We start from the raw sequence: 144,179 nt of genomic DNA on the forward strand, positions 1-144,179 counted from the left end.
ACATGCGACCATAAAACAAATGTAAAAGAGTGAAAAACTCACTCTCCAAAAGAGTGATTCACTTATAAGACCACTCAAAAAAGAGTGAAATGTGTTTTTTAACTTTAAAACCACTCAAAATTAAGTGAAAACCACTCTAAAAGTGTGAAATGAAACTCGTTCAAGGAGTTAAAGCAATATTATAACATTTTCAAACAAAATAGATTAGCACTTCTTTGCCATAAAATGTTAGCTTTTACTGTCAGATATATCCCCTTTTATTTTTTAGCCGAACAACTACGCCAAAGCAAAGAAAATTGAAATTTACTACCAGCGCACATGTCGCCAATACGTACCACTCCTTCGGTCATGTTGTGGTACGACCCTTTGTTGTGTACATCACCGTCGCGCACGCCGTACATACTGTGTGTTATGAACATCGTGTATGCGTTCGACTAACAATTCCATCGTAATAATAAAGGGCTGAATCAGCCTTTTATTCAAAATCTCTGATTTTGACAAAACTACAGCACCTAGAGTCTTGATTTTTGCAGGCTATATTGGTTTAATAAAGTACAATTTAATCGTGTAAAAAGGGAATTTTAAAAATTCAGTGAGGGCGTCCTCCTCAGCAAATGTTATAATATGGCTTTAAATGAAGGACAACACATTTTTCGAGTTGTCATTTAACTCCTTGAAAGAGTTAAAATTCACTCTTTTAGAGTGGTTTTCACTCTATTTTGAGTGGTTTTAAAGTTAAAATACACATTTCACTCTTTTTTGAGTGGTCGTATAGGTGAATCACTCTTTTGGGGAGTGAGTTTTTCACTCTTTTACATTTAGAGAGACTAACACTTTTTAAACACTGCAAGGGTAATTTTTCATTTACACGGTTAAGGTATAGGACACCTAAACACCAAAGTAAACACAATGTAAACACATAAACACAAAGAGTAAACATATGAGAGTATTAGATTCTAAATATTCAACATGTTTACTTTCAAAATTGTTTAGAAAGTAAACACACCAAATGTTTACAAAGTAAACACATGTGCATTTACTTTCCAAACAATATTAAAGTAAACATGTTGAATGTTTAGAATCTAAATACTCTCATGTGTTTACTCTCTGTGTTTATGTTAGCTTATGTTTTTACTTTGTGTTTACTTTGGTGTTTAGGTGTCCTATACCCTTACTGTGAAATGAAAAATTAAACACCTTGCAGTGTTTAAAAAGTTTTACAGAAATCCTAAACACTTGGATTTAAAGTGTACGTAATTAAACCGATCTTATAACAAATTTAATATTCATGTCAACACGTTATTGCTTTGGTTTGTATACCCGGTACCGGTACCTCATTTAATAAGTCACCCCCCCAATAATATTGAATCGTCACAGTTTCTAACATTTCAAAGATAATCCCTTGATGCTGCTCAGCTTAACCCTTTTAAAGGGTTTTTTTGTCAATCCAGTGTTTTTGTTCATCTCCTTCAGGCCCGTACGCAGGATTTTATTGGGGGGTGCTGATTTTGAGAAAGTGGACTTTTTTCAAGAAGGGGCGATTTTGTGAAAAGTGGACTTTCTTCCCAAAATTTAGCCCTTTTTTTAACCAAAATAGCTTTAAAAACATGATTCGCAAATTGTGAAATTGTGGGACTTTTTGTATAGGCCTACTTTTATACCCCCGCACCCCCCCCACCCACCCACCCCTGCGTACGGGGCTGCTCCTTACCCTTAGGTGTTGCACCACCAGCCTCGAGTAGACTGTATGTATCTAACTAATTTTGTCAGACTCAGGTATTTCCTGTCTACTTTTCCATTTGGTTTATCTGTCATTTGTCAGTCATGCTGTCGAAGTTGTCTGTTTTCTTTGACTTTTCTTTCTTTCGCCCTTTCTTTCTTTCTTTCGCCCTTTCTTTCTTTCTTTCGCCTTTCCTTTCGCCCTTCCTTTCGCCTTTCCGTCCTTTCTTTTTATTTCTTACTTTATTTCTCTTTCTGTCTTTCTTTAATTCCTTTTTTGTTTCCTTCCTTCTCTTCTTCCTTCTTTCTTTCCTCTTTCCTTTCTTCGTTCCTCCTATTTCTTTCTTTCTTTTTCTCTCTTTCTTTCTCTCTTTCTTTAGTCTCTCTCTTTCTTTCTTTCTTTCTTTTTTTCTTTCTTTCTTTCTTTCTTTCTTTCGCCCTTTCTTTTTATTTCTTTCTTTCTCTTTCTTTCTGTCTTTCTTTAATTCTTTATTTATTTTCTCCCTTCCTTTTCTTTCCTCCTCCCTTTCTTCATTATCCTCCTTCCATTTTTTTCTTTCCTTCTTACTTTCTTTCGCCCAAGTTCACCCATGCTCTTACCTTATTTCTCTTTCTTCCTTTCTTTCAGCTTCTTTCTCAATCTTTAATCTTTCTTTGTTTCCTTCCTTCCTTTCTGCCTTCTTTCTTTCATCCTTCCTTTCTTCATCCCTCCTTCTTACTTTCTTTCTTTCTTTCTTTCTTTCTTTCTTTCCTTCTTTCTTTCTTTCTTTCCTTCCTCCTTTCTTTCTTAGCTTTTCTTTGACCATCTCAAAGGTTTTTCAAATCGGCGAGATCATTATACTATTTACAGTGTATCCTAAACCGGCTGGAATTGGAGACAATTTGTGATTGCTGACAGCGATCAACTTGTCACCTCGTCGCCTGTTGGGGTCAAGTTTGTTTTTCTTCTAATTGCTATAGGCATTTCCGCTTCATAGACAAATCGCACCCATGGGAATGAACCATTTTAAGGTGGTTGTCACTTAAATCGGAAAAAATATAAAAATATTAAGGTGGGTTATGAGGCATTTTAAAAAGGTTGTAAAGCATGTTTTAGGCGTTTTCCGATTTTTCATGTTCTGTTTGATTTTTCATGTTCCGTTTGCTTTTCTACAGACTTTCGGATGCTGACTTTCTCTATACCTACTTTTTGCCGTTTTTACTTCCCATCGGTATACCAATTTTCAACAATAAACACCCAAATATCACCCAAATTTACCCTAATTGGGCACTTTTAAGGGACTTTGCCGGAATGCGCCCAATTGGGCGAACTGGTCCTCACTGCAAACCCACACATCGATATACCTAAATCGCTGAAAATGTACCCAAAACCGTGGCACATCCCCGTATTCCTTCAACCAGGGAGAGACCCCCCCCCCTGGTTGAGATTTACCATTTTGATAAGAAGCAAACACACAATAATATTCTATCGGATAGTACATTCTCTGGTCATTTTAAACCACACTATGAGGTAAAATGGAAGAAAACTTATTTTTGAAAACGATTATTTGCCCTCAAAAATATCTTGATAAAATATTGTAGATTTAGAGAAAATTTACCAATTTACAAGTCTGTCATTTTATAGACAATTTACCAAACATGTCTTGACAAATATTTTCATATCTGAAAGGTACCCAATTGGCTGCCTTTTGTCTTGCATCTGAAATGGTAGCCAATTGGATACCTTTTTGATGTTTAACAGGGCCGGATTTACCATAGGGCCAGATGGGCCCGGGCCCAGGGCCCCCAAATTTTTGGAGCCCCAAAAATTGTCCTGTGCAGTATCCATCTTCCGTTTTAGCCGAAAAACACCGTGTTTTGGATCAAAATAGGGTACAAAAAAAATTCGGTATTAATATTTGGCCGATTTTGGGAAATACTAGGGTCAAAAGCGTGTATATTTGGGGTATGCTGCATGTAACAATCGAGCCAAAGATTTGTAGAAAGACTAATTTCAGGACATTTCTTAAAACATATTTTCTAATCTTTTATTAACCAATTATATCAAAATTAACATGATATCGAAATGATGAGCAAACTCTTAGCCTTAACTCAATATTTTGAATGCTTATATAGACTTGTGCCAAATCTTTTAATTTTGGGCTGCAATTGTCTGAATTAGCTTATGACGTTTTCAACATCATTAGAAAAGGTCGCCAGAAAACGTTTAATATCGGGTTTATAAACTGCATGATAAAGGGTATAACGTTTTCATAACATTCAATAACATTAGCTAACATTTTTTGATAACTTACTTCAAATATTATTTAAGTCTTAAACAAAATATTTGACAAAAATGTTTGCAAAATATTTACAATAACATTATGAAAACATTTGAAAAATATTTTTGCAATGTGCTTTAAAAAAATACAAAACGTTTTAATGACCTTATATCACCCGACATTTAATGTCGGGATTTAATGTTATTAAAATGTTTTTACCAAACCCAAAATATAACCTGTTTAAAAATAAACACGTTTTGTGTTTGCTGGATAGTGGTGTGTTTTTCGGGAATCAGGAGTATAAAATATAACAGGAGCCCGGGGGTGCAGAGGTAGCAGCAGGAGCGGGCAGGAGTATTTTTAGTTCAGTCTGACAAAAGCCCCCAGAATTCTGGTTAACTGAAATCAGAACTAGGAATGTATGATGTGAGAGAAAATGAATTTTAAATACCAAGAATTTGGAAACTCAACACTGTTAGTGCACAAACAAGATTGACTTTATCTAGAGCCAGGGATATAAAGAATGAATATATATCTCGGTTTTACCATAGGTTTTACGTATACAACCTGGTACCTGTCCTGTGCCGACCCACATGAAGCCATCCTATGCCTGGGGGTAAACGTTTGTTTTGGTTAAGACAAGGACGTTTGTGAACCTGTATTAACTATAGTACCTGCACACAATGAGATAAGCGACACCATATAGGATCCACAACATTCTCATCTATTAGGGCACAGTCTTTGACACCAATCCATTTGTACATTCATTGAATAACCTTTGAAAATGTGGGTACAAAAACTCATACTCTGCAACATGAGGTCAAATTTTGCACCCTGATTGTTTAATTGAGGTTATTGAACTACGCCATTGGGGTGAGGTCATTGTGGTCTGTAGTGATATATATTGTAGGAAAGGCGACAGATTTACAAACGAGAGGGCAAAAGTTAAACCGTTAAGTCAAGTTTTCACAATTAGAAATGTCAAAAAACATCGATGTGGGTACTTAGTTGAAAAGGTTGTAAATGAAGTTCAACACGTCAGACACAGCAAGTGAATGAACCGACTTCGTACCGTATCTTGTTGGAATTAAGCCCAAGGACTTTAGCAACGCTCTTGCTGAAAGATAATTCAATTCGAAGGAAAGACGTGGATTTTTGCGTTACATGTGTTCCTTGGAACCCCGGCTTGGAACTTGCACTTTAATATATACTACACTCGTGATATATGATTTATAGTGAGTGTATGTGTGAATTTTCTCGCAGTTTGACCCTTCTTGTGTCGTTTGAACGTTCTGCAAAACGTGTCTCATGGTCTGTGTTGACTTTGAGTCTGTATACACTGTTGCACATAATAATAATACGATCACTTTCTTGCAATAATTCCGGTGGAATAAAGGAATGGTTTATAATACTTCTTCGATTTCCGTGCAGTGCTCAATTCGGAACTTATTTAACTCGGAATTCTTACGTATAGTGGAGATATATCTATCTTATCTAGTAATAAGCTTATGCAAGGTATAACCTGTATGTTATTTTTAAACGAAAACATACACACGGTTAATTAGTATGGAAAAGTTATTCTCAACCAAAACATGTGAACGGTGTCATCGCCGACGACGTTTAAACTCGTGGTTCATTGTTAGTATATATCTTTTGATATTTATTTATTTCACAAACTGTTCCTGGGGTGCAGTTGTGGTGCCAACACAAAAATATGGACAACATATAACTGAGGAACATCATCATCTAACGCTAAAGGTGAGTACATGAGTAAAATATTTATCACGTACTGTTTTATGACTATCCAAATGCAGCAACATTTTTAAACGGGTTATACTTTGGGGTTAGGTTTTGGTTGAACGTTTTAATATTAACATTAAATGTCGGGTTTAATATATAAAGGCCATGAAAACGTTTTTAAAACGCTTTCTATGAAAACACACTACTACTAGTACTACAACAACATTTTTCAAATGTTGTCAAAATGTTAAATGTAAATTCTTTTTTATACAAAAGTTATATTTTTGGCCAAATATTGTGTCAACACTTAGGCCTAGTAAAAAATAATACATGTTTCACGTCCGTGTTTTCGAAAAAAAGGAGGAGGAGGGGGCTTTTTATTTTCTATTTTTTATCGCAAAATTGGTGTAAATACCCATAATTAGAGCTATTTTAGCGTATACAATAATGCCTGGAAAAAGGAGGAGGCCTCTTTTATTTGTTGTTCTGAGAGATAGGCCCCTCTAACTATCACAAAACCTTATAAAAGTGTTTCTTGTATATTAGCAAGGCTATAGAAAGCATCTCTACTTCCTAGACATATTTTTTGAAAAGTTATAACCAAATTTCAAAAAATAAAAATAAAATTGAAGAAACCTCAAAAAAGGAAGCGGGAGGGGACGTGAAACATGTTTTATTTTTTATTTGGCCTTATAATAACATGTTGTGGTTAGATTTCAACAAATGTTTTTTGGTGTTTTATACCCTATATAAATATACCCTCTAACACTCAAACGTTTTCTGGCAACCTTTTCTAATAAATCTTTTGCGATTATTTGTAGAAAACGTTTTGCGTTAGCTGGGTATATAAAGCACCTCAAGTTCAGATTATTACTATAGTATTCATTCCAATATAAACCGACCAAGAAAATTACTGAATGCTCCATAAACATACCATACACCGTCTCTGGCATCCGAAAGTTCAACCTCCGCTGACTCCAGATCTCTGATACATGAATTACAGGGCCTACTTTAGGCCTAATACGCATGAGTCATGAAACTTACGGGGTTTCACGAAAGGCATTTCATAAATGCAGTCAATAAAGCTACAATCATGTGACAATGTTGAGGTATTAAACGAAAAGTTTGTCCAACATTTGAAAGTCTGTTTTTGTTTGTTTGAGGGTGTTTTTTTTATAGTTTTTTTGTTTTATGTTAGTGTTGTATGTTTTATCGAAGGGGTGCGTTGTCTGTGTTTTTAATTCCTCTGTGTCTTCATATTAAATATTGTTTTTAGAAATGTTTTTACGTGTAAAAATCAAACTATTCACAATATGATGTAGGCCATAATAGTGTACACACAAAAAGCATTCTCGATGTTAGTGAGATATATGGCCAAAAGAAAAATGAACTATGTGATGATGGTTTGTAGATTTTTATCGAAGTCGTATAAATTATTTTTGGATCTCAGAAGTTATATTTCAGAATGTCGCATGTAAGTTTGAAAACGAGAGGAGACCTGCTCCCATAAAATCGGAACAAAGTCTGGAGATGTTTTTATGGGCATCTGCATAGAATTTACTCAGGTTCTGCAGCAGTTGGTTCTCAATTTCGAACCAAAAACAATAGATTCGCTTGCTATACCATGCTACCATCAGAAAGCAAGAGAAGATGTAGTGGTGGTGGTCTTTGAGTGTGGTAACCATGTCATGCATTCCAATTCTGCATCACTTCATCCAAACCAAATACAGACCTTAAGGTGACGCTGACTCTACCCTCTATATTGAAAATAAAATGTTCAGCATACTACTCCCCATTCCAGAAAAATACAGAACTAATTTTTTTTTATTAAGAAATATTATCTAGTTTTGCCAAATGAAACATAGCTTCATCCTAATCCTTTAGGTAGTCCTAACTGGCAACAAAAGTCAAATAAATAAATAAATAAATAAATAAATAAATAAATAAATAAATAAATAAATAAATAAATAAATAAATAAATAAATAAATAAATAAATAAATAAATAAATAAATAAATAAATGAAAATATTCTTGGCATTTCTTCCAGGACATATTAAATAAAAATTCCTTAAAAAAAGAATGGTGCGCCCAATGGAGCTTTGATGTAATGTTCTGCAATGTAACAGTTTGGATACTTTTTTTCTTTGAAACAATAATGTAATATTAGCATAGAAAGTAAAGAAAGGTCACATCATGTCACACATCACCTGGAATGTACTGTGTTCGCATCTCTTGAAATATTAGTAAACAGTAATAAAACCAAATTTGTTGTGTTATTTATTCTAAGCACGTACTTTAAAGGAGTATTTCGTGATCCTAGCATCCTCTACTTATGTCATTTTTCATTAGATATCCACGAAAAAACCTATTCCCAAAATTTCAGTTGATTCCGATTTTGCGTTCGCGAGTTATGCATGATTATGTGTATTACACTGCTCCATAGACAATGCGTTGTAATTTCGTTCTGGTGCACCAGAACGAAATTCAAATTTCACGATATCTTTGCTAAACGAATTAATCTGCAAGAAATATTTTGTACATAAACATTATGTAGCCAGAGGTTTCCAGTGATATAAAGTGGGGGGATGAGGCTGCGGATCACGAAATGCCCTTTTAAACAAAACAGATGAAAGTTAAATCTTTTTGCAAAGTCATGCCAATATAGGGGCCCAGCCGTAGCTGGCGCCCCAAAAAGTATAAACGCATACAGTTTTTAGGGGCCTCGGCCTATAATAGGCCTGCTTAAACCGAATGAATCGGGTCGGAGTGATAAAATTGAAATTGGTGCAATAGCAAAATACGTGGTGACACCTTAACCACGTTAACTATCATTCCAACGATCACTATATATCATGATATAGCATCATCTGTCATGGCAAGTTTTGACGACATCCATTTGAGAATCATGGCTCAACAATTGACATGTATAATGGAGAAGTATGAGTTTTTGTACCCAAAATGACACATTCAAAGGTCATTTTGTGTACGTATAAGCATAGTGGGGTCAAAGAACTGCGCACTGATGGATTGAGATGTTCGATATCCTATTTTTAAGTGCCTTCCTCCAGAAAATTGCCCCCAAGAAAGTATTTACGATGTAAAGAGTTTACACTTCATCAGTCAAGTGTGAAAAGCATATGGAAAGATAGTGATTTATAAACACAAGACCTGTTTTGTGTGGATACAAATATTTCGGTATTTTGAGCTTCAATTTTTAACATAATGATTATTATTAAAAGGGCATTTCGTGATCCACAGCATCATCCCCCCACTTTTCTCAAAAAAAGTTGAGATTTTTATGTCACTCACTGGAAATCTCTGGCTACAAAATGTTTATGTACAAAATATTTCTTGCAGATTTATTCGTTTAGCAAAGATATCGTGAAATTTGACTTTCGTTCTGTACCAGAACGAAATTTATAACACATTGTCTATGGAGCAGTGTAATACACATCATGCATAAATCGCAAACGCAACATCGGCAACTGAAATTTTGTGAATAGCGTTTTTTCGTGGATATCTACTAAAAATGTCATAAAAAGAGGATGCTAGGATCACGAAATACCCCTTTAATATAATTATTTCAGGGTTCCCGGACGTAATGTAATACACATTTTATGGCAAATGATTAAAAATTGATCATTAATCAGTACTCGAAGTAAACTTTATAAATCTGATGATTTATACTTAAAGTGTAGGTGGGATGAAAAGCCGACGATCAATTGAACATTTTGACCTTTCGTATTGAAGATATTAATTTTTTTCCCAAAACACCAAAAAAAATTAGGTCTTTTGGGGGAAAAAATCCATATGTTCAATATGAAAGGTCAAAATTTTCAATTGATCGTCGGCTTTTCCTCCCAGAGAAAGGTCTCAAAAAGAGAGAAAGGTCTTAAAAACAGTGAAAGGTCTCAAATACAGAGAAAGGTCTCAAATATAGAAAAGGTCTCAAAAACAGAAAAAGGTCTCAAAAACAGAGAAAGGTGTCAAATACAGAGGAATGTCTCAAAAAAACCCAGAGAGGACATCTGTATTTGAGACCTTTCTCTTTTTGAGACCTTTTTTTTTTTTTTTGACCTTTCTCTGTTTTTGAGACCTTTCTGTTTTTGAGACCTTTCTATGTTTTTGAGACCTTTCTAGGTTTTTGAGACCTTTCTCTGTATTTTGAGATCTTTCTCTGTTTTGAGACATTTCTCTGTTTTTGAGACCATTCTCTGTTTTTGATATCATTCTGTTTTTGAGACCTTTCTCTGTATTTGCGACCTTTCTCTGTTTTTGAGACCTTTCTCTGTATTTGAGACCTTTCTCTGTTTTGAGACCTTTCTCTGTTTTTGAGACCTTATTGTACTATCGAGACCTTATTGTAGGCCTACTATCGAGACCTTATTGTGTGTTTGTTTCTGAGACCTTTCTGTGTTTTTGAGACTTGAGACGTTATTATACTTTTGAAACCTTATTATACTTTTGAGACCTTATTGTGTGTTTATTTCTGAGACCTTTATGTGTTTTTGAGACCTTATTGTACTTTTGAGACCCATGTGTGGTTTTGAGACCCTTTTGGCACTCACGGCCGCCCATATTAAACTCGAAATTATACATTTGTTTATCACAAGTTAGTATTCAATAAATGGTCATAAAACATTTTTAAATATTTAGTGACAGTTGGCCTGGTAGTAAATGTTATCGAATGCAACATATAATTATATGAGGGCTCATATTATATACAGTGGGCAAGTGGGTTTAATACGGAGGATTGTCCAGATGTATCGAAGAGGAAACACTGCATACGTCATGGATTGTTATCGGGGCAGGTGTAGTAATACAGGAATATTGAAGGCTTATAAATAAAAACTCCAATTGGATTTGAACTGAAAAGTTGGATATAGATTGATGTTTATCTATCTGATATGGATTATTTAAAACACATTTTGATAAAACCGATTGAAAGTTTGCCAATAATTTAATAATTATGCAGACTGATACTAAATACGATTAAGGCGGGTCGAAGGGGAGCCTGACATAGCAGTGTTTGCACTCATTGAGTCAAATAAAGCTGACACACAAGATGAATGGTATGGGCTCTGGAGATCTCAATGCTTGATAGGCCCGTATATATAATCGGTGTCATTTCCGCCCATTATGCAAGAATTTTCTTGGAAGGGGGCGGGAAATGACCAAAACTTCATTTTTATGTATCATTGCTCAGAACCGCAACAATATTGATTCTGTCACCCCCTCGCCTTAAGGTTATTAAGTATTTTAAACTGTTGTGATTTGGTAGTTCACAGCATCTTACGAATGGTAGTGAGCTTTGGCAAAAACTGCATTGCTCAATTCATAGCGAGCGTGTAGAAGAATTAAAATATCACAGTTATACTTTTATAGGTGTTGCGGTTCTTGAGTTACGTTGTAAAGAGGGCTGAAACAACAACACTTTTGTAAAACGTACATAACTCATTAACAACAATAAATTAAGCAAGTTTGCAAAGTATACGATCTGTAGAATGAACTTTTGCAAAACATCAAGGTGTTAATTTTCAATAATATATTGATCTAGATAATGCCAATCGATTTTTAGGTTGCTTCGACCAACAATACCTCGTCTACCCTTAAAACCATAATAAGTGATTTGCTCCAGAGCGACGCCCTCAATTTTTTCTCGAATTTCTACTTTGTGCATGATTGTAATGCCCAATGGTGTACTAAAATAGCACGTGAAAGACTAAGCCTGAAATGCTTTAATTAAAGTAAAAGTTTAGTTTTTATATTAAATCCGGAGATCTCCGGTTTACTATTCCAAGTTTACCGATCGAATGATAGCTAACATTGTATTGTGCGTATGAGCTCACGATGTATCTTTGAATCAGTGACGTATAAACTGTGTGCATATTGCTTTTCGTCTTACGTCTTATTTGCCACTGAGGCCAGGGACCAAACTTGAGGGCCACAAACTAACTAGCTTGATTCAGCCTGCTTGATTGACACAAACTTAACTAGATTTTGGCATCTTTTTTGTTTTTCAAATTTGAAAAGTCACAAGTTGGAAAAGCCAGGTTTTGCAATCGAAAACCCGAGTTGTCCAACGATTCATTGCTTCTCCACTGGTTTCTCAAAAAAAACAGGTTGTTCTTTGAAAAGAATAATCTATTATACTTAGTTATCTGGGTTGATAGGATGAACCTGGGGTGAATACATTTGTAATCTTTACCCAGAGCAACCAGAGCACATTAAGTGTTGAAAAGTTAATCTGGTCGGATTCGAACCGGCAACCTTCGTAACACTAGCATGATGTTCTAACCAACTAAGCCACAGAGGCACAGCGTCATCGCCCCGATATCTTCATGGCAGAAATCGCCGTGGTAGGTTGAATCCACCGCCACGCATGGCCATTTTGTTCCGACCTGTTTAATAGTTTTGAGACGCATAATGGGCCGAAGGACATCTGACTAAGGCTACTGACAATTGCCCGGTGACTGACCTCGCTGTGTGTGAGTCGAGCATGGTACGCCATAGGTCATATGCTTTTAGACTACCCACGATTAGCATATACACTGCGCTATATAATTCGGCACATATAAAATCAGAATTATTGTCAGTTTTTGAGTTCAAGACGCAAGCTTCTTTCTCAAGACGCAAGCTAACGACTATCATATCTGTTCAACACATATATTCAAGCGCAAGGAACCACATCTGGTTTCTTTAGACGAAATCATACGGGAGATATTCATCATTTTCTACCCCGGTATCCAAAGATTTTCGTCTGAATATCAAAATCGTGCATAGCACATTCACGTGTATCGATCCCGGGTATTGATTTTAGTATCTCTGGTGTACCAAGTAATTATTAGCCAGGCGATGTCGGTGTGAGAGGCACCCTGGAGAAAAGCGGAAGAGTTAAAAAAAAGAAAAAAAAAGAAATCTATAGGTTTTAAACTTTTTTTCGTTACATAGCGGAATGTATCAGAACAGAGTCATGCATAGGGTGCTGACTAAATGTCCAAAAGTCAAGTTCAACGAAACGACTCTGGTTGCATTCCTCATTGTTATATCGATTTTATTTTGACACATGATTGTCAATGGGCTATTCCTGTTAAAATCCATACACCCCCTATGGAAGACTTGACCTCCATTCAGGTAAACCCATTTGAAATTCACACTCCCTGTGTGGGAGATTATGTTCATGTCTTCCATAGGGGGTGTACGGAATTCAACAGGAATACCCCATTGGCTGACAGCTTCTGACACTGGTATGTTTATATTATGGTTTCAATGTTTTGATATCAATGTTTCATGAGTATTGTTATTCTGACCCGTAACACTAATAATTCATTTCATCTTTCCGATGACATGGAATTTAAAGTGTCACTTCTAACATTTATGTAACACACGGGCCTCGGGTTGACATAAATGTGTATAAAGTGGGGAGGGTCAGTGGCGTAGTAGTCCCACACCCCCGTGCCCTCAATCGATCTATAAAAAAAAAGCTCAGTTTAATTTCGGAGCAAATTTAATGAAATAAAATAATAGGCCTACACCTTAAAGTTCCCAGCAAACACGGGAATCTAAATTAGAACGTTTTAAACGTGCGTTTAGTCAGTATTTGGTTAATACCGTTTAAAATGTCTGGTAATAAAACGGTCATGAAAGCGTTTAATAACATTTTGTACAAAAAAATACGACAAAGGCGTTTTTAAATGTTGTCAAAATGTTACCGGTAATGAAAACGTTTGACCAATTGCCTGCATACTTTCAAAAATGTTACAATGTTTTGCAGTATTTTTTTTAATGTTTATAAAACGTTATTAAACGTTCTTTAACCCCAATACATTTGTACATTCATTGAATGACCTTTGAAAATTTGGGTACAAAAACTCATATACTGAGGTCAAATTTTGCGCTACGAGTGTTTAATTGAGGTTATTGAGCTTGGCCATTGGGATGAGGCTATTGTGGTCCATAGTGTTTGCAGGATATTTATTTTAGGTTTCGATGTCACCATTTTTTTGATATCGATAGAAATCAAACGTTTTACACTCGATATCGTTAGGAATTAAAAATAAAGAGAGCCATAAACATTTATATAATATTATACTAATGTTTTGATTAGATAAGATTTTTAATATTACATAATCCAAGGAATTGGGCCAGGGTCTTTAAACGGATTTCCACATCCATGTTGTCATGGGAACCAATAACCATAGATTACGTCATATGTAAAGGAGTTGGCAATGGCAGCAACGACGGTAAAGCGGTGGACGTGAGATTAAATAGAAAATATAAATAAGTTGGGTATAATCAAACCCCCAAATCAGGCTAGGTTTTTCATTCTAGTATAGATCGTAAAACGATCTATGATTCTAGTATGCCTTTGTAATTTCTTCTTTTTTCTGAGTTTAAGGGCTCGGATAGCAACGTATGCACAGTAGTTTTTGTGGGAGCACATCGGACATATCGAATTGCATTCTGTGGGGGCCCTATACGAATAATGTCCTTCTGATATCAAATAATTTTGATTTCTGAAATTCGAATTATAAAAATTGATATTTTTGACATTTAACAGTTCTCGAAGTAAAATTTGAAAAAAAAAGTCATAGAAAAGCCTGATTTTCACCCAAATTTCAACCCACTTTGGTGCAAATTTCTCAAAGATGCACACAGATTTGTTTGCCATTGGAGGATGGGGTTGGAAAAAAAAGTATAGTGAATCCAGCACCTTTTGGCGCAGAATAAGATTATAGTACAAATTCGAGCGAAGCGCGCGAAATATTTGCCACATTGAAGCTAAATTGATTTAATATGCATGGTGTAAAAGTGGAATAAAATCGCGCAAAAATGGGTAATTTTGGGGCTAAAATGGCCAGATATGAGGTTAATTTGGTCAGAAATCCACATACAGGCATCAACATTGCGGGGGGGGGGGGTGATTATTCCCCTAGTAAAATATTGGGGGTATTCTGTATCCTTGCATATTCTAACTACGCCACTGTTCGAGCCATGCAGTGTCAAAATAATTATGTTTTAGTGGAATATCATGGCACATCATCATCGTCATCATCGTCGTCATCGTCATCAGCATCATCATCATCATCGTCATCATCGTCGTCATCGTCATCAACCGTGGCACAGCAGCATCATCGTCATCATCGTCATCAGTATATAGCATCATCGTCATCATAATCATCGTTGTCGTCATCGTCATCATCGTCTTCGTCGTCATCAACGTTAATATGACTAACGTCATTGTAATTGTCATTTTCTCTATTTATTCCTATTTCTTTAGTCTCTATCAAGTCAGGGTATACACTGGGGCGAATACGAACAATGGAGTGATTGTAGTCAAACGTGTGGAACTGGACTGGAGTCTAGGAGAAGATTCTGTTTAAATAACTTGTAAGTTATCAATTTGGCTTAAAAATAGAATCATCACAAAACAATTTATTTGAACATGTTAATGCTCTGCGTGCTATCCATGCGCCTCCGTGGAAAAAGTTCAAGTTTTGAAATATTTTCTCAAAATATCAAGAGCTATCTTAAGAACTACTGAATCAATACTAGGCTTGTTTGTACTCATTTTAATGCATTTTTCATGCTGATTCCAAATATGGTCATGAAAATTTACATTTCTGAAATTTTGAATTTCTAAAATTTTTTGAAACTTGTCGTCTGCAGTCGACACCCACGTGAAAAGAGTTAAAAGTGTTTTTAAACACTTCACAAATGCGGTGCAGGCCTGTTGTTTTATACGGGACAGATGCTCGTTAAGAAACATAAAGTGTGAGAAAAATTAATCACACCAATAAATAATAAGATCTTATTACTCTTAACTTTTATATTATTGATATTTTTGTCTAGAAATGAAACTGTAGACAACTTACTTTGTAACGGAACATCGAGAGAATATAGAGTTTGTCGAATAAAGGTAAGTTCATACGATATATATGAGAGGGACACTTGAAAAACGCAATAATTATAATTTTGTTGATATCTTATTAAAACTGGGTGAATCATTAACACATGCACTGTTCTCCATGATAGGTGTACAAACAGCCAGGCAGGCAGCAATCGGAACTGACTGCGAGGTATTTGTCATTAACTGCCATCTGCCCCACAATTTAAAAGTATGGAGAGAAGAGGATATGATTTGTTTGATATTTGCCTCCAGTCCAACCCGGAATTGACACGAAGACGTAACCTGCCCCCGTGTGAGAAGTCTTGGCCCTAGTGGCTGCGGAAGCATTAAAAAAATGGGGGGGGGAGCATATAATGTTGTGCCGGATTTACTGGGACATTTGCAAAAGTTTCAATTTCAGGTTATTTTTGCGCAAAATTAAGGTATAATTATTTTGGTATCTGATGGGCCAGTGGACTTTAAATTTTTACAGTATTTTGGCCCAACAAAACATGATTTTTAGCGCTATAAAGGAACATACATATAGGGCAATTATATTCTTCTTCTTTTTTTTCTGTTTGGATTTTTTTTTTTCTATTAGGGTTTTAGGGGGTCGTCTCCCATGGACAAAATTAGGGGGCGTGTCACCCATCCTCATGCTCCCGCCGCTTATGCTTTCCTCCTCTTTATTACCTGTGGATGCTGGTAGCCCTTATAAAAAAAATTGTACTTTTTTAGCCCATTTTTGACGATTTTCGTCAAGGTTAGAAAGTTACGACCCCTTTGTACCACCATTTTGAAAAAGTCCTGGCTTATTCCATTAGTCAATCAATTCCCTTATCGTGTACTGAATGCAAACTTTTAGGCGCCCCCCCCCCCATTTCACATACTTTGTCATCTCCATCCCGGGGTCACCCCCCCCAAATATTCCTGGTTGCCGATACTATAATAATGTATATAAAATTGGACTATTCCAGTTGAAACCACACATCCCCTATGGAAGACGTACATGACCTTAATCTCCCATGTAACCCATTCAGGTAACCCTATTTGAAAGTCACACTCTCTGTGTGGAAGTGTTTTCCGTAGGGGGTGTATGGATATTAGGCCAAAAAATTGTTTGTTTGTCCACGTCTGACCGACCGTGTACCCTGGCCCCGGCTGTGTCTTTTTTTTTTTTTTTTTTTTAGATTTTTTTTTAATTTTTTTTTTTGGAATTTTTAATTTTTATTTATTTTTTGTTTATTTTATTTTTTTGGCATCGATGGGACACCGTATAAAACAGTGGTTAGTATAAATTTAAAGAAAGAAAATGTAAAGAAAATGAACAGTATAACATGCAGATTGCAGAACCATCTCAAGAGTTAAACCAGTAAAATGCTGTGTGTTTTGACTTATTTACCAGTCTTCAAATTGTCAGTTTCAAGTGCAATATCTAAAAAAAATAAAAAAAATCCGACCTACCGACCCAACTGTTTCATAAGCCTCTATGGACAAACAAACAATTTTTTTTGGCCTAATAAGCAGAATAGTTCAACATCATTTTTCCCTTATAATCAGAATTGCCGGGATCCTAATGATGCCAACTATCGCTATGACAAATGTTCGCAGTTTGAATTGGATGGCCTACGATGGAAACCACACATTGGCAATTCAGGTAGGAATTATTCAGCAGACATTATATACCCTGGAAATTGAGTTTTATTAAAGTTTTCTTACTCTATAATAATACTGTCTGTGAAACTGTCCTTTCCAATCCACTTTGATTGATTGATTGATTGATTGATTGATTGATTGATTGACTTATTTTTTTATATAGCTGATAAAATTGATTGATTGATCGGTTGACTGACCGATTGATTAATCCATTGCTCGGTCGATTACTTAATTGTTTAATTGATCGATTGATTGATTGATTGATTGATTGATTGATTGATTGATTGATTGATTGATTGATTGATTGATTGATTGATTGATTGATTGATTGATTGATTGATTGATTGATTGATTGATTGATTGATTGATTGATTGATTGATTGATTGATTGATCGATCGATCGATTGATTGATTGATTGATCTATTTATTTACTCAATCTATTTACTTATTTATTTATCATTTTATTCTGTCGTCATCCCGCCTGTCCCATGCATTTTGTACATGTAAGCTGAACTTACACTCTTTGAGTCGTTAACTGATTTCATTTTTTTTAAAGTGACTTGTTTAATCTACCTCCATAGATTTGTTTTGTAGTGAATTCAAGTAGGATTTCCAATTCTTTGAATCCACGCCTTTGATTGATAAGGCAATTCATTGTTAACGATTTGTTGAGTTCAATTTTAAAGTGACAGACGCCGGCGGAATACTTCATTTGATATACTAATCATGGCTAAGCATAATTAAATTTGGAATTTGGCTGCAGTACGGGAAACTGCTTTACATGCATTTTAATGCGATTCCTAGACGAGACTTACACAATTCTTTCAAAAATGGGACAAGTTACAAATTGATAGTTTCCGACTAAATGGGGTGATTTAAAGTGCAGCTGCAAGGAGAGAATTGGCGTATTTGTGAGGAGTTCCTTTTTGTGTTGCCGTTTCAATTTACTTTAAGTTCAATTTTTGTTGTCTTTTTTAAATGTCATACCCTGTAATGCCTTTTATGTTCTGTGTTTCCCATCGTTTCTTCTACTCATTCAGACTCATTTTTCTTCAGCAGTAGCAGCGTGTAATAATAATATGATAATATTTTTATTTTAGCCATACACAATAATAAAGTCTCAAGCAAAAACATCAAAACAAGAACAAACACTGTATAAATATGACAACAGAACAACAACATAAGAGGTCGAGAAGTTACCATGGTTACCTAGCACCACGTCGCGACGTGTGTGGGGTGTGTGTTGTGTTTTTATTTGTTGCTTGTTTTCTTTTAGGTATAAATATAATATTATATCAAAACATAAAGGAACAAAGTAGCCCACAACGCCAGATATTCGGGCTAAATATCAACATGATCAACTTTAAACAATGAATAGTGTCTTCAGCTTTTCAGAAGCATCCGCGTTAATATTTTTTTATTTTTTTTAAAATTTTTACTAATATTTCGAATATAAGATTATCTGTATAATTAATTCGCAAACCATTTCAGCCGGCCAGTGTGGCCATAAATACGATGCGAGTGCGAGGAGAGACTAAATTTTTACACCTGTTTTTTTCGCGTCTGTGATTGGTGGAAAGTATAATGGGTTACGGGCTGTGTATATACAACAGTGCAATAATTCAAATGAGTAGAAAGAGTAGCTGTTTATTGCTGAAAAGTAACAGGGTTTTGTAGGCAATTTTCTGGATATTTATGAATATCTCACGTCAGACAGTATAGAGGAATAGGTAGTGATCATAATATGCAGCCAGAAGTAGTATTGAACCCTCCTAAACATTTACAAGCATCGGTTATCGAGCAAGCTAATTCATTGTAATATTAAGCTTCAAACTCAATCATGATTGACTAAATGACTACCATTACCAGTACTTTTTTTGTTCATTGAGCACTAGCCCGAATCATCATGGCCCTAGTTGTTCCTTCCTTCACGTGAGGGACGGTAGGAAGTGGTGTTTACTAGTATGTGAATAAGTGGTAGTCTGTGTGTACCCTGGACCAGTAAGGTCACTGCATGAGGTAGACACCTCAGAAGCAGAGAAGTCAATGGAAATCAAAGTGAATAGGTGTGAGTACCTCGGGCTAATTGAGCACTCTGCATTACTCTATATTTAGTTCTCACCATGTTAGGAAGTGTTCATTAATAGCAGTACCGTAGCGTCATATGGGCACGGGGAGGGGGCACATGCATAGCTCATTCACGTAGTCATAGAGGTTCCGTTGCCCTACTGGCCTTGTATGGCTGATCGAATGTGTTATCGTCAGAGCACCTCGGACTAGTGTGGGCCCTCCCAATCGATTGCAAAATTTAGAAAATCCCATAGGAAAATCGCCGGAAAATGGCTTGTGCCCCCCCCCCACCCATCAGACCTGGTGCCCCCCCCCCGGTCATGGTCAGTTCCCCCCAATATATATGATGACCCACACTACGACACTGATTAATAGTACTTTGGTAGGGCCTGGTCTTCCTCAAATTTGCTCAAAATTTAAATTTATAAATAAGTTACCCATTTTTCTATTTGAAACCCATAGTAAAATCATCCACTACAAGAGTAATTAGAGTGGGGATGTGTGGAATAGCCCATACTGCATTAGTCATATAGATTTGCAATTTCTTTCTGTATTACTGAATTTACTTTGTAGATTTTCCAGCCGATCCTTGTTCCGTGATGTGTTTTGCTGTAAATAATCGTAGCCGTATAGAGCTTTTATCCGATATTGTACCGGATGGTACACAGTGCTTTGGATCTGCAGGTACAACACAATATCAGGGTGTCTGTTTTGATAGGCAGTGCTTGGTGAGTATGCTTTGCTTTGAGTTACACAAGGTACTTTTTATTATTACCTCTTTACTGGGAATGCAATTTTCAATTTTGTTTCTTTCTGTTGATCTGGGATTTTTGAGGTTCTCGGGTACCTACCCATCTCTAAGGTACCTGGGTCTGAATTATTTAATATAAGCCTTGCCTTAGCCTAGCTTGCATGAAAAGTTTGCCTAAAAAGTACAAAATTTGGCACCAAAGCTCACCAATGAGTTGATAAACTTAGTCCCTAGCCACAAAATCCAATTACAACTTACAAGAGGCCAAAGTTCAATTTTAATAACTGCGCATTGGTTATTTGGAGGGCATTGTGAAAAATCTAAACATTTTGCCTTTGGACCTCGGTTTTCACAATGCCTAACATATTACGGATGCAAAGATTCATAAACGTCACTTTCATCTCTTCACTTTACAAAATAACACACAATTTTCCTCAAAAATAAACATAAATTTTTTTTTTTTTTTACGTTTTGCCTTTCCAAAAATTGATCAGGCTAAAACAGGACGACCAATAACAGAAGTGCGATTGACAATCTGTGCAAATATGGAAGCACGCAATCTAAATACGGCGGCCAGCGCTCTTGCAATTTGTTCAATGCACAACACGGCACGTGCGGAGGTTACTAATGTTTACGCTGACGGCGTGAAGGTCCACTGTTGAATATTAGTTTAACCGCGTTCAGCGTTTGCGTTTTGGCAATTAAATAAATAAAAATGATTGGATCGCATGTATTGTGTATATTAATGAGGTTATGAATGTCAGACAACATTGTATGAATCCATTATATGTTCAATCCTTTCTTTTAAACACTCTTCCTCAGGTAGTTGGGTGTGATCGTCTCCTGAATTCTACCAAGACATATGACCAATGTGGTGTTTGTGGCGGAGATGGTTCAACTTGTCAAACTATTTCTGGAACATTTGTTAGGGAGAACCTCCAAGTAGGTAAGCCTGGCTGAATGAAAAATATAGATTTGACAAGATATGATTAGTTACCCCCTGTTTGTTCACAAAATACGGGGAAATATCTACGGTCTGGTGCCGTATTCCATGAAGCCGAAGGGCATGCATGAATTACATGTAATGCCATGACGCAATCAAGTTATATCCTCGGAACCACTGGCCGGGCCAGCAAAACCCAAGTGGCTACAAGTCTGTGATCTTCTGCTTAGGGGGCTGGCATTTTCTTCGGAAGGGGGGGGTCCAAGTATACGGGGCACTAGACTGTAGATATTTTCATGTATTTTGTGAGAACAAACAGGGGGTAACGATCTTATCCTTTATTGAACATGAATTAAATATATATTATCTTCTGACTTGTTCACAAACTTTGTTGAAAGAATTTAGTTTGATAATCTTACTGAAAAGTAGGTCAGTTTCTTCCTTGCTTTTTTATCAGTGCAGCCATGCCGCATGTGAAGTATGCGAGTGAGGCTTTAAACTTAACCCTAACACAACTAAAACTCACTACCAAAAACCACTGGGCATGCATGAATTACATGTGATGCCATGACGCAATCAGCCTAAGTCATATCCTCGGAACCACTGGCCGGGCCAGCAAAACCCTAGTGGCTACAAGTCTGTGATCTTCTGCTTAGTATGCGAGGAGTCCAAGGTTCGAATCTGGGGGTACCAAGTGACTTCTTTGTTCATCTTTTCTCCTTTTTATGCCTCCACCGGAGGTATTATGTTTCCTGGTTGTCTGTCTGGGTGTCCGTCCATCTGTCCCTCCGTCTGTCCGTCCGAGCTTGCGAGTGCAATTTCTCAGAACTGGTAAGGCGTAATGCAATTTGGTTGAGGGGTGGCAATTGGTGGTCCCCAAATTTTAGCAGGTTTTTGTTGCAAAATATGGTACCGGTAATTAAGTACCCAATTTGCATAATTTATGCATATCAAGCAAAATAACCTTGTGCACAGATTATCTGAAGATCTGTACGAGTTACAGTGATGAAACTTGGCAGAGAGTAGCACAGCTAGAGGTTCTTGACCTGATTTGCTTTTCAGCGCAAAATTTTTGTACTCGCAAGGTCATTGTGAGGTCATTTGGGGTCATCCGGGGTCAAATCGCCATATATTGTTGCAGGTGCATGAAATTTGGTGGGAACGACTACTGTAGGAAGAAAAAAAAATGTCAAGGTCATTTTGGGGTCATCCAAGGTCATCTGAGGTCAAATCGCCATAGATTGTCATGAGGTTCATGAAATTTTGTGGGGACGACCACTGAAACGAGGCAAAAATGTCAAGGTCATTTTGGGGTCACCTGGGGTCAAATCACCATAAACTGCTGCAGGTTCATGAAATTTGATGGGAACAGCCACCTTAGTGAGGCAAATAATGTGAAGGTCTTTTTGGTGTCAAGTGAAATTGCAGTTCTGGGTAATTACACTTACAATCTCGTATGGACGGACGGAGGGAACGAGTGAGTGATGGATGGACAACCATGCATTAAAACATAGTGCCTCTGGTGGAGGCATAAGAACAGAAAATTTTGCTCTTTTAACCCAGAACTGGTAATGCGTAAAAAAGATGTGATTTGGTTGAAGGGTGTCAATTAGTGGTCTTCAAATTCCACTTGGTTTTCATCACAAAATAAACTAATTTGGTAGCTCATTTGTATAAATTTCCTTTTTCCATCCATTTATCCAGGGTTACAAGGTGCAATTGGAACTGGTTAGGCATATAGTGATGGGATTTGGTGAAGGGATGGCAATTAACGGTCTTCAAATTCCACTAGGTTTTCGTCACAAAATATGCTAATTTGGTAACTCATTTGCAAAAATTTGCATAATTTTTTTGGATTTTTTTAAATTTTAATTTCCCCCTTCAGCTCCAAGTGAAATTGACCCGGTGATGCGTGTCAAGGTGGAGGCATTGTGTGTGGATGACGCTTTGCATTGAGAACCATGTAACCTGAGTGAGAACCGCAAAATTCTACATACCTCTATAAATGGGGTAGGATTTTGAAACTCGGGTGGTACACCCATCAAAAGATATTTAAATTCATGGGGGTGATATACAAAACAATTTGTGAATAATTTTTTGTTTTTCTTTTTCAGGATATACCTACACAGAAGTCCTAGAGATTCCTCCTGGAGCCAGAAATATCCACATCTATGAAATGGAAAGGAGCAAAAACTATTTAGGTATGTTTATCCCGATTGCTCCTCTCCACCCAGTGGGTGCCGGCATTCTTAGATGTTGGGAAGGTAACAGACTCACTATGAAGGAAGTGTGGCGACCCCCCACAGCAATATTTCACAGTGGAGTCTGGCCTAATCGCTAATGAAAGAGAGATGCATGGCACTCTATCCTGTAAAATATGCAGGTTCGACTCCTTTACCTTTTTTTAATGAGCTTATATGTATATTTTGACTGAAATTCCATTTGTCAACTCTAGCGTTGAGTTGCAGGTTCGACTCCTTTGCCTTTTTTTAATGAGCTTATATGTATATTTTGACTGAAATTCCATTCGTCAACTCTAGCGTTGAGTTGCAGGTTCGACTCCTTTGCCTTTTTTTAATGAGCTTATATGTATATTTTGACTGAAATTCCATTTGTCAACTCTAGCGTTGAGTTGCAGGTTCGACTCCTTTGCCTTTTTTTAATGAGCTTATATGTATATTTTGACTGAAATTCCATTTGTCAACTCTAGCGTTGAGTTGCAGGTTCGACTCCTTTACCTTTTTTTAATGAGCTTATATGTATATTTTGACTGAAATTCCATTTGTCAACTCTAGTGCAGCACTGAACGATGGATTGATTTGACATTGGGGAGGGTGATCAACATTGTTATGGGCTGTCTTTAATAATTATGTACCATATTATTGTTGTTTAAAACATTTTATTGTCCTACAGCTGTTTCAGATAGCGAGGGTACATTCTACTTGAATGGTGATTTAAACATCAACCAGCCAGGCAGGTATAGGATAGCAGGTGCGGTATTTCGTTATCAGAGAAGTAATGTCTTACAAATGCGACAATGGAGAGAGGAACCAGAGGTATTAACAGCACAAGGGCCAATAGACAGGGTCATTATCATAATGGTATGTAAGCTAATGAATTTCAATACCTTAGGCTGCGATCACATAGAAGTATACTGTATACGGTATTCACTATACGATATATGCTCATTCGATCAGGCTGAGTTCACATATCAAATGAGCTTATAGCAAATACCATATACCGTATAGCTGAGTTGACCTCTGACGTCACTGTCTGACAGTAGGCGCACGCATCATCACAATTTCCATTATTGTTTGCCTGGCAGTATGCGCTCGCATCATATTTTGTTTAGGGCTCATGTTTTTAAAACTCCCGCTTCCTCATAATAAGGCTATTACCAGTGTAGTAGTTACATGGGGTTCACTCGAACATATCGATATATCAGTCCCTTGCCTTTGTTGATAAACATTGAGGTCACCTCATCTATACAGTATATACTTCTATGTGATCGCAGCCTTATGCCCATGATCATTGGGTCATATCTTTACTTCTGCAAACTGATGAATACCAGATTAATATGAAGCGGCCCTATATAAATACACCCAATGTCTCCCAAATACACCAAAATATCACCCAAATACACCCAATGTCTCCCAAATGCACCCAAATGTCTCCCAAATACACCCAATGTCTCCCAAATGCACCCAAATGTCTCCCATATACACCCAATGTCTCCCAAATGTCTCCCAAATACACCCAATGTCTCCCAAATGCACCCTAATGTCTCCCAAATACACCCACATGGCTTACAAACACACCCAAATATCTCCCAAATACACTCAATGTCTTCCACATGCACCCTAATGTCTCCCAAATACACCCACTTGGCTTACAAACACACCCAAATATCTCCCAAATACACTCAATGTCTTCCACATGCACCCTAATGTCTTCCAAATACACCCACTTGGCTTACAAACACACCCAAATATAAATCTATCCCTTATACCAGCTATATCAAAATGATTGGTGGTACCATCAGATTTGATGTTCATTGCGTTAAATCCTGCTTCCCAATGCCATGTAGAATTGTTTCATTTCACTTGCCAGCCTGTGAAATAGAGCGATCCATCTTTTACTAAATGATTATTTTTCAACCATTACACTCAAGTAAAAGACATAACCTGTAATGTAAACTGAGCTCAAAAAGAAACTTATAATTTTTCACAAGGTCATATCTTGAAATCATGTCCATCAAATTGAACCAAAATTACACACAGATTTACTTCAATATTCTACTCTTAACACATGTCAGTAACCAAGCAGTTATCCAACTGACACAACAGCAAAATGCACTGACACGGGACAGCTTCCTGGACCACATTCACAGCCCAGCCCTGTTTCATGAAAAAAGTGTATGAAAAGCAGAAAGCAGCACCGTTTTATCATCTGTGCAAGGATCTTGTGTGCATTCTCACAGATTTTTTGTCCTGGGTGCCAAATGTTGGGCTGTGAAAGTGAAGGAAGTCCAGGAAGCTGTCCCATGACAGTGCATTTTGCTGTTGTGTCAGTTGGACAACTGCTTGGTTACTGACATGTGTTTTGAGTAGAGTATTAAGGTAATCCTGTGTGTAATTTTGGTTCATTTTGATTGACAGTATTTTAAGATATGATCTTGTGATTCACAAGTTGTAATACTTGTAATACTCAGTATACCATCTCATCACCCTTGTTTACTATTTGTGTTATCTTTTTGATACTGGGGTATAATCAAAGACAGAATTAAAAAGGCTAGTTTACATCTTACGTCACTGTCAATCAAACTTTCCACAACCTTTGATTGGTTAGTAGCACGTAAGAGGAAGATTGATTCATCTGGTGCAAATCGGAGAATCACAGAAAATAGGGGAAAATTATAATACTTTTTAAAGGCAAAAACAACTTTCCCAGGCATTATTGACATGGTGCCTTTATAAAAAATCCTATACTAAGACCTATCTTTGAGATTTGAAGGTGCAAAATTAACCATAAGACATACTGTTTTATGCAACGCGTTCAGGAACTCAATAATCACGACACATAAACAAATTGTACCTGAATTTGATTGACAGATATGTTGTCAGACGCAAACTAGTCTTTTTCATTCTGTCTTTAAAGGTCCGTAACCCGATCGACAGCATCATCCCCCCGATTTTTTTCATTGTTGATGAGGTTTTGATATCACATAATAGATACTATTTTTCTCATTACTATCCTGAAATTTGACGCTCCAAGTCGATGTATTTCCGGAGAAATCATGAAACACAGCGGTTTTTACAGGCTACCAGTTGTTCGCATTTTACACGACACAGGAGTTTTGGGTAGTCATATAGAATGAAATCGAATAGATTCGGAAGACTTCACCCCAGTACCAATTCGTCCATAAAAATACATCAAATAGGCCCCTAATGTCAAACTATAGATGGCGCTATAATGATATAAAACAAAAACAAAAATAAAGAAATACATAAGAGGCGAAATAAATAAGGAAACATGACCTATATTGTCAAGCATGATACGAGGAATATGAAAAAAATTATGAGAGCACCTCCCCCATTAAAAAATTAGTTAAAAAATAAAACAAAGAAAAATCATAAATATGTGAAAATGTGCATCATATAGCTAAAAATAAAGAAATAATTAAGCGAAGTAAATACAGCATGGGCTATCTTGTCAAGAATGATAATGAGTGCAGTGATATGTAATGTTTTTTAAGATTAATCAGTATGAATAGAGGGTATAAAAGTGTACAGGGCGAGCCGGTTTTCAGTGCCAAGGCGAACACTTCCTGTTTCCACCGGGACATGCGCCGGCCGTTGTTTCGGGATGCCTGACCAGAATGCAATTCACGCGTACCAGTGTATTGGCTTGCTAATATGCTAATTATTCACATTTATGCTGAAATTGTTCCTGTTTTCTCACATAGATTGATAAAGGGGACAATATTTGACATTGTATGTAAGTTTGAAGAGAATCCATATCCTAAACCGATAGGGTTACCCCCCTTTAATTATAGCAGACAGGTTATAATAACTGGTTAATAACTTATATTTATAACTATTATATTCATCTTTTCTTGTTTCTTATGTTTTGATTTTCTAGGTTTTAAAGCTAGAATCAACAGCACACATTGTGTTTGAGTACACTGTACCAGTGCAGACTACCCATGATGCAATGCAAATGATGAGTGCTAACAGGCCAACTTACATTGGAGAAGAATATGAAAATGAAAGGACAGAAGTGGATGATGGGATTGAAAATATTGATACTATAGGAGATGAGAATGTTACCATAGCAACTGAGGAGAATGGAGATGTTGATTTATCAGATGTAGAAGAATTCAGAACCAACTCTACAGTTAATAACAATAGTAGCCTAGACACAAATTTTAATGACAGAAATTATTCCAAAATTGATTCTACACATGACTTTAGTCAAAATAAGCAGAAAGAGGATACAAAACAATTTTTACTTCTTTCTGAAGTTGAATCACTAAAACAAAGTTCTCAACCTGAGGATGAGAGTAAATTTAAAACAAATATAGAAAAACATAGAGATCATCTCCATGGCGATATTTCTGCTAAACATCTAAGTATTAAGGGGACAGTGCAACCATCACCCATGACAAGGTAAGTTTTTGATCAGTTTTTTAGTTTTGCGGTAGGGTGATAAGGGAGTATCAAAGAAATTGTCTTAGGCATGTTTGACAAGGGATATGTTACTCCTCTTGTAGACTATTTGAAAACATTGTTTATTATATCAAGTTCTTCCTTTGTTTTAGGTAAGAAAGAGAGAATAGTCATACCACAGTTTGACCTGAAAATGGTGAAAGGGTGTATCTTACATTTACATCACTACACTTGGTTTCAGAAAAGAACAGCAGTCCCTTGCTCAGATTGATGAGAGCGCCCCGTTAATAAGTTACATACAAGGAGCCTTGTGTTCGCTGACCAACATTTTGACACGTAATTGGCCAATCAGATAAGCGGTACGTTGCTATGATTGTCAGATGATTGAATCAGCCAATCAGAGCTCAACTTCCGAGTTTACAGTGTGTACGCTCTCAAAATGTAAACTGCCGTTCTTCTCTGCCAGAAACTGTAACAAGTTACTTACTTTTGCCATGGTTGAGATTGACATTTATATTTATATTATAAGTGAGAAATGTTTTAAGGGCAGAGTAATGGGAGAGAACATGGACCTTTTTGAGCTTCATTATTTCCGAATTGTATGCCCAAAGTATATAAAACTATACATTTTTGGAAAGGAAATGAGTCAAGGAATCCCATGGTGACGTCAGATTTGTTCAAAAATCTCAAGTTTTTGAAAAAATCACAAAAATTCACTTTTTACCCCAATTTTTTGTGACAACTTAGAAAAAAATCTGTTCGAGTAAAAAAATTCAGTTAGCTTTTCATGAAGAAGAGACATGAACATAGGGAAGCTTTTTTCATTTTTTCAAAATATTTGTTTTCGAAAAACAAAACATGTGACAAAAGCCATTTTGTCACTCTTTTAAGCTAAAAATTGCACATAATGGTGTATATTTTGAAAAAATGAAAAAACCTTCCCTAGACTTTGATGTACTCCAAAGGATAGTGCAAAAAGTTTACCCTTTGCTTGCATATTTTTCGAGTTATCTTGTCACAAAAATCGTGCAATATTGTCAAAAGTGAACTCTGAGAAATCGATGTTTTAGTAAAAAAATGTCAAAATTATGCACAAAACGTCCTTAAATTTTAAAACGGTAAGACTTTCACACTTTTAAAAGCTGTATCTGGTGCATGGTCTAAATATGCATCTTTTTGCACCAATGAATCTATAATCTCTGCTTTCAGTGCGCCAAAATTCAAAATAATTAAAAAATCTAAGTGGCATTTTGACTGCAAATTTTTGTTTTTTGTTTACACCACATTTGCTGGCGTTAACAACATACCGAATGCGCCTTGACTGCGTTGGACATACGCGCAGAGTTGCGCCGCATCATGTGACGCGAATCGTGCGCGTAATCACAATATTTCGCATTTGCGCATTTCTGACTCATTATTTCCGCCAATTTACTAAGCTGTCTTGAGCCATGTGACTTTTTAGAGTTGAAAAGAGTGAAATAAATCAAGCAAAAATACGAATAAATATTAGCAAGTTGTATTTTATCAGTTTCAAGTGAAAGAATACATCTTAGTGTTGATAAATATCAAAAAATTCGGTCGTGGACGAATGTGTCTTCCATTACTCTGGCCTTAACAGCATTGTTACTGTATTTTCCCATTAGCATGGTTAATATATGGCACATACCACTAGCGTGTCCAGGGGGGGGGCTTTGGGGGCTTCAGCCCCCGCACGCACGGACCCAAAAAAAAAAGAAGAGGAGAAAGAAAGGAAGAAAGAAAAGAAAAGAAAGGAAGAAAGAAAAGGAAAGAAAGGAAGAAGTAAAGGAAAAGGAAACAATGATAGCCAACGATATTTGAGCCCCACCCCCTTCCCCGCTTAATGGATTTAGAGTACCCGGTATGCCGCCATATTATCCATGATACGTCAGAATAGACGTAGGTAATCCAGGGAATGGAGGAGATATGCCCGCAAACATTTTAAGTGGGGTGGCGGGGCTGGAGTATCCCTGCACCTCCCCAAAAAATCACATATACCCTTTTTTCCTTGATAATATGGTGAATTTAGACTAAAAGAGGGCCTGAAATTATGCATTTTTAGTTCACCAAATACAAAATTTTCTTACGGCGGCCCCGTGGACCGCCGCAAACGCTTGGCCTGCCAGTGTTGACAAACTTCCTAAACCCACGATCCAAAAATTGTGCATAGGCCTATATGTATATGATCGATGTGACATGTGCACTTTCTAATTTTTCTGCGGACTTTTTGGAAACTTATATTGAATGTATTTTGATTTTTTTTTTCAAAAATGTCCAGTCCAAATCAACCAATTTTGGCAAAAACAGAGCTGGGTTTTCAATGATATGGGCAAAATGTTAACAAAATATTCTCCAAAAACACATTTGGGTCATCCGGCTGGTATATAGAACTACCTATATTGGTATCGTCTCATCGCCTTTGCTAGAAATTTGCGCCTAAAAGTATTTACCAATTTGCATGATTCCAGTTTCAAAAATACAAAAATTTTTAGCTTCTCAGAGGACACATCATATCCCCCTCAGACACCATCGGCGGCGGAACCGGAGAGGCAGGGGGGCCAGTGGCCCGCCCCTCCACTTTTTGGACCGGGGGGGGCCTGCCTCCCCTCCCCACTTTATCCCATAATGTGCTGTGTGTAACATGTCTGGGTGAACATAAATAATCAAATCTCTATTCTAGACCCCTAACATGCTTAAAGAAAGTGTAAAAATGATGCACCAAATGGCTTCAATTGGACCTTCACTTTGCAAATTTTTCCAACTCCCCTGTGTTAATACACAGTGTGTATGGATAAACAATTTCCCTTTTCGCTTCACCCAACACTAAAAGCAATAATTTATACAATAATACTGAAAATTTGTCCACGAATGGCTTCAATTTGGGCCTTCATTTAACCCATTTTCAGATTTGTCAAACTAAAATTGTACACAATAAGCTACAATAATAGTGCCAGAATGGTCCACCAAATGGCTTCAATTGGGCCTTCAGTTTGCAAAAGTTTCTCACTTCTGAGGGCGGCACAGCCCCCTCAGACACCCCCCTGTTTCGTCTTTTTTGTTTCTGCTTTGGACATCCGACACTTAATGTTTACCGTAATAATTTATACAGTTTATAATAGTGGAACTTGTCCACGAATGGCTTTTTAATAGCTTCTTTTCACCAATTTTCGGCTTTTTCAAACTCAAATTGTGCACAATAATAATACCAAAATAGTCCACCAAATGGTTTCAATTGGTCCTTCATTTTGCAAAAGTTTCTCACTTCTGAGGGGGGCACATCCCCCCTCAGACACCCCCCTACGTCGCGCAAGCGCCACGCAATATACTTATACGATTTACATTCAGCCCCCCGCAGTAACAAATCCTGCACACGCCCATGCATACTGTGACAAAAGAAAGTATCTACCTCTTATTGTTATTACAAGTTACATCCCTTTACCAAGTGAGGGTCATTGAAAAACATTGACCAAAGCTGTGGCAAAAGAGACTAAGATGATAGTGAAGTAAATGCACACTTTCACCATCATATTAGGCCTGAGTTGCAACTGGTTAAAAAACTCTACATGTCTACACTGACTATCCCACTGAAGCAGAATTGGGGGAGGAGATCCACCCCAACCAGCCTGGTGCTTTCATTCATTTTACACACCCCCGTCTAACATGTTTATGATGTATTCTTAAACAGTTGTTTTTCCCTTTAATTTCATTGGTTCTTGCCCGTCGAGACAGTGGAGAACAACTGGATGCATATTGTGTGCGCGGTTGTGTGTATCATTAGTGTGGCGTATATTGATCTTGCGCATTGGCATGGTGTGATATTTTTCATTCGTGTGTGAGGGACTCGCTCAATGGATCCCCCATAACATTTGTTTATTATAATACTTTACCACTGCCTTAAACAGAGTGTGCATTTTCACATCACAAATTGAGTTCCCCTTGAGATCACTATGTGTCACTGAGGTGAGCACAGAAACAGATTGTCATATAGACAGAGGCAGCATGTGACCCATGTGGGTATTTAAATGAGTTACATTCTTGTGCAGTTACGTAGTTCCTGTAGTGTGTCTTGTCTCAAGTTGAGAGTAATGCTACATTGGATTTCGCAGTGTTATATGATCGAGTCGCCAGCGTATTAACATTAATTCGCCCTTCTATGTGTATACCGTAAACGTTCGCCTAATGGCGCTATGGAGTGCATGGAAATGAGAGAGCGCCATCCCTGTAAAAGCCGACTATTATCACTGATCATTAAGGGTGCGTGTAGTTAAAGGGTGAAACCTATCGACACATACAATTATGAACAAGATCGAACAAACTTGTTCATGATAATGTGGTAATCATTCACCTGATACGTTGCTGGCCCAGTGAGCAGAGCATTAGACTATAGTGCGAGGATAAAGAGAACTTGTGGAGAAGATTAATGGTTCGAATCTCATGCAGTAATTTCTGACAGATTATGATGTCTGTCAATGTTTTTTTTTTCTGATTTGAGGAAATTTTATTCTCTATTTTATCTTTAACATTGTTTATATAATTTTATTATTTTATCTTGTATGTGTCTTTTTTCATGATTTGTTTTTATCGTTTCATTTTAATCAAATGTTGTAATGAACCTATTTGATTGTATAAGCATTTGTTATGTGTGTGAGACGAACTGTCGTGTGCGACAAGTCTTTCAATTCAGCGAGTGTCTTTGCCTATGCATCAGTGGTCATAAGAGGTATATCATTTTATTCAAAAGGGGGGGGTCCCAAATATACGGGGTCATAAAGTCTTGGAAAGAATAATAGGAGGGGGTCATAAAATGTTTTATGACCAAAATGTAGGGAGTCACACGATGACCACAGAAAGTGTGTTATTTTATTCAAAAAGACTGATTTCAATACAATTTTGGGGTTTGGGATCATACAATTTTGTTGCCGAAATAGGGGTGCGCAATTTTATTGACGAGACTTTTTGTAAATTTGGGACCCCCTTCCTAAAAAAAATGATAGCTCTCTAAGAGGATTCAAAAGATAACCTCTGCCCCAATAATCCCTAGCTATATTTGTTTGAAACTGTTCCACGGAGGATGTATCATAATAGGCTCAGTCTTCAAATGCTATAAATAAAATTTGAATGAGTGAACGAACAAAATCATACAACAACCAACTGAATAGAGGCTGTGCATATGACGTATCATCCCGTAAATATGGCGGACTACTCAAATGCATTCAACAAAAGCATGATTGCATCTACCGCGACAGTTTGTCTCACACACATAACAAAATGCACTACGATCAAATAGGTTGATGACCGGGTTGATGACAACATTTGATTGAATGGACTGCACTGCGCCATGATTACGGGAAGAAACCGGTTCAAATCCTTTGTTTGGAGCCAATCGATAAACGCAAGGCCTCTATAGCTATCATTGAATACTGGCTAGGATTCCACAACACAATAAGAACATGTTATAAGGCGCTTTAGAAGGCACATAATACCCCAATGGCTTTCCATATTATGTGCACTCAACAACTATTCAGTATCGAAGCCCGGTATCGAAGTTACGTAATGTTACTATGTCAACGGGATCACGCGCTTAAGTAATGAACCACGATCGAAACAATCAGTAGCCTACAGAAAAAAGGGATACCAAAATAGCGTGATCGAAATGATCGCCATACAAACAGTGCTTGGTTCCGATACCATCACGGAGTTACGTAACTACTTCGTGGTCTGATAGTTATATGATCAATGGTCTGATCTACTTGTATTGGGTTCGATCCTTTAAATAAAAAGAAAAAATAGCTGATCATTTATAATGCATAAATTAATAAAGTAATGTAGTTACACAATTTGAAACATTGAGGCCGTTCTATTTTTCAAAGGTCATTTAACTGTTAAATATAGTGGAATATATCACGCATTGATAGGTAGCAGGTGGAGCAAATTTTGTCAGCGGTTTTTGTTGCCGTTTGTTCGCAGTGCCCATTTATGTAAAAAAAAATAAGAAAATTAAAATTAAATTAAAAAAAAATTCACAATATTCATTCGTAAAATGGGGACAAAATCCAAAAACATTTCTTGACCCTTCTTCACATAAAAGTGGGAGCAGAAATCAAGATTCAACAAGTACCATTCACCATCCAAGGCGCACCCTCTACCGACTGAGCTAACGGGTCAGACAATAGAAGGGTGTAATTTTGAACTGAAGAATATTAAAAAAATATGAAGAAATTACAATGTTATAAAAGGTTTACCAAAATGAGTTAGGTATAACGTATGAATCGATTTACAAATTAAGTCAAATGGCACTTTGAGAAAGAATACCTGAAGAAACCCCAAAACATCTGCTGCTCTAGCAACTAACCTAGTGACCTAAAGTATTGGGTCATGTCACGATATTTTTTCTGAGGCATTATGTCCAGGTTGCTCAATTTAACATACACGTATCCTTAATGCTGTTGAGATTTTACAAGGATGGCGCTCTCACATTTCTAAGAATCCAAAAGCGCCATTAGGCTGACGTTCTGGTATATGTATATGTTAGATACAAAATATAGTTCGGGGCATTTGTTTGTGAAATGGGCTATTCCAGTTGAAATCCATACACCCAATGGAAGACAAGATACCTACAGAACACAAACACATCTGACCGTACCCATTTAAGGCATTTCCTTTGTTTTCTTTCTTTAGCATAAAAATAGAGAACAGTAGTCTTACTACAGTTACTCCTGATGAAGAAACACTACACTTCTACACTGAAGATGTAACAGAAGAATTATCCCAGACGGATGAATTCAGCAGCTATGATGAGGAATCATCATATTTTCATTCTACAGATGAACTGACTGGTACCATCACACATGAAGAACCACCACCTGGTAATGGTAGGTTTTTGTTTATTCAATCTGACACAGGTACAATCTGTTTGAAAAAATTCGCATGTGAAAGGGGGAGGAGAATTGTTTGACAAATTGCTACGAGATCTCAAAACCAGTGACATAAGGGGTGGTGCAATAATTATGTGTACCCCGGGGTGGTGAATTCTCAAAATGGTCTGCCAAAAATCGCTTGCCCCCCCCCCTTTGGTCGTGCCAAAATCTTTGACGTGCCAAAAAACCCTTGCCCCCCCCTTTGACGTGCCAAAAAATCTTTGCCGCCCCCTTACACATGTAAGATTTTGGGGAACCCGAATTTAAAACCTTAAATTGTCTTATCATATAATGCGAGTGCAGCGAGCAGGAAATTTTGCATATTTTAACGTTTTCCTAACGTTTTCCTACGCCTTTTTAGGGCGTAATATAAAATGGTAGCCAAAATATCTGTGCCAAAAATTGCTTGCCCCCCCTTTCGACCTGCCAAAAATGCTTGCCCCCCTTTTGGCCTGCCAAAAATCTTTGCCCCCCTATAATTCACCACTCGGGGTACACATAATTATTGCACCACCCCTAAGCAGTAGGTCCCCCTCCTCCCAGAAATAATTGACCGATGGTACATCACAGGCCATCTGTAGCAGAATGGTCGACTGCAGATCTGTCGGATAACGCTTTTTCAATGGGAAATGAACTTTGCTGCTTCACGATGAGGTTTGCATTTATTCCGTATTGAAAAGCGTGTTCCAATGGATCTGCACTCGACCGGCCTTGTAGTCAACGGTCCCCAGAGCTGTGTGCAACAGTCCAGGGGAATAACCATACCACACACAGTGTATTTTACCCATAGGAAAAATCATTCTGTACCATGCGTGTACAGATCACTGACAGTGATGCAATCAACCAATCAGCATTAGGAAAATCATTGACCCAATGACGTCATCATTGATAAATTTGCAGAATTGTTCAAAAACACAAGTTTTAATTGCAAATATTTAATTTGTTTATCTATGAATGTCTATCTGTTATTGACATGGTATATTATCGTAGCGCTGAATGCGCCGAAGCTTGTGAAGCGGGTCCGTTGCAAATTTTGCAGATCTTTTGTTTTTTGTGACATTAAAAATCCATCTTTCGCATAGCCTCTTTGTGTGTGTGTGTACGTGAATGACGGTCAGCGATGTATGTGCCCATGGATTCTGTTGAAAACGACCTGCATGCAGAACACAAATAATACTGGCCGAGTGCACCAGTCATAGCAGGGTGTAAAAATATACAAAAAGTCAATGTTTATTCTCAAATACATTATGGTGTAAATATAAGCATTTAAATAATTTAACAATAATTTGAACATGATAGTTCATCATAGTGATTTTTCAACATATTTGACTGTTGGATAAATATGGGTGCTGCAGCTTTGGAGCTAAGGCAGTATGGCGCATTACTTTGAAGTTGGTAATGGGTAAATTACACTGTGCCACATATAAACAAAGTTTGCCAAAATTTGCAATGTGCCACTTCCCTTTTGCCTGTTTCAGTCCAAAATTAACCTCCACGTGCATTTCTCCTGATAAAATCATTTCGAGTTTTTGGATGGTAAAACACTGAGCAGTGTGTGTGTGGGGGGGAGATAGAGTGAGATCAGTGACATTTAGTATATTTATTTATTTTATTTATACTTTCTTTAAGCAGGGTAATCCCATCAATGAAAACACTGATCTTCCTGGGGGCCCTGCAAGAGCCGTACATTTACAAATTAAAATACAACTTAAATAGTATTCATACTGAGTACATGAGGAAAAATAGTATTCATACTGAGTACATGAGGAAAAAATATACATACAGTCTGTCTCAAAAAAAGTTGTGCAAGTGAAAAGCGCCCTCTTTGGCAATTAGAAGATACCGTTGTGACAAGATGCTTACATCAACGTCAAGGGCGAAGTCTCAGCTCTCAAATACCGCTTGTTCCGTGCAATTTATATATCAATTGATTTGTGCCCCCCCTTCTGAAAGCCTGGCTACATCACTGCTCAAAACTATATTAGTTACTTGTATGATTACATTCTGTAGTTAACCAATCAGGGGCTCTGTAAGAAAGTTAGCAGTGCCCATGTGGTTAGGCCTAAAAGTAAATTGTTTGGTTGCCTTTCCAAGACAAAAATTTGGAGGGTTGGTAGTTCAATCTTTGTTTTCATGGGGTCTTCCTCCATTTTTCCTCTATTTTGAAAAGGCTAGTATTGACAAATGTTTGATCATTTTACGGTAAAAAATTGTGCATTTTTGGACTGAATTTAAATGGAAATACTTCTTGTTTTTAATCCAATATGCATTTTATAAATAAAATGAGTGAATAAGTTTTAAGTTTACTTCTGAAAAAGTGATTGAAACAAAACAAAAAAAACACCCAAGATTTCAGTCAAATTTTGGCCTTATATATTGCAGTAGGGTTTACTCTGTGTTAAGTGATATAATTTCTTTCTTGTCATCAATAAAGGCTACACTCTGCAAGACTCAGATGAAAACCAAAATGCGGAGGAACCACTCATTGATGCAGAACCTAACATATGGGATAATAATGTTGAAACTACCGATGGACCGCTATACTCCAGTGATAGTATTGATATACCAGAAGTAATTGATGTAGTAGATCCTATAGGGCCTCATACATATAGATGGCAGAAAACAGGTGTGGCGCCATGCAGTACAACTTGTACAAGAGGTAGGTTTAATAGGTTAGATTATAACTTTGTGTGATCATAATCAACATAAGGCCTCAACATATGTATGCTACTGTAAAAACTTCATAGTTAGCATATGTGCTTACTATCAAGCGCTTTTAAAACATGCAAACATGAAATACCCCATCCACAAAAGTGTAAAGGGTTTTGAGCAAATCATCAATACACACATACAAACCAGCAAATTTGTGTCTCAACCCCATTAGCTCAGCGTCAGACTTTGGTACAATTTCATGTTTTCAAAAGCACTTGATAGTAAGCACATATGCTAACTATCGAGTTTTTTTACGGTATACTGAGATAGCAGAAAACAGGTGGCTTCAACATACAGATGGCAGAAAACGGGTGTGGCACCATGCAGTACAAGAGGTAGGTCTAATAGTTTAGATTATAACTTGGTATGATCATCAACATAAGATGGCAGAAAACAGGTGTGGTGCCAACAACAACAGGTGTATATAAAGACAACACTTAAAAAAAACCAGATGTGGAAATGAGAGTATAAACTACACTACCAGATTCCTAATGGGACCGCCTGCAAAGGTACACCATATTGCCAAGGTACTTGGTTGGTACTGTGCAGTACCAGGGGAGTACCAATGTAGTGCCAGTGCAGTACCACTGCTGGTGGGTCCTGTGCAGTAGCAGCATTGGTACTGTGTAAGTACTCTGTGTGTACCATCCCGGTACCTTTGCGACGGTGTACCTGTGCAGGTGGCCCCAATAGGAATCTGGTAGTGAAGCCTGTCCTACTAATGGAGGGCATATTGGATGGCCTTGGAGAAAGTTAGCCCATATTTGCAAAACTATCCATGCCTTCATGGTGACAATATTTTACCATGGGGATGTTCCATACAATCATCCCCCCACCCAATGTTGACGCCTGAATATGGGTTTCTGACCAAACTAACCTCATATTTGTCCATTTTAGCCCCAAAAGTGCAAATTTTTGCACGCTTCGCGCGCATTTATTCCACTTTTACACCATATTTCATCAGTTTAGCTTCAGAATAGCAACATTTTTCATGCGCTTCGCGTGCATTTACAACATGGACTTATTCTGTCTCCAAAAGGTGCTGGATTCACTATATTTCCAAGATTTTTTCCAACCCCATCCCCCCAATGTCAAAAAGAAACCTACGCCACTGCTGTCTGGCCTGCTGTCTGCTGTTTTCCTGGGAATGATTTTCAATGTGGGGCTTTAATAGTTTAAAACGTGTGTAACACCTTGCAGTACAACTTGTACAATAGGAAGGGTTTCCACTAGTTTCAAAAATTATAATTTGCTCATTTCAAGAGTATATGGGGGTCCAAGAGAATTTTTTTTGGTCCAAATCAAAAAGTGGAAATTTGATGCTGACCCGACTATGTACATCTAAAGCAAGATATAACAGTGTCATAACATGCAGATCAAGGCTCGAAATAAGCAGGCACCCAGGAGCCATTTACCCAATGGTCATAACATTTTGGCTCCTGGTCCACACCAAAATCAAGTGAACCAGGCTCTGCATTTAAACAAAAATTAGAGCCTGGTAGTTAAACCGGTTTTTGTATTTAATGTGTACAATTAAAATCTAAATGACTCCTAGCTCTTTAAGAATGGCTCCTAGTTCACTAGATAATCACAGGACCAGGAGCCACTTTTTCCAAATGTGTGGCTCCTGGTCCATATCTGCTTATTTCGAGGCTTGATGCAGATAGCTGTGTGCAGCTTAAAGTTAAGTGCAGCTACTTGACCAATGAGTTTTTAATCACATGAATGAGTAGTGAGCTGCGAGTAGTATAGAGCTACATGTAGCTATATTAGATTGATAAAGTTTAAAAGTTAAAATAATGGAGTGTAATGACTATAATAAATTAGCAATACCTGTATCTTCATTCCTACCCTCCCCCCCCCATAATCCTGGGGAGATTTTTTTTTTTTATCAAGATGTTTTTGAATGGTCAAATAGCTGCATGTTATGGCATGGTCAGCTTGCTATAACGTTGAGCACAGTGTATAAGTAAAATGAGATTGTGTACACAGAATCTAGATTAAGAACATTACATTTTTTAATTAATTGATATAAACATTTCAAAAAATTCTGTTAACTGACTGTCAGAGATGTCTATTACTTGCCTGAAGTGATTGGCCATCAATGTGTGTCATTCACCTGCACTGCAGATAGTGGTCATTTCGATTTGGAGAGCATTATAGCCCGGTCATTATGCATGGTTGATACCCATCAAAGCACATCTTTTTACACAGTAATGGATGTTGCTACTTTTAAAATCGCACCAAATACCATTCAGTCGTTAAAATTTGGCTCATTCCTAATAGCAGTCAAGTTAACTCAATCGATAAGGCGTTCGACTATGGTGCGAGAGGTTGCGGGTTCGAATCCTGGCGGTGCCTATTACACTCTCATGGAAACTTGAGTTAGCTTGAAATTCCCCTGGACAAGGAACTTACTGTTAATTGTCTCATTGTAACCCATACAAAACTCGGGGAGCTGATCCTGGTTGCGATGGTTATTTGTGGAATGTCTAGGGTGTGCGCTCTTGAAGCAGCAAAGTCCCTGAATTGTTGTTAAATGGTTTATGGAATGATGTGGGCCATAGTGGTCAGCGACAACCTGTAAAGTGTGCTGGGCTTGTGGATCAACGTCTAGGCGTTGTGCCTGTGTGTAGCGCACTATAAATCACTGCACTTTTCTTTTTTTTAAATTCTTTTGACACAAGTGAGGTATGGTACTGCAGCTAATGTATGTATATAAAAGCGCAATGATTTCTAGTGTTCTGTTACACACAGGCACAGTGCCTAGACATTGATCCACAAGCCTCAGCACACTTTATATTATTGCTTGTAATCAATAGTGTTAGGCAGATCTCATAGATGTGTTTATGTACCGGTATTGATAAAGTCATAGACCATGCAGAGGAAAAACTTTTTTTTTAAATACTGAATATACCCAAATGTCCCTTTAAAATGGTAACAATGACATGTAGTAACACAAACACATTGCTGCAACAATCAGGTGCATTGTTCATTATTTTTTTAGAGTGTTTTGCCAGTTTTGATCTACATTTAGGTAGGTAAAATTTCATGCATTAATACACTTTATGAATCTATGTTCATTAAATCTAGGAGTGTACAAAAAAGGTTCAATAATTTCATACTATTCTGTGTCCAGTCTACAATCATGTAGTGTGCTTCTCGAGTGCTCTCTGCTTTGGTACCATTACTTGCTAACTCCATCATGGCTGTGATTTTATTACAATACATTGGTATTCTGTTATTGTGTCAAATCCTAGCATTAACTTCAGCAGCCGATCAGTCACCATGTCATTATCCACACGGAACTATTCCTTGTAAAGTCTTCAACCAGACCTACTTAGATTGTGGCTCTAGAAACCTGGATTGCATACCACCATTACCACAGTTTGCTACATGGGTGAATCTAAATGGAAATAAGCTTAATTTTATTCCTGATGGAGCATTCAGTGGGCTCCATGACTTGAACACTCTAGACTTGTCTTCAAATAATATCAGTCATCTTAATGGTGACAGCTTCAAAGGGCTAAATCAACTCCTAGAACTTGATCTTATGTTTAATTGGATCACCCATCTTGCTGCTACAACATTTGCACCACTCACAAACCTGATGGTGCTCAAGATTGAATTCGGAAGCTTGAAAAATATGACAAAGATCCCTTTTATTGGTCTCACATCTCTGCAGAGTCTACATATTACATTAGATATTTACATACTTTCGTATTGTGGGGACACTGGGAAGTTCTTCAGTGGTCTTGCTAAACTACAGTACCTGCGTGTTTTTAACAGATTTGGCCTTAAAGACTGTATCCATTTTGATTTTTGCTCACTTACCTCACTGGAGACTTTGATTTTGGATGCTATCGATATTCAGAACATTACTGGTGAATGCTTTGAAAAAATTCCATTGAAATATTTCAAATCCAGGATGTATTCCTCTAAATCCCACATTCCATTCAAGGATTTACGATATCTCACTAGCCTTTATCTGATGCCTGATGATTGGCCTTATTTTAAAGTTAATTTCACTGCAGTCATAAAGGATTTGAGCTTGGTAAATTCACTGTCACTTCAAAACTTAACACTTGAATTATTATATAATCCTGTCAGCTTAAATTCAACAACATTTGAGTCATTGGAAAAATGGAATGAGACATTGACTATGCTTGAAATCATTAGCAATGAATTCCGGATTGGTGATTCTCCTTTCAAATGGTTTTCAAGTCTACGCATACTAACGATACGTGGGGATCCTGGGAGTTATGAAACAATCAAAAGCTTCTCAGTAAATGCCTTTGATGGTTTAGAAAACTTGCAAGAATTACATTTAAACAATTTGTTTTTTAATGTATTTGAATCAAATGCACTACGCATATTCAGTAGCTACAATTCACTTAAGGTTTTGGATGTGTCACATAATTCTATAGATGACGACGATGGTCAACTTTGCTCAATTTCATCTCTTGAGGAGCTAGACGTATCATATAACCAGTTCTATCCATTTCCATATTGCAAGCAGTCAAATTTAAACAAACTACATTTTGATAGAGACTCAATAATTATGGAGATGACAGTATATATAGCACGCATATGTCAATATGTACCTACTATGAATGTTGTGGATGCCAAATCCTGGAATTTTGCACTTATGAATTGCACATGCCCAAAACTTGTGACTCTAGATCTCTCCAAAACATACCTGCTGTATTTGGAGTCGAGTGTCAAAGTTTATTTACCACATTTACAAACTCTTCACCTGCGACATGTTTATATTCAAGTAGAATCACAATATCTTTGGAGTGTAAAAGCAATACTTAAGTTCTTTAAATCACCCAACCTGAAGGAGCTTGACTTAAGTTCCAATAAAATTACCACACTTGACAAAGAAGATGCTTTGTTACTGATGAATTTGACATGGTTGGATTTGAGCTACAATGGACTTGTATCTTTAAGCAATCTACAGTATCTGAAGTACATATGTTCATTGTTTTTGAAAGGAAATGGAATTATAACTGTTCCGGAGATATTACTATCCAATTCAGAACTTCAGAATCTGGATCTAAAAAAGAATTCACTGGTATGTGATTGCAATATTATGGCATTAAGGAAATGGTTACAAAGAGATAATGAAGTATTTCTCAATGATTACTCTGCTGATGATGGCGACTTTTGTTGCTCTTCACCGGATTCAAAACAAGGTTTGAGCATAACTGAGATTGACTTGGACTGCAAATCAAAACTGTGGATTTACATTTCCATTGGTGTGGCGTGTTTGATTCTTGTAAGCGTTGCAACTATGTTAATAGTGCGGTATCGCTGGCATATTCAGTACATACGCTTCCTTCTGTTCAACAGAAGACCACATCAAAACCAGCTTGTTGTTGATGATGATGATGATGTTCTTGGTGATGATGAAGATGAGGATGGGGTACCTCGGTATGATGCTTATGTGATATACCATGGTCAAGATGAAGATTGGGTAGATGGTGAACTTCTTGCCAATATTGAGGAAGGTGAAGAATCATTCAGACTTTGTCTTAAAACCAGAGACATACGCGCAGGCAGACTCATCTTCAATGAATTGTCACTTCACATGCAAAGAAGTCGCAAAGTTATTGCAATCCTCTCACCTCATTTTGTTGATGATAACTGGTGCCACTTTCAACTTAACATGGCACATCATAGAGTACTAGAAGAAAGCAATAGTGTCCTGATCTTCATACTCTTGGAAGAGCTTCCTCAAAGGAGATTAACGCTGCTTCTAAGACAGTTATTCTGCAGAGTTCAGTTGCTAAAATGGCCTGGTGATGGGTATGGACAATACCTATTCTGGCAGCGTCTCAGAGAAGAACTCAAGAGGCCAGTGCCATTAGATCGGCGCTTTAATAATTAGGAACAAATAACACCTGTTTATACTGATAAGTAATTGTAGTAATAGGTTTCCAGACTCAATGTATTTGCCCTAATTAGTGCCCCAGGCACTCAAGTCATTCAGTTTTTGGGGAGTGTTAAGGTGGTACTACACCCCTTGATAAAATTGTGACTATTTGTGCATTTTTCTCAAAAACTAATAACACACTGGTAACAAAAGTTAAGTATATAGGGGCAAGGAATCCAGTTACTACACTGGAATTTCAGTGACTCAAGACAAGCGCTACGTTATTTATGATAAGAAAAGAGGTACCGCTAGAATGTACCTCATTTTTTAACATAATATAATGAACCACTTGTCTTGAATCACTGAAATTTCAGTGAAGTAATTGGATTCCTTGCCCCTATAATATACATAACATTTAAGTATGTAGTTATTTTTTGAGAAAATGCAAAATTAGTCACAAAGTTTATCAGGGGGTGAAGTACCACCTTAAAAAATTGAAATGAAAGTCAAATGGAAAATTGATACTAGGCTTGGCCTTTTGCGATCACATTATTTGCTATGAAAATTGCATTTTTTTTTTATGTCTATTGCGTTGTTGTTGTTTTTAAAATTTGATGTTCATTGCACTTTTCAAAAAATCTGAGGTTATCTTAAAATCAGCTAAAAATGTGTGAAATACGTCTCACTCCTGGGTTCAAATTTGATATTATAGTAGAAATACTATTTAAAAAACTAAGCATATGATATTTTTGCATCAAAATGTACTTACAGAATGTGATTTTGTCCCATATTTACCGATAAATCATGACAATAAGCGGTGCAGCAGTGTTGAATTTCAAACCGGAAGTAAGTCGTTCTTTGCAAATGAATTATTAGCCTATTTTAAGCCTTTTTTAAAAAATTGTTAAAAAATACTAGGTGCATTTTTGGCTGTCATAAATTGTGCAAAGGTCCAAGCCTTATTTACACACATTAAAAATACAGGTTAATTATTATCTGAAGTTAAGACTTAAAATCACTAGGAGCCAGAAGGTTCAGATGGTGATTTTATTTAGACATTTGGTAGAATGCTAGCACAGGTTGGGTGCTTACTCCCTATTGGGCTATTCCAGAAATTAACGGCACCTACCCTAAAGAAGACATGGGATTCCCAATAAGTTTGAGTTTTCCCATGTCTTCTTTAGGGGTAAAAAGCCGTCCTCAGCAATTGCTGAGCACCAACATGCTAATACCCCCCCCCCCCACCCACAGACACACATTTGAACATGAGAGTCTGTGATCATTATTTTTAGAATCCAATTAAATATTCATAGCTGATTGATCATTGATTATCGGTTATCGACTATCGATTAACACCGTCTCACACGCTGCTTTACCAGCGTGCTAAGGTAAGACTGTGATGAAATCCGTAGGCATGATACTCTATGTACTACTACTGGCTATGATCTGACCTCATTGTTTACGAGGTCAGATCTTAAAAAAGATTAAGATTTTCCCATGTCTTCTTTAGGGGAGAGCCAAAATATCTGGATGCGCCCATATAAGGCAGGGTCACGTGACACAAAAGTTCGGACGCTCTGAGAGGCTGTATATCAATCTTCTGTCACAGTTTCATAACAGGGATTAAAGAGTGAAGTGAAAGCAGCAGGCGGAGTTGGGTGTATGAGGCTATTATTGTGTAAGTGTCCAATATGCCAATATAGTTTGTTTATTTCTTTATCATGTAGGCCTACTTGTACACCTAAATTAGGGTCAGGGTTAGGATTAGGGTTATGAGTAGCATTAGGGTTAGGGTTTGGGTTCGGGGGAATCATTTACATGGAGTATCAGCTTTGAATTTTTTTCGTTTTTTTTTTTTTTTTAAGTTATTAAGCATATATAAAGATTTTAAAAAACAATTTTGAAGAAAATTTATTTTCGAGTCCCAATTTTTTTTTTTTTTAAAAAGCAGTTTTGTGATTTTTCTTCCATAGATGACAATGTTAAAACTATTTTTGCTGTTATCCGTTTGTGAAAATGGAAACTCGGATGGCTTTCAAAATACAGTACCACGTGCCCACGGATATGATGATTGATATAAAAAAGTTTGAAATTTACCATCAAAATCAGTAATAGTTTTCATTTTATACCAAGAGAGATTTTCCAATTCAGAACAAAATATTTGAGCATCATTTTAAAAAAAATGTCATTTTTAAGCTGTTTAAATTCAAAACGGAAACAAATTTCGTTCCTTCAGGTTGCAAGAGATACGATGTGCATAGAAATGATCAAAGAGTGTGCTTTTATAGCACTTTGGAGAAAATCATTTTTCAAATTAATGCAGACATCCCGTTTTGGCGTTTGTGTAGGCATGTACATTTTCAAACATTGAATATGAATAAACTAATGATTGATTATCAATAATCGATAATTGATAATCGATAATCGATAATCAATAAACAATTATCGATTATCAATTCCCCACGACCCCCCCCCCCCAGCCCAGAAGGAGACCATCCTTAGCGATTCCTAGTTTTGTCGGTTGCGGAGGCCTATACATTTTTCAACAATGGATATGGATAAACTAATGATTGATTATGGATAATTAATCATCGATAATCGATAATCAATAATCAATTATCGATTATCAATTCCCTCACCCAACCCCCCCCAGGAGATCAGCCTTAGCAATTACTAGTTTTGTCGGTTGGAGGCCTATACATTTTCAAACATTGAATATGGATAAATTAATGATTGATTATCGATAAATGATAATTGATTATCGATCATTGATAATCAATAATCAATTATCGATTATCAATACCCCCTCACCCCCCCCACTACCCAGAAGAAAATCATCCTTAGCGATTCCTTGATCATCATTTGCGTGTTTGGGTTTAACTGAACGTTTATAACTGATTGATCATTGATTATCGGTTATCGACTATCTGTAATTATATATTCTCCCCACCGCACCAACGCTAGCACTACTTTACAATGGCATCTACTAGCGTGGTGGGAAAAGCTTCTGATTATGAAGTTGGGGGGCAGACCGTGGGCTATTCCAGAAATTAATCGGCATTTACCTAAAGAAGACATGGGATTCCCAATAAGTTTGAGTTTTCCCATGTCTTCTTTAGGGTAAAAAGCCGCCTCAGCAATTATGAGCACCAACATGCTAGGGGGTATACACCCCCCACCCACAGACACACATTTGAACATGAGAGTCTGTGATCATTATTTTTAGAATCCAATTAAATATTCATAGCTGATTGATCATTGATTATCGGTTATCGACTATCGATTAACACCATCTCAAACGCTGCTTTACCAGCGTGCTAAGGTAAGACTGTGATGAAATCCGTGAGGCATGATACTCTATGTACTACTACTGGCTATGATCTGACCTCATTGTTTACGAGGTCAGATCTTAAAAAGATTAAGATTTTCCCATGTCTTCTTTAGGGGAGAGCCAAAATATCTGGATGCGCCCATATAAGGCAGGGTCACGTGACACAAAAGTTCGGACGCTCTGAGAGGCTGTATATCAATCTTCTGTCACAGTTTCATAACAGGGATTAAAGAGTGAAGTGAAAGCAGCAGGCGGAGTTGGGTGTATGAGGCTATTATTGTGTAAGTGTCCAATATGCCAATATAGTTTGTTTATTTCTTTATCATGTAGGCCTACTTGTACACTTAAATTAGGGTCAGGGTTAGGATTAGGGTTATGAGTAGCATTAGGGTTAGGGTTTGGGTTCGGGGAATCATTTACATGGAGTATCAGCTTTGAATTTTTTTTTTTTTTTTTTTTTTTTTTTTTTAAGTTATTAAGCATATATAAAGATTTTAAAAACAATTTTGAAGAAAATTTATTTTCGAGTCCCAATTTTTTTTCTTGAGAAAAAGGCAGTTTTGTGATTTTTCTTCCATAGATGACAATGTTAAAACTATTTTTGCTGTTATCCGTTTGTGAAAATGGAAACTCGGATGGCTTTCAAAATACAGTACCACGTGCCCACGGATATGATGATTGATATAAAAAAGTTTGAAATTTACCATCAAAATCAGTAATAGTTTTCATTTTATACCAAGAGAGATTTTCCAATTCAGAACAAAATATTTGAGCCTCATTTTACTTAAAAATGTCATTTTTAAGCTGTTTAAATTCAAAGCGGAAACAAATTTCGTTCCTTCAGGTTGCAAGAGATACGATGTGCATAGAAATGATCAAAGAGTGTGCTTTTATAGCACTTTGGAAAAATCATTTTTCAAATTAATGCAGACATCCCGCTTTACGCTTGTGTAGGCCTATACATTTTCAAACATTGAATATGAATAAACTAATGATTGATTATCAATAATCGATAATTGATAATCGATAATCGATAATCAATAAACAATTATCGATTATCAATTCCCCCTCAACCCCCCCCCCCCCATGCCCAGAAGGAGACCATCCTTAGCGATTCCTAGTTTTGTCGGTTATGGAGGCCTATACATTTTCAACAATGGATATGGATAAACTAATGATTGATTATCGATAATCGATAATCGATAATCAATAATCAATTATCGATTATCAATTCCCCACCCCCCCCCCCCCCAGGAGATCAGCCTTAGCAATTCCTAGTTTTGTCGGTTGTGGAGGCCTATACATTTTCAAACATTGAATATGGATAAATTAATGATTGATTATCGATAAATGATAATTGATTATCGATCATTGATAATCAATAATCAATTATCGATTATCAATACCCCTCACCCCCCCACTACCCAGAAGAAAATCATCCTTAGCGATTCCTTGATCATCATTTGCGTGTTTGGGTTTAACTGAACGTTTATAACTGATTGATCATTGATTATCGGTTATCGACTATCTGTAATTATATATTCTCCCCACCGCACCAACTCTAGCACTACTTTACAATGGCATCTACTAGCGTGGTGGGAAAAGCTTCTGATTATGAAGTTGGGGGGGCAGACCGTGGGCTATTCCAGAAATTAACGGCACCTACACAAAAGAAGACATGGGATTCCCAATAAGTTTGAGTTTTCCCATGTCTTCTTTAGGGGTAAAAAGCCGTCCTCAGCAATTGCGAGCACCAACATGCTAGGGGGTATACACCCCCCCCCCCACCCACAGACACACATTTGAACATGAGAGTCTGTGATCATTATTTTAGAATCCAATTAAATATTCATAGCTGATTGATCATTGATTATCGGTTATCGACTATCGATTAACACCATCTCAAACGCTGCTTACCAGCGTGCTAAGGTAAGACTGTGATGAAATCCGTAGGCATGATACTCTATGTACTACTACTGGCTATGATCTGACCTCATTGTTTACGAGGTCAGATCTTAAAAAAATTAAGATTTTCCCATGTCTTCTTTAGGGGAGAGCCAAAAATATCTGGATGCGCCCATATAAGGCAGGGTCACGTGACACAAAAGTTCGGACGCTCTGAGAGGCTGTATATCAATCTTCTGTCACAGTTTCATAACAGGGATTAAAGAGTGAAGTGAAAGCAGCAGGCGGAGTTGGGTGTATGAGGCTATTATTGTGTAAGTGTCCAATATGCCAATATAGTTTGTTTATTTCTTTATCATGTAGGCCTACTTGTACACGAAATTAGGGTCAGGGTTAGGATTAGGGTTATGAGTAGCATTAGGGTTAGGGTTTGGGTTCGGGGAATCATTTACATGGAGTATCAGCTTTGAATTTTTTTCGTTTTTTTTTTTTTTTTTTTTTAAGTTATTAAGCATATATAAAGATTTTAAAAAACAATTTTGAAGAAAATTTATTTTTGAGTCCCAATTTTTTTTCTTGAGAAAAAGGCAGTTTTGTGATTTTTCTTCCATAGATGACAATGTTAAAACTATTTTTGCTGTTATCCGTTTGTGAAAATGGAAACTCGGATGGCTTTCAAAATACAGTACCACGTGCTCACGGATATGATGATTGATATAAAAAAGTTTGAAATTTACCATCAAAATCAGTAATAGTTTTCATTTTATACCAAGAGAGATTTTCCAATTCAGAACAAAATATTTGAGCCTCATTTTACGAAAAATGTCATTTTTAAGCTGTTTAAATTCAAAACGGAAACAAATTTCGTTCCTTCAGGTTGCAAGAGATACGATGTGCATAGAAATGATCAAAGAGTGTGCTTTTATAGCACTTTGGAGAAAATCATTTTTTCAAATTAATGCAGACATCCCGTTTTGGCGTTTGTGTAGGCCTATACATTTTCAAACATTGAATATGAATAAACTAATGATTGATTATCAATAATCGATAATTGATAATCGATAATCGATAATCAATAAACAATTATCGATTATCAATTCCCCCTCACCCCCCCCCATGCCCAGAAGGAGACCATCCTTAGCGATTCCTAGTTTTGTCGGTTGCGGAGGCCTATACATTTTTCAACAATGGATATGGATAAACTAATGATTGATTATGGATAATTAATCATCGATAATCAATTATCGATTATCAATTCCCTCACCCAACCCCCACCCCCCAGGAGATCAGCCTTAGCAATTCCTAGTTTTGTCGGTTATGGAGGCCTATACATTTTCAAACATTGAATATGGATAAATTAATGATTGATTATCGATAAATGATAATTGATTATCGATCATTGATAATCAATAATCAATTATCGATTATCAATACCCCTCACCCCCCCACTACCCAGAAGAAAATCATCCTTAGCGATTCCTTGATCATCATTTGCGTGTTTGGGTTTAACTGAACGCGTTTATAACTAATTGATCATTGATTATTGGTTATCGACTATCTGTAATTATATATTCTCCCCACCGCACCAACTCTAGCACTACTTTACAATGGCATCTACTAGCGTGGTGGGAAAAGCTTCTGATTATGAAGTTGGGGGGGCAGACCGTGGGCTATTCCAGAAATTAATCGGCATTTACCTAAAGAAGACATGGGATTCCCAATAAGTTTGAGTTTTCCCATGTCTTCTTTAGGGGTAAAAAGCCGGCCTCAGCAATTGCGAGCACCAACATGCTAGGGGGTTATACACCGCGCCCACCCACACACACACATTTGAACATGAGAGTCTGTGATCATGATTTTTAGAATCCAATTAAATATTCATAGCTGATTGATCATTGATTATCGGTTATCGACTATCGATTAACACCATCTCAAACGCTGCTTACCAGCGTGCTAAGGTAAGACTGTGAAGAAATCCGTAGGCATGATACTCTATGTACTACTACTGGCTATGATCTGACCTCATTGTTTACGAGGTCAGATCTTAAAAAAGATTAAGATTTTCCCATGTCTTCTTTAGGGGGAGAGCCAAAAATATCTGGATGCGCCCATTCCAGAACAATCAGCACTAATTTTTTGGGATTGAAAAAATATTATCAAGTTCTGCCAAATAAAACATAGCTCAATCCTAACCATTCATTTTGTACTAACTGGAGATAAAAGAAAAGGTTCAATATTTTACTAATTTCTTGCCAAAAGAGCCAAAAACATGCATTTCAGCATGTTTTTTAACAATTGAGTCACAAAAATCAAAGACTTTGAACAAGTTTAACCAAATCTTAGGCATATACCAACATTTTGCTCTAATACCTTTTTGTGTTACTTTCCGTTATAAAAAAGAAACATGTATTTTCCAAAAATTAAAATGCATAAACTGAAATTAGTCTAAGACTAATTACAAGTCTTTGGGCTTGATTGTCACAGCATACGAAAAACACCCTAAAACGCATGTTTTTGGCCCTTATTTCCAAAAATTGGCCAAATATTAAAAATTAATGTCAGAACATATAATGTAGATTCATATGTTTTACCATCCATGATGAACCCAGTATAAAGTTGCAATTTTGAGTTTCTTAGTTTATTAAAAGTTGAAATTTCCTCAAAACGCATCTCACTTGTCCAAAATTGCTTGGGAAATGGGTGAGCAAAAACCAAATTTTGCTCTTGAAATATGTTTGTTTTCTATTGATTTATAATGAGCTTTATTGATCAATACCTCTGAATAAGCTCTGGTGACTTTATACTGAGTTTGTGGTGGATGGTCACATATAGCAGTAAATTGCAAAACTAGCTAAAACTGAGCAATTTTGACTTCTCCGCATCTGAAATTTCGGTAGTTTGAACTATAAATCTAAATTGCTCTCAGATTTATAGTTGCCTGGTTTAGCTTTATTAATATTGAAAGAAATAGAGCATTTTTAGGTTTCACAGTCATTGAACAATATCTTTTATGATAATCAGTACAGAGAAAAACACCCTAAAAATGCATGTTTTTGGCCCTTATTTCCAAAAATTGGCCAGATATTAAAAATTATTGTCAGAACATATAATGTAGATTCATATGTTTTACCATCCATGATGAACCCAGTATAAAGTTGCAATTTTGAGTTTCTTAGTTTATTAAAAAGTTGAAATTTCTTCAAAACACATCTCACTTGTCATAAATTGCTTGGGAAATGGGTGAGCAAAAACCAAATTTTGCTCTTGAAAGATGTTTGTTTTCTATTGATTTATAATGAGCTTTATTGATCAATACCTCTGAATAAGCTCTGGTGACTTTATACTGAGTTTGTGGTGGATGGTCACATATAGCAGTAAATTGCAAAACTAGCTAAAACTGAGCAATTTTGACTTTTCCGCATCTGAAATTTCGGTAGTTTGAACTATAAATCTAAATTGCTCTCAGATTTATAGTTGCCTGGTTTAGCTTTATTAATATTGAAAGAAATAGAACATTTTTAGGTTTCACAGTCATTGAACAATATCTTTTATGATAATCAGTACAGAGAAATTTTTTAGATCTGTATCGATGTTCTATCCAAATTTACACATTATCTCAGGTGTTTTTCAAGTTTTGAGTGGCCCAAAGTGGCATATTTGTGTTATATTCGACCACACGGGTGTTGACTGCAGACGACAAGTTTCAATTTTTATTAATTCAAAAATTTCAGAATTGTAAATTTTCAAAATAATTTGTGAAACTCTAATATCAAGAGCATAAAAGTTTCTTTAATCTACTGTTTAATATGAATAACTAGCACTGAAAAGGTGGCCAACATGAGAGAAAATTGCTTCTTTTATGTGCAAACATGACTGAAACTTGACTTGACAACACAATATGTTCAATTATTATTTCCTCTTTTAAACATTGTTGTGATTAATTGTATATTTTGTTGTGGAGGCAGTGGGTGTTGTATAGAGATCATGCCATAGTGTGAATTTCAAATGGGGTCACCCATTCAGGTAGTGCCATTTAAAATTCTCACTCCCTGTGTGGATGATTAAGGCCATGTCTTCCATAAGGGGTATATGGATTTTAACAGGAATAGCCCAATGCAGGAATTGAATACCACAGCAGATACATTGTACTTGAGAGGCAGGTGCATGGTTTTGAATTGGTGTGTCCTCAATTGTAACTGTGTTAATGCTGTCGTATTTATTACTTCCTCAATCCGCAAAAATGATCGTGAATATTGATATGTCATGCTTTTTAAGTTCAATTTGGTAAACTTTGGAGGCAGATGGTTTTAACCCCATGAGAACTACCTGCTGGTTGGCCAAAAAAGAAGTTTTCATTATCAATTGGACCAATCAGCAACATTGTTAGAATAATTTCACCACACAAAACAATTGGGGTGAATTATTTGCAAAGCTCCATTCTGATTGGTGATTAAAGTGAAGATATCATGTAATTGATCAATCAGAAGCAATGTTAGATCGGCAGGTAGTGCTCAGGGGGTTAAAACACCAGACCTAGGCAAGGGGAGCAGCTGCAGAGTTCCCAAAACTTTGCATTTGCAAAGGGGGATGGAGGCAAGGATTTTTTGCAGGCCGAGAGGGGGGAGCAAGGTTGTTTTGACAGGCAGAGATGTTGGGGAGGGGGCAATACTTTTTTGGTAGGCCTTTTTGAAATTTGCTCATCCTGGGGGACAGGTAAATTTGCACAGCCTTTAGTAACTTCGCTCCGGAGTTGAGATTTTTTCAACTTGCAAAAGTGATGTTGTTTTTTCTGCAGCCATTTGTAAAAATACCTTTTTTTATTTTACTGATTTGAAGAGAGGTGTTTTTAATTCGGTCTGCTCCCAAACTAAAGCTGAATGATTGAGATGCACTGCTTTTGGAAAGCGATGGGCTATCACCGAATTTTATGATGCATCACTCATCACTTTTGCGTTTATACTAATGGCGATCGCAATTGCAGATAACAATTAAATTCAAAATGCCACAAAATGTATTTTTAGAACATTCATTGCTGTCATAAATTATTGCTTTCAATTAATTCATCTCAACAAAAAAGGTAAATCAATTACCAAAATAATAGGTCCAGTTGGTAGGGAAGTGATGGTTGTGCATTCACTTGACCCCAGACAAACAAGTACCTAGACCTATGACTTTGGTTCGCGTAGCGAAGCCGACACTGCTTAGCAAAGACTTTGACAAAGACGCATACCCGGACGCAAGCAAGCAGATGATGTTCACGTCTATGGAACATGTTGTATTTCACACGAGCGATAATGGCGGAAAAATCATGCAAACGAGCGCGTCTTTCTCTCCAGACATGAACGCTTATTTCTCCGCGTCCGACCACCCGACCAAAATCACCTTGGATACGTGGCTTCACCTACTGCCACGGTCAGGGATGGGCAGTAATAGGTCTAGGTGGTATGTCTATGCACTTGACAAGCGACTTCGCTCCGGAGTTGAGATTTTTTTCAACTTGCAAAAGCGATGTCGTTTTTGCTGCAGCAATTTAAACTTTTTACGTTAATTTTGATGTATCACAATATTACAATCTCATGTCCATTTATAAAAGAAAGAAACATGCTGAAATATAAGATACCAATATGAAATACAATGATAATAATAAAATTCATATAAGGCAGCCTTTTGAGATATGTCAGACACTGTATACATACTGCATCAAACTTTAAGGTTAAATGTTTACTCAGAGTAATGGCAATTAAATTGTGTTGACATTTTTGTTTGTGTTCTTTGTTGTTGTTGAAAAGATGTTAGATTAATTTTTGATCTTTTGGAAACAACTCGATAGTCTGCACTTATGTGGGTCAATCCGGGTCAGCATGTTGACTGCTCAGTGCCAGAAGTTGGTAAGTACAATAGCTGCCCTGTGAACATTTGGCAATTTACACACAGTATATTGCACTCATCTACACATACCGTAAACGTTTGCCTTATGGCGCTATGAGCTCCCTTGACATAATTGGAATTTTAGACACAAACTAAAAGTACCCTACCATCAAAATCCCACCAGCAAATAAGGGCATGTACCCTTAATTCTCATTGGGATCTTTAGAGGAGGGAGCTCTCTATTTGTTATGATTTTACCCCAAGGCAAAGGAGCCCAGGGGCGCCATTAGGCGATGTTTACGGTATGGCAGCTATTGCACTTACCCACTTCTGGCACTAAGCAGTCGGTATTTTGTTATGCCTGAATGGCATTCTTGAAAACAAATTGTGAAATTGCCTAACAAAATTGCAGAATTTGGCATAACAAAAATTAATGTAAATCAAGCGAAATGAGTATGATGTTGACTCATGCAAAGATAATAAAGAAAATATGTATGAAAAATAGAGAATTTAATCAGGAATTTGTAATATATTTTTAACATAAGATCAATATTCTACATCCAATATCAGCGTTTAATATGTAATTTTAAACAAATATGTAGTTCTTTAACTTTGATAAAAAAAATTAAATTTTTAAAGACAGCTTCCATGTTTTAATGTGAACATTATAATCATGCAAAAAGTAGACATTCAAGAAAAATTGAGAGTGTTGCTGTGGATCAAATCACACATTATGACTTAATAACAAATAATCTGTTCTTTAACATGATAAGAAATATAATTTTTCATTTTCGAAGACAACTGCTACGTTTTAATATGATTGGTCACACATCATATTTTGAGTATTTTTTGCTGTTTTTTCTTGAAATATAGCACAAGCAGTGTCACTGGTTTAATTTAAGGAACAAGAAAAATCTATTAATCTATATTAGTACCGTATGCGGAAATGCATTGGCGTATGCAGGGGGGTGTTACGGGTGTGAAACACCCCCCTTGAGTCTGTCCATAAAAATAAAAATGGGGGAGAAAAGGCAAAGAAAGAGAGAGAGAGAGAAGAGAGAGAGAGAGAGAAAAAGGGAGGGGGGAAGAGGAGAGGGAGATGAGCAAGGCATAGGGGCCATATTATCACAATTATCATAGGCCTATATAGATGCCTTAACTACCCCCACACAAAATTTTCTCACCCCTATACCCGGTATTGGCTGGCAACGTACGTACATGTGTCGATAAATGTTAACACCCCCCCCCCACATCATCACACCTCTACCCTAGCAACGTACGTACCTAAAGGTTTTAATTGTTAATTGACATGGATATAGGGCCTACATGTTACACCTCTCCACATCGTCACACCCTACCCCGGACACTACCCCGGCAACGTAGGTAAAGGTTTTGTGCAATTGAGATCGGGTCCTTTTTTTCTGTTTGAAGCAATGATTTAAATAGTGTAAAAATTATGCACTAAATGGCTTCAATCGGACCTTCATTTTGCAATTGTTTCCAAATTCTGCAGCAGGGAAAACTCTTGTTCACGAAAGGCTTCATTGACCGTTATTTCACCAATTTTCGGCTTTTTCAAACTAAAATTTTACACACGAATAGTCCCAAAATGGTCCACCAAATCGCTTCAATTAGGTCTTCATTTTGCAAAAGTTTCTTAATTATGAGGGGGGCACATCCCCCCTCAGACACCCCCCTGCGTAGTGGATAAACAAGCAGCCACTTTTGCTGCTTTCGACATTTACCAATTTGTGTTTAACACAATTTATAGGCCTACAACTATAGGGAAAACTGTACGGCATTTTCCATACACTCGGAACACTGAAGTGAATTTAGCAGCTGCTGTGATCACTGGTACGTGCCGTTCAATTGGGCATTCAACTGAATGCGAGACGTCTCACCCCGAAACCTATTCGCCCCAAAAAAGTTCACCCAATACACATTACATACCACGACCAGTTCGCCCCAATACACGTACATATGTATTAGCGTATGATAATTAATTATAGGCCTACATTTAGTGTTGACATCTTCGAGTTCAAACATCCCGTCTTAAAATTGTCTCGAGACATCAGGAAAACACACAAAACAATGATTTAGACACAGCATTACCCCCACGATCATGAGGACCATTTAATAATAGCTTATTATCCATTCAACATTTTTATAGACATAAATATGATTAAGATAAATAATGATACAATTTCATATAAATTAAGACATCAACATATATTGAGATATTTAATGACAGCAAGCAATTTCCAAATTATTTATCTTTCAACAAAATTATTGAAATACAAGAATTATTGGAAAACTGTGTACAAGTCAACCAACCATATAGGCTGGACACACAAAAGTTGACTTCTGTATCACATTTAACCAAAATTATTTATGTTAAGCCAAATACAGATATTTGGATCAACCCGAGAGGATTGGATTGGAAAATCACATTTTAAATGCAATAAATTTAATTAATTAAATAATAAGGCATCTCCAAAAGAAGAATTAATGCCATACAAGTTTCTCAATGGAGAAACTTGCATAACCACCCCCCTCCCCCCTCCCCCCAAAAAGCACTTTACAAAGGTGGAAACCGAAAAGCCTCAGGATGCTCCCTAAAAAACTGCAAGGCATGCTGCAAATGTGCCCTGAACCAATCCAATCCCTGCTCTGACAAATGAAGGCCATCAAATCTAAATGGTGCCACTCCATCATCTCTTGATGTTAACCAGTAATTCCCGTGGACAATGACTTTGGCATTGGACAAGCTTTACAGATTTTGTGCGCGTGTTGGTTTGCATTTCTGCGGCATTTTCTACCGCACCGACTTCTTTTGTCCATAATAGAATAGTCTGGATAAAATATCCGAATATATAAGAGTGGCTTCCGTAGAATTTCTCTAATTCCTGTAAGATTTTCTGTAATTCTTTGTCGAAGTTCTTTACAACTACTAAGGAGTAGATCATTTGTGCCGAGGTGAACGATGATTATAGCCGGAGCTGGATTAAACTTCAAATAGCGTCTTAATCGATCCGCCACACCTGCCATTCGTGAACCTCTTACTCCTTTCCAATCAACATAGCCTGCCCCTGGTAACTGTATCTTGTCATAGCCCGCCCAATATATAATGCTGTACCCCATAATTAATACTCTTCTGTTATCTACAATATAAACACAAAGAAAGAAAACAGTATACGGCCAAAACAAAATATTCTACATCTACAAAATACATGATACATAAAGTGCATATTCTATGAATAAATATCTGCAAACCACATACGATATTTAACCTTAATTGACACACAATTTGTGATGCAATAATACTTAATGTTTTAAATATCTAACATTTCAGGATGTACCACACGCTCGGGTCTAATATATGAATTTACTGCTGATGATTGCCAACGACCCATACACATGATTGACTCTATTGGTACACCGTGCATTGCTGCACATGTTGCAGCGCCAATGCGAAGCTATGTGGGCTAAAACTTGCTTCTGACAAGCCCAATGCTCTGATTCCTTCTTTAGCATTGATGAAACTTGGAAATAAGTTAAAGGATCCCCTGCAAAATGAATAAACAAAGGGCCATCCCCTAAAGGTCTCTTGGATAGATATTCTTTCATAGCCACGACTGGACATAGCGGTGGTTTAGACCCTCTATGAATTTGAATGTTGGATATTGACCCAATTTGGTCAGTTTTAGAAAATCTAATTTGAAGAACCATAAAAGACTGATTTTTATCAAATTTTACATCCCCTAATGCCAAAATATGAGAGCATTCCCCTAATTTTGACTTTGCCGTATATTCACCTGCTCTCAAAAAGCCAAAAAACGCTGATAAGAAGACTGCTTTAAACAGGGAAACTTCATAACCTGAACTACAACACCCATCTATATATTGAAGTAAACGGGTCAAAATTGGGATAGTTATAGGGCATCTGCTATCTTACTTTCTCACTAATCCTCTTTGTTCCTAATTTTAACTTGTGTACAATAAAATTGTCAGTTGGATCCAGCCACATATTAATTTTATGTACATAAGAGAGTGCAGAGATATATAAATTAATTGTTGAAGGCGATTTCCCCTCAGAAGACATATGGGCAATATATGCAGCAATCTGACAAACTGAAGCAGGCCACACATGCCCAAATTCGTATTTTGCCCTGAAACTGCTAAACTGTTCTATTGCTCGAATATATGACATTTTTGAGCTTGCAGCCAGTGATGCTTTTAGTAACATTTATGCCTCTGCTTCTAAAGATTCCAGAGAAATTGCGGAATTGGGGTTCCTGCTTTCGCTGCATTCGGAGCTTCTTTCCAGAATCGGCCCATCTGAAAACGTGACAAAGCATCTGCTAAGTTGTTATCTTTACCTGGTATATGGCGAGTGCAAAATGCTAGGTTAAATTTGAGACATTGCAGTACAAAAAAGCGCACCAAAGACATGATTTTTGGGCATTTTGATGTTTGCTTGTTTAAGATTGCAACTACCGACTCATTGTCTGACCTAATGATGATACGCTTGCCCTTTAAATTCTGACCCCACAGAACAACTGCTACCACAATAGGGAAGAATTCTAACCAAGCAATGCTACGTTCTTGGACATGAAAATCAATAGGCCATTTGGACTGGAACCAACTACCTTTAAAGAACCCGCCAAACCCAATTCCTTTACTCGCGTCTGTGTATAATTGCATATCTGAGTCATTAAGCCAAAATTGCTCAGGAATAATTGTAGACCCATTGAACTGTTGCAAGAAAAGTAACCATATGTTCAAGTCACTTTTTGCGCCTGCAGATATCCTAATTTTGTGCCATGACTGCTTGACACCACATGTTAAGTCAATAAGGCGGCGCAAAAATGGTCTACCTGGGCCTACAGCCTTACACACAAAAGTAAGTGAACCTATGAGGGATTGCATGGCTTTTAATGAAAGCTTGGATTTATCTAGCGCTGCTTTGATGTTTTTCTGAATTTTTTCTAGTTTGTCATGTGGTACTGAAATAACTTGACGCTCTGAATCAATTTCTAGGCCTAAATACACCAACTTGGAGGAGGGGCCCACTGATTTTTCTACTGCCAGTGGGACTCCTAACCTTTTGCACACCTTTTCAAAGCAATCTACTAAACTCTTACAAGAGAGACTACTTGACTCATCTGCTGAGCCTGTAAAAAAGAAATCATCAGCATAATGGCATAGTCTATCTGTATTTGCCTCCTGTTTAACAACCCATTCGAGAAAAGTGGAAAACTTTTCGAATAGGGCAGGTGAGCATGATGCTCCCATCGGTAAAGCTTTGTCTACATAGTATTTGTTGTTAAACTTAATTCCAAGAAGGCAAAAATCCTCAGGATGTATTGAAGTAGCCTAAAGGCTGATTCGATATCAGATTTCGCCATGAGGGCGCCCATCCCCATTCTCATTACCAAGTTTACAGCTACATCAAAACTAGTATAGTGAACTTCGCAATAATCCCTATCTATACCATCATTAATAGATGAACCCTCTGGGTAGGATAAATGCTGAATAAGGCGAAATTTACCTGGTTCACTTTTTGGCACCACACCCACTGGAGACACAATCAAGTTGTGTATCGGCTTAGCCTGAAAAGGCCCCACAATCCTACCCAATTTAATCTCCTTATTCAATTTGGACATCACTACTTCTTGATTTTCATCTGTGGATTTTAGATTTTTGAATCTCTAGCGCAGCGATTCCTTTATAACCAAGTTTAAAGCCTTGAGAAAAGCCATCTCTCAAAATTGATGCTGATAATTTATCTGGGTACTTTTCCAACCAGGGCTGGATTGCGGTTATGTTCACCGGTGACACATACTTGCAACATACACATTGACCATTCTGACATGATAATTGTATTCATTGATCCAAGGCATTATGAGTTTCTGGTTCAATTGCTACCCCCTTTTTTGCAAGACTTGGCACCATGGGCTGGGTCTCTATACACTTTGCACACATGTGTTTGTATCGACAATTGGATCTAGAACATCCCTCTCTGTTGAAGTCGAAGCACACTGATGGGTGAAAGGGTCTGAAGTTAGACTTCTGAAATCCTTGTCCCCCTGTGCCCCCTTCTCTGTTGTAACCGAAGGGCAACGATGGTTGAAAGGAACGAAAGGGTCGAAAATTGGATTTCTGAAATCCCTGAACCCCACCCTGGGCGCTTGATGCTGATGACTGAAATCTACCCTGGCGATAATAAGGGTTAAACCCTTTTGCTTGATCTCTCTGAAAGGGTCCCTCATATGAATTGAATCGGGCAGGAGTGAAATATGGTGTCGGCATAGTCACAAACAGTGCCCATAATTCTCCATCAATTGTGGCCCAAGATTTTTCAGGATGTGCCTGTTGTCTCATTCTGAACTGTACATCATATTTACGCCACCCCCAGCCCCCAAATCTGAATGCGGCTGTACGTACTGTGTGCCCATATTTCAATCATTCTTGAGTGCGATGTGGGTGGACTCTCAAATATACTGCAGAGAACATAAAAAATTCACTATTCCACGCATTAATGGATGTAATTTTGCGGGGGGGTTTAGACTCCTTAATAACTACTTGACCTGTAGAATCAATGGTCAAGGCCATCTTTTGTGACTGGTTTTGCACATTCTCGTTTTCTAACAAAACCCCAAAATCCACAAATTCACTCTTTACGATTTTTTCTCTTACGTTTTTTGGCAGGTGCTCACCCAAGGGGCTACAAATTGAATTCAATGCAACAGGGACATTAGATGTCAATACATTTTGAATTCTAACTTGGGTACCTGAAGTTTCAGAATCAAAACTGTTTGTACTGATACAAATATTAGAACTTTGCTCACCGGCTTGACCTTGCAAAAGCTGAAAAGCATCCAAATGTTGCTGCTGTTGTGTTTGCTGCTGTGGTTGCTGTTGTGCTTGCTGTTGTGCTTGCTGTTGTGGTTGCTGTTGTGGTTGCTGTTGTGGTTGCTGTTGTGGTTGCTGTTGTGGTTGCTGTAGCAGTTGCTGTTGTGGTGGCTGTAATAGTTGCTGTAGTGGTTGGTGTTGTTGCGATGATGCCTGGTTACTCATTTGGTTAACTGCCAAGCTTACATTCTCCAAACTCAGAACTAACAGAATTGTTACCACCACCTTGTTGCTGCGGCCATTGCTGTTGTTGCATTGCAGTTTGGAAGCTATTACCAGTCTGTTGTTGTTGTTGTTGAGTAGGCTGATTAACAACTTGGCTAACCCTAGCAAAACTGTTCACACTGTCGTGTAGTTGTTGTTGCGGCAGCAGCTGATTATCATTGCTACCCGAAGGTTGAGACGATGGCGGATTTGAAGTAGAGGCCAAAAGACGATTTATTGCATTTGCCTGTGATCTCGTCTGTCTCGGAGCTGAAGTTCCTCTTGTTTGTCTTAATGAGGAAGCGCTAGCTGTATTACCAGCATTCCGATTAGTGGCTTTTTTTCCCCTCATTATCACAGTAATAACACAGTAACTGATGTATGTATCACAATTTTGTTAAGTAATTAACTTCAGTATCACAGTCGACTCACCGTATCACAGTAACACAGTAATAATACAGTAACAATCAATGTATCAAAAACTGATGAGTAATCGACTAGATGTATCATAATATCACAGTACTATCACATAAGCAATTCATGTATCCAAATCTGATCATTAGATCACTATCAGCAGACAGCAATTTTTTGGTCCTGTCTGATCGAAAGAGGAAATGCAAGTGCATCACAAGAAAACTATGGCCACAACAAAGGAATGGAAAAAAGAACGGAAGACCTGATTGGCTGTCCACCACTAAAGTGACTGGTGAGTGGCCAAGAAATTGAGCTTGTTGCTAGACAACAATAACAACCCTATAAACTATGACCTGAATTAATAGTTAGCATGAAAACCTGAAGGTAGGCCAGAAACTCTGAAGTGGGCTTGAGTGGACTCAAGTGGAAATTGAGAGGATAATCAAGCCTTTGCACTCAGATGCACATGACTGCCTAAGATCCCCTGATGCTAAGACAATCTAGTTTTTAAAAGATTTGCACTTTTAAAAACGGAATTGTTGGCATATTTAGAGGATTAGGACACAGCGTAAGATGTGCCATGGTCATGGTGGTGTTTTAATCAATCCTGATAATTAGTCCGTGATTGACAGGCAAGTTGCAGAAATTAAGAAAAACAAAATGAATCATGATAACTGTCAATCACAATTATCAAAATTGTAAAAATACATTTATATTAGAGAAGTATGTACATATAAATGTATCTGATATATAAAAAAATACAAAATTGTATAATTAAAATAATAGTATTTCAATTAATTTAGATTTATATCTTTGATTATTTTAGACACCACAGTTTAGAATGACCAGAAAACTTTCCTGGCAGTTGTTACTATAATAATATTTGACAAAGAATAACAAATTAAAATTAGAACAAAATCGTATTAATACTAGGCTTTAACCAGTTTTGCAAACAAAATCATTACATTTTTCTTCTTCGCGCACTGCCTCCCGTGCCTCCGTTACAAACACAAAACACGACCCGTAATTCTCGGGGTCTTAATCAAATTGAGAGCAGACTACTTGACCCGCGGACTTGTCAAGCAATCGATCGTACATCAGTGTGTAAAGCACGCGTCACGGGCCCGGGACTTGTCAAGCAAGGTACACGCCGTCGGTATGTTCTGGCACTTTCGCGTGCTTGGTCTTGGGAGCATTGATTGAACACATATCACACCCAGCGTTTTCGTGTAAGTGGCAGCAAATAATCCGCCGCTAACACGCAGTGCAAAAAGGGGGCAAAAGTCAGTGCACAGCACGGAACCCACAAAATATCTCAGAAGCTGCTGCTGGCGTTTGTTTTGCTAGATGTGCGCATTTGTGTTTGAAAAAATGAAATGAATATGAAAATATTTTTCAGTCCTTTTAATAGTTTCATAGGCCTATGTCAAAGAAGATCTTCTCTGATTTAATATGTTTATAAGACTGCAGGTTTTGAAAGTTTTGAACATCTCAAACTTATTTTGAGGCTTTTTTTTTTAAATTTTAACTGAGTTTGAGTCGGTAAAATAAAAAATACACAAAACTCGCCAGCGTTTTTTTTTTTTAATTTTCTAAACAAATTGAAATTCATAGCATAGGCCTAACATGTTCATAGCACAAGCCAAATTGTTACAAATACTCAACGTTCTGGTACATCACTGCATACTGAAAATACAAATTGTATTAGGGGCTGTGCAATAATTAAAAATTAAAATCGCTTGCCCCCCCCCCCTCTTGGCCCGCCAAAAATCGCTTGCCCCCCCCTCTCGGCCCGCCAAAAATTCCCCCCCCCTTTGAACATGCCAAATTTTTGGGATACCAATTTGCAAACCTTAAATAGTCTAGATATATGTTGCGAGTGCGCGAGTAGGAAAATTTGCATATTTAAACGTTTCCGTACTGTTTTCCTAAGCCTTTTTAGAGCGTTTTATTAAAAAGGCTCCCTATGAATGTGTGCCAACAATTGCTTGCTCCCCTCTCGGCTTGCCAAAAAATTGCTTCCCTCCCCTTTTGGCTCGCCAAAAATTTCTTACTCCCCCATTTTACCCTCCCCAGGGCTCATAATTATTGCACAGCCCTTAGTTACTGAACAATGGATTGTAAAAACATGACAAATTCATAAAATACATAAATATACATTTTAATGGCATAAAATTCACAGGACACCATCAAATTTGTTTACAAAGATATACAGTAAATAAATAAATAAAGAACACAATGTAAAGCCATTCAATAATATAATAAAATAATAATAATAATTAAGATATGATAATATATATCGAGTACTATTAATAAATGATAGTTATTTTTTTATTGTTATCATATGAAAATAGTAATAATACTACAGTAGGAAAAATATAGGAACAACAAACTTGATGAAGACAAGAATACAAAACAAAATGTATTATATGTGGGGGTGGGTGTGTGTGTGTGAAATAATGATAATAATAATAATAATAATAATAATAATAATAATAATAATAATAATAATATACTATATATAATAATATATATTATAATTATACTTTATAAGCACACTAAAAATACATCCATGCACTCGAGAGGTGACACGCTGAATAGCGATGGGAGGTCGTATTGATTACGTTATACCATAATACATGAATATAGGCCCTAAATGCAAACAATTGGAAGTTGTATTGATTGACCGTATGACCGCATGCATTGCATTCACGGCACTTGAATTGGGGCGAACTTGTCGTGGTATGTACGTGTATTGGGGCGAACTTGTCGTGGTATGTACGTGTATTGGGGCGAACTGGTAGTGGTATGTACGTGTATTGGGGCGAACTGGTAGTGGTATGTACTGGTGTGGGGCGAAACGTCCTGACACCATTCAACTTGCACACTGAGTGATTGCAGCCTAACCAACACGGCGGATTTAAAATCATTACAGCGACTCTCACCCAGTAATAATCAAATTTGTACTGTATTTAATTAATTTGAAGGTTTGTTTGTGGGGTTCATTATTGAACTCCAACGGTTTTAGCTTGTATTAATACTATTTATTAACATAGTTGTTTGTGATATTGTAAGCATTTTAAAATGTCAAAATAATCCCGTTCAATTACACGTCCGACAGAGGAAAATTCTTGAATTTAGTAAATTCATGCTGCACACCATCTGCTCCCCTTAAAACCAAACCCCTCCCAAAAGAAAATGTCAATAACCCCTTAACCCCCCTAGTGTAAAATATGGAGGGGCCACTTTAATCTTGTCAGTCCTTCAATCTACTTTTGCACATCTGATCACATAATTGCAAACCATGAACTAAATATTCTAGAATATTGTTTTTGGAAGAAAAGCATTTTATTGTAAAGGATTTACTTTTACAGAAACCTTGTTTATGTAGTTTCGAAGAATAATCCCAGGTTTATAAGCTTTTATATTAACATTTAGTTTTCTTTAATCTTTTTCCAGTTGCACCCTTTTCCCTTTTTCTTCCAAACCTTTTTCTAACAAATTGGAAATGGAAGAAATGAAACTTGTTTGCCCTTTGATCCACTTTTGAGGAAGTGAACTGTTCCTGATTACACATTACACCACTATACTATATATATAGCTGAATAATATAAATTAGGCATACACTATGAACATGTTGAAGACTGTTACAATTCTTGTTTTTGAAATAAAATGAGATAAGAATTGAAACTTTGAACTTGGAGGCAATAATTATCATGATTATAACCGGTAAGTGCAATAGCTGCCTTGTGAATATTTGGCAATTTACCCACAGTATATTGTAGTCATATACACATGGCAGCTACACATGGCAGCTATTGCACTTACCCACTTCTGGCACTGAGCAGTCGATGTATAAATGAGCAGGGGAGTGAAATCTACTCTTGTTTCCTTGGTACGTGTAAACTTGCCGGAAGTCATGGAAGAAATAGCGCCACCTGAAACTATGGTATGGAGGGCGTAGTACAAGAAAGGCATATCTGCAATAGCTGCCAGGTGTCATATGTGTACAATATAGAATGCAGAAATGTACAAATTGACTATAGGGCAGCTATTGCAGATAGGCCTTTCTTGCCCCAAACCCTTGGTATGTAAAAATGACCACTTCTGTAAAAAAAAAATGCTATTTAGCCTTGTCTGTCTCAGTTTGCTTCTCGCTCTCTGCTGTGGTACAATCACTGTTTAGTTCATCATGGCTGTGATTACATTAAAATACATCGGCATACTCTTATTGTGTCAAATCTTAGCACTAACTTCAGCAACCGGTCAGTCACCATGTCATTATCCACACGGAACTATTCCTTGTAAAGTCTTCAACCAGACACACCTAGATTGTGGCTCTAGAAACCTGGACTGCATTCCACCGTTACCACAGGTTGCTACTTGGGTGAATCTAACTGGAAATAAGCTTAATTTTATTCCTGATGAAGCATTCAGCGGTCTTGATAATTTGTGCGTTCTGGACTTGTCTTCAAATAATATCTCTCGTCTTTATGATGATAGCTTCAAAGGGCTAAATCAACTTCTAGAACTTGATCTTCAACAAAATCTCATCACCCATCTCGCTGCTACAACATTTGCACCACTCACAAACCTGACGGAGCTCAAGATTCATTTTGGTAGCTTAAAACATGTGACAAATACTCCTTTTTATCGTCTCACATCTCTGCTGAATCTATATGTAACATTGGAAATGGACACACTTTTGGATTATAGTGAGTTCTTCATTGGAATTTCAAAACTACAGTACTTGTATATTTTTAATATTTATGGAGATAATCCAAACTGTTTTGATTTTTGCTCACTTACCTCACTGGAGACTTTGATTTTGTCTGGTGTCGATATTCAGAATATTACTGGTGAATGCTTTGAAAAAATTCCATTTAAACATTTCAGATCCAGGATGTATTCCTCTAAATCCCACATTCCATTCAAGGATTTACGATATCTCACTAGCCTTTATCTGATGCCTGATGATTGGCCTTATTATAAAGTTAATTTCACTGCAGTCATCAAGGATTTGAGCTTGGTAAATTCACCATCACTTCAAAACTTAACACTTGAATTATTATATAATCCTGTCAGCTTAAATTCAACAACATTTGAGTCATTGGGAAAATGGAATGAGACATTAACTATGCTTGAAATCGTGAGTAATGAATTCTGGATTGATGATTCTCCTTTCAAATGGTTTCCAAATCTCGCATACTAACGATCACGTGGGGATTCTGGGAGTTATGAAACAATCAAAAGCTTCTCAGTAAATGCCTTTGATGGTTTAGAAAACTTGCAAGAATTACATTTAAACAATTTGTTTTTTAATGTATTTGAATCAAATGCACTACGCATATTCAGTAGCTACAATTCATTTAAGGTTTTGGATGTGTCGCATAATTCTATAGATCACAACGATGAAATCAGTGGTCAACTTTGCTCAATTTCATCTCTTGAGGAGCTAGATGTATCCTATAACAAGTTCTATCCATTTCCAGATTGCAACCAGCCACATTTAAACAAACTACATTTTGATAGAGACTCAATAATTATACGTATGGCAGTATATATATCAGTAATATGTCAATATGCACCTACTGTGAATGTTGTGGATGCCAAATCCTGGAATTTTGTACTTTCGAGTTGCACATGCCCAAAACTTGTGACTCTAGATCTCTCCAAAACATACCTGGGGTATTTGGATTCAGGTGCCAAAGTTTATTTACCACATTTACAAACTCTTCACCTGCGACATGTTTATATTCAAGCAGAATCACAATATCTTTGGAGTGTAAAAGCAATACTTAAGTTCTTTAAATCACCCAACCTGAAGGAGCTTGACTTAAGTTCCAATCAAATTACTACTTTTGACCAAGAAGATGCTTTATTACTGAGGAATTTGACATTTTTGGATTTGAGTAACAATATACTTATATCAATAAGCAATCTACAGTATCTGAAGTACATACACTCATTGTATTTAAGTGGAAATGGAATTATAAATGTCCAAGAAACATTTCTATCCAAATCAAGCCACCCAGAACTTCAACTTCTGGATCTTTTAAATAATCCACTGGTATGTGATTGCAATATTATGGCATTAAGGAACTGGTTATTAACAGATGAAGAAATATTTCTTAATGGCTACTTTGCTGATGTCAACAACTTTTGTTGCTATTCACCAGATTCAAAACAAGGTTTGAGTATAACTGAGATTGACTTGGACTGCAAATCAAAACTGTGGATTTACATTGTCATAGGTGTAGCGTTTTTGGTGCTTATAAGTGTTGCAACTATGTTAATAGTGCGGTATCGCTGGCATATTCAGTACATACGCTTCCTTCTGTTCAACAGAAGACCACATCAAAATCAGCTTGTTATTGATGATGATGATCATTTTGATGATGATGAGGAGGAGGATGGTGTACCTCGGTACGATGCTTATGTGATATACCATGGACAAGATGAAGATTGGGTAGATGGGGAACTTCTTGCCAACATCGAGGAAGGTGACGAACGATTCAGACTTTGTCTTAAGACCAGAGACATACGTGCAGGCAGACTCATCTTAAATGAATTGTCACTTCACATACAAAGAAGTCGCAAAATTATAGCAATCCTCTCGCCTCATTTTGTGGATGACAATTGGTGTCACTTTGAACTAAACATGTCCCATCGCAGGGTTCTGGAAGAGAACCCTAATGTCCTGATCTTTATTCTGCTGGAAGAGCTTCCTCAAAGGAGATTAACTCTGCTGCTAAGACAGTTATTCTGCAGAGTCCAGTGTCTAAGATGGCCTGGTGATGGATACGGACAATACCTTTTCTGGCAGCGCCTTAGAGAAGAACTCAAGAGGCCTGTGCCATTAGATCGCCGCTTCAATAATTAGGAATTTAAGACCTGTGGTTTGTACTGATCATTAGTTGTAGTACTGTTAGGCATCCAAACTCAATATATTTGACCTACTGTAGTAGAAGTTCTTATTTTTGTGTGGAGTTGAATTTGTGTAAATGTTAATTTTAAACACTTTCACATGTATTTATGTTTCACGTTTTGAGCTTTCTTTCCTGGACCTACACACTAAATAAACCTATTCGCATGTTGTTAAATTTGTACTTACAAAAATGTAGATGCCAATTTGCGAAAAACATGAAAATAAAACCCTCGCAAAAATAACCACGTTTACAGTAATAAGCACCCAAGGTATCCAAGTCATTCGGGGGGGGGGGGGGCTTTACAAAACAATGAAAAAATACAGGTTTAGTTTAAATTGTACTTTTATTTAGACATAGAGTGGGGTCCAGGGGCCTGCGTAAGCATCTGGTGGGGTGAGGGGCAACAGCCCAGTGAGGATCGAAGGGCAAAGCCCCATACACTACAAGGTTTTATACCTTTTTTTTGCATTTGAGGGGCTATTTTCACACATGTTAAGACAAAATTAACCTAAGTTAACCAAAATAGCATCCCAAGCACTTAAGTCATTCACTTGGGGGTAGTATTAAAAAAGGAAATGAATGTGAATTGGAAAATTTACACTAAAGCTCATATCAGCCTATTGAGTGATTGTGTATTGTTCCGAAAATTGCTTTTTTTTTTTTTTTTGACGTTAGGCCAAATTAAAAAAGATTTGTCTCAAATCTCTCCAACTCTTTACCAAAGATTTTTTTCAAATGTGAAAAAAACCACAAAGTCCTATTCTACTGTATGAAGTGTTGTATTGAACAATAAAGTGATGCTGCTATTGTATTGAAGTGTAAAAAGGGCATTTCGATCATATTTTTTATACACTTTTTCTGAAAAAAAAGAAGAAGAAGAATTTTTGTTACTAATGCTGGTGAATAAACTAATGCTGCAGGGAGCTTTGAGACAAACCTTTTTTTTAGTTTGGCCTTATTACATTTTTTCCTTTTTGGTATCCATTTTCAAAATATCTGAGGTAAGCTTAAGGGATCAGATAGCAAGGTTTGTACAGTATTTTTTGTGGGACCTGAGAGCACATTAAATTGCATTCGAATACTGAAGAATGTCCTTCTGATATCAAATAATTTTGATTTTTTTTTAATTCGCAATATACAAATTTATGGCAAATGCTTACAAATTGAGATTTTTGGTATTTAACAGTCCTCAAAGTAAACTTTATTAATCTAATAATATGTACTTAATGTGTTTGTAGCTAGGAGGAAAAGCCATCCATAATTTAACAATTTTGACCTTAGGTATTGAAGATTTACATTTTTTCCCAAAAGACCTATTTATTTTATTTATGCCTAAAGTTAGACCTGGTCCAACTTGTTTTGTGCATACAGACCAGAAGATTTAGATGGTTTATTTAGACATTTTATGGAATTGGGGAGCTTACATTTGTCCCTTGAAAATATCAGCCAGGGGCTGGTTATTATAGGAGTGTATGGCCACATTAATTAGGCTTACCAGTAATTATGTTTAATGACTTTTTCATTTAGAAAAATTTGAAATATCTCAATCATAGGGCTATTCCACTTAAAATGCAGACTATACCTGTGGAAGATTTTGGAAATAGAATACTATTGTTTGGAATTGGATACGAACTTTGTAATAAAGTCTTGTCATATATCTCCTTATTTTACAAAAACTTGATTGGCAGTTACATAGAATAGTTATGAAAATATTACTTATCGTATATGAACAATATTGCTCCATTAGGCTTAAAAAAATAGTTGACTTGCCCTTTAGGTACCAACACATGGGTCGGTTGGTCGATATATTATTATTATTTTTGTTGTTGCAATTTCTGCAAAATACGATGTGATTCCTAATACTTTGCATAAAGAATTTTAGAGAAATAGAGACAGTATGCACTTTACAAATGTACACATCTTCAGGTGTGTATTTTATCGAATATACTACGGAAAATGTGATTCAAATCAATACAGGAAACACGACTGAACACAATTTCCATCCCACATTTCCCTGTTAAAGTTACAGGGTATGTTTACGCTGCCAAAATTAACAAAACTAATGCAGAAATAGAGTCAGAATTTGTAAGACATTGATGATTTTATGCGTTTATACTGCAGTTTAACATAAATAAAAGACATATTTTGAATATTATAAACCAAAATATGACATTTCTCTACAGTCAAATTATAATAAATAAATAATGTGACCACATTCTTTCAGATTTTTGGGTCGGTCGATAAGGGCAAGTCAACTTATTTTTTTTTAAGCCTTATACATTTTTTTACTTCTCGAGAAATATGTTCCAACTCGTTCTCAAACAGTCTAAAGCAAATAGAACGTGGGCAATTGGTGTTTAGTTATATAGCTGCTCCACGCTTATGGAATGAGCAGTTCTAAACTCAAATCTGCTCAGTCTTTGCAACAGTAGCACAGAAGTGTAAGATGCTCTCAGATTTATGGTTGCCTTGTTTAGCTTTATGAATATTGATAAGAAATATAGCATATGTTTCACATTAGTCATTGAATAATATACAAATATTGACTGCCCAAGAGGTGAATGGTCAAAACTATTGCCTGGGTGATCTCAAAACAGTACTATTTTTCGCTGATGGAAAATAGTACGGTTTTGAGATCATGTTTTATGTACCTCATACATGGATTTTTTTACCAAATATTTACACAACCCGGAACCCCAATTGGGAACTCAAGAATATATAAACTATTTCATGCCACATGATGTGGTTTTAACCAATCAAACAACAAGAATCTATGTATGTGGTATATAATATCTTTATGATAATCAGTACAGAGAAATTATTCAGATCCATAAGTAATGGTGTTCTTTTTCACTTTATGCGGGTGTCGACTGCAGATAGATGACAAGTTTCATTTTTTAATTTAAAAATATCAGAATTGTTCATTTTCATGACCATTTGGAATGAGCAAGAAAAATGCTTAAAATGAGTACAAACAAGCCTAGTATTGGTTCAGTGGTTCTTAAGATAGCTCTTGATATTTTGACAAAACTTTGACTTATTTTTATGTTGAAGCCTATATATTTTTTTATTGGCTAGCATGCAGAGCATCATTCTTGTAAGAGCACAGCTAGATTTGGACTGAAATAGTACTGTGACGAATCACTAGTCATCATCATCATCATCATCATCATCAGTTGGCTGCGGAGCAGGCGACTACAAGGTTTCTCCAACTATTGCGATCTTGGGCAAGCGAAACAATTTTGTTTGGCTGCAACATCTCCCAGGAGGTGTTGGACATACTGTAAGTACAGTGTGCGCGGCCGTCCCGGTTTCCTCTTCCCATGTGGTGGAATATAGAGGGCATATTCTTTCACAGGCTCGTCGCCTTCAAGACGCAGTATATGGCCGAGAAATTTGAGTTGATGAATCTTGACTCTGGCAACCAGTGGAGTGGTGTTGGTCAGATTGTAGATGGTTTCATTTGGAATCCGATCCACACGCTTGATGTTTAACATGACTCTGTACCAAGATGTTGCAAAGGCAGGACAGGATATTTCAAAACAATTTGTGAAACCCTCATATCAAGAGCATAAAATTTCCTTTAATTTACTGTTTAAACATAAAATTTCAGACTGTGGATTCCAAATCAATGAACAATCGTAGCAAAAGGTGGCAAAGGTGAGAGAAAATTGCTTCCTTTATGTGCAAACCACAGGATCTGTGGTGCAAACATGACTGAAACTTTACTTAACAACATAATACTTATTATTTCCTCATTTAAACATTGTATATTTTGTTATTCATGCAGGGGGGGTTACACATGTAATATAGGTCATACCGCACAGGTGAAAATGGGCTATTCCAGTTGAAATCCTTACATCCCTATAGAAGACATGACTTTAATCTCCCACACAGGGAATGTGAATTTCAAATGGAGTTACCCATTCAGGTAGTGCCATTTAATATTCTCACTCCCTGTGTAGAAGACATAGGCCATGTGTTCCATAGGGGGTGTATGGTTATTAATTGAATAGCCCAATGCAGGAAATGAACACCACAGCAGATACTGCATTGTGCTTGGGAGACAGGGGGTTATGAATCGGCTTGTCCTCAATTGTAACTGTGTTAATGCTGTCGTATTTTTTACTTCATCAAAAATGATCGTGAATATTGATATGTCATGCTTTTTAAGTTTGGTAAACTTTGGAGGCAGATGGTTTTAACCCCATGAGAACTACCTGCTGATTGGCCAAAAAGAAGTTTTCATTATCAATTGGACCAATCAGCAACATTGTTAGAATAATTTCACCGCACAAAAAAATTGGGGTGAATTATTTGCAAAGCTCCATTCTGATTGGTGATTAAAGTGAAGATATCATGTAATTGACCAATCAGAAGCAATGTTAGATCGGCAGGTAGTGCTCAGGCAGGGGGTTAAAACACCAGACCTGTAGGCAGGGGGTGCAGCTGCAAATTGAGTTCCCAAAACTTTGGCATATGAAAAAGGGGATGGAAGCAAGGATTTTTTGCAGGCTGAGATGGGGGGGCAAGGTTGTTTTTTGCAGGCGGAGATATTGGGGAGGGGGGCAATAATTATTTGGTAGGCCATTTTTGAAATTTACTCATCCTGTGGGACAGATAAATTTGCACAGCCTTTAGTAAGTTCGCTCCGGAGTTGAGATCTTTTTCAAGTTGCAAAAGTGATGTCATTTTTGCCATAGCGATTTGTAAAAATACCTTTTTTTTTTTTTACTTATTTGAAGGGAGGTGTTTTTGATTCAGTCTGCTTCCACTAAAGCTGAGTGATTGAGATGCGCACCACTTTTGGAAAACGATGGGCAATCACCGAAATTTATGATGCATCACTCCATAGGCATAGATCGGGGGGTGGGATCTCCCCTGCTGACAGCGGTATGTGAAAATAAGATCAGGGAAAGAAACTTTATACCTCTGATACTGGCTATAGGGGTAACATTTCTACTTTTGCACGTGACTGATCACATATTTTGCACATCATGTACTAAATATTCTAGAATATTGTTTTTGGAAGAAATGCATTTTATTGTAAAGGATTTACTTTTACATAAACCTTGGCCTTGTTCATGTAGTTTCAAAGAAAAAAGTCAAGTTTATATTAACATTTTATAAAAAACAATTTTCTTCTAATCTTTTTCATGTTACACTCTTTTTCCTTTTTTCTTCTAAACTTTTTTAACAAATTGGAAATGGAAGAAATGAAACTTGTTGGCCCTTTGATCAGGGCGGATTTAGCTTTTTGGGGCCCTGGGCCAGGCCAAAATTTGAGGCCCCCTCACGCACCTTGAGGCATATGCACTCAAGTGGCAAAGTTTGTAGATTTTACTGGGACATTTGCGCGTGAAAAAAATTCAAATTTAGACTATTTTAGCCCAAATTGAAGCTGAATTTTACTATATAACAAGCCAGTGCACGCGAAGTGCGAAAATTGTGCAATTTTTGTACCCTATTTTGGCCCAAAATATCGTGTTTTTCGACTAAAATGGAAGATGCCCATTGCACATGGCAATTTTGGGGCCCCCATGGTAAATCCGGCCCTGCCTTTGATCCACTTTTGAGGAAGATGTGAACTGTTCCTGATTATACATTACACCACAAATACTATATAGCTGAATAATATAAATTAGGCATACACTATCGACTGTATCATAATTCTTGGAAGCAATAAGCCCTTTCACAGTTTTGGAAATTTCAGGACAGTTTCTAGCCAGCTCATCAATAGGGGAAGGTGGGGCATAACGGACCCCCGGGGCAAAACGGACCTAAGGGAAAAATAGGCCTTGGCAATACTGTCGTCTATGCAAATTATATTGAGGAACACAAGTATAGCCACTGAGATTTACAACAAAAATTTGATCTGAAACAATCTACTGACATCCGAGCAAGATCGAGTCAAAAATTACAACCTGTCTGACGTAAGATATGTAGATGTTTAATGTGCGGACATTTTACTTCATTAATATCGGATTCCCAAATAATTGCGTATATTGTAAACACTATAGGTATAGCTTTGAGCTGTATGTACTGCATGGTCTATATGCTACAATGTATTATGCATGCAACCTATTCCTAAAAAATCTGGTATGGGGCAAAACGAAACCCCTCGTGTGGGGCATAACGGAACAGGGTTCCGTTTGCCCCAGGCGCTTTGTCCCACAGATGGGTTCCGCTTTGCCCCAATTGGACATAATACATCTTCACTCAAGGAAATGTAGGCGTTATCTAGGGGCCTACTTGAGCATGGTAAACACTTCGCTGAAACATAGGCATATTAAACTAGGCCTACAGATAGAATTAATGATTAAAAGTTAACCGTACTCCACAGAGATGGGTAGGCCTACTTAATATTTCTTTCTAATCAAATATTGGTCATACATATTATAGGCCTACTAGGTCTATAAGACGTTAACCACTCACTCCACAGAGATGGTAGGCCCACTTTATTGTAACTGAATATAGGCCTACATATAACTAGGCCTAGGGCCTACCGATGGAACTGCTAATATAAGTTTACACCCAGGGTGCCGTTTTGCCCCATAGTTCCGTTTTGCCCGATAGTGGGGCAAAACGGTTTTATTTTTTTTTGAAAATATTTCTTCATTTTTATAAAAAATTGTAAGATTCAAGTTATATTGGTTAATGGTATATTAAAGCTTAATACAATCTTCAACTGAACATATAATTTTTACAGTCATATTACTTATGGTGACGTCCTAGAGCATCCTCGAAGTTAAGTGTTCCGTTATGCCCCACCTTCCCCTACTTTCCTTGTCTTATGCAAGTGTTCAGAAAACATCAAGGACAAAAAAATATGCAAAACGCACATAGGAAGTATTTCTTACAAATTGCTTACAAGTGTACCCTCATTGAAATACTGTGCCGAGTCCTCAATGTTTATTTACAAGCATTACCCATAATGCCCTTTGATCTGTAATTGTTAAAAGGCTTATAACTACAACCCATATATTATTACCTCCTCAATACCTTGTGTATGCAGGCATGTGATTTTTCCGCGGATTCGTGGATTTGAGACCAAAATCCGACCCCCCTGAGATCAATGTAAATCCGTTGAGACATTGGGGGGGGGGGGGGGGAGGGCCCCCTCTAAGCTCCTGAACATTGGCAAAGAGCATCTCTCTTTTTTTTAACAAACTTCTTGTTTCGGCCATGTGCCAAGTCATAAGGCATGCTGAAAAACACGCAAAATTCGCCCAATGTGTTTTTCCTGCGAACATGAATGGAAAAACTGCCGATTATTCATGAATTACTATTTTAAGAGTCGCCCAAAGAAACGCTATTGTAATTTTACTAACAATTTCTATGATTGGTCCATTTTGACGTCACTTGCCGATATAAACCAATCACTGATAAGCTTGCATTCTATCAACATTGTTCGGCCATCTTTAATTTTGATAACTGATATTGCGTGATCGACAGGATTTGTTTATCGGTATCGAACCAAAATCAAGATGAAAACGCTTCAGAAAAATGATGCGAACGTCGGCGTAGTTGATAAAGATCTGAAAAACAAGTTCCGCTGGAGCTGGCTGGATCACGAAGTGAAAGTAATACATGTTAAAGATGGTCGCGAATTGAGCTGTACGGTGGAGGAAAATGGTATCAAAAAAATTGCTGTCGCCGGTAAAGCTTATTGCTCACTGTGTGGGGACATGATATCTTATGGATCCAAGAGAAGAATTGCTTTAACGGACCATCTAGAAACCCTCTAATAAGTGAGGTTAAGTATTTGATTTTCACTCACATTGTACTAAAAAGTGGTATTTTTTCATTCAAATTAAACATTTTGTCTTCATTTATGTGTCTCTTTTTCCTGTAAAATTGCTCTCCTGAGAGGGCCTCAATAGGGTTTTTACAGTGTAGAAGCCCTCTGGCTTCGGGGGCTCCGTCCCTCGACCCCGCCGGGGCTTCGCCCCTGGACCCCACCAGGGGCCCTTAAGTGGGCCCCTGGACCCCGGCCATGAGGGGCAAGAGCTTTACTCACTACGCTCGCCCGGCCGCAAGTTTCCTCCATTCTGGGAATTCCTAATCACATGCCTGTGTATGAATGAACAGGGAAGTGTAATCTACTCTGATTTCCCTGTCATGTGAAACTATTGTATCAATGATGTAGTACAAGAAAGCTTATCTATAATAGCTGCCAGGTGTAGATGTGTACAGAATGCAGAAATGGTCAAATGTCTAAAGGGCAGCTATTGCAGGTATGACTTCTTGCATGCACTTGCACTTCAATGTAACGGAATAGCTGCCAGGTGTCATATGTGTACAATATAGAATGCAGAAATTGTCGAATGTCTATAGGGCAGCTATTGCAGATAGGCCTTTCTTATACCAAACCCTCGGTATGTAAAAAATTGACCACTTCTGTAAAAAGTGCTATGTATTCAAGTCTACAATCAGTTTGCTTCTCCTCTCTGCTGTGGTACGTAACCATCACTGTTTAGTTCATCATGGCTGTGATTTTGTTAAAATACATCGGCATTCTGTTATTGTGTCAAATCTTAGCAGCAACCAGTCAGTCACCATGTCATTATCCACATGGAACTATTCCTTGTAAAGTCTTCAACCAGACATACTTAGATTGTGGTGCTAGAAACCTGGACTGCATACCACCGTTACCACAGTTTGCGACATGGGTGAATCTAACTGGAAATAAGCTTAATTTTATTCCTGATGAAGCATTCAGCGGTCTTGATAACATGTATGCTCTGGACTTGTCTTCAAATAATATCACTCATCTTTATGATGACAGCTTCAAAGGGCTAAATCAACTTCTAGAACTTGATCTTATGTCTAATCGGATCACCAGTCTCACTGCTACAACATTTGCACCGCTCTCAAACCTGACCGTGCTCAAGATTCATTTTGTTAGCTTAAAACATGTGACAAACACTCCTTTTATTGATCTCACATCTCTGCTGAATCTAGATGTTATGTTGAAATGGACACACTTTCGGATTGTGGGGATTTCTTCATTGAACTTGCTAAACTACAGTACTTGCTTGTTTTAAATAGATATGGAAAGAATCCAAACTGTTTTGATTTTTGCTCACTTACCTCACTGGAGACTTTGATTTTGGTTGGTATCGATATTCAGAATATTACTGGTGAATGCTTTGAAAAAATTCCATTGAAACATTTCACATCCACTTTGTATTCCTCTACATCCTACATTCCATTCAAGGATTTACGATATCTTACAAGCCTTTATCTGACACCTAACGATTGGCCTTATTATAAAGTTAATGTCACTGCAGTCATAAAGGATTTGAGCTTGGTAAATTCACCGTCACTTCAAAACTTAACACTTGAATTATATAATTCTGTCAGCTTAAATTCAACAACATTTGAGTCATTGGAAAAATGGAATGAGACATTGACTATGCTTGAAATCGTGAGTAATGAATTCTGGATTGGTGATTCGCCTTTCAAATGGTTTCCAAGTTTATGCATACTAAGGATACATGGGGATTCTGGGAGTTATGAAACAATCAAAAGCTTCTCAGTAAATGCCTTTGATGGTTTAGAAAACTTGCAAGAATTACATTTAAACAATTTGTTTTTTAATGTATTTGAATCAAATGCACTACGCATATTCAGTAGCTACAATTCACTTAAGGTTTTGGATGTGTCGCATAATTCTATAGATGAAAACAATGAAATCGCTGATCAACTTTGCTCAATTTCATCTCTTGAGGAGCTAGATTTAATCCTATAACAAGTTCTATCCAATCCTGTATTGTAACCTGTCATATTTAAACAAGCTACGTTTTGCTAGAGACTCAATCAAATTTCAGTCAGTTGTAAGAATATCAAGCATATGTCAATATGCACCTATTATGAATGTCGTAGATGCCAAATTCTGGCAAGTTTCTCTCAGTAGTTACACATGCCCAAAACTTGTTACTCTAGATATCTCTGAAACATACCTGCGTTTTTATAATTCAGGTACCAAAGTTGATTTACCACATTTACGAAATCTATACCTGCGACATGTTTATTATCAAGCTGAATCACAATATCTTTGGAGTGTTAAAGCAATACTCAAGTTCTTTAAATCACCCATCCTGAAGGAGCTGGACTTAAGTTCCAATGAAATAACAACACTTGACAAGGAAGATGCTTTGTTACTGAGGAATTTGACATGCTTGGATTTGAGCAACAATCAACTTGCATCTTTAAGCAATCTACAGCATCTGAAATACATACATTCATTGTTTATGAAAGGAAATGGAATTACAAATGTCCCAGAGACATTTCTATCCAAAACAGGCCACCCAGAGTTTCAAAGCTTGGATCTATTAAATAATCCCCTGGTATGTGATTGCAACATTATGGCATTAAGGAACTGGTTATTAACAGATAAAGAAGTATATCTTAATGGTTACTTTGTTGATGTCAGGAACTTTTGTTGCTATTCACCAGATTCAAAACAAGGTTTGAGTATTACTGAGATTGACTTGGACTGTGAATCAAAACTGTGGATCTACATTGCCGTAGGTGTGGCATGTTTGGTTCTTTTAAGTGTTACAACTATGTTAATAGTGCGGTATCGCTGGCATATTCAGTACATACGTTTCCTTATGTTCAACAGAAGACCACATCTAAACCAACTTGTTGTTGATGATGATGATGATCATTTTGATGATGATGAAGATGAGGATGGTGTACCTCGGTATGATGCTTATGTCATATACCATGGACAAGATGAAGATTGGGTAGATGGTGAACTTCTAGCCAACATCGAGGAAGGAGAAGACCCATTCAGACTTTGTCTTAAAACCAGAGACATACGGGCAGGCAGACTCATCTTAAATGAATTGTCACTTCACATACAAAGAAGTCGCAAAATTATTGCAATACTCTCACCTCATTTTGTTGATGACAATTGGTGTCACTTTGAACTTAATATGGCACATCGCAGGCTTCTGGAAGAGAACCCTAATGTCCTGATCTTTGTTCTCCTAGAAGAGCTTCCTCAAAGGCGATTAACTCTGCTCCTAAGACAGTTGTTCTGCAGAGTTAAGTGCTTTAGATGGCCTGGCGATGGGTACGGACAGTACCTATTCTGGCAGCGTCTTAGAGAAGAACTCAAGAGGCCTGTGCCATTAGATCGCCGCTTTGAAAATTAATTAACTAAATCTTGTGGTTTTAATGATCAGTAGTAAAGTAATAGGAATCCAGACTCAATGATATTTTACCTAATTATCACTCTTGGCACTTATGTCAGTCACTTTCAGGGGAGCTTATTAGTGGTGTAACCAGCACTTGTTTAGAGGGGTGGGGTGAGGGGGGGGGGGCAAGGCAACATACAAGGGGCAAGTTTTGACAAAAATGGCCTAAAAGTACCAACAAGGTCAACAAATCTTAAATATCAGGGCACCCAGCTTATAAAAGGAAAATGAACGACAAGTTGGGAATTCACATGTACTAACACATTACAAATAAGTTATCTGCTGTTAAAATCATCAAATCCTAAGCTGGAAGGTTTGATGGTAATATTATTTTGACAAAATTTAGTTGTATGTGACACCATCTGGTCCATGGGGGCCAAAGGTGGCAAATTTGAAACTGAGATAAAGGTAAAAATATAGAGTAAAAAACAATAAAATACATAGGCATCAAAAAACTTCATAACTTTAAAACCGAGTATGCTAGACCTTTTGTGTTTTCAGTAAATGATATCCTATTGTATGTATAATGTAATAATTACAGTAACTCAATTTTCAAAAATGCCTCCTTTAGCCCCCATGGACCAGATAGGTTCATTGAAAAGGGGTCAGATAATTGCCCAGCGCCGTGCATCCGTGGGTATTGATGCTTGTTGGTGAACTTTAAAAACACCCCCTTTTGCATCTCATTCGCAAAGTTTTCAGGGAAAAAACACCCCTTTTTTTAGTGATTTGGCGAATTATTTGCCCTTCGACAATACCCCTATTTTCGCTAAAACGTGAACAATATTTCTAATATGTGACACATATATATCTCTTTTCTATCTGTCGGGTGTGTTTGTGTCTGTGTTCGTTCAGAGCTGTAAGACGGATCCATAAGACGATAAGGGGATGCTACTCGGTGGGAGGAAGAATATCCAGCTCTGCTCTATGCCCGTATGTTTTTCTGTGAAAAATATGTAAATTGATAGCGGAGTTCATTAACAAATTATCTCGCAAAACCTGGTGGAAGGAACCATACACATCTGCTGATCACCTGATTAGGTTTTTGGTGAAAAGTGTGCACATTTAGTCATTAATTTGCATATTGGGAACTCTTCTACCAAAAATGGTTTGAAATGTGTTGGAAATATGATAAAATAAAGGGTTTCAGGGTGATCCAATATGTTTCAGAGGTGTTCCCAATTGTTTCAGGTGTTTTGAAGTGTTCTGGCTTGTTCTGAAGTGGTTCTGGGTGTTCTGAAAAGTTCCAGGATGTTCCTGGGTGTTTTGTAGTATTCCAGGTTATTCTGAAGTGTTGCGAGGTGTTCCAAAATGTTCTGGGTGTTCCAAAGCATTCATGGGTGTTCAGAAGTGTTGGGGTATTCCGTAGCATTCTGGGATGCTCCAAAGTGTTCCAGGGTGTTCTAAAGTGTTTCAAAGTGTTCTGAGGTGTTCTGAAACATTCCAGGCCATTCCAAAGTATTACAGGGTGTTCTAAAGTGTGCCACAGTGTTCTGAGGCATTCTAGGCTGTTCCAAAGTGCCTGCTCCAGGATGTTTCAAAGTATTCTGTGTTGTTACAAAGTGTTATGGAGTATTCTAAGGTATTCCGGGTTGGTCTAAAGTGTTGCATGGAGTTCTAGAGTGTTCCATGGTGTTCTAGAGTGGTCCATGGTGTTCCAAAGTGTTCTGGAGTTTTGGGGATGTTCTGAAATGGTCCTAAGTGTTCTGGGGTGTTCCAAAGAGTTCCAGGCTGCTCCAAAGTGTTTTGAGTTGTTCTGAAGTTTCATTGAGCTCCGAAGTGTTCTGGAGTGTCCTGAACTGTTCCTAGGTGTTTCAAAGTGTTCCGGGCTATTCTGATGTGTCTCGGGATGTTCTGAAATATTTTGGGGTGTTCTGAAGTATACCAAAGCATTTCAGGGTATTTCAAAGGGTTCTAAGATGTTCCAAAGTGCTCTGGAACATTTCGAAGTATTTTTGGGTGTTCCAAAGTGATATAGTGTGTCCCATGTTGTTCTGGGGTGTGGCAATGTGTTCTTTTGGTGTTCCAAAGTGTTGTGAAATGTTCTAGGGTGTTCTGAAGTGTTCTGGGGTGTTCTGAAGAGTTCCAGGGCTGTTCCAAACTGTTCCGAGGTGTTCCAAAGTATCCCAGAGGCGTTCTGAAGTGTTTCGGCTAGCGGCTTGGTCTGAAGTGGTCGGAGGTGCTCAGAAGTGTTGGGGTGTTTTGTAGCATTCTGGATGTTCTGAGGTGCTCCTGGACATTCCAAAGTGTTTTGGAGTGTTCCAAAGTTTTCTGGGGTGTTCCCAAAGAGTTCTGTGATATTACAAAAAGTTCTTAGAGTTCTGGGGTGTTCTGAAGTATTCCCATATGATTCTGATGTTCCAAATTGTTTAAGGGTGTTCCAAAGTGTTCTGAAATGTTCCAAAGTGTATCAAAGCATTCCAGGCTATTACAAAGTGTTCTGAGGCATTTCAAAGTATTTTGAGGTGTTCCAAAGTGCTCTGGGCAAAGTATTTTGAGGGTGTTCCAAAGTGTTATGGTGTGTTCCAAAGTGTACCATGGTGTTCTGGGGTATTCTGAAGTGTTCCATGGTGTTACGGAGTGTTAAGAAGTGTTGCAGTGTGTTCCAAAGTGTTCTGGGTTTTGCTAAGTATTCTTTGTGTTCCATAGTGTTATGAAATGTTCCAGGGTGTTGCAATGTGTTCCTTGGTGTTCTGAGGTGTTCCAAAGTTTTCCAAAGTATTCCTGTTGTTTTTGGTTCTGAAGTGTTCCAATGAGTCACAAAGTGCTCTGGAGCATTTCAACGTATTCCAGAGCGTTCCGGGGTGTACTGAAGTGTTTCATGGTGTTCCGGAATGCGTCATGGTGTGCTTAAGTGTTTTGAGGTGTTACGAAGTGTTCCGTGTTGTTCCGAAGTGGTCCAGGGTGTTCCGAAGGATTCCGGATGAAGTTGTGTTGGGGTGGGTCAAGGGATGGGTCAAGTGGTGTTAAGGTGGATCAAGTGGTATCATGTTCACAGTTCAAGTGGTTTCATGGTGGGGTAAGTGGTGTAGGTTAATGTGTAACTGGGGGATACAAAGGTGTTTGTTGCTACACTTGGGAGGACAGGTTAGTGTGGGAGGACGGGTCACTCACTTCACTACTTCACCTCACAGGTTTTTGTCAGGGTCCTCCGGTTTTCCTACTACATTTAACCCCCTGATCACTACCTGCCGATTTAACATTACCTCTGATTGGTCAATTGCATGATATCTTAACTTTAATCACCAATCAGAATGGAGCTTTGCAAATAATTCACCTCATTTTTTTTGTGTGGTGAAATTATTCCAACAATATTGCTGATTGGTCCAATTGATAAATGAAACTTCTTTTTGGCCAATCGGCAGGTAGACGCATTGTGGGAAACTTTATGTACAGTTGAACTTTTGTGTATCAGGAAAATTGCTTTAATTTTTAATTTTTAATTTATTAAGTGTTCATTTGTTGTAAGGCCCTTTACAATTAATTCTTAGTTTCCTGTTTCCCACCTACGTCCAAGGTAGAGAATTGCAAAATATTTAATTATTTTATTTTTATTTTGGATTTTCTCTTTTAAAATAACTTTAATAACTTCAATTTGATACTTTATGACTTTGATCATATCAACTATAATGATGGATAAACAAAGAACATAACTGTACCATTACTTATGTATAAACATAGTTGTAACATAATTAAATGCAGGTTCTTAGTCAAAACGGGTTGTTGTAGGTTGCGACCACATGCTTAAAAATAAAGAAAATAATAGATAATTAATAATTAAAAGTCGCCTCATCCCTTGTTTTCAACAATGAAACAGGAAACTAAGAATCAATTGTGAAGGGCCTAATGTGTTACTGTAAAGTCAATATTTTCATGAGAAGATATTTTTCGCGATTTTGAAGATTTTATCAATTGCGCGAGAATTAAATTTCGTGGTTTTGATATTGATATAATAGAAACCTAATGCAAAAGGTTATTTTCGCGAGTTTTTATTTTCGGGATTTTATGTCCACTCGCGAAATTCGCGAAAATAAAAACCTCACGAAAATTTCCACTTTTACAGTATCACTAAAATATTTTACAAGAAAAAAATCTATGCATGCATTGTATCATATGCCATGTATGCGGAAATAAGTGTAAACAATGTAAATAAAAAAGACTGCTTCAGGAAAAATGACTAAATTGGTTATTTTTGCAATAATTTTGTCTCATTTCATAATCGTGGTTTAAAGGGGAATATTTTATTGTCATCTTTCCCTGGGTAAGATCAGACAGCAAGCCAGGCCACGGCTAGGCGGTAACATGAGTAGGTTTATTTCACCTTGAAGGCATGGATAGTCTTGCAAATATGGGATAACTTACCCCTAGGCCAATATGCGTGAATTATGTGCCTGAATCCCTGCCCCCGGGACCCCGGCAATAGCAGGAACTTAGCCGGGACTTACCCGGGGATGTAACAGCTTATTGGATCCCCGAACTACCGGGATATAGCCGGGACTTATACGGGATGTAATGCATCTCGAAGGGCTGGGATCTACCCAGTACATTATAAAAGAATACTCTCAACTGTGCAGGGTCGTAAAGCGGGGAAACAGTGATCTGTTCTGTCCATATAACAGGGGAATCCAGGTTTTTGATATTATAATTTGAATCTCAGAATTCATACACATTTTGTGATCTTTCTGGTAGTTGTCCCAGGGTTAGGGGGCAGGGACTTGCCCGGGATGTACAAGAAAATATTGCCCCGCCCCGCCGGGACTGTTACATGGTTGTAACAGTTTCCAAAATTACGTCCCCGCCTAAGTCCCCGCTATCCCTGGGTCCTGGGGGCAGGGACTGCAATTGACAGCCGCATTAGTAGGACTACAACTGGTACAAGGTGTCCCAATAAAAACAGTCACCCATTATGTGACCCCATTGGAAATTCACACTCCCTGTATGGCAGATGTCTTCCATATGGGGTGTATGATTTTCAATTGGAATACCCCAATGTTTTTTCCAATTTTTTTTAGTGGATATCTAATTTTCACATGATTTATTCAAGATTTTACATCAGAAATGTTTTGCATTTGCATCGGATATTGAGCCACTATGGTTGACTTCAGTGGAGAACAAAAAAATCTGATTTAGATAACAAAATCTGATAAAATAAACGAAATGTTTGATTAAAAAAATATTAGAAATTCATAACCTCATTAATAATTGCGATGTTTGCAATCCAATTACATTTAGTTATTTGTGAAAACGCGAACGCAAATCGAGGTCATTAATATCTCACAATTGAACGCAAAATGCGTAATTGTTCCAATGTCGCCCACAATTGACCGGCGTTTGTGTGTTGTTCGTTGAACAAACTGCGCGCGCGCTGGCTGCTGTATTTGGATTGCGCGCTACCATATTTGAACAGATTGTGATACGCACTTTTGTTATTGGTTGTCATGTTTTAGCCTGATCTATTTTTGGAAAGGGAAGATGTAAAAATCATCTATTTTATCAACTTTTGAGTAAAATTTTGTGTTATTTTGTAAGGTGAAGAGATTAAAGCAAAATGTTTAGATTTTTCACAATGCCCTCCAAATAACTGATGCGCAGTTATTAACCTCTAAATCAGCAACCGTGGTGTCGGGGTGCCCTGGTCTGCAGGACTTGAGTTAGTACAGGTATGGGCACCGTACAACTTACAGTACCGGTATTCATTAAGGATGAGTATTAGGTGGGGGGTAAGTCAATCAGGGAGTATGGGTACTGATCTATAACTCTCTCCATGCGGGTGTCGACTGCAGGTGACAAGTTTCAATTTATTTTTAATTAAAAAAATTCAGAATTGTTCAATTTCATGACCATATTTAGAATCAGCATGAAATATGCATCAAATGAGCACAAACAAGCCTAGTATTGGTTAAGTGGTGCTTCATCTACATTTGGAGATCAAGCCTTTTCTGTTGTTGCATCCACACTTTGGAACTTGTTACCTCTGAATATAAGAACCTGTAATTGTTTTCAGACTTTTAAGAACTTGTTTAAAGACTTATTTATTTAGCAAATCATATACCAAACATAACTGATGTAACTGAAGTAACTGAAGTATGTATATATTTTAATGTTTAATTGTACTATTTGTTTTTCATGCCTGCGCCTCGGAATAGTTCTACTAGATTGATGGCGCATTACAAATGCTTATTATTATTATTATTTATTAAGATAGCTGCTGATAATTTGAGAAAAATATCTCAAAACTTGGACTTTCTATGTTGAAGCCTATGGTTAGCATGCAGAGCATTAAACTTGTGCAAAATGAATAATTTGCCTGTGCAGGTGGAGGGGGGGTCATAAAAATTTCGACCGAAGATAGGGGGGTCGTAAATTTTTTTGGCCACAATAGGGGGGTCATAAAAAAATTGACTCCGGTCACCAACATATTTGGGACCCCCCTCTTCCAAAGAAAATGCCAGCCCCCTTAGAACCTGCATCTTTTGTATAATAGTTGATGTGCAAAAGGGAGTCATAAAAGTGTGAACTTCAGATGGAAAAAAGGGGGGGCAGGGAGCTAAAAAGCATACTTTTTATGAATTTATCTTTCAAAAAAGGGCTAATTTCAATGTTTTTCCAGAAAAAAGGAGATGTTTTGCAAATTTTCCTTCAAAATGTTGCTTTCTTTCTTTATCCAGGTACCGTCAGTGAATTTGCTTACTGTGAGAATGAACACGGTGTCCAGGTGCCCAAACATTATTGCAACCAAGCCACTAAGCCTAGTGTACTTGCATATCAGTGTGCAGGACAACCATGTGATCCAAGGTATGTATTATTTACTCGTAGGGATGAACCAGAGAAGATAATTTACACTTCCCACAATCCATTACTCCCATTTCAATTTCCTGTATTGATTCGCTATCTAGTGCAACATAAGTCGACAGTGACAAAATGTACCTCAATGAACAGAGCACATCCAGTTCTTGCAAAACATGTTTATTTCTTGACTATCGACCCATGTTTAGCCAGTCTATTCTCAAAATGAAAACAGGGAACCTGTACAAAGTATTAGAAGTGTCATTTTATGTAATGAGGTGATGCGTCATATTGCAAAGGATTCTGGGAAGGGCTAGATATCATCAGAATAGTAACAATCCAATATGGAATGGGATCAAAAGTGTGTGCATAGCCAGGCGGGACTCAAGACTCAAAACATGAGCCTGCCTTTTACTGTGGAGGGGCATTTTTCTTTTTTTTTTTTGTCCCATTGTGGGGAACAACATCCCTATTTGTCAATTTTTTGTCCCATTTTCAGTCATTTTAATGACACTTTACTATTTGTCATCCCCATTTTTTCCCTAAAAAACTTCTGTGGGGAATTCCCCCCTTTGCTACGCCACTGTTTTTACTCATAGGGATGATCAGAATATCATAATCCTCATATTTCCATATTGAATTATTAATAAACTATAGTACAATTAAATTTTATTTGTTACACTTCACTGTGATATTTCACAATTTTGCGAAAAGATGGGAAGTTGGAAACTGGAGTGAATGCAGCAGGACATGCGGGCAAGGAGTAAACTTTCGTACAATACACTGTTGGCGTATGATAGCACCAGGCCTAGATAGCAGCATTAATAACGATCTATGTAATAGCACAGAAGCACCACCTGCTACTAAACCGTGCAAAGATTTGGAGTCATGTGGACCACAATGGCAGACTTCTGATTGGTCAGAGGTAAGCGTTGACTTGTGTGTTGGCAGTGTAGGCCTACCATACATTAGGCCCAAAAAAATTTATTTGCTTGCCTTCCACCGACCGACCCAAAATTGGCCAAAATCAGGGTCGGCCCTTTCAAATTATTTCATATTTTAATGGGTTTTTTTATTACTTTTTCTGTGTGTGTAATTGCCATTTCAAAGATAAATTTGGCCAACAACATTTTCTTAAGAAGAAAATCATTACTGTAAACTCATGTAACATTTCATAACTGTCCATTCCTGCATCCATGTTTCCAATGAACTTTGTTTCGTATGCTTGTAAGTATTCAGTCACCCAAATTGAGCCTATTCCTATGGTGTGTCATGCGTATTGACGGTCTGAATTATTGCTTTATCTTTCCACATGACTAATGCTCATTGCCTAGGCCTATACAGTAGTGAGCCATTAAAAGAAAATATTTTTCTGACCTACAGACCCACTTTAAAAATCCCACTGGATGGCAAGCAAACAATTTTTTTGCCTTATTGGTAAAGTCTTGATTGAAGTGTTAATAATTTCTTCTCAGAGATATAATTTATGCAACCATGCTGTTGGTGACACTGGACCAAAATGACGCAGGTGTGACACACAAATTATTTTTCATTCTAAATTTTTTTGGCAGCTATTCTTATCTCTATGTTACAATTTCTCCTGATTTAAATCAATGCTAATTCTCCAACTATATAAACTGGTGCGGATTCAGGGTGGCCTGGGATTTTGCAAAATTTTTCCACTTCTGAGGGGGCACATCCCCTCAGACACTCCAGCGCATGCAACTCTATGGGTATATAATTATAAAGCAATAATTCAGACAATAAAGGTCAACACTTGTCCACAAATGGCTTCAATTGGGCTGCTTTTCGCAAATTTGAGGCTTTTTCAAACTAAAATTTTAGACAATAATAGTGACAAAATGGTCAACCAAATGGCTTCAATTGGGTCTTCATTTTCCAAAAGTTTCTAACTTATGAGGGGGCACCTCATACACCCCTGCGTCACGCTAGCGCTCCGGGGTGGGCGCTTTGCGGCCATTACTTACATTGGTGTTTTTTTGTAGAAAATTGCCCCCCCCCTGGATCCGCCACTGTATATAAATACAAATTTTTGTAGGGCTTCCAAAACTCTTTCCATTTTTCCCCATGACCTAAATTTTATGAGCAGTTGGGGAAGCCTTAAATTATCATAGTCTTTCTGTGTCTTTGCAACGTGAGCAAAGCAGGCCCATGGCCTTACACCCAGTGTTGCCACACTCTCAAGTTTGGTAGCCCAATAGGCAACTTTGAACAGAAAATAATAAAATTTTAGACAAATTTATACCAGTTATATTTTGGGCAAATTTTTTCAATTAAAAATATAATATCAACACTACCCTTGTGGATGATGGAGCTTATGTCTTCCACAGTTGGAGTATGAGTTCCAAATATAATAGACAATAGGGTAACTTCCATTTGAAATACTCACTCCAGTTGTGGAAGATATAGGTAAAGTCATACAGGGCCGCCGGTTCTGGGCGTTTCTGTATTGTTTAGAACAATAGCAACCAGACAGAACTGCCCGGAACTGGCAGTTGACCGCCGGTCGAGTTTTGATTTTGTCCCTTAATGACTTTGCATCAGTTTTATTTCACGTATTGTGAAAAATCTAAACGTTTTGCTTAGACCTCGGAATATTCTTTGAGGCTACGCCCCTCAGGATATTTCTTGGTTCCAAAGCAAAATGTTTAGATTTTTCACAATACCCTCAAAGCAACTGATGTCATTAGGATCCACAACATTCTCATCAGCCAGGGCACAATTCTTTGACCCCAATACATTTGTACATTCATTGAATGACCTTTGAAAATTTGGGTACAAAAACTCATACTTTGCAACCTGAGGTCAAATTTTGCACTATGATTGTTTAATTGAGGTTCAAACTATGCCATTGGGTTGAGGCCATTGTGGTCCATGGTGTGCACTCATTTACCTCTAATTATTGCATCTTTACCTTTCAATTGTGTAATTTTATAATTTTCAAAATGGCATAAGCAGTCCTTAAACTTGTACAAACTTTTTCAAACAAAGTGCAATAATGCCATGCATTACACACATTTTTGGCTACTAAATTTTGTGTCAATTTTGTTATTTATAAACAGGCACAGTCAAGTTTGCTCAATCGGTATAAATTTGCAACTGGCATAGACTATGGTGAAAGTTTATGCCTCCACAGTTTCTATTCTTTCTCGTGGAACAATTGAGCTATATAGCTTGAAATTCTCTTTTAAAAGGAAATATAACTGTCACAAAAGTTAAAGTAAAGAATAAAGACCAGCAGCTAAGGTAGCAAGGTACCGAAACAAGGGAGGAAAAGTTCTAGAGAGAAGAGCAGAAAACATACAGAGAAGATATCTTACACTTCCCACAATGCATTTCAACCATTTCAAAATTTTGTACTGATTTGCTATCTAGTGCAACATTGGTCGATATCGATGGTGATGAAATGTACCTCAATGAACATAGCACATCCAGATCTTGCCAAATATGTTTATTTCTTGACTCTCGACCCATGTTTAGTCAGCTTATTCTCAAAATTAAAACAAAGGAGCCTGATTATAAACTAAAGGTCCGTTCATACTACCACCGCATTTGCGATGCGTTGCTTTGAGTTGCGGCAAAAAGTAATCGATATATCGATATCGCAAAGCAACGCATCGCAAATGCGGTGGTAGTATGAACAGACCTTTAGAGTGTCATTTGATGAGATGAGGGGATATATACTGTTGCAAAGGATTGTGGGAAGGGTAAGATATCTTTTCCCTGGAAAACAACACCCCTAGAAAATATAGATACAAACCAAGAAGATAATAAGATGGAATAAGAGAAACAAGGAAATAAGAAAGATACAAATATTATCGTTCGGAGAAAGAAGTATACAAATAAAAGAAAACCGAAAGTGAGATAAGACAATATCAAATGGAAGACAGAAATGAGGAAGTGAGAGAAAGAAGAAGAGTAAAGAGATTAAAAATTTACAACGAAAAGACATAAAAAGAAATTAGATGAAGCGAAAGTTAATTTTTTTTAAATTGTGTAGTATGAGATTCCTCTCTTCAGAAAAAGGTGTGCATCTAGGCCATCTACTTTCTGCACTATTGTTTATATTATCTGTTGAAGTTCTGGCATGTAAAATGAGACCGAATAAAAACTTAACTGCCATAAACTTCCTCTTCAGAGTTATTATAAAATAAAAGTGATGTTAGTGAAGTGTATGGTGGTGTGTGTGTAGCATGTTGGTGCTTGCAATCACTAAGGATGTTAACCAAAAGAAGGCATGTGTCTTTGGGGGTAAAGAAGACAGGAATCCCATGTCTTCTTTAGGATGGGTGCCTTAACCCTGGAATTATGTAAACTTTTGGGCCTCATATAACTGCTAAATTGTTGGTCTGAAGTATATAAAAGTGTACATTTTGAGAATGGCAAAGACTTGATGAGTTCATCTGTGATGACAAACTTCGGAAAAAATTTTTCATTTTAATTTAAAAAAAAATTCTCGCCCAAATGTTTTCGGACCATGTAACAAAATAATTCTCTAGTTTTTTTTTAAATTTACTTAAAAGTAGCCATGTACAGTGAAACAGTTGTGAATATATAGTATGTGGCTGCGATCAGTCGTAAGTAGACTGTTTATATTAAGTAAATAATGCTAAGTATTGTTCAAGAAACAAATTCCACATCTCGGTGAAACATGCCCGAGGTAACATATCAGAGTCTTATCAGAATCCTAATTTATGGACCCATGTTGTCGGTGACACTGGACCAAAATGACGTAGGTATGACGCACAAATAATTTTGCATTCCAAATTGTTTTGGCAGCTAATCTTATCTTAATGTTACACTTTATGCTAACCAAGACATGCTAATCCAGTTTAAATCCATGATTTTAGATATAGGTCTGCCAGGTTATCAATTATTCTAATGCACATATTAAATATATAAAAAAAGGCCCCAACAAACCTCAATTTCTTTAACCCCATGAGAACTACCTGCCGATTAGCCAAAAAGAAGTTTTCATTTTCAATTGGACCAATCAGAAACATTGTTAGAATAATTTCACCATGCAAAAAAATTGGGGTGAATTATTTGCAAAGCTCTGATTGGTGATTAAAATGAAGATATCATGTAATTGACCAATCAGAGGCAATGTGAGATCGGCAGGTAGTGCTCAGGGGGTTAACTTTAATCAGACCCAAGCCACATGTGTATGTTATTTTGTTTATAATAAATACACCATTATTTCAGCTGATTATGTAATTTGACCAAATACTTTTCAAGAAAAGGGGATTTTAGAATAATACTAAAAAGTGAAAAAGACTAATTTTTTTTTTGACACATTTCTAGAGTAAATTTCCAGGGTAATTAGATATACAGGGTGAATAAAAAAGTGCAATAGAGCAAAGAATATAATTATATTTATACATGTAAGAACCAAGTTGAACTTTCTCATTATTGAAAGTTTCTATAAATGCTGCACTCAGTAGTCACCTTCTGTGAAAAAATGAAGTGAATCGCAACTACTGTTTAATTTTTATGAGTCCTTTTGCTGTTATACCCAATTTCATTATTTGTCCACGAGGTACTATGTATTTTGAATGAGAGTACACAATGCACGATAAAGGCACCAGCTCTGAAACTGACTTTAACTTAAATAAGGTTGATTTTTATGTTATTTTGATTTCTTTTCTTTTTTGGTTCAAACAAACTTTCTAACATTACTTTAAGTCCTTCATACTTCTCTCGACTCCAGCTCCAGTTTTTTGGCTCTTAGCGGAGCTAGTGAGCCTTAGTCATTGTAGTCAGTGAGGACTGTATTTTTGCTACAAATTTTGGCCACTTGCGTTCTTGCTTTTTATGCTAAGGTTTCTTTTGTTAATGATATTTGGCTTTGAAATTACATTCCAAGGTTTGCTTAGTTATTTAGCAATCGATTGCACTCCTTTAGAAGTGAATTTGGGGTGGGGAAAGTACTTATTTTGAAGTGAGAAAAGTCAAAAGTCGTCATGAGAAACAAGTCATTTCTATCGCTTTTGCTTGGTTCCCTGTATGCGCTAGAGATTATTTTGGTCTGAGTAATTTAAGTTGTGAGATCATGGCGGAATTGACGGATTGCACTATTTTTCTTTGGGAAAGTGACCTTTTATCATGAATTTTTGCGGTGATCTCACATGGATAGAAACGTGATTGGATGATTCCTTTGTCCAGATTGTTTATTGAGTTCTCGGGAGTTTTGTTACCATGGGACAACACTTCAAAATATTTAGAGACCAGCGGCGTAGTAATTTAATTAAATGAACGCTAAATAACCAGGGTTGCCAAAAAATTCAGCCCGAATCGCAGGTCAAATAATCGAAAAGTCGCCCAATTTTTTTTTTTTTTTTTTGTATTCTATGGGGCAGGAAATTGTCCCGGGGAAAATCTTCAAAAGTCGCCTAATTGGGTTACCAAATCGCGGGTTTGACAACCCTGAAAACAACGTCTCGACAGCGAAGGTCACATCTGGCTATTCATTATCATTGTTTGTCTAGTCCATACAGGACCAACGCAATATTTAGTACTAATAATCAACGCCGTCAGGCGTTGGTCCTTATAGATTGAGCTCTACCCCAGCAGCGCAATCGAATTACCATAAGCAGTGATCTGAACCAACCCAGTTAATGACAACGTAATAACTCCAAATATGGTTGGTAACCCCGCCCATCATTTAACCGCATCTGTTATGTAACTGGGACAAGTACGCTAGTCATCTCAATCGATTGATTTTGAGATTGCATGGATCAAAACACTTCACACTTTTAAAGTAGCTTGGTTTACCAGTGTAGGCCTAAATCGTGATATCATATTGATTTATTTTGTAAAATCAGTGCAGTCATTATATTAGTCTGGTTCTATTTTGGAAATGTGCTTATATAAGCATCAAGCGGCAAGTTGGAACTCCGTGACCCCCAAAAAAGACCCAAAAGACCCTCAAACACCCTACATACTCATAGTCATATATAGGAGGCAAAAATTAAACATGCTCCATATTCACTAAAAACATGTCAAATTATTTGTCTGGGTATAAGGATCACAGTGTAACATATTTGCACTCAGGACACATAGTTGCCAAGTTTTGAGGCTCGACAGGTCCAAGGTCAATTTGCATGCTAGGGATGAAAAATTAAAAGTTACTCCGATTTTCGACAAATGGTTGCAAACTGACATTCTTCAAGTTCAAGGGATTCTTAGATTAATCACTCAATCGTTGGATCATTCAACCAACCAATAAAGTATTCAACAAACAATCAAGAAAACAATCAGAATTATTTAATGAATTGATTGATTAATCATTTAATTGATATGGTCATCCTATCAATCAATATAATATAATAATAGAATCACAATAACTTATTAGATTGATATGAATTAATAGTCAGTCAAGCATTAAACTACTCAACAAGCATCAATTGATAATCATTCGCTTGATCAATCGATCAATTATGATTATTAACAAATTACATTGTAGTCTCGTAATTAATGTACCGTATCTTGGTGTTAAAATATCAATCAATTAAGTAATCGAGTCAAGCAACCACTCAATTTATAATCAGTCTCTCAATTGGTAGGTCTTCATGTCTTACACTAGGATCCACAACATGCTCATCTAATGAGGGCACAATTCTTTACCCCCAATACATTTGTATATTCATTGAATGACCTTTGAAAATTTGGGTACAAAAACTCATACTCTGCAACTTGAGGTCAAATTTGCACTATTGAGTATTTAATTGAGGTTATTGAACTTTGTCATTGGGATGAAAATCATGGTATTATCCCCCTTAAAGTAAATAAATAGGTGAAACCCAAAGTTTTTATGAAGCGTGTGTCCTCCAATTCTATATTTTTCTTAAACATGTTAAACGAATAGGCCAACTATCACAATTAATAGAGGTTGTGCATATGACGTATCATACCGTAAATATGGTGGACTCCTCAGTTCGAGGCTCTCCCCGCACATAGTGCATAATGGCGGAACCGTGCAAGTAGCGAATGGACTGCACTGCACTGCCCAATTATTACGGTGAAGAACATCGGTTCAAATCCTTTGTTTGTAGCCAATCAATAATTTCAAGCACAACCTCTACAAAAATAGTAACGAATCGTGGTTAACCAGGACAATATTAAATGTAGTGATGACAAAAGGAACTGATTGTGTGCTACCTACAGGTCAGTGAACTGAGGGTAAAACCGAGTATTATAATATAATAGCATTAACACATATGCAACTGAAGAGGATTAATAATCAATTTTGTTACGCAATACTGGTGTCAATCCCAAGCTAGAAGCTAGTGTTCTGGTAGTAGGTAGACACCCACTGATTAGCTATTGATGATATTCAGTCGATCGGATTGGCTGAATATCATTAGTAGCTGTCAGTAGGCGTGGTTAATCAGTTTGACATTTCCCCCGACTTTCCGGGAAGGATTTGTCGAATGTAGAAGGACCCACGCCTGACGGCGTGGACTATCGTGATTAAATGGAGCGTGGTCCTCCTTGAAGGACTATGTTTGTCTGGCACGCTTTCTACAGCGTGGGTTGGGAATTCTGAAAATCTGTAAAATTACAATTTTATGGAATATAGGGTGGGTTTCTAAAAAGCGTGTGAGCAATATATAATTATAAAGCGTAGGGGTAACGCTACCAATTGAAAAAAAAAAATATAATAAAGTAATTTGATGATCTGTTGAAAAACATTCATATTTTCTTCATAAATCTGGAAAGAAAATGTCAAAAATTAATTTGCTGATGTTTTCAATTCATACGACGTCACCTGTAGTAGAATCGACGCCCGTGAGTTTTATGAATGAATATAATTTTCAGTCTCTACATCAGTCGCTTTGGCCCGCTTCGCTCACACTAGAAGTGGAGCGATCCGAACCACAGCGGCCGTAGAGAGTATAGACTGACGTATTCATGTATTCAGGATCTCACAGGTATCTCAGCCTTTTGCCCATTTGGCCATGTGTTACTTTATGATAAACAATCTAAAGTCGTATCTTTTCGATGCAGTTGCAGTGATGCAGTTTTGCCAACATTTAATATGTCGCAAATGTTTCAGATGAATAAGAAAATCATGAGTGTTTGATAGATGAGGATAAATTCTGCATCAATTCGGATTCTGAAATGGATTGATGGCGCAGATAATGATAAAATGGACCCGAAGTGACTGTATGAAACGCCGATGTTCAGTCTTCCTAATTTGATAAAGTAATGCTGTAAACAATCTAAAGTCGTATCTTTTCGAAAGATGATTGCAGTTTTGCCAATATTATGTCGCAAATGTTTCAGATGAATAAGAAAATCATGAGTGTTTGATAGATGAGGATAAATTCTGCATCAATTTGGATTCTGAAATGGATTGATGGCGCAGATAGTGATAAAATGGACCCGGAAGTGACTGTATAAAACGGCGATAGCGCCGATGTTCAGTCTTCCGAATTTGATCAGTAAAGTAATGCTGTAAGCTTTGGTCACAAACACTGCATAAGGGGTGGTGCAATAATTATGTGTACCCCCGGTGAATTATAGGGGGGCAAAGATTTTTGGCAGGCCAAAAGGGGGGGCAAGCATTTTTGGCAGGTCAAAAGGGGGTCAAGCGATTTTTGGCAGGTCAAAAGGGGGGCAAGCAATTTTGGCACAGATATTTTGGGCACTGTTTCTATATTACGCCCTAAAAGGCGAGGGAAAACGTTAGGAACACGCTCAAATATGCAAAATTTCCTGCTCGCTGCGCCCGCATTATTATGTTAAGACAATTTACGGTTTTAAATTCGGGTTCCCCAAAATCTTGCATGTGTAAGGGGGAGGCAAGATTTTTTGGCACATCAAAAGGGGGGGGCAAAGGTTTTTGGCACGTCGAAAGGGGGGGCAAAGATTTTTGGCACGGCCAGAGGGGGGGGTGCGATTTTGGCAGACCATTTTGAGAATTCACCCCCGGGTACACATAATTATTGCACCACCCCTAAGGGTGGGGGTTCAATTTTTGATAAAAAGGGTGTCTGTCTAAAAAGTGTGGGGAAATATAAATGGAGGGGTTTGACCCCTGACAAACGCTCAAATTTGTAGCTGCTACAACTGATCATCACTATTTAATTCACTAGAATCTGTTTGTTTGTCTGTGTCTGCCTCTTCTCTCAGATAGGTATGTTCATAAAATTTTGAAGTTCAATATTTTTAGCTGAAAGTTCTTTCATTTGAAAGAGAATCAAATTACCTAAACAATAAGGGGTCAATCATGTTTCTAGTGCATATACTTTTGAAGTTACAGACAAAAATAGTGTCACCAAATTGTCCAAAATTTTGTGTGTGAAATTGTGACAGCAGGCACATGTACAATGTACACTACTGTATGTGACCCCAGATGACCTCCTATTCTTTACTGTAAGAAAGCTGTTTTGGATGGTCTTGATTTACACACAAATTGCTTTTTATGCTTTTAACGAGCGTCCACTTGGTGGAACATAGATTGCACTATGTGATAGCTTATGAATCCATTATTATGCCAGTACCAACATAAGTCAACATCACTTAGGTTTTGGTTGTCAAAATTAATTTTTAGTAATTTTTTCCATTGAGCCCCACAGTAAAGCCATTTTTTGACTGTACAGGCACATTCCACTTCCCTATGGACGAATAGCGCCACCTATAGTGTGTGATGTGAGCCTGACTATCTCAGAGACTAGTGTAGTAGTAGCTCGTTCACGTAGTGATTCCGTTGTCCCACTGGCCTACAAAACTTAGATTGCATGGCGATCGGAGTGTTATCGTCAGAGCACTAGCATAGTAGGGGAAGCATGTTCCTCAAACTTGGTGGGTGGATGCATCTTTAGTACAACAAGTCACACATACAATATTTTCTCAATTCGAATTTTATCCTTTCTGGGTATGACTGTTTGACTGATTTTGTTACCGTAAAATTTGTGTCAATTCCCGATATCACATGACATAATAGTACCGTACACTATAAATGCACCACATTTTGTAGGCTCCAATTGCTGATTACATAAATGAGAACAACTGGTAACCAGCGGCACTGTGCAGTACCGGTCTGTTATTCAATTGCGTTGTGTGTGGGTTATGTGTATTTTATGTGTAAAATGCCTATGCGGCGAGGTGATCCACCCAAAAAACAAAATCATCGTATAGTCCCTGGTACTAGGTGCATCTTGACCCCAGCATAAGTTTGTATTGGTTAGTGGGTCAAGGTCACCTGAGGTCATCCAGGGGTCATCTGAGGTCAAATTTGCAAAAACTGTTGTAGGGGCATGAAACCGTGGGTACAGTCAACATTTGGAGTCAAATTTCGGAAGGTCATCCGGGTCACCCAGGGGTCATCTGAGGTCAAATTACTAAAAACTCAGTATGGGCATGAAACTTGGTGGGTACAGTCAACATTTAAAGTCAAATTTTGGGAAGATACTAAAAATTGTCGTATGGGCATGAAACTAGGTGGGTACAGTCAACATTTGGAGTCAAATTTTGGGAAGGTCATTTTGAGGTCATCCGGGGTCACCTGAGGTCAAATTACTAAAAACTGTCGTATGGACATGAAACTTGGTGGGTACAGTCAACATTTGGAATCAACATTTTGGGAAGGTCATTTTGGGGTCACCCAGGGGTCATCTGAGGTCATATTACTAAAAACTGTTGTATGAACATGAAACTGGATACAGTCAACATTTGGAGCCAAATTTTGTGGGGTCGCATGTTCCTCGAACTTGGTGGGTGCATCTTGACCCCAGGCAGAACAAGTTTGTATTGGTTAGTGGGTCAAGGTCACCTGAGGTCATCCAGGGTCATCTGAGGTCAAATTAGCAAAAACTGTCATATGGGCATGAAACTTGGTGGGTACAGTCAACATTTGGAGTCAAATTTTTGGAAGGTCATTTCAGGGTCAACCGGTGTCACCCAGGGGTCATCTGAGGTAAAATTGCTAAAAATGTCGTATGGGCATTGGTGGGCACGGCCAACATTTGGAGCCTAATTTTGTAGGGTCGCACAGAACAAGTTTGTATTGGATAGTGGGTCACGGTCACCAGAGGTCATCCAGGGGTCATCTGAAGTCAAATTAGCAAAACTGTCGATGGGCATGAAACTTGGTGGGTACAGTCAACATTTAGAACCAAATTTTTGGAAGCTCATTTCGAGTCAGCCAGGGGTCACCTGAGGTCAAATTACTAAAACTGTCGTATGGGCATGAAACTTGGTGGGTACAGTCAACATTTGAAGTCAAATTTTTAGAAGGTCATTTCGGGTCATCTGAGGTCACCATTTAGAGCAAAATTTTTGGGAGGTCATTTCGGGTCGTCTGAGGTCAATTTAGATGAATTCTAATAGTTGCCAAGGCTTTCTATAGTTGTTGAAAGCTTCAAATACTAAAAAAAGGGGATTTTAAAATTTTGCAGAACAAATCATTCTTGCTGGTTCAGTAGTAATTTGCACAATAATGAATTATTTTCAGATTTTGCAACTAATAGTAATGCGGCAAAAAATAATAATGCGGAGGAGGAAGATTGACCACCGCATCGAGTTTCAAGGACCGTATTGAATATTTGTAGGGGAATTTTTTCAAACTGAAGGTTTAAAAAATTGACCGACCTACCAACCTGTTGCGCATTCGACTCCAAGAACAATTGCTTTCCCACAAAAAAAGCGTAGAGCCACAGCGCCATTGGTGCTCTTGTTTAAAATCCCAATATGCCCAACTTACTGGATATTTTGTAATTCACTCCACTTCAATTTACACGCATTTCATTTTGACATTTGAAAAACCCGCCTACAAATTTGTATGTTTATGGTAGAGAATTCATAAACATCTTTAAAGTAAAGGTAAAATGAAAAGAGCAACAAATAATGTTTCTTCTCCTTAAACAAGACCAAGGGCAATAACTTTTTGGGTGTTCCGTTTTATTTCAATGCGAATGAGGTTAAGAAAATGGCAATTGTTCCAAATTTACCTTACACAGAGTGGGCTGACATTCAAATTTTAGATGTCTCTTGGACAAACATTAAAATTGGGTATCGCTATAAAATGTGTCATAAAAACAAAACAGTAAATGCTAATTCCTTGATTTTTTCACACAAGGTCACTAATGGATATACCATTATAAAATGTTTTAGAACCTAAAGGGTTCAACTTGGTTCTTAAATAAAAATGGATTCTTTTCTCTATTGCACTTTTTTGACTCACCCTGTATAATATGCCTAGTACCTTTATGCATGACTGTCTGAACCATTTATTGTTAACAACACAATTAGTTCTATGTAGTTTCTGTGTCACAATACTATCCCTTACAGCCTCAGGGCTTTTTGGCGACGGGAAGGGAAAGAAGAAAGGAATAAAGAGAGAAAAGAAAGAAAGAAGTTGTTTGCTCTGGGTGGGATTCGAACCCAAGACCCTCGCATGCCAAGCACACAGTCGGCAACACCTTGCCACGGGTCTTGGGCTTCGCTGGCCAGCGAAACTGTGCCTATATATCACATAGGGCGATTGCATCATCACACCACATGGAATGCACGCACGAACAGCGTATATATCATGTAGTATTTTGTAGTACACGGTACGGTTAGGGTTAAGGAAGCATATATTGCGTTTCGATAGTGGTAACCTAACCCTAACAGCCTCAGGGCTTTTTGGCGACGGGAAGGGAAAGAAGGAAGGAATAAAGAGAGAAAAGAAAGAAAGAAGTTGTTTGATCTGGGTGGGATTCGAACCCGAGACCCCTTGCATGCCAAGCACACGGTCGGCGACACCTTAAGGACTTCGCTGGCCAGCGAAACCGTGCCTATATATCACTTAGGGTGATTGCATCATCACACCACGTGGGATGCATGCACGAACAGCGCATATATCAAGTAGTATTTTGTAGTACACGGTACGGTTAGGGATATAAGCGAAACAATATTTCATGGAAATGCTGCAGTCCCATATTACAAAGACCCTGAGAAGATATGGTTAAAAAAAAAAATTGTTATATACTGAATGTGATATTACTAGTTAGCTAAATCCTATTCCTGTAGTTAATATAACTGGCAATTAAAGACAAATTCTAATATTTTTGCAATTTAAAGTTGGTCTTAACCCTGGAATTGTGGAAACTTTTGGGCCTCATAACTGCTAAATTGTTGGTGTAAAGTATATAAAAGTATACATATTTAGAATGGCCAAGACTTGATAAATGGCCAAAATGCTCATTTTGGCCCCAAATCCAAAAATCAGTTTTTTTGGCCCACTTCTTTTCGTTCAATGTAACCAAAAAAATTATTGGGCCAAATTGTTTTCTTATTAATTTTTAAAAACTAGATGGAAAATATCTGAAAATATTAACAGTTTTTTTATTTTACACAATGACCTATACACAAAAGGAATATATTCACGGTAGAAGCTTGGAATGCGAAAATAAATGTAGCACGAAAATTCCCACTTTAACAGTATTATATTTGACTTTTGTATTTCAAATTTTTCAGTGTTCCAAAACATGCGGTGATGGTAACATTACAAGAGAAGTGACATGTTCATCATCATACTGTGATCCCAGCAAGAAACCTCCGTCTTTCAAACCATGTAACCAAAGCCCGTGTCCATCATGGTCCCCTGGATCTTGGTCTAAGGTAAGTGACATGTTCATCATCATACTGTGATCCCAGCAAGAAACCTCCGTCTTTCAAATCATGTAACCAAAGCCCGTGTCCATCATGGTCCCCTGGATCTTGGTCTAAGGTAAATATAGTTTCTTTTTGGCCGTCCAGATTTTTTTCTCTCCATAACATGTTTGTTTATTTTGTTTTTGTATTAACCCCCTGAGCACTATCTGCCGATCTAACATTACCTCTGATTGGTCAATTACATGATATTTTCACTTTAATCACCAATAAGAATGGAGCTGTGCAAATAATTCACCCCAATTTTTTCGCGTGGTGAAATTATTCTAACAATGTTGCTGATTGGTCCAATTGATAATGAAAACTTCTTTTTGGCCAATCGGCAGGTAGTTCTCATGGGGTTAAACTGTTTTTGATAGCCTTTACCATTCGATCATTGTAATGATATCAGGCTAAAAAAATATAATGGTTTGTCTCAAAGCCCATGGCAGTTTCAAAAACAAATGCTGAATGCATTTATTTTTTTAATTTCTAACTTAATTTTAAATTAGATGTCATTTGCAAGTGTTCAAAAGTACACAACATAAAATTGTGGTTCATTTACACAATTGAAGTACAAATATCAGTTGGGTTTATATCCAAACAATGCAAGTGTCAAATCAGATATATTTTTTTTTGAGACATAGCATTTTTGTTTTTAGCCTTATGGTAATAAATATGAATGTTTACCCATTGAGGTAACCCCAATCGAAATCAACACCCTCTGTATGGAAAATTAAGGTTATGTTTTCCATAGGGGGTATATGGATTTCAACTGGAATAGCCCATTTCTGTGTCCCTACAAAGTAAATTTAGGGGCTTTGGCCATTCAATTTACCTGAAGGGACCACTATTGGGGTTATCATCCATTTTCAACAACTTATGAAGGAATATTTTTTATCACAATCAGAACAAAATTGCAAAATGTAATAGAACTATACTACAAAAAAAAAGTATCCTTACACTTTGAAAAATAATCACAATTTCAAAACTGAACCATATTGGGGTTAATTTGTTTTTATAATAGATGCACTATCTAATCTGGCACAATATGACACCCCATTGAATCCAATGTGACTCCAGTTTTAAAAGTGACAAACTGACCTATACAAGGCGCAAAAAGATTCCAACAAGCGCAACAAAGAGACAACACAGTTTCTTCATGAAGCTTTATTTAAAGCAATATTTATTTCAGTCTTTACTTCTCTGTACTTTTCATAACTTCCATTATATTTGTCAGCTCTTGTGTTTCAGTCTTTTTTGTTCCTTTTGTTTTAAATTAAAGGCACACACAAATTAGCCATTTACCATTCTCAGACCAGATGTCTAGTCAGTGAAGTTTTGAATAGGCCAGTTTTTCACTTTTAAAACTGGACCTTCGTCTTATCAAATGCTTGTAACTTGAAGTCACATTATCTCTCCACCATTTATTCTAAACAGTGTAGTGGACCATGTCATATACAAGAGCGTGATGTTCAATGTCGTAGCAGATACGGTGCTCCTCTTCCAGATAGTGCATGTCCAGCAAGTCCGCAACCATTTTCTGCGCAACTATGTGGTATGAACTGCCCTGCAAAGTGGGTACCACAGAAATATAGTAGTGTAAGTACAATGATCTTCAATAGCTGCTGTTTGTTACTTTGTTTTTGTCAATTGCCCAACATATGCCAAATCTAACAATATTCCACATGGCAGCTATTTCAGATCGGGTCTTGATAATTAGGATCTTCAGTGGCTGCTCTTTGTTACTTTGTTTTTGTCAATTGCCCAACATATGCCAAATCTAACAATGTTCCACATGGCAGCTATTTCAGATCGGTCTTGATAATTAGGATCTTCAGTGGCTGCTCTTTGTTACTTTGTTTTTGTCAATTGCCCAACATATGCCAAATCTAACAATATTCCACATGGCAGCTATTTCAGATCGGGTCTTGCGAAGAAAGATCCAGCTTCAATAGCTGCCCTTTGTTATTATTACATTTTACCAAGTGCTCAAAATGCCAAATGTAACAATACACCACATGGCAGATATTTCAGAATTGGCCTAGAAAGATTCCTCTGCAATAACTGCCCTATGTTACCTTAAAGCCATAATGTGTGAATTATTCTACAGCGATGCCCTATCGAATTTCTACTTTTTGCATGATTGTAATGCCCAATAGTGTACTAAAATACCATATGAAAGACTAAGCATGAAGTGCTTTTGAAAAATATTTTTATAATTAAACCGGTCCAAGTTTACTGATTGAGTGATGGCTACATGGCTCGTGCATGTGTATCATTGAATTAGTGATGTATAAACTGTGTGTATTGCTATTCGTCTTTTCATACGTCCCAGCTGTGTGAAGCTCAATAACGACCAGCGAGCTAATTCATGCATTGATGATAATTATAGGCCCTGGAATGAAATAGCAATTTTCTTTGTTTGACCTCATTTGTTGGTTCGAAATTAAAATTAAAATTTCTTTACAATTTTAAGTTACCGGCGCCCTTTGCTAGTCAAAAAATAGAGGGGGCACATGCCCCCCTAAATCCGCACCTGTCTGCGCTTTGTATCCTCTGGCATTAAGGCGCATTATAAGTGCCGTGTTACTTACTTCTTACTTACTTATTTGTTCATATTCCCTTGCATTGTTCTAAGTGAGGTATCCAATAAACACATAGTATGTATACCTTCTTTGGTTTACAGTGCAATGGCTCTTGTGACAACGCATTTCGTCAGCATAAAGTGCTCTGTCTCTCACGGCGAGGCTCATTAATTCTGGACAAAACATGCCCGCATTGGAATAGACCTCCTTCACGTGAAGTCTGCACAATGTCCCATTGTCAAGTTAACTCACCACTCTCTGTGAGACAGAATGTAAAACCAAGGCCACGGCTGGCTAAATGGCTGACAACAAGCTGGTCACAGGTAAGTTTATTGGATTCACTGGTGGCCTGTGCCGACACACACTTGTTACTTTTATACAGGAATCAAACTGAAGCAATTGTTCAAACCAGGCTAAAAAGCCTATGAGCATTTATGACCTCTATGGTCATTGAGCGGTCACTGAGCGATCGCTGAGCGGCGTGGCGCATGCACATTGTACACAGACGAATACAATCACGGCTTGCAGTCAGCTAATACGCAAAGATTGTCGCTGGGTTTCAATATGATTTTCAAGTATATGCTCGGAACTGCAGATGTTTACAGCATTGCCTATGTAAGCGTTCACGCAACGAGAAGGCCTTGCTTAGGTTGGCATACACGCGATGCGACCCCGGGGATGCGACTCGACAGCACTCTGTCTGTTGGGGGTTGCTATAAGGTGCACACCACCAATAATGGTGGTTGGGCAATGATTAGTAAAAAAGGAAAGGAGGGATGAAAAGTGGATTCATGACAGCTCAAGAGTTTTCCTCATGTTGTGAAGGATTAGTTCGACAAAGTTCAATTGAGAGTTTGTGAAATGCAGTTTACTTTGCCGTCTTAATAAATTTGTCTTTTTACACAATGATCATGACAATAACAAAAATTGTCAAATTTGAATATAATAAACTATTAAAGGACCCTTCAATATGTTCAACCCCGCACCTTCCAAGGTTCTGTCGAGCTTGTTTTCATTCAGATGCATGGAAAACATTGAGGAGTAGAATAAAACCTTGGAAAGTTAATTGCAGCTTAGAAACAAACATCACAGCAGAGAAATAAAAAGGCAGTGTCTGTTGCAAGATCAAAAATATGTTAGGATTAGGAACAAGATTAGGATTAGGGTTAGGATTTGGGACAGGATTATATTTAAGATTAGGGTTAGGATTAGGGACAAGATTAAGGTTGGGATTAGGGACAAGATTAAGGTTGGGATTAGGGACAGTATTAGGATTGGATTATGGACAGGATTAGGGTTAGGATTTGGGACAGGATTATATTTAGGATTAGGGTTAGGATTAGGGACAAGATTAGGGTTAGGATTAGGGACAGTATTAGGATTGGATTATGGACAGGATTAGGGTTAGGAATAGGGACAGGATTAGACTTAGGATTAGGGACACGATTAGGGTTAGGATTAGGGCATGATTAGGGTTAGGGTTTGGATTATGATTAGGGTTAGGATTATGCTTAGGATTATGGTTAGGATTAGGATTAGCTTACACACAATTTTTCAGCTCAGAAACAAAAATCACAGCACAAAACTGAAAAGGCAGCGCTCTGTCGCAACAGTAAAATGTATGTTATTCCTTCATGTAATTTTACACAAAATTAGGATTAGGGTAGCCATATGTTTCCTCTTTCGAACGAATGAAGGAATGACTTGGGTGCATGCATGAAAGAAAGGGAACATATTTGTTTATATTTAAGAAATTTTCAAGATGTAATATCGCAAAATGCAAAGAAAATAAAAAACAGAACCAAGGAAATCCCCGATTCATAAACATGATAAATGTTCAATACAATAATGTAAAGTGAAAGATTAAAACACAAATGTTTGGATAAAGAATTTCAAATGTTAACCAAAAATCTAAGCAAAATATTCTTCACCACTTTCATCAGTAAAAAAACCAAGAAATTTGAAGTGAAGAAAACAAGAAAAAGGGTAGCAAAGATCAGTAGCAATGAAAACAAGTTCTGGAGAGAAGAGCAGGTTTAAAACCCCAGCCAATAAAGATACAAACCAAGATAGAAAAAGAGAGTAAAAACAGAAAAAGCAGGAACAAGAAACAAGCAATTAAGTAAGAAAGATCAAGATAATATAGTTCCAAGAAAGAAACAAAGAATACAGAATTAAGAAAACTGAAAGTGAGAAAGAAAAGACACACAAGGAAGTGAAAGAAAGAAGAGTAAAAGAAATTCTAATTTGCAATGAAAGGCAAGAGATGGACAGATAAAATGAAGCGAAGTTGCATTGTTCAAAATGGTATCGTATCATATTTTTCCTTCAGAGAAAGATGTACATCAAGGCTGTCCACTTTCTGCTCTATTGTTTATATTATCTATTGAAGTTTTGGCGGTAAAATAAGATAAGAAATTGTATAAAACTTCCCTTAAGAATTATTGTAAAAGTGTAGTATGTATAGCAATGTATAAGGATGATATTACACTATTTCTATCACATGACCAGGGTTCGATTTCAATGGTATCGGTATCGTATCGCTAAATGCATCCAATCTGGACTTTCGCAAATGTGTAGCACAAACTGCAATGCAATTATTTTTAGACTATAGTATAAAGCTTACTTAAGGGGTACTACACTCCTCGATAAATTTGTGTCTATTTTTGCAATTTTCTCAAAAACTAATAACACAGTGGTAACAAAAGTTAGGCATATTATAGGGGCAAGAAATTCAATTACTACACTGGAATTTCAGTGACTCAAGACAAGCGGTTTGTTATTTATGATCAGAAATAAGTTACTGCTAGGATGTACCTCATTTCCTATCATATATACTGAACCGCTTGTCGTGAGTCACTGAAATTTCAGTGTAGTAATTGGATTCCTTGCCCCAATAATATACCAAACTTATGTTACCAGTGTGTTTTAATTCTTTGAGAAAAATGCAAAAATAGTCACAAATTTACCATAAGGGTGTAGTACCCCCTTAAACCTGAAATCATCATTAACTGATTTTGCATTCTAAATTCACATTTAAATTTCATCAAAATGGAATTCCAAATTAAATGCCAATGTGTTGTCATTTACATAGATTGCAAGCCTTGTCAAATTAATGTGTTATTGTTTGAACAATGAGCTGGTATACCATCAACAAGCATATAATGGGTAAAGAAAGTTCGCAACAGGTCATCAACCCAACGCTCATGGCCTAAACAAATGTAAGGCGGCCATCAAAATGTGGGGCGGCCAAAATACAAACAAAGAACAACAATACAAGTTTCTACAAAATGGGATGGGCATGGCCTCCCCGGCCACCCCGCTTGCTACTGCCATGCCAACACTTCCGTCCCATCCCATAGGTCCGGTCCATAGGGCTAGTTCAAAGGGTAAATTTTACTGAGAACGCAAAATTAGGTCAATACTCTTAAGTTTAAATCATGCTCTCAGTATTTGTAATGGTGTACATATTTTCACAAATCTTTTATGAATATTCATGCATTAAATGATGTGAATTGGGATGTCTAAAACTAATGTTCTTGTCATAACAAGGCTGCAGTTGATATCACTAACAATTATCGCAGGTTTTCTCCGGGATCTCCGGTTTCCTCCTGCTTTCTAAATATTTTGTTATCAAAAAACTTCCTTCACCCAATGGAATTTGGGGAGCTGCACAGCTAATTGGTGGATGTTACAATCTAAGTGCGGATAGGTCTGCTGATGCGATCTGATTGTGATGATTCACCATGGCAATGAGGTTAGAGCGCTTTTAACCCTCTGAGATCTGGGAAAATGCGCTAAATAAATCCTAAATTTATTTATATAAAGGGTGGAGGTCTAGACTATGTAAATAAAAACAGTACCTTGGTAAGAAGTACCACAAAAATGATAAAGGTGTTCTGACCCCTCTGCCAACAGTATGGTATATATCTTTTCTCTAGTCTTTTTATCCCTTTTCTCCGTTCCCCTTTCTCCCTTTATTTTCTTTTCTTTTCTCTCTCCTTGTATTTTTTATACCGGGGTGCACCCGTTCAAAAGAGGCTGTATTCGCTACTGTGAATGTTCTTATTATTGTTCTCTACTGATTTTTTTTCATCCATTATATTTCAGTGTTCTCGTACATGTGGTTCAGGTTTAAGAACTCGCAGTGTAAAGTGTTACCTGAATGGCGAGCTCTCTAATAGTTGCAATTTGTCTGAACGACCTGATTCGTCCATGCAATGTGCAAATCCAGACTGCCCTGTGCAGATAAGCAGTAAGTATAGCCAAATATTAACCCCATGAGAACTACCTGCCGATTGGCCAAAAAGAAGTATTCATTATCAGTTTGACCAATCAGCAACATTGTTAGAATAATTTCACCACACAGAAAAATTTGGGGTGAATTATTTGCAAAGCTCTTGGTGATTAAAATGAAGATATCATGTAATTGACCAATCAGAGTCAATGTTAGATCGGCAGGTAGTGCTCAGGGGGTTAATGCCCCTGGAGGTACTCAAGTTTGGTTTTGGTAGGCGTGTGCAGAATTTGAAAGTGGGCTGATCAATATACCAAATTTTCAAGAAATTTTGACTCATCAGTATACCTAAAGTCAACATTTTCGGCCGAATTTAACCCAAATTGTCTTAGTTTAACAAAAAAATCCCCACAATTTTTTGGCTAGATTGAAGCAAAATTTGGCTATTTTTCGAACAAAATTGAGAAAATTTCAAAATTGATATACCAAAAGGCTGAAATTACTAATATATTTTAACTGTGGGCATTTGAAAATTCACAAACCCCAATTGTGGAAGATGTAGAGACTAGAAAATATACAGAGTATTCACCTAGTCCCTGTGCTTTGTATGCTGTGAATTCTTGCATATTTGTGAGGGCCAATCATTCGATCATGTATGTCTAACAAATCATGCCAGTGTTGTGTGCCTTCACGTAATAATATGATAGGACGTTGTGTGTCTTCGTGTTCATGCAAAAGACTGTAAGGAGCTATCATTTTCTTCTGAGGGGGTCATAGAATTTTTAGACCAAAAATAGGGGTCTATTTACCTTGACAATTAAAATGTGCACACAATCTTTCGTTATATAATGCAAAATTTTTGCGCGCCTTCTCGGCGCCTTTGTTCCGGAAATGGATAATTTGTCTTGAGTCCGTTTACATGGTCTAGGTGGAAGAGGGGGTCATAAAAATTTTTGACCCTAAGATAGGGGGGATTGTAAAAAAATTAGCTCCTGATAGGAGGGTCATAAAAAATTGACTCCGGTCACCGACATATTTGGGATTCCCACTTCCAAAGAAAATGTTAGCCCCCTAAAAATACATGGTATGTGTGTAGTAGTTTCGTCTATCGCACTTCATGGCATATTGGCCCTCATTAATGAGTGAACTTGACCTGTTGGTGATTAGTCTGTACTAGGGCAGCCAAATAATAAATCCCCTGTGTTAGTCTATAATTTGGTTCACCTCAAGTTCGGTAGTGACGTCAATGCTTTTTTGCGGTTGCGCCGCAAGCGTGCCGACAAGCCACCCCTGTACGCGTGCGTGGCCATTCAGTGCGTTTTAACTTTACGCGCGCGATTCGATACTGCGGCGAGCAAAAGACGCACCTACATCACTACCAAACTTGAGGTGAACCAAATTATATGGAAAGATGACAATACTCACCATTTTTGTGTTTTGTATTAAAATACTGGAAATTAGGAAATCCACCTCGTCACTGGGCAGGAAAAACCTCATATGTACTTTTGGTCATTGAAAATGGATAAAGCCTTGTAGGTGTAGACTTTATATTAAAGAGGTTGCTTCATCCATGCTCAAGGGCCATAAGTACATGCCGGAAACACCTCATATTTACTTTTGGCCCTTAAAAATGGATAAAGCCTTGTAGGTGTAGACTTTATATTTAAGAAATAAAGGGTAATGCATTATCCTTTACACGAAAATAATGTGTCCCAGGCAGTAAAAACGTCAATAATGGGTGAGGCGCATATTTAAATGTTTTTACTGCCGAGGACACATTATTTGCGTGTAAAGGATAATGCTGCACCCTTTATTTCTATTCTATTACCAGAAAATAGTGCAATTTAAAGAGAAAATATCATTTTTTTTTTCACAAATATTTTAAGTTGCTTACTTCAAGGTGGAGCGCGTACGCGTAAGTGACAGCGCGTATCGCGAAAATATTGCACGCGTAACCAAGCGTGATGCTGTGCGTAGAATGTGTTACGGCGCTTGACCCATTATTGCAGAATAATGGGCTCTCACGTGACGCGCTTCAACCAATCACAGTGCTTGCGATTTTTTCCCACAATTATTGCACTGTTTTTAACACCCTGGACACTACTGGTCATCTAACAGCATTTCTGATTGGTTGATAACTTGAAATGCTCATTTCAATTGCCAATTATGATTAGGCTTTAAACTGTTTATGGTCAATGATGATCTTATTAACTCTCCTTGATTGGTTCAAAATTGGACACAATATTCATTTTGGCCAATCTGCAGGTAGTTCTCATGGGGTTAAGTATACTTGAGGGTAGTTGAAATTAAAAAACCTATTGGAACTGATAATTTACTATTTCAATGTAATATAATAATTGGAACTTCACAAAGACCCTATGAGAACTACCTGCCGATTGGCCAAAAAGAAGTTTTCATTATCATTTGGCCCAATCAGCAACATTGTTAGAATAATTTTACCACACAAAAAAATTGGGGTGAATTATTTGCAAAGCTCCATTCTGATTGGTGATTAAGTGAAAATATCATGTAATTGACCAATCAGAGGCAATGTTAGATTGGCAGGTAGTGCTCAGGGGGTTAACATATTTTCTTACTATTTTCAGCATGTAGAGACAGTCCAACAGCAAACTGCAGACTTATTCTGTCAGCCAATCTGTGCCAGTATCAGACCTACAGACGTACATGCTGTTTGACATGCCAAGAACCTGGACGCAGATGAGGGACAGACAGATGACTGTGTTCCTCCAAGGCTATAACATTGAAGCATATACACTAGTAGGCTGTATGTCACAAAGGGATCAGTGGAGGGAGGGGGGGGGAGTAAATTGCAGACTTATCCTGTCAGCCAATATGTGTCAGTATCAGACCTATAAATGCTAAGTACTAGACGTACATGCTGTTTGACATGCCAAGAACCTGGACGGAGATGAGGGAGGGACAGATGGCTGTGTGTTCCACCAAGGCTATAAACCGAGAATCGCATACATTTGTAGGCTTTATGTCACAAAGGGAACAGTGGGGGAAACTGTCCCTCCCACCCCCATCCGATTGCTTCCCATTCAGAACATAAAATCACAAAAAAGTATGTTCATACTTTTTATCACACCAGGGAGGCTGTTGAATTTGGCGTGGTACTTTATGGATGTACGCTAGGAGTAGACACGGCCGAGAGTAATTTGCAAATAATTTGTTGTCATGCTTTATAAATCTCTGAAAATCCCTTAAACTTTAAGTCACCTCATTGTGCTATTGCAGTTGAAATCCATACACCCCTTACGGAAGACATGACCTTCATCTCTTACACAGTGTGTGTAGATGTCAAATGGAGTCATCCATTCAAGTAACCCCATTTGAATTCACACTCCTGTGTGGAAGATTGAAGTCATGTTTTCCGTAGGGGGTGTGTGGATTTCAACTGAATAGCCCAGTATGAAATTTTACATGACCCAAATTAATTATGACTATACCTGATTACATTGGTAATTGAAGCTAATCTCAATCCAGTCAATTTTACCAGCAAACATGTTTGAATGTTGAGGTATATAAAGGGTTAAGACGTTTATGCATTATAATGTTATTAAATGTTGATGAAATATTTTGCCAAAATATATTTTAAAATAACATTTTGAAAAAATGTTGTTGCAAAGTGTTTTCACATAAAAGGTTTGTAAAATGTTTTCATGACCTTAATATAACCCAACATTTAAATGTTATGAAAACATTTTGACCAAAACCAAAATGTTTTTATAACATGTTTATAACATTTTTCAACATTTTTGTGTTTGCTGGGCTGATTTTTGAAAAGATGTTATTTGAAATAGGCCTATTCAATATCGAAGTTACATAATGTCAATGGGATCACACACGCTTGAGTAATGAACCACGATCGAAACAATCACCACAAAAAGTTTATGGCCCTCGAAGGTATACCAAAATAGTGTGATCCGGTAACCAAGAGAATTACGTAACCACTTCAATGCTGAATAGTACTTTTTGCTTTCCCCATATCATCCTCTGAAGGCTGCCTTATGTGATTTTTTCATTATTGTCATCTAACTGTGATGAGATACACTGTAAAATTAACTTTATATATTAATTTTTGAGGTATTATCACAATTTTATAACCTCATGTGCATTCATCAAAGAGAAAAACATGCTCATTATCAAATAACAATATAAAATGCAACAATGAAAATAAAAATCACACAAGGCAGCCTTTTGAGATAGGACAGTTTGTGATGCAGACGACAGTATATGCTTATAAAATATATGGTTGACACAGAAGCAGAACTAATAAGTTATGTAAAATAATTTTGATTTTTGAGTAGTGTTCCACCAGGGTCTTTCCTAGGTCCACTCATCTTTTTTTAATATATATTTAAATTGTGCACATTTGTTGCTGTACTGTTTTTATTTTACTATAGGCTTTCTTTTGTAAGATAATTAATTATTGGTTGAATGTAAAAGAAATGATCAGGTAAGCTCTGAATTGTAAGCTTTTTTTAAATTGTATAGTTCTACTGATTACTGTTTGACTTTTAATGGCTTTCAGTTTGTATTGTACAAAACCAGAAAAGAATAAATAATAAACATTAAATCTGAGTCTCTCTCTCTCTCAGGTCAGGTAGTGCATGATGTGATGTAACCTAACCTGTTTATGCTGATGTTGGACTTCCGCTACATCGCAACCTTCTACTGCCCCTTGGATAAGTCGTTTTTCAATACTGCCCTCTTTCCTGATCACCTGGCCAACATTAGGTATTTAGATAATAAAGGTATTGTCTCATATAACATAAGCAACATAATTATTTTAAGTAGTTTTAGGCTGAAAATAATGGTGTCGCTGGTGTTATATGAGAAAATAGATGCACAACAGCGGCTAAAAACAATGCCTTCATTCTCATCCTTAAACACTTCCATTCAAATAAAAATATCTTATGTATACCATAATTTTAATGAAATTAAATCCTACATTTTACAAGGAATTACCTAGGGCTTAGGGGCTGTGCAATAATTATGAGCCCCCCGGGGGTAATATTTCCGAACGGCCCGCCAAAAATCGCTTGCCCCTCCCCCCCTCTCGGTCTGCCAAAAATTGCTTGCCCCCCCCCCTCGCCCGCCAAAAATCTCTGCCCCTCCCTTTACACATGGTCTATATCAGGAAAATTTGCATATTAAAGTGTTTCCGTACTGTTTTCCTAAGCCTTTTTAGAGTGTTTTATTTAAAAGGCGCCCCATGAATGTGTGCCAAAAATCGCTTGCCCCCCCCCCTTGGCTGGCGAAAAATTGCTTCCCTCCCTCCTTTTGGGTTGCCAAAATGTCTTCTCCCCCCCAATTTTACCCTCCCCCAGGGCTCATAATTATTGCACATCCCCTTAGAATCAATCAGTCCCATTGAATTGCTATGCCCTGGTGCTATAATTCACCTCCCACTGGTCCAAATAGCACAAGCATATCATGTCAACTCACTCATGCTGATCTGTTTTATATCATCTTGTATAACATGGCTAAGAACCAATAAGGTTGCAGGAACTTTCTCAAGTGTAAAGAATAACCATCATTTATTAACAAGAAGAGATAGACACACTTTTTTATGTGGCATGATCTGGTCCGTGGGGCCAAAGGCAGTTAATTTGAAATAAAAAAAAAACATTTGTTAAAAAAGTTCATAGCTTTGCAACCAAGTATTCAAGAGACCTGGGGATTCAACATCAGTTTGTGCATGTACGGAGCAAGTTGGTAATGGTAGTAACTCAATTTTCAAAAATTTTGACTTTGGCCCCCATGCAGCAGATTGTGTCACATATATTGTATAGTCCTGTGCCTAAAGACACCATTTCTTCTCAGGTGAACTTTATTGTTATTTTTCTACTGTAAAATATAAAAAATGTTTTTTTGTTGTTCAATTTTAAATAGTTATTTTAACCTAAATAACAAGGAAACAATATTCCAAAGAAAATAAAATAAAATGATATTTAAATTGTTTATTGTTTATTGCCTGCTTAACATTGACAGTGTTTACATGGTTGAAATGTAGTACCGGTATTTCTCAATATTTAACAAAATGATTATTATATAACTTGTCTCAGCTCTAGTTTTGTAGTGAAGTAGGTGTTCACTGGTCGCAGTTTCTAATAGCCATCCCGGGATAGCCATACTATGGGGCCTTTTAATCGTGGCAATCCCAAAAAAAGCCCTAAGAATCTTTTTTCTTAGGTGGAGCTCGAGTGGTCACTGGGTTTTGTAGCAGTTTTTGGAGTGTAGTGTGTTTCGGAGTATATTGTGTTTAAAAAGGCCATGTGGCAGGGCTAGATTTGAATCTCTTATGCTAACACAGAGCATACGCTCAGAAAACGCAAAACATTTTTAAAACGTTTTAAACAGGTTATATTAATAAGTTTTCAAAATAATGTTTTCGAATGTTATGAAAAAACGTTTTATACCCTTTATATAACCCAACATTTAAATGCGTTCTGGCAAGCTTTTCTAACCTTTTCTTTTGCAAATAATGTCAAAAACGTTTTGTGTTTGCTGGGCATATGCTTTGGATGATTTGATGCACGCTTGCATCGCAACCGCTTAGAGGGCCAAACTCCAGGTAAAACAAAGTACCGGTAGTGTTCTTTTAATTGAAAAAAAAGCCCACTAACAGGCATGAGAATTTTCAGGCTTTGCCTGAATTTAGGCAGTTTTGTCCAAGTTTACGCATTTTTATTTATTTTCAGCCTGTTTTGGGCCTTTTAAGGACAAATTCACACACTTTTTCAGGCAGTTTTCAAACAAAGCCATTCTCATGTCTAAGCGACCGTTCACAAACACCTGTAACAGGGGAGAGGCTGATGCAAAAAGAGGGCCTGAATATTTTTTATTTCTCTGAAGGGGGCCCTAAAATAATTTTAGGTCCAAAAGAGGGGATTCAGTTTCTTTTTACATCAGGCTCCCTAACAAGTGTTTGTGAACGGTCCTAAGTGGCTTTGCCTTGTACAACATCTGAGTTCATAGTTATAGAGTAAACATTTTCAATTAGGCCTACAATAATCATTTTCTGATGTAATTAACAAACACAGCAACAAATGTCAATCCTTTTATTAGTAACATAATCGGCAAATTGAAAATCCTTCAGAGTTCAAAATGTACAATGCATGTGTACTTTTGTTTTTCATTCAAATTTCAAAGTGTACCTATATCAGTTTTATATAAACACCATGCACTAATTCAGAAAATAGATATTTTATTGTACATCTCAAAAATAAGCTTAAGTACAATAGTGAATCATGTCTGTAAGGCGACGAAAAAACGAAAACCTGTTCTACGGGCGGACGGACCTTTCAAGTAGGGTCGGTCGGTCGGGCATTTTTTTTTAATGACCAAAAAATCAAAATCTGCAAATATTTGCAATTTGGGAAAATACAAAAAAAAAAATTGTTCCTGAAATTGTCGAAATTTGGGTCGGTATTCATTTGTACAGGAAAATTCCTTTCCCAATTTGTTCAAAATCTGGGTCGGTCGGGCCCGTAGAACAGGGTTTTCTTTTTTCGTCGCCTAATTGCAAGAAATAAATTTTTGTGAAAGCATTCAAATATAGACCACTGTCTTTGTGTTTAGCTGCATAATTGTTTGCAATTGTTTTAGATAATTTATTCCGAAGGCATATAAAGTCAGTGTTTAGCTGAAGATTAAACACCCCTCCTGACATTGGGGGACATCTGCATGCAAATTAGCAATACCATGCCCCCCCCCCCCCCACCCCTCGGTGCCCTAGGGATGTGAGAGTAGACTCTCACATCACTGGTACCCCCAATCAAAGTTGCGCTATGTCAATGGAGTTAAGCTGTACAATTTGTGTCACTCAATACAGACTAGCCAGGATCATTTTCGGGAAGGGGCAAGGTAATTTTAAGGAGGGAAAAACTTGACACAAATTGTCAAAAAATGCTTACTATGGCGGCCAGCTACCCACACACGAGATCGTTCGGTGCCTGGGTTTGATCATGGAAATCTGCCAAACTTCATTAGGCATATGCCTTAAATCTGCCTAACTTTATTGGTTTGATCATAGCATGACGATCCGCCTATCATATGGTTACACGTCGCTAGTCATAAGGGTCGCTAGTCATAAGGTTCATAAGTCATAAGGGTCGCTAGTCATAACGTGTAGTTTCCTATACCATGAGTTCGCTAGTCATAAATAAAACACAGGGTTCGCTAGTCATAAGAAAAAGGGTTCATTAGTCATAAGGTCCGCTAGTCATAATAGGAAAAAAGGTTCGCTAGTCATAATAGAAAAAGAGGACCGCTAGTTATAATAGAAAAAAAGGCTCGCTAGCAGGGCTGTCAACTTTTTGGAATTGCTTGGCGTGAGACACTAGTGGCAGACCTAGAGCAGTAAAAAACGGCGCAAGGGGGTATCTGAGGAGGGATGTGCCCCCCGAGACGTAAGAAACTTTTGCAAAATGAAGACCTAATTGAAGCGATTTGGTGGGCCATTTTTGGGGGTGCTACGGTATGTTAAAAAAAAGGACCACTAAGGCGACGAAAAAAGAAAACCTGTTCTACGGGCGGACGGACCTTTGAAGTAGGGTCGGTCGGTCGGGCTATTTTTTTTTTTTCCTTTTTTTGGGGGGGGATGACTCACAAAATCACCAAAATCTGTTAATATTTGCAATTTGGGAAAATAAAAAAAGTGTTCCTGAAATTGTCGGAATTTGGGTCGGTATTCATTTGTACAGGAAATCTGGGTCGGTCGGGCCCGTAGAACAGGGTTTTCTTTTTTCGTCGCCTAACCGCGAAATGTGGATATCCAAATAGTTTGCTCCGGCCCGCACGGCTGCAAAGAAGCACTAACCGCGAAATATGGATATCCAAGAGTCTTAAACTATAAATTAACCCCTGAAAGAGGGCAGGGCTTGAAGAATGGGGGAAATTATGGGGTAAAAAGTAAAAAAAAGCATTAAGGTTATGGTTTAGGGTTAGGGTCTACATGGTCTAGGGTAACCTTAATGTAACATTGACTAAAATGAACCATATTTACATTTAAAACCCCTTTTACTGATTATAACTTACTAGATTTCGCGGTTCTCGGGTCGGGCGCTTCTCGTGATAGGCCTATTTCTAATTGCCCAAACCCGTTACCCATATACCTGCCCTGACTTTTAAACTACTATGAAATGTGTCTCTCAATGATCAAGACCCAACTTGACACAACTTAATCAACTCTGTTTGTTTTATAGGTGTGATGCTTACTTCGGTAGTTCGGTAGGCCTACCCATAATCTGGAAACCCATCATTCGCCTCTTCCAAGCCCTGCCCTGTTACCACATTTAGAGAAACCGAAATTAGTATCTGGACGTGGATAGGCCGTTACTAAAGTAATGAAATCAATCGCGAGAAACGTGAACACAAAAACGGTTACAGGCCTTACCACAACGGATAATTTTTATGTTAACCATTCTGGAGGATTCTGGAAATAGTAATGTTCTGCTGAAATAGGCCTATATGCACGTGTTTGGTGTGTGCACGTGTTCGGTATATTATGTGTTGAAAATAAGGCCTATAATTATTGGTCCGATGAGATGCATGCACCTGTTAGTCACACTGTAATGTTTTTCCGATGCGCGCACTGTACTCCGCGCACACTCCCGTTGATACAACGCGATAGCGCACCGCGCGAACGCGATATCGCACCGCGTGAACGCGAAACTCGCGGACGCGCACGCGATAGCGCGCGGACAGAGGACGGACGGACGGACACGCCGTAATTAGTATGAGGAGAGGAGAGGAGAGGAGAGGAGAGGAGAGGAGAGGAGGGAAGGGAAGGGGAGGGTAGGGGAGGGTAGGGGACGAGAGGAGAGGAGAGGAGAGGAGAGGAGAGGAGGAGTCTACCTAGCCTACCTCTCTCCCTTTCTCGATCCCCCTTTCCTATCCTACACCCATATAACACATGGCGACGTCCCGTCTCAATCTCGCTCTCTAGTTCGTACTTTTTATTAAGGCTCCTTTTTTTTTATTATGACTAACGGTCCTTTTTTAAAATTATGATTAGCGGTCCTTTTTTTTAATTATGACTAGCGGTCCTTTTTTTTATTATGACTAGCGGTCCTAAATCTATATTAGGCCCTATGACTAGCGAACGTGTTTCTCTATTATGACTGGCGGTCCTTTTGTTATATTATGACTAGCGGCCGTGAATTTTTTCATTATGACTAGCGGTCCCTTTTTTTGATTATGACTAGCGAACCTCTTTTTGCATTATGACTAGCGGTCCTCTTTTTCTATTATGACTAGCGACCCTTTTTTCTATTATAACTAGCGGTCCTCTTTTTGTGGCGCCCTCTACGGAGGGGCCACATATAGTGTGGCGCCCTCTACGGAGGGGCCACATATAGGCATGTACTTTGTGAAAAGCTTCTAATTTCACTCTTGCTAGATTTACTCCTTAATTGTTTTGCTAAAATTATGCCCAGCTCAGAAATAAAACCACAATATGCTAGGATTTTATTTTATTATTGTTTTCTGATATGCACGGGATAAAATGATGTGTGTATATTCTTTGTTTAAAATACAAAATTAATGGACTTATAAAAACACCAAATAACCCGTGACCTTTGTATGGTTTAAACCAGTTTACCGCCTCTTAGAACCCGATAGACGGTGACATTTGACCATTCTAATTATGTATGTTTTGAACATGTTTGCACATGAACTAGTTGTTTACAGTGTGAAGAATCTACAACATGCTCATCTATCAGGGCACAGTTCTTTAACCCCAATACATTTGTGCATTCATTGAATGACCTTTGAAAATGTGAGTACAAAAACTCATACTTTGCAAATTAAGGTCAAATTTTGCACTATGATTGTTTAATTAAGGTTATTGATATTATAGTGATTGCACACAGTGCACCTAATCCTTAAACCAACACCAATTAATTATAGTTGACCAACACAACCACTGACCAAACATGAAATCACTAATGGTTTATGTGCTTGAATACAGCTCAGTATCTTTGTGGTGACTATCTCTGATAAAAAACAAAACATTAATTAACGAAAATCAATCCTGGTCAGCAGAGAAAGGAATAAATTTGGAAGACATGACTGTGTTGAAGGTCAGAAGTTTATTTGCAAAAATAATATTTATTGTAATATGCCTAACTGCTGGGAAGGGTTCCTAGCAATGTAAAGTGAAAGAAACCCCAATGGCTATTTTGTCTGTTTAAAATAGAGTTCTATGGCCGACTTAAAGTCATAATTATGACGTAATTTTGTTATTTATTAATTAATTTTAGCAGAATTAATAACATAAAAATGGGCTGTGCCCGTTTCATGAAGAATAACGATCGATCTTACCCTTGATTTAACAGGCCTGTCAATTTCTTGGTATTGTTTGATATGAAAGGAGGGTATGATTGTTTTGTATTAGTTTAAGTATTTCCTAGCCTCTCTTAGCCACATGGTTGGCTACAAAAGACACAGAGTAGCCTATACCTTATAAACTGGCATGAGTGCGCCGACCCCAAGTTTTCAACATTTCAGGATTGTTTCTGGACGGAGGTCGGGTGAAAAACGAAATTACGTTTACATGACTTTGTCGAAATTCGTCGTGTGACAAGAATGAGTGTATAGATGACTAGGGAGAAGCTTACTTATTTGTGTCTTCTAGTTATCCATCATATACCCTAGGCCCTGATAACGAAATTCAACAATATTCAATATCCAAAGCAATATCCTCACTACAACGGCCCCCAAAACAGAACTCCCACCCCACATAATCGCAAATTGACACGAAAGCTTCATTCCATGAAGCATTTCTCTCATTTGATCATCTTCTACTCTTCCCTAAAAAATCATTATAATACCAAATCTAATCACCATGGAATTCACCATATCCCGTCCAGCTCACATTGGGCGCCACATTCCTTTTTTGAAGGAATTTTTATTGTATTATGACTTTTATTATTATGTCTTACATCTGCCTAACTTTTAAGAACAGTGATCTCATCCGTCATAAACTTCTTCATGTCCTAAATTCTTTGTATACGTACATTTGCATCTTGTAAATTTGGTTAATTTTCGGTAATATTTTTTATCAAGGGCAAGGGAAGCCCCAAACGGGATTGTCTCGCAAATATTTTGCAAAATAGCCATGTGGTATGCCTTTTTTGTCAAATACGCTATGCTATACATCGGATACAGCAGTGTTGCGACATGGTCTTTTATAGGTATAATTAAGTTAACTTGCAGTTTTGTTCCTATATTAAGGGTCTACTTGGAGCGTAGCGGCATCGATGTAAAAATTGTGAAAAATTCCATTGAAAATAGCTGCCAATGGAGCCTGAGCCGTATAATAATGTGTCACTCAGTACACAGGCTAACCAGGATCATTTTCTGGAGGGAGTGTGGGGGGGAGGCTTGACACAAAATGTCAAAAAAGGCCTAAACAAATTAAATATCAAGGCAGCAACCCACACACGGGATCATTCCTGGGTTTGATCATGGAATCTGCCGCATATGCCTAACTTTATGAATTTGATCGTGGCAATCTGTGTAACTCATTCGCTACTTGCACGGTTCCGCCATTATGCACTATGTGCGGGAGAGCCTCGAACTGGCAGCATACATGAATGGGAATTGAACTAGTCATAACGTTCTGTGTAAGGTTACATAATTCTTCCTTTCATGTATGCTGCCAGTTCGAGGCTCTCCCGCACATAGTGCATAATGGCGGAACCGTGCAAGTAGCGAATCTCTGCTCTTTGCCTAACTTTATCAGTGGTCTCATCTGTCAGGACTGCAGTGTTCGAAATATGAGGCCCTCAAGCCACAGGCTAGTAAAATCACGCATCACGGTGGTGAACTGCACAACTTCATAATAGCACGCAGGGTCAGTGGCGATGGCGCTAGTTGAGGATGTTGTAAGTTGTTTTTAAGGATACGATACATGATTTACCGACAAGTGACTCATTTCGGAATGCGATCATGAATTTTGAAGAAAAAAAAGTTTCCACAGGCTTCGTCGGGACTCGAACCAGCGACTCTAAACTTCCTTCGATTACGCGTCTAGCGCTTTACCGCTAGACCACCGTGGCAGTTAAGCGGAGGAGTGTGATGATAAAAGATAAATCTCATAATGCCATCTTTAGCCTTTTGTTTACTAAACAAAGACGCGTTTTGTAAAGATAGATTAGCCGTTTTATGCATAAATAGCACGAACGTTTGGGAAAGGTTTCAAACAAATAATAATGACACTGATGTGATGATGAAATTGCGTAAGTCGGGAATTATCTGCGTCGCAATGTTTTGTTTTGGTTTTAGGAATGTGACCTTAAAATTTACGACTTCATAACATTATCATTCGAAATCAACAAAAAAAATTTCAACGCTATAATTCCTCATTCTTTCTCTAGAATGTTTTGTACATGTATGTGAAATAGCTTCAACAATGGTTCGCTGCATAATGGTAAAAATAGCCTTAACCTAAAAAAGGGCGAGAGGTACCATATTTACGGATTCAGGCTAAATTTAAAATTGATATAAAACGTTTGTTTTTTGATCGATTACAAAAATTAATTTTTATCGTATAAAGAAATTGTATCTGGTGTGAATTACACTACAGTTTTTTTCCTAGGGCTATTTGACTTCTTCAAATAATTTTTTAATGATAGAGTGAATCCCCTGGCCCTCTATAATTACGCACAAAAGATCGACCCCCCTTAAGAAACTAATATAACTGAACCCAAACTGTGGTTATAGACCACACACCTAGCAGGGGCGTGATTATTTTTTTCATACACCATATTTGTAACGCATGTGGTAAAATCAGTTGATTTTTCAGAAAGACTTTTTCTTAGTTTTGCTTTATTCTGTGCTAAATTACAAAAATGTTCCCTTGGTCATGAGGTTTGTTACCACCGAGTTTGTCATACTCAGTGTCAGGGAACATTTTCCGCAAGTTACAGCTCGATCGTGGCAACTAAATTTGACCTCGGATGACGGCCTTTGCGGTTTCATACTCCCCAAGTGCCGGGGATTGTTTCCTCCGAGTTACAGCCCGATCGGAGCAACCTTAAATTTGACCTTGGATAACCTAACAAATGCAAACATTGACCTAGTGGGATATGGCCCTAGTGGGACATGGACCTAGTGGGATATGGCCCTAGTGGGACATGGCCCTAGTGGGACATGGCCCTAGTGGGATTGGACCAAGTGGGATTGGACCAAGTGGGATCGGACCAAATGGGATTGGACCAAGTGGGAATTAACCAAGTGGTATTGGACCAAATGGATTGGACGAATAAGTGGGATGGGACCATTAGCCTTCACTGGCTATTCAGGCTTGCGCATTTTTATTGTATGAGCTTGGAACGGTCCATGGATTTCCCATGGATTAGCATGTGTCCCTCACGGACCAACCTGGGTAAACAAACAAACAAATGGGATTGGACCAAGTGGGAATAAACCATTATTACATCACTTCTACGGCGAATTGTTATCATGGCAGGTAAATTATGAATCATCACTTCTACGGTGTATCATAGTCGTAAGTCGTGTTCACACGGTTGGACACAAGTCACTTATTCAGGGCCGTTCCGACCATTAGGCCAGGTAAGGCGGTCGGCTAGGGCGGCAAACGCAGAGGGGCGCAAAAAAGGGTGCAAAAAAACCCACAGTAATTGAGAAAGAAAAGGGCAGGCGCCGCCCTTAGGTGGTGCCGAATTGAGCATCGATTCTGCGCCCCTCCAAGTGATGAAAGTCAAAAGTTTTCGCGCGCTTCGCGAGCATTTCCGCAAAATCATTTGAAATATCAATTTAAGACCGATGTTCAATTTCATTATAATCAAAATTATTTAGTGGTAAGTCCTATTTGTGCGCATTTTCGCTCGCTCCGAGCGCAATTGTTTCAAGGGTTTTTTGGGGCGTCATTATACACCCTTAGTCCTGGGCGCCACAAACTCTAGCTCCGCCACTGAAAAAAAAAAACTGATGAGTTTTCAAGGGAAACCCCCTTAACACTTTTTTGGTATGCTTCGGTGGGGCGGCAGGGAGAGGCTTTGCCTAGGGCGGCAAAATCCCTAGGAACGGCCCTGCACTTATTACCGGTAATAAGTCACTTTTACCCGTAATAAGTCACTTATTACCGGTAATAAGTCACTTATGTCCGACTGTGTGAACACGACTTGTCAGCGACCAAGTTGAACATAGGCCTAATCAACGCTCTGCAGGGTCTATTGTTCTATTGTTTCCGATTAGAGCGCTGACATATTGGAAAATGTTGCCAATCAATATTCATGAGAGTGTACATTCAACGTCCAGTTTGCGAAATTGGGTGAGTTGTGTTTGGTAGGTGTGAAATACATCTGACTGGGCGTTTTAATTACGTAACGAATAAAGGCATTGACATCATCGAATGGCTGCCCAGTGATGTGTTTAGTTATTATATAGGCCTAATAATTATTATTAAATGTATTCGTCATTCCTTTCTTTTCTCTTCTCTGTACTTATTCTTTCCTAGGCCTACACTTTATCACTCCCTCGCTCTCATTGTCCCCTCTCACCTCCCTCTCTCATTCCCATCCTTTTCCTTATATTTCTATTTATCTACTTGTCTTTATTATATCTTTTTATTTCTCCCTTCCTCCAGCCCTCTCTCATTCTCCATATCCCCTCCTCCCCTCTCCTCCCTCCTCCCCTCCCAAGACTTCTTACAGAGGTGAATCTGCCCCTCCCCAACCCCCTCCCCTCTTTGGGTACGCCACTATGTCTATACCAATCTCTTTCTTAAAATAAAATTAAATGGAAATTTATTAAAAACAACCTTTATAGGCCTATACTTATACTTAAATGTATACATATAGCGATTACCATTATAGCAGGGCTGTCAACTTTTTGGAATTGCATGGCGTGAGACAGAGACGTACCGCGATTTGCCGACTACAATGTTCATTTTGACCCATGATTATTTGAGCCACGGCGGTCGAGAATGTGAAAAGCGGGGGGGTAGGAGCAACTAATTATTCATGACGATGCGTGAGATTTTACTCATTTTCCAGCTTTTTGCGTGAGATTTACTACTTAGGCGTGAGATTATACTACCTTGGCGTGAGACCGTGAGAAAGTGACCCAATGCGTGAGACTCACGGCCAATGCGTGAGAGTTGACAGCCCTGCATATAGTGTAATATAGATATATGGACTGGACATGGCAGCCTTCATACATTCTAATATGTAATCGATTCAATTTATTTAAATGAAACGCCTAACGTCAGGTGGGAGGTAAAGATGATTGCATCGACAGCTAAAGCCTCCTTATAGAATTCAGACCCACACAAGCACACATTTGGGATACGTAAGTACAATGGTACCACTTTACACATGACTGCCCTTACACATGACTGTAGTGTGGTCACTTATTGATACTCGCTTGTTGTGTAGAGCGTTAATATGATGCCGGATCAGTGACTAATTTAATGGAGGAACCCCTTTATTCGAAACAATGGTACCACTTCTATGAATAGCCTGTCACAACTTCTAATCGGCATCAAACGAACAAAAGATTATATAATCTATTGTGACTCTATTTCTATTTAAAAGCTCTTTGGGCCTAATAATAGATGAATAGACGCGCGCTGCAATCCGTTGCTCTGAAGCATTATGTATTGTATTGTATAACACATTGTATATTGTGATCTATATACAGTGTTCATAGAAACAAAGTAACCCGCTTCGATTAATAAATAATACTATTCGCCGTAGAAGTGACGTAATTAATCGCATTAGCTACCGGTACCATAGCAATTGATGAATACAATTTTGACTACATCGCTCTGAGCTGCACTACAAGCAGGTTACACTCAACACCTGTGTATGTCTGCAATTAAAAAATACTAATCTTACAGGTGCGAGTGATCAGCATGATATGGTTCAATGCATAGGTACCGCGTGAAAGTTGTAGTGCAGGGCGATATAGTCAAAAATTGTATTCATCTATTGCTATGGTAGTTAATCCGATTATTACGTCACTTCTTCAGCGAATAGTCTGGTCAGTACAAAAAAAAAGCACCAGAGTGACTTTTAATTTATTTTCTAAAATTAAAAAGAATCGCTTTTTAGCGATAATTCATGTAACTTATATGCAGCTGACACGCCAATAATTATGTTATCTTGGTCATTTATGCTACGTATATACCATTAAGCGCAATAACCTTTGATTGCAGCAAACATATTTACTGATCATGATCGTGATAACATAGTTTTCATGGGCCAAATAAAAAAAATCATTTCACGTCCCCCTTTCTGGGATCAGTCCATTTTTTTCAATTATCACATCAAATTTTGAATATTAAAATACTTTAGTAAAATGCCGATAAACAAGTTTATTAGTCGGTATGAAGGATTCCATAGGATTCAATGGAATTTGTATTTATTTATCATATCTTCTGAACTTGACATCACCACGGATAGTAAAAACTATTCTTTTCATGAATGCCTTGAACTTCGGGAAAAGTTTGCATCTACTTTTGTGAAAATCGTAGCAACTTTAATTTTTCACCAAAGTATAACATGCAAATTGACCTTGGACCTGTTGAGCCTCATAACTTGGTAACTAAACTATACGCGCGAATAATTATATTATGATTCTAAGACCCAGACCCAAACGAAAAATTTGACATGTTTTTAGTAAATTTGGAGCATGTTTAATTTGCCCCTCTATGATCATGTAGAGGGTTTGGGTGTCTTTTTGAGGGGCACGTGGTTCCAATATAGCTTGGGAGACAAAATGATTTAATTCAGCATACCCGAATTAACCAAAATAATTTGTGAACGGCTCTTTTCAGAGCCACCAACAAAACCTTTTAAATTAGCAGATAGGCGAGATCTGATTGTTCTCTGTTGAGGGGCAGTCTTCAGTGAACGGCTCTTTTCAGAGCCATCAGTAGGCAAGCGGCGGTCTACATGTCTCATTCTTAGGTACTTTGTCCTGAAGAAGTCAGAGCTACTCCTGACGAAAGCTTGGCAGTTCTAAACTTGTCCGACGACGAACCCGCTAAAAACCAACTAATCAAAATAATGTGGTTGCCAGCTTTTACGCGAACTTGCCGCTTAATGCTTAAATAAGCACATTATTTCCAAAATAGAACCAGTCTTAAGTGTTTTTATGGAAGTTGGAACCACTCATAATCTTGAATAAAAACGGCCTCATCGTTTTCATGGCAGATGCTGAAGACTGCTAGCAATGTACCGTACGTGAAAACGGCTGTATTTTGTCAATTTAGCAACAACAACAAAAAACACCTCCCTCCCTCCTCACTTTCCAAAAAGGTGGCGTCAAGAAACGAATTTTTAATTTTATGTGGCCTTACCAGGCTTTTAAGATAACAAACGTCCCATATATTCCCCTGGAATCCTGTTTTTTAACCCGGGGGAGGTTCATGGAAATAGGGTACGGAGATATGCGGCAGATTCGGGGTGCATTTTCAACCATTTAGTTTAGACTAAGCGTGCGTTTTCAGTTGGTTTATCGATGTCCCTCATTATCGATGACTCTCATTTTCGTGAAAATTCGGTTTTTCCGCAAAACTTGTCCAATATTGGGTATACTTTCGGGGTTTTTTTTGTCAAATTTGGTTTCAAGTTGGGTAGTTTTTGGCGTCCCAGTCGCACAATCACACCCAAGACAAAGTTGAGACCCCAGGGTTGAAATCAAAAATATCATAGCACAATATAACCTTTGATTGCAGCAAACATGATTATCATGATCTTGATAAAATACATTTTTTATGGTTATCATTCATAATCAGACTTTGAAAACAATTAGAATGTCTATAATATATCGCAATATATGATCATGGTTATATTTAAACTTACAGGGAAGTTTTAAAGATAGATCGTTAACAGTTTAAATAAAAGTATAATATTTAACCATAATTCCGGGGGCACTCATAAACATGATGAAGTTACCACATTGCCCTATCAATAGTCATTTAAAAGTGACGACCTCGGTTTTTATTTCTTTCTCTGTTGTTTGTTTTTTGTTTTGTAATGTATTATCTGTAGCTATTTGTTTCTTTTTGTTTTCTTTTTTCAGGACTGACTTTTGAACCTCGTGCGATTCCTGGGGATTCAAAATTGCAACAATATGTCCTTGTGCGAGAAATGTGGAGTAAACCTATCAACACGGTTACATGGAAATTTGATTGTCGGTTGCCATGTCTCTTTTTCCGTTTTGTGTCTTATGTTGAGTTTAAAACAAAATGAAACATGTATATGAACATGCTTAGGAATGCTTTATTCTCGTCACACATACTGGTATAGTAATATTGAATCTACCATAAACATGATGAAACCTATGGGTCTCACTTTGGCAAATGAGCCTATAGTTTTTCCAACTCTGGTAGACAGCCACATAACCGTACTAATCTATGGGCGGCCATGAGGGCCAAAAGGGTCTCAAAACTACACAAGGGTCTCAAAACTACAATAAGGTCTCAAAAACACACAAAGGTCTCAGAAATAAACACACAGTGATGTCTCAATAGCACAATACGGTCTCAAAAACAGAGAAAGGTCTCAGAAACAAACACACAACAATGTCTCAATAGTAGGCCTATAATAAGGTCTCAGAAACAGGGAAAGGTCTCAAATACAGAGGAAGGTCTCAAAAACAGAGAAAGGTCTCAAAAACAGAGAGGTCTCAAATACAGAGAAAGGTCTCAAATACAGAGAAAGGTCTCAAAAACAGAGAAAGGTCTCAAATACAGAGAAAGGTATCAAATACAGAGAAAGGTCTCAAATACAGAGAAAGGTATCAAAAACAGAGAAAGGTCTCAAACACAGAGAAAGGTCTCAAAAACAGAGAAAGGTCTCAAAAACAGAGAAAGGTCTCAAATACAGAGAAAGGTCTCAAAAACAGAGAAAGGTCTCAAAAACAGAGAAAGGTCTCAAAAACAGAGAAAGGTCTCAAAAACAGAGAAAGGTCTCAAAACAGAAAAATGTCTCAAAAACACGTTAAGGTCTCAAAAACACGTTATGGTCTCAAAAACACGTTATGGTCTCAAAAACACGTTATGTCTCAAAAACACGTTATGGTCTCAAAACACGTTATGGTCTCAAAAACACGTTATGGTCTCAAAAACACGTTATGGTCTCAAAAACACGTTATGGTCTCAAAAATACGTCAAGGTCTCAAACCAGGTATTACAACCGACCGTTATAATGTGCAGTACCGCATGCAGTACTATACTGCACACATCAGCAGGCGAAACTATACACATTCCGTCACGCACTTCCGCATGAGGAACTACATATCCCAAATTGAATTTCCGCATGCGGTGATGCAGGTCGGAATGTGCAGTTCCAGATGGGGAACTGCAATATTTTTGGTGTATTTCCGCATGGGGAATTTCGGTATATAGGCCTATGGATGGGTCATTTTGTTTTCAAAATTGTCTTAATTTCTTTTGGAAAATAGACCAACTGTGCATCACTGCAGCCAAAATGTTTCTCAAATTGCTTGCGGTTGTAAGTTGTAAAAACTAAGACAATTTGTGTTGGACAATTTGTGTTAGATTTGGCCAAAAATTGCTTGCTCCCCCCTCACCCTTTCGACCTGCCAAAAATTACTTGACCCGCCCTTTCGACCTGCCAAAAAATGCTTCCCCCTTTGATCCACCTATAATTCACCACCCCGGCCCCGGGGGTACAATTTATTGCACCACCCCTGACAAGTTCAGGCGCCTAGAGGTGTAAATTAATTGAATAGAAATTTAGTATGAAATGGGTCTATTGAGAAGATTTATCAATTTTGTCCAGGTATTTGGAACATGGGATCACTCAGGGTCCACCCCATATCCATGTTGGTATATCACTGTGGAGGATGAATCTTATTCAAAAATTGAGTTTTATTGGAATTCAGCAGCAGGCATTGCATTCACTAATTTGGACATTTTCAAAACAACTTGCACCTCCCCTCATTAAAACAAAAGTTCACTGAAACCCTCAGTTTTTGGCAAAAATCAATGCCTGTTTTACACCACAGAAAAAAGTCTTCTTTGTGCAAGGGGTAAATGTGAAAGATAAAAAGCATCACAAAGAGAATATTTTGAGGCAATTTATGAATTGTTTTCAGCTCAAAAACATTGACATATTTTGCTTAAAATTGTTTTCCTTATAAATTTGTTTTTTTTTCTTGTTTCACCCCTTGCCATTAAAAAAGCGCAACAATTAACTTCTCTAATATTGATCAGCCCTTACACCAGTCACCATGAAAACAAACACATATAGATACATGTTAAATTGTATTCTTATTTATAGTCACTTTATTTTTCTAAACACACAAGTATTCCAACATGTGGTCAGTATACATGTATGATTCAAACAAAAATACACAAAGTTGTAAAACCTAAAGCATGTGTTACATTTTTAGAATTATTAATACATTTGTTGTTTAAAATTATCAAATTTTACTAGCAGTGCCCGTATTATTTTGAATATGCATAATTAACATTAAAAGTTGGGTTGTTTGTCTGTCACTTTTTAATTGATTTAAGGAATATCAACAAGGAATTACAAGAATCATAACAAAGCAGCCATGAAAGTGAACATTTTAGCTCTTTTGACCTTGGGAACCAGGCCTGTACATGGTGGAGTGGGGAGGGGTGCGACCACACCTTCACCCCCAAATTTGCACAAGTTTAAAATATCACATTTTTATGAGCATAGCAAGCAAAAAAAATCAGGTTTTTACGCTTTTTGGTCAAAAAAGGTGAAAATTCCACTTTTCACAATATCACCCCCCTGAAAAAAAGTGCACTTTCTCAAAATCAGCACCTCCAAAAAAATCCTGCGTACTACGGGCCTGAGGGAACTGTGACAAGCCCTCTAAACTTACAGCTAAAGAGCATTACTTCTTGTCATTTAGGCCTATATAAAGCACTTATGATTTAGAGCTAATAATTCTGTTTGTACTGAATGTATTCCTACAAATCAAAGATTCTGAATCAGCACCCCAAAATTGACTAAGAACACTTCTCAAACCTTGTATAGCTCTCCCAGTCTGAAACCCCGTCAGTCCGACACCAGCGCCTTAGACCGCTCGGCTATCAAGGCTTGATGGTGTCATGATGAAAATGTAAAAATATAATCGCAACTTCATTACTTCAACATACCACGTGACAAGCAAATACAGAAAACGTACCATATTTTGGAATTGTATTTGTTTAAAAACATAAAAACATTAATGTGTATTAATGGCGCTTAATTGCTGATAACTGCGTGTTTTATATACAGAAATAGGAATGAGGCTAACACGCACAATAATAGTATAATCGATTTTGATTCACACGTGCGCTACGAACTCGCCGTATACTAAAAGCATAGATTATCAATGTGGCGTGGCCCACCATTTTTCTTGTAGCTTCTTTTATACACGTCGATGTTTTCATCAATTACACAATTAATCCACATTAGACCCCTAATTTTATTTCAGGAAATAAAAGATTAGATTACCATAAAAACGAAACAGTAATCATTGGTTGGGTCTAATGTAATTTATACATGGAATTTTCAACGTTTTTTCTATCGCCATTCTCGCTCAATTAAAAAATATTTTGGCGTATATAAATTGAAATAAAATTCTCTGCCTCATAAAACGACATCAAATGTGCCACAATTGGGTATCACGAATCGTTATATATGATGTGCAGTTAATATTCATATTTTCTTTTATACAGAGGATGCTTCAGTTTTGACAGGAAAAATATTTTCTTGAAAACCCTCTCACTCGGTTATTTTAAAAAGGTAACCACGCTTCCCTGGAATGTGCAATAATTACAATTAAAATTTTTCTTATTCTAACAGTAAGCGTTTCTAAAATGCAGTATAACGAAATGTGGTGTAGATATTAATAAACCATCTAACCCAATAAGTACGATAGGGCCTATATTGTGACGAGCTTAGTAACTTAATTTAGCATGTGATCCTAGCATCCTTTTTTATGACATTTTTCAGTAGATATCCACGAAAAAAGCTTATTCACACAATTTCAATCCGATTTTGCGTTTGCGAGTTATGCATGATTATGTGTATTACACTGCTCCATAGGCCACTGTTGTAATTTCGATCTGGTATACCGGTACCAGAACAAAATACAAAATTTTTCATGACACGATATTTTTGCTAAATGAATTAATCTGCAAGAAATATTTAGTACATAAACATTATGTAGCCAAAAGTTCCCAATGGTATAAAAATCTCAACTTTTTTTTGAAAAAGTTGGGGATGAGGCTGTGGATCACGAAATGCCCTTTTAACTGCATGTCAAAGCACGTAGCCATTTGACTTAAACTTTTCATTAATACATCCAATTCGGAAATGTACCAAAAATTGCATTTCCCCATGCGGAAATACACCAAACATATTGCAGTTCCCCATACGGAAATACACCAAAAATATTGCAGTGCCCCATGCGGGACTGCAAGCGGATGTTGCAGTACTGTATGCGGTACTGCATATATACGGTCGGTTGTAATACCTGATTTGAGACCTAGACGTGTTTTTGAGACCAAGATGTGGTTTTGAGACCAAGACGTACTTTTGAGACCCTTTTGGCACTCACGGCGCGGCCGCCGCACAGTGGGCCAGAATCGCCTCAAAGTGTGCCAAAATTATAAACAGACATTCAAACGCATAAAAACACGGTAAAATGACTATATTAGGGGTTTTTGAGGCTGCAGAATTCAATGGAGGCATTTTCAAAAATGTATGACGTCATCAAAAGGCTGAACGGTGATTGGTCGATTAATTTTACAACAGTATTTCAAATGACGACATATGTAAAAATTTTAATTGAAAAAGCAAAATAGGGGTTCCAAGGGTTGCGAAATTCAGTGATGACATTTTGGAAAGCGTATGACGTCATTAATATGCTGATATGTGATTGGTCAATTATTCCTCCCACAGTTATTCAAATGCCTGTGTAATAATTATTATAAAAACTTTCAAATCAGGGGTTTTAAGGACTGTGGAATCCAATGGAGCCATATTCCAAGGCATATGACGTCATTAAAATACCGAACCGTGATTGGCTAATTACTCTTACAACAGTAATTCAAATGTCCGATTGGAAAAGTATTAGAAAATAGCATATTCAAGGTTATACGGACTGCAAAATTCACTGACGGCATTTTCTAATACGTATGACATCAATAAAATGCTGACATTTTAATTGTCTAATTATAAGCAAGCAAACAAACAACCAACCAGACTCGATGTTGGGGGTGGTTTCTCTTCCAAAATTTGTACGTGATTCTTCCTGTCGGACTCCAAAACGTCGCCATTATCTTAAACGTAATTTTGGCCTTAATTTTCAACCCATCACTATATACCAATTTCCTTGAAAAAGTAACCAACTTTTACCAACATGTTTCACGTGACACGTGACGTTCGAGGCTGGCGAAAACACAAGGCTAACAGACCCATTCAAAATAGACGGTTAGCCGTTTTAAATTGAAAAACAACGTACGTGTAGTACTTACAGCGGGGTACTTTGTCGTACCCCAACGGTTTATTAAAGAGTAGGGCAATTTTCCTTTGACACCACATAACAAATTTAGAATTAGAATGTGATAATCCAATGGCGACGTCCAAAAAACTCAAACATACTTAGTGATCAATCAACATGCACTAGGACCACGAACCTATGAAACTGTGATTCGTGAGTCATCCTATGTTGCAAGGATAGGGAGGGGCGACCATGATCGGGGGCCGATGGGGGGGGGGGGGCAAAATTTTAAATTTTAATTTGTTTAAATTGTGATTATGCAATATATACAACAACTACAACAACAATAACAAAACCAACAACCAATATTTTAGAAATCTAATTTGTAAAAAAATATTCACATATTAGATTACTATATAGGCCTACAAATTCCTGAATTATATAATGAAAAACAAAACTGCAGTCAGAAAGAAAGAAACGAACAAGAAAGAAGACAGAAAATAGAAAAAAAAGTGACAAAAAAGTAGAAAATATTGGAATTGGACCACATAGGGACTCGAACCTGTACCAAAGTTTCCCAGCTCAAAACTATTACAGAGTCGATAGGAGCTTATGATAACTGTTGATCTCAAACTGCTGACTATAAATTATGCAATAGTGCATAACAGACTGTTATGATAAACAAGCGCATTGCCTCTACAATGTCGGACGCAACGATGGCGAAAAACCTCGTTTTTGCAAAAGTAGCTTCAATTTGGAGTGAAAATCAAAATTAACGTTCCACAATCAAGATATCCATAATTAAACAAAACAGTTTTTGTTGTGCAAGATTCTCGAAAATGTTCCTCCAAAACGGGCTTCGGTACTGCATTTGGTTAAATGGCAACATTATATCTTTGATCGATTTGTAGTACAATACAAAAAAGGAGAAAACAATCACTCGGCGTGGTTTTATACGGGGCGCACATTTGAAATAAAAAACATGGAACGCGTTTTTGATCGTGTGAACATGGTGTGTAAACAGGATATAAACGAAGGATTTTCAAACAGATTCTAAAAATGTGTATAAACACACACACAAAATGTAAAGCTACAGCCAATGCACCAATATTTCTCTCACTGCGATATTTGATTGCTGAGAAAACTCGGTTTTAGAGAACAACTTTGAAACTCTCTGTCAATCACTGAAATGACAACCATTGAGGGAGTGGCTACTGTTATGACCTTGTTTCGTGGCTAGCACTGGCAAGGAACATTGGCTGGAGGTTCGATACTAATTTGCATGGATAATTGATATAAGATATAAGAGAAGCTTCAAGCAATAGATTATGTAGTAAACGCATTGTTCCTTTGATACCGATTTCTTTTGCCAACAGGCTATTCATAAAAGTGGTACCATTGTTTCGAACAAGGGAGGCTTTAGCTGTCGATGTACATTTCTTTTTAAACAACCTGACTTTAGGCGCTTCATTTAAATAAATTAAATGCTCAAGCTGATCGACTACACATCAGAATGTATTAACGCGGCCAGGTCCACATGTCTACAGACGAATCCAATTTCACACATTCCTACACCTCAATGGTAACCATAGCTGGGTCCCCGTTGGCTCCATCCCACATAAAATGTGAAATAAAGCGGCCTTAGCGGGGATTTTAAACTGCATTCCATCACCCGTGTTGCACGTAGACAAACGAATGATGAACGTTTATAAAACAATACAATTTAACATATATTTTAAGCGGCTTTAATCCACTAATAGGGCAGTTACAACACCAGTTTGGTGCTGAGGGGACCCAGTAATGGCCGAATGAATTCTGCCCATCACTTGGCTCGGTGGATTAATGGTAATCGTACGTGAGTATAGGCCTATAAGGGGTGTCATTTTCTTTGGGGTGGGTCATGAATATGTCTGTGACCGGAGTCAATTTTTATGAACCCCCTCTTATCTCACGTTTTTATGACCCCCTCCCCTTTCTACCCACATAGACTCAAGACACATTATTCATTGTTGGAACTAAGGCGCGAAGCCCACAGAAACATTGATTAAAAACGTACAGAAAGTGGGCGGAGCACACACATTCAAGTTTTTGGAATATTTCGTAGAAATTATAATGCAAAGTTTAAATCTTTTAAAACTTCAACATTAATATTGTATGGTATTAAAAATCACACGTAACTGTAAGCACTTGATCATTCTTGGCTCAAATGTTCTTTGGAAAGTTAAAATATAACATATTTGCACAACCTGAAGAATTTTAAAAAGTTAGAAAGCTTCCAATTGCAGAAATCAAAGTTTTCTCGGAAAAACTGTTATTCATCTTCAGTAAAAGTGTGCATATCGGCACGCCGCGGCGCCGGGGTCAAAAGGGTCAACGCCGAGGAATACTATGGGCGGCCGTGTGTGCCAAAAGGGTGTCAAAACACGTTCATGTCTCAAAAACACGTCTAGGTCTCAAATCAGGTATTACAAAGTCAACCGACCGTTATGTGCAGTCTATGTCTCTGAGGTATATGTCTCTGAGACCTTTCTCTATTTTTGAGACCTTTCTCTGTTTTTGAGACCATTCTGTGTTTGAGATCTTTCTCTGTATTTGAGACCTTTCCCTGTTTTTGAGACCTTTCTCTGTTTTTGAGACCTTTCTCTGTATTTGAGACCTTTCTCTGTTTTTGAGACCTTTTTCTGTTTTTGAGATCTTTCTCTGTTTTTGAGACCTTTCCCTGTTTTTGAGACCTTTCTCTGTTTTTGAGACCTTTCTCTGTATTTGAGACCTTTCTCTGTTTTTGAGACCTTTCTCTGTTTTTGAGACCTTTCTCTGTTTTTGAGACCTTTCTCTGTTTTTGAGACCTTTCTCTGTTTTTGAGACCTTCCTCTGTTTTTGAAACCTTTTTCTGTTTTTGAGACCTTTCTCTGTTTTTGAGACCTTTCTCTGTATTTGAGACCTTTCTCTATTTTTGAGACCTTATTGTACTATTGAGACCTTGTTGTGTGTTTGTTTTTGAGACCTTTCTCTGTTTTTGAGACCTTATTATACTTTTGAGACCTTATTGTGTGTTTATTTCTGAGACCTTTATGTGTTTTTGAAACCTTACTATACGTTTGAGACCTTATTGTGTGTTTATTTCTGAGACCTTTGTGTGTTTTTGAGACCTTATTGTACTTTTGAGACCCGTGTGTGATTTTGAGACCATTTTGGCCCTCATGGCCGCCCATACTAATCGTACCGTTTGTACCCCCCGGGTTCGGATAATTCCGGCATTCAATAGAGTTTTGCAGGTGTTTGAAGAGTCAGCATTTTGGATTTTCCACCTGCGTGTATTTGCCTTTTTATAAAACGATCGTCGATCATTACCGTACTTTCGTTTCATAGCGGCTCGCCTATTTCACCCAGGATTTGCCAGTTTGTGTCAACAAGCACTACATTCATCAGGTTAGTAACTTCTCATGATAAAAACGCCCCTATATTCATGATATTTAGCGATTTCGCCCATCCCAAATTGTGTTCGCTAAAACGCGAGCAATATTTCTATTACCTGTCTGACGCAAACGCGTAGGATACAAAATGCATCGTTAAGTAACAAAATCAGTGATAAATGAAAGTTGCTGTTCAAATTGAAAAATAAGGGTCTTTGGGTGACAGATCAAATGGAAAAATAAGGGGTCTTCGGGTGACAGAGCATGTGTTCGAAAAAACTATGGGGTCTTTGGGCGGTGACAGCGACGCTGAAAAGGGTGGTCTTAACAGCCCTATATATGCGTCACCTCCAAAGTGGGAGTGCCCCCCGGACACCAGAACGGAAATTCAAATTTGACGATATTTTTGCTAAACGAATCAATCTGCAAGAAATTTTTGGTACATAAACATAATGTAGCCAGGGGTTTCCAGTGGTATAAATATCTCAACATTTTTTGAAAAAGGTGGGGGATGAGGCTGTGGATCAAGAAATGCTCTTATAAGGGGTACGGCAGGTGGGGTGAACTAGTGGTTTAAGAACCGTCTTGTTTTAATTATTATTGTAATTATTTTTTTATTATTATTAGTGTTAATATTATTATTATTATTGTTATTATTATTATTGTTATCTTTATTATTATTAATGCCATCCTCCTCCTCATTGTCATTGTTGCAGAAAAACCAGACACACCAGGTGTAAGAACTGTAATTTTTATACTACACCGCCTTCCAGCAAAAGCTAGCAAAAGACCTCTTATCTAGCTCTGATCCATCTTTCCCGTCGTGCTCTGCTACTATAGACCTCGCGGTCATCTTCTGCCCAATTGTGATTGTTATCTTTCTGTAAATCAGGCGGTGTGTAAGTTGTAGGGCCTAACCAACGCTCACAATTTAAAATACTTTATTCAGCAGTTCAGACCGTAAGCCGACAGCATCAGGATTTACACGGGGATTTACAATCACATGCATAATGTCGGAGAAAAATAAAACAACCGGACTGTATATCGCTGGTCACAAGATAGCCGAAATAAGGAAACGCATCGGCGGCCCGAAAAACGCCCCCTCGCAACCACAGGAACAATCGAAACCACAGGAACAATCGAAACCACAGGAACCATATGGCGATGGCGCTGGCAACAAGCAATATAATATAAATATTCACTTCAACTAGCATAGGAACCGCACAGTCACAGAATAAAAATTATACTGTTAATCAGTAGAAAAAGAAAATGTAAGGAGAAAAAAATGTAAAATTGGGAGGAAAAAGAAATGTAAATCAGTTATGAGTGTAAATCAGTGATGAGAAAAAGAAAATGTAAACCAGTAAGAAAAGAAAATCCGTAGAAAAAAATGTAACCAGTGATGAAAAAGAAAATTAGTCGCTGCTGATAGCACCGCTTGCCTTTTTCACAGAGATTTGGGAGCTTTTTGAATCTTTTCAAACCCTGTTAATATTCTGAATGCATTTGCTTCATATTGTAAGATGAACATAATTATGTATGGCAAAATATGAAGCAATTCGTATTTGTACTGAAACTAAAGTTTTCAATTATGTGGTCAAATGATAAACTCAATCCAATGAAATTCTACTCACTTAGACAGTTTCGTCTTCCTGGTCGGAAGACTTCTTCGTATTTGTAGTTTAAAGAATATAGTGATTCATGATGCAGTCATGTCTACAGTAGAATTCATCTCGACCTTTGCAGGACTTAACCCCATTAAAAGCTATTAAACCAAGATAACACTCATTGAAACAGCTCAACTGATTAAATCGGATCTTCTCTGGTTGTGCACAAGTGACTGTTTTCATGTGCGATATCGCAATAAAGCTGGTATTCATAGCTTCAGTTGGGTAACCGATTATAAAGGAAACGAAAGGAAACAATGTTATGTGTGGCTTTGTTCACGAAATCAGACAATGTCGTGCTTTTTGTAAACCAGCATTCTTGAAAATGAGCAACATAATGATTTTTGACTTAACACGGTTTAGAAATAATTTCTTCATATTTTTGGTGTTATCTGTCGTTTACATATCCTTCCTAAAACACCAAAGTACGAGTATTTCCAAACATCTAAATTTGCTAAAAATTTAGGACATTTTACAAAACTAAATTACCAAGAAATTTAGAAGAGTACTTTTAATATTGGCAGGGTATTTTTCACACAGTGACGTTAACTAGGCAATGTAATATTACCTATAACATTAACTAAAACACCAAAGTACGAATATTTCCAAACATCTAAATTAGCTAAAAATTTAGGACATGTTAAAAACTATATTTTCTAGAACTTTAGAAGAGTACTTTTAATATTGGCCGGTTATTTTTCACACAGCGACGTTAACTAGTCATATCCCCATAATGTTAACGTAGGGCTATTTGTAAAGGTCACGCGTCAATGGGAAAGAGCACTGTGTATTGTGTATAGGAAAACGGACAGTAACTGCAGTATGTTCCATCCTTTTGATGATATGGGACAGTACACTTTGATCAGCTCGTAATCGGCGGGCCTTATAACATCGCTGATTAATATAAAAAATTTCTTGTGACATTTTGTCACAAGTATCACGGATTATTAATTTAAGTCTTATACTTTGTCTACTTTCATTAAGGGGGTACTACACCCTTTGCCAATTTTGTGCCTTTTTTTGCATTTTTCTCAAAAATTATAGCACATTGCATGGTGACAAGTATAAGGGCGTGATCACATCAGGCACTTTTGATGTAGGGACGTGGAGTCGACCCTACATCGAAACCACTTCCCAGTGTAGTGTGAACACAAAGTAAGTGGATTCGACCCTACATCAACAATGTGGATCGAAACTACCTGGTTGAGGTAGTTTCGACCCTAGGAGGTGGGTTAAATTTCGTAATGTGAACACGATAATGTGGAGTCGATCCACATATACCGGAAGTGGCTGTGGTCGTACGGGCCGAAATGGTGAACGTCAATGGAACAAAACGAACTGAAGACGTCACCAATCAATCGATATTGGGGTCCAGCATTCGAGTCATCCGCACCCAAACGCAATTACCTCGCAAGCGCGCGCGATCAACTTTGCGCCACGCTAGGCGTCCTGCGCGGAATTGCCAGCTCGCAGTACGCGGGTAGTTCTTCACGGTGTAAAAAGTAAACAAAATTGTGAAACAAAATAAAGATTGAATTTTAAATAGCATCGCTGTTTTTCCGTATATAGGCCTATCTTTTGTATTTTATGGCATCAAAACAAACTGGAACAAAGGTAATTATATACCGCATCTAAAGATTCCCGTCATCTGATTGGTTAAAAGAGCGGGCATAGTTTTGACTATGCCCGCAAAAGTAACTATTCCCCGGGCATAGTTCTGCGTGTGCGTTGTTCCTAGCGTAAAATGATATTACGCACGCGTTAATGTTTTCGCGCGCTATAATTACGCGGATATCGCAGATTGTAATGATCTGTGCCGTTTGCCTTGAAACTATTAATTTTTCTTCCCAAAATCGATGCTTTTAACCAAACAGATGACAAGAATCTTAAGATTTGGTATATAAAACAAATATTGACTGCTTAATATTCGGGGCACAGTTAAAATTATAGGCCCTCGTTGATGTCAAAACCATGACTATGCCCTCTGCTTCGCTTCGGGCATAGTCATGGTTTTGACATCACCTCGGGCCTATAATTTTAACTGTGCCCCTCATAGCAGTCAATATTTGTATACTAGTATACAGTTCCCGTTTAAACAATTATTTTATGGAAGCTAAAGTGAAATATGACAAAACAGAGGAGAAAATACGCTGTATTTGGTATTTTTACACCGTGTACACGTGAGAAACGCACGTGTTGTTTGTTTACATCTCAGACCCCAATATCGATAGGTGACATCATCAGAAAAAGGTCTATAAATCGCTTCTGAGGTGATGCTTTACGAAATTTGGTATCTATGCTGCGTGGTACTACATGTGAGTCGTTCTACATGTAACATCCGGGTATGTGGATTCGCTCCACTTACGTCATAACCCACTTTCGATGTAGATTAGCTTGCTAGTGTGAACGCGAACTCAATGTGGATTCGATGTGGATCGACACCACTTCACTACCTAGGTACGAACCCACATTGTGTAATGTGAACACGCCCTTAGATATGTATATTATAGGGGCAAGGACTACAACTATACTGTGCTGAAAATTCAGCAACTCAAAGCAAATAGTTATTGATTTATTGATCAAATATTGGTTTCCCTCATTTTTGACTGTAACTCCACAACTGTTGTCTGTGCTGAAATAAAATTTCCAGTGCAGTAGGCCTAGTTGTAGTCCTTGCCCTATATCTTACTTGTCCCCACTGCGTTATAATTTTTGAGAAAAATGCAAAAATAGGCACAAAATTGGGCAGGGGTGTAGTACCCGCTTAACACACAAAATATGTATCAGACAGGTCAACTAATACTAATATAGCACTCTTAACGTGGGTCTACTTTTCGGCGTAGTGGTAAAAGCCTAATATTTCCAGCCTATTACAAGCTGATCCATTTACATATTCATACACTCTATGATAGCGAGAACCAATCAGAGCAAGCGTTAGAAAAATACAAAACATGCATTGATTGTGTATATTCATGTATTCATTTTTCGGGCGGGTTATTGCATTTACATTTGTTCCAATTTTCCAACATTTTTAGTGATAATTCGTTACAAAAATAGAAAAATCACGTGTTTGTTTTTCTTCTCGTGTATGAAATAGGTTAATAAATATAATGTTGCTCGAGAAATTAGACAAAATAATGCACTTGCGCTTATGATGTTGATGCGTCTAATGCACTCCCCCTTCGGGGCTCGTGCATTAGACGCATCAACATCAGCGCGCGTGCATTATTTGGTCTAATTTCTCTCCCAACAAGTAATACGCATTTATTTATATAGGTTAATGAATGACTAGCAGTGTACGCCAAAATGAAATTGTTTCTAAAAGTGTTTTTGTTCACGCCAGTGAACGTTAATACCACTTGCACCCACATATCATATGCACAGTTTATCCCTTACATACCCTGTGTCTCGAATAGCTATTGTAACCCACCATCCCTGTGGTTAAGAGGCTAGGAAATAATTCCTTATATCTCATACCCTCGTTTGTGTGCCTTTATCTAATCTAATAAATATAATGTTGCTCGAGAAATTAGACAAAATAATGCACTTGCGCTTATGATGTTGATGCGTCTAATGCACTCCCCCTTCGGGGCTCGTGCATTAGACGCATCAACATCAGCGCGCGTGCATTATTTGGTCTAATTTCTCTCCCAACAAGTAATACGCATTTATTTATATAGGTTAATGAATGACTAGCAGTGTACGCCAAAAATGAAATTGTTTCTAAAAGTGTTTTTGTTCACGCCAGTGAACGTTAATACCACTTGCACCCACATATCATATGCACAGTTTATCCCTTACATACCCTGTGTCTCGAATAGCTATTGTAACCCACCATCCCTGTGGTTAAGAGGCTAGGAAATAATTCCTTATATCTCATACCCTCGTTTGTGTGCCTTTATCTAATCCTGCTACCCATGTCAATTACTATTTAGCACATTTAATCCTGAGTGAGACTGCTTAGTGTAGGAATTGTTTAGCCTTTTTATTAAACATGTTTGCAATTGGCCTACAGTCATCACATGCTGATAATACACATAACTGATTGGTCAGTATAATTAGCTATAATTTATTTACTTAGTGATTAGGCATATCTGTATAGAAACCTATTCATAGGCAATTTACTTCAGAAAATAACTACACTGCACAAAATTAAGTCCATTCTCTATAGTTAATTGAATGTTTATTGACTCTTGTAATCAGCAATGTGTGTATAAACATATCCAATGTATATTTTCTGTTGCGTCAGTCCGAAAATGAAAAACACTGCGCTAGTCCGAACAAGGCATGCGCTAGTCCAACATAAATTATGTAGTCTGACTAGCGACGCGTCGGACTAGCGGGTGCGCCCAGTGCATGAATTTCCTTTCCTAAGAAAGTAAAATATGTTGGCATGCGCTATTTGATCCTTATTTCGTACCTTGGTTGATGTAAGAAACGAAATAATATAGGGCAGTTGTTATTATGTATAAAAATACTATACTTTGTACGACTTAGCAATGGATACATAATGGTTTTAATACGTAGGCGACAATTATAACTTGTATTTCCAATAGTTGTATTTCACTGTCATTGCTCAAAACTAAATATATAAATTGCATGACTGCCTAGTGTCTAGGTAGTACTTGATTGTGTGCCAAAAGAATGAACAGTTTTGGTAAAACAAAACGTTAATGTCAATTGGCAAAAAGATTAAAATACATTTCGAATCCAGGTACTAACCGTTCGTTCGTTTTCCTGTCTATTTTTTATTTACAGTAAACACTAAAAACACCCAATAGAATGTAAACTTAAAATAACCATTTTATTAGTTACTAAAATGCAAAAGAAAAACAGTAACAAGTCGATTTTTTCTGATTAAATTACGGTTTGTTTTCTTTGTCCTTTTCGCATATCTTTGCGTTATCTGATATGCCATTATGCAGTGAAATGTTTGCAGACACAATTACATTAATTATTCATCACTAGCAATTTAAATATCAAATTTGCATATCAAAACGGTAAAGGGAAAACAATCCTTTTCCGTTTTCCTATTTTGAATTTATAAAAATAGAAAAATGGTAAATGACTGTTTTAGCTTTTCTGTTTCATTAAGAAAACGGAAAATGACCTATTTTCTTTTTTCCTAATTCAAAATTCAGAAATCTAAGCGTTATACAGGGTGTCCCAAAAGTCTCGATACCTTTTTAAACCTTTGTATCTTTAAGAAGAAATGGTATACAAAAAATTTAAAAACATATTTGGAAAGAAGACACTTGGGCAATTTTTTTTGGTACCAAACTTGCTCCCTTTTGTGCCTCCTACTTAAAAATAATGTTAGATGAATGTATAGGCACATAACGCGTAGTACCATACAGCAGTCATTCCTTTTCTGAACATTCGCAGATCTTCTTGGGCTTGCTGATACAGCACGTCTTACTTTATTAATGTTTCGTGTATCGCCTTGTCTTCCTACGTCCATAGCGCATGGAAATCACGAGGCTGAAAAAAAGAGGGGGGCAAAGACGAAACAAATTCCCCAAGGGAAGATGTAAAATTGTTTATTTTTACAAATTTTTGAGGAAGATTTTGTGTTATTTTTAAGTTACAAGATCACAGTGACGGTTATGAATGAGGTTAATAACTTTGCATCGGTTATATGTCGGGCATTGCGCCCCTCGGGATATTCCTCGGTTCCTAAGGCAAAATGTTTAGATTTTTCACAATGCCCTCCAAATAATCGATGCGCAGTTATTAACCTCTAATTATTCACCTCATAACTCGAAAACTATTAATTAGAGGTTAATAACTGCGCATCGGTTATTTGGAGGGCATTGTGAAAAATCTAAACATTTTGCCTTTGGAACCCGAGGGATATTCCGAGGTCCAAAGCAAAATGTTTAGATTTTTCACAATGCCCGACATATTACCGATGCAAAGTTATTAACCTCATTCATAACCGTCACTTTAATCTCTTCACCTTACAAAATAACACAAAATTTTGCTCAAAAGTTGATAAAAATAGATGATTTTACATCTTCCCTTGCCAAAAATCGATCAGGCTAAAACAGAACGACCAATAACAAAAGTGCGTATCACAATCTGTGCAAATATGGTAGCGCGCAATCCAAATACGGCAGCCAGCGCGCGCGCAGTTTGTTGGACGCACAATACCGCGCACGCAGAAGTCAATTGTGTGCGACATTGGAACAATTACGCATTTTGCGGTCAATTGACGCGATTCCAAATACAGCGCGCCACCTACGATCACGCCTGGCTGATCAACTTCGCGCAGAGCATCATGGATAAAAGTCGACATTCATGACGCGTCGACGATGAACCATCGACCCT

The 144,179-nt window shown here is 37.5% G+C and overlaps 1 protein-coding gene across 1 annotated transcript; it reads left to right on the forward strand.

The window, feature by feature from the left end:
* The first annotated feature begins 4,914 nt into the window (after nt 1–4,914).
* On the forward strand, nt 4,915–111,064 carry LOC140139788 (ADAMTS-like protein 2). Its single transcript, XM_072161500.1, has 18 exons — nt 4,915–5,738; nt 15,001–15,110; nt 15,573–15,639; nt 17,170–17,266; nt 19,910–20,064; nt 20,910–21,033; nt 23,145–23,231; nt 23,944–24,131; nt 27,172–27,698; nt 34,395–34,588; nt 37,068–37,292; nt 86,668–86,794; nt 87,500–87,710; nt 101,273–101,416; nt 102,887–103,048; nt 104,136–104,357; nt 108,145–108,289; nt 110,878–111,064. The coding sequence occupies exons 1-18, from the start codon at nt 5,547–5,549 to the stop codon at nt 110,991–110,993; spliced, it is 3,093 nt and encodes a 1,030-aa protein (XP_072017601.1). The 5' UTR covers nt 4,915–5,546; the 3' UTR covers nt 110,994–111,064.
* Nucleotides 111,065–144,179: the final 33,115 nt, after the last annotated feature.

Source organism: Amphiura filiformis, chromosome 18 (genome assembly GCF_039555335.1).
Source record: "Amphiura filiformis chromosome 18, Afil_fr2py, whole genome shotgun sequence".
NCBI lineage: Eukaryota > Metazoa > Echinodermata > Ophiuroidea > Amphilepidida > Amphiuridae > Amphiura > Amphiura filiformis.

What these genes read in the sequence shown, in the direction of transcription:
- LOC140139788 (XM_072161500.1), top strand. Translation starts at nt 5,547, where the DNA reads ATGGAAAAGTTATTCTCAACCAAAACATGTGAACGGTGTCATCGCCGA. An exon ending in AGATTCTGTTTAAATAACTT is followed by an intron (nt 15,111 to 15,572) that starts GTAAGTTATCAA and finishes ATTTTTGTCTAG; the next exon opens with AAATGAAACTGTAGACAACT. An exon ending in CTGCCCTGTGCAGATAAGCA is followed by an intron (nt 108,290 to 110,877) that starts GTAAGTATAGCC and finishes TACTATTTTCAG; the next exon opens with CATGTAGAGACAGTCCAACA.